Here is a 117,653-nt window from a genome sequence, read left to right as displayed (position 1 = left end):
CTACCAGTGATCACCTAGACAGGGACTCCCCCTGAATTTGAGCTCCGTCTCAATTCCACCCTTCGAGCAACCTCCTGGCTCGGATGACCTTTAGTCTTCAGCAGTACGTGAGCCTTCAATCACGAGAACACAAAACCCAACTCTCACATACACTCAATCTTTGTGGAATAGTGTTTGAGAGAATACACCACTTATAACCAAAACACACAGCCTCCCAGTCCGTCGGTCTTGCACGTCTAAGAGCTCTTAGTGTTTGATCAAAAGTGTCAACACTGCTAAGGGGGAACACATGGCTTTTATAGCAGCTTTACAATCCTGGAAGTTATCTCGGGTTTCCTTACCCGGCCTCAAGCGAATATCACGAAGTAAAGACTCCATCAAGGCGAATATCGTGCAATGAAGACAGCAGCGAGAGATATCTTGCAATGAAAGCACCAGCGAGGCAGATATCTCGCAATGAAGACAGCAGCGAGGCAATAACTCAGCAATAAGTCACCAGCGAAGCAATCTGTCAAAACTGGAAACTTGCCAGAAAAAGAGTCTGCACACAGGAGGAAAGATGTCATACCAGAAGTGAAAACAAAACGACCGACATCTTTCCACAGAACTTGCACTAAAAAATAAAGCCAACAAAACAACGTAACAACAATCTCCCCTTTTGGCTATTTTTAGGCAAGCACTTCCAAGACCAGTTCTCATACAAGCGTCATGACCAGAGAAGAGAGTCAAAATAAATGACATCATGACGCCTCTCCCCCCGATTGCCTCAAAATAATACCAAAGGCAAGGATCGACCAACACAGAGGGAGGAAACAACAGCCTGTAAAGGAATGAGAACTAGAATAACAGCATAACATTCATCAGAAAAAAATACGAGAAAGCTGTCTTTACAAACCATCCAGAGAGACAACATCAGTCTGAAGCACAAAGAAAAGTAGCGAGAAACCAAAACGATGTCTAAAAAGATGTTAGATGTTACAGACCAGAACAAATAAACATCAACCAGAAGGATCAAAGACATTGTTGGCATGAGAACCCTGAGAATCGCTACTGACACCATCCTTTGTCTCTTCTTCATCAGGACACGCAGAGTGACTTGGTTGAGAGGTGGACGCACCATCCGTGGTAGAGGAGAGAGTCATGACAGAGATAAGATGCTCACAAGCAGTCTTTCTTCGAGTAGAGATAGCAATGACTTCCCTAAGAGCAGCAACTTCTTCCATCAAACCCTTGAGAATATTGCTCTTAGCACTTTCTGACAAGGGAGCCACTTTGATGGTACCACCAAGAGAGACAGATGTTGCGACAGATGGCATGACAAGATCCCTGACATGTTCCACTTCAAACAACTTAGGACTGAAGGAGAGTTCACTGGGAGGTTTACCTGCAATGTCGTCAGCCCTGAGCAGATCCCTCTTCTGAGCTACCAACATGCCTGACAGGAGAGAAGGGAAGCCAATAGGAAGCTTCACTGCATAGGACTCAGCATGCTTTGTCAGGTGGCTGAAAACAAACTCCCAAAAGTCGAAGGACGCCCGAGTACCAATCTGATAAATGAGGCATGTCAGGTCGGAGTTGATGCTTGAGCCGTGAGAGGAAGGAGCCCAATTTGCAATCCCAATTCTGTACAGAACAGAATACTTCGCCGAGAGATCCGAGGATAGCAGAGAACCCTTGGTGGGCCAAGTCTTCTTCTCATCGTTAGTGAGCTCTTTGGCAACCTCATCCAAGGATGGAAGCCGATCAGCAGTGACAATTTTTCCTCTTCCCAGAAACTCGTTGATGGCAGTGGACGATATATCAAAGCAATGTCCACGAACAAAGACCTTCCCAAACTCAGGGTGATGAGGATGGTCAATCTCAGAGGACAAATTCACAATGCATTCTTTCACCAGTCTAGGATAATAAGGCCCGATCCCAGAGACAGTTTTCCCAAGTTGAGCATCGGACAAAAGCTCCATGATCACATCAATCTTCAGGGCCTCTTTAGACAGTTCCTTTTCCGGAAAAATAGATCTGTGAAAGGCATACCTCCATTTTCTGACACGATCTTCCTCATGTAAGGAGACATTATCTAGAGGAGCGGCGGGGACATCCTTGGGAAGCTTTTGGCCTCCGACAGATTTCCTGGAGATGAGAGGCACGGCCTCAGGACGGGCAACAACCTCTTCCTCTTCCAAATCCTTCAGGACATCTGGGATCGTCTCTTCAACAGACTTTCCCTTCAGCTTCTTCTTGTTCAAGCCCATCTTCACCGGTTTCTTCATCTTCTTTTTAGCAGGGATGGTAGTGGGAGCAGCTTCCTCCACCAGCTTTCTTTTCTTCTTTCTCTTCTTTGACAGCAGAGTGGCTAGGCACATGTCGTCATCTTTCTGAACCTTTTCTTTCAGAGAAGCAATGATATCCTCTCCAACATCCTGGACAGGGTCAGTCGTTCTTTCTTGCCCCTGAGAAGATGTAGGCACATCTTTCGCGACTTCTTTACTCAAGCCCAACATGCCTCCAATGGCATCCTCAGGAGTAGGCTCATGAACATGGGGAAGCGAATCCCTATCCCTAGGATTGACAATAGGAGAGACAGAGGCAACAGGATTACCTAGCACAATCTTGTGATGGCTTTTGATGGGGGATCCACCGGTGATGGTTTCCTCTTCTGGAGCATCGTCACCTTTTCTTTCTTCCTCAGACGAACTGCTGGAACTTGCTTCTCCTGTGATGTCAGTGATGGAAAGAGCAACTTTCTTGAGGATTGCGCTTCTGGCGGCGGAGAGAGATGGATTCTTAGGAGGAACCGATGACCCAGCGATCGCACCTCCGGCCTGACCATCGGCGCGTACACTGGGTCGAAGACCTCGAACCCTAACTCCGTGCATGTTGCTTTCAGCGCCTAGCTTTCTTGTCGCGACATTTTTCTTCTTCATTGTGGCTTTCACCTTTTCAGAGGGAGTGGTGGTACTGATCCTGCTTCTTGTGCCAACCATTTTGAAAAGAATTTTAAGGAAACTGCCACACAGGTAATTGTCAAAGAGGGTAAGCGAGCAAATATGAGAAACAAAGCTTAAGAATACCGAAGAAAAACGAGAAATTTCAAAGTTCAAACAAGAAGTAACTTCCCATTCTTTCTCGAGAATGTAACCGTCTGCATGAAAGAGAGCATGGCAGGGAGTAAAACGACGTCGTGACTTAAAGTTAAAGTGGGCCTTGATCGGTCTTAGGCCCAGAGAGACAATAATTGGCATTTTAGCCCGGCAAACCAGTCGAATGGGCCAACCAGATACATGGGCCCATGAGAGAAATTTCACAACAAGAATCAGCGAAGGATTAGCACAGAAGTTAAAACCAAAAATTCCCCCGATAAACAGTAATTGCTATTGATCAATAACGCATAAACCAAGAGAGGATCTGAGATTTTCAAACCGGTTATCATCCAAAGCCTTGGTGAAAATATCTGCAAGCTGTTTCTCGGTGTGAATGTATTCGAGTTTGATCTTCTTTTCTTCTACCAGATCTCGAATGAAATGATGTCTGATCTCAATGTGCTTGGTCTTACTGTGTTGGACTGGATTCTTAGAGATGTTGATGGCGCTAATGTTGTCGCAGAATAATGTCATGACATCTTGACCAACATCGTACTCAGCAAGCATCTGCTTCATCCAGAGGAGCTGAGTGCAACTACTCCCAGCGGCGATGTATTCGGCCTCAGCTGTGGACAAGGAAACACAGTTCTGCTTCTTGCTGAACCAAGAGATGAGATTGTTTTCAAGATAGAAACATCCACCAGAAGTACTTTTTCTATCAACCGTGCTACCTGCCCAATCAGCATCACAGTATCCCACAAGCGTAGAGGAAGTATCATAGGTATACAGTAAACCAAAATCAGCAGTTCCTGAGATGTACCTTATGATTCGCTTAGCTTGAGCCAGATGGCTAGCTTTGGGATTGGCTTGATAGCGCGCACATACACCTACCGAGTAGGCTATGTCTGGTCGGCTGACAGTGAGGTAAAGAAGACTGCCAATAATACTCTTGTAGATGTTCATCCTTAGTGAGTTTGATGTGAGTAGCGGCAGGGGTCCGCTTGTGAGAAGATTTTTCCAAGCCAAACTTATTCACCAAGTTTTTGGCATACTTATTTTGGGAGATAAAGATACCATCACTCATTTGTTTGATCTGAAAGCCCAGAAAGTAGTTTAACTCACCGACCATACTCATCTCAAATTCAGACTGCATTTGTCGAACAAAAAGATCCACCATCTTGTTTGACATTCCTCCAAAGACGATATCGTCAACATAGATCTGAGCTATCATGAGATTGCCATTCTCCTTTTTCACGAACAAGGTCTTGTCAACTCCACCTCGAGTATAGCCATTCTGCACAAGAAACTGGGTCAGTCTCTCATACCATGCACGAGGAGCCTGCTTAAGGCCGTAGAGAGCTTTTCTGAGTTTGTAGACATGCTGTGGAGAGCAAGGATCTGTAAACCCCTTTGGTTGTGCTACATATACTTCCTAATTCAGGTACCCATTGAGAAAAGCACTCTTAACATCCATCTGGTAAAGCTTGAAGTGCAGGTGACAAGAGATGCCAAGCAGGAGTCTGATGGCTTCAAGTCTCGCAACAGGGGCAAAGGTTTCATCAAAGTCTACGCCTTCCACCTGAGAATAGCCCCGCACCATAAGTCTAGTTTTGTTCCGAGTTATATTACCATGTTCATCAGATTTATTCTTAAAAATCCACTTAGTTCCAATGACATTCACATTGTCAGGTTTAGGAACCAGCTCCCAGACTTCATTTCTTTCAAACTGAACAAGTTCTTCTTGCATAGCATTAACCCAGTATTCATCATCAATAGCCTCATTAACATTTTTAGGTTCAATCTTAGAGACAAAATAGAGATTACCAATCATCTCCCGGTAGTTAACAAGAGGTTTTGGATGAGTCTTTATTCCTTCACTGATTTCGCCAATCACCTCATGAGCCAGATGATTTTTCTGAATTCTTCGGGAAGGAATTCTCTGTTCAGTCTCAGGAGGAGATCCTTCATCTTGAACAATGTCGCTTACTTTGTCATCAGCATCAGTCCTGACATTTGGATTTCCAGTAGAGATGTCGTCCAAAGAGTTTTCAGCATCTGTCCTGACATCTGTGTTACTAGGAAAAACTTCATCTTCATCATTAGTACTGTTAGTAACATCATGATCATCGTTTACCACAACATTTATGGATTTCATCATAGTCTTAGTGCGTTTGTTAAAAACACGGTAGGCACGACTATTTCTAGAATATCCAAGAAATATACCTTCATCACTTTTCGGGTCAAATTTACGCCGAGGATCTCTGTCAGCAAGTATATAACAAACAGAACCAAAGACATGAAAGTATTTCACATTCGGCTTTCTCCCCCTCCATATTTCATAATGAGTGCTGGAAGTACCTGGACGAATAGTAACTCTATTGTGAATATGGCAGGCAGTATTGAGAGCTTCAGCCCAGAAATGTGGTGGAATATCTTTGGCCAACATCATCACTCTAGCCATCTCTTAGAGGGTTTGATTTTTCCTTTCAACAATTCCATTTTGTTGTGGTGTGATTGGAGCAGAGAACTCATGGGCTATCCCTTCTGCAGTATAAAACTTAGCAAATCTCATGTTCTCAAATTCCCTTTCATGATTACTCCGGATTCTGATCACTTTGCCTATGCTCTCTCCTTTTTCTCTCTGAACCTTCTTACATAGAGCTTCAAAAACAGCAAAAGTGTCAGATTTCTCACGAATAAAATCAACCCAAGTGTACCTGGAGTAGTCATCCACACACACGAACACGTATCTCTTCCCTCCAAGACTCTCGACCTGCATTGGTCCCATCAGGTCCATGTGAAGAAGTTCCAGAACACAAGATGTGGAAAGATGTTGCACCATCTTGTGAGACTTCTTGACCTGTTTCCCAATCTGGCACTCACCACAAATTTTTTCTTCTACAATCTTCAGGTTTGGGACACCGATGATGGCTTTCTCAGAGACAATTTTCTGCATGCTTCTGAGATTCAGGTGACCAAGTTTTTGGTGCCACAGTTTGGTTTCGTCAACTTTGGTCAAAAGGCAATTGCTGTTTGGTACGGGAGACCACATATAGCAGTTGTCACGAGATCTGTTTCCTCGCATAAGTTCATTCTGTTCCTCATTAATCACCACACACTTATCACGAGTAAAGTTGACATGCAAATTTAGATCACAAAGCTGACTAATACTTATAAGGTTAGCAGTAAGTCCTTCTACCAACAAAGCCTCAGTCAAGCAAGACATACCAGGATAGTTTAATTGACCTTTACCCACAATTTTGGCTTTTACTCCATCTCCGAAGGTAACATGACAGTTAGAATAAGGTTTCACGTTGGTCAGGAAGGTGTGATCACCAGTCATGTGGCGAGAGCAACCACTGTCGAAATACCAGTCATTCCCGGTGGATGCACTCAGAGATGTGTAGGCAATATTGGCACGATAAGAGGCATTTTTCACTCTCCATTCCAACCGAGTAGTAGGTTCTGGACGAGATGGGACATTCCTGTGAATGGACCTTTGCTAACGGACATTTCTCCCATACAACCGATAGCAAAAAGGACGGATATGGCCCTTCCTACCACAATGATGGCATACCCAACGAGGTCTGTTGACAGGAGACCTGGTTGATCCAGAGAGATGATGCCGAGAGAGATCATGAGAATTGTTGTTACCAAATGGTTGAGGCATGTTTCGCGACATCTGGCTAGTCTGCTTTTGGGGAACGAACGAGTCTGGGATGATGAAGCTCCATGGGTATATCCAAGCCCCTTCATGTTCTTCGCAGGTTTGCCAATGATGAGTATTTTGTCAAGGCTGTCAGTCCCAGAGTTCAGCATTCTGACAGTTTTGGTCATGTGATCGAGTTCGCCATTCAGCCGACTGACTTCCTTCTTCAGATCCACAATCGTCTCTAGGAGCCTTGCCTTATCTTCTGTCAGGGAAAGAATAAGAACACCCTGTTTGTCTAGAATCTGGGATTCCTCAACCCATTTGGTGTGCAAGGTATTGTATGCTTCATTCATAGCATCGTCAGATAGTTCTTCATCTAGAACATATTTCTGAGAGCATTCACCAAATTCATTAGTAGACTCATGAGTATGGACAGAGGCAGTAAATGCTACAAAGTTACTTATCTGATCTGTGTCGCTATCTTCATCTTCTTCATCTGAAAGAGTAGCGTTGTATCCCTTTTTCTGTTTCTTGAGGAAGTTGGGACACTCATTTTGAATATGTCCAAAACCTTCACATTCGTGGCACTGAATGCCTTTGCCTTTCCCAAATCGTTCACCACTTTTACTATTCCTGTGAGGATTAGTATTCTTCTGGAATCGTTGTTGGAAATTGTCCTTGACATCTTGCGGGACATTTTTCCCATTCATCTGGTTGAGTCTTTTCATGACCCTGCCATAATTTTTTGCAAGCATAGCTATAGTATCGTCAATATCATTGTCAGAGTCTAAATATACATGTTCCCTTTGTTCATGAACAGAGCTTTTGAGGGCCATCCCTTTGTGTTTCTTTTCCACCTTAGGAAGGGAGAGCTCAAAAGTCATGAGGGATCCAATTAGCTCGTCGAACTTCAACGTCTTTAGGTAATGAACTTCCTCAATGGCCGTGATTTTCATTTTGAACCTAGAACTCAAGGCTCTCAGGGTTTTTCGAACAAGATCTTCATCTGTCATTGGTTTCCCGAGAGAATATGATTCATTGGCGAGATCACGAATGCGAACGTTGAACTCAGCAACTGATTCATCCTCGAGCATCGTGAGGGCTTCAAAGTTGGTTGTGAGATATTGGAGCTTCTGTTCACGGACCTTTGTAGTTTCCTCATAGGCAACAGCGAGGATTTCCCAGGCCTCTTTGGCAGTAGTGCATGTATTAAGAGCACGGGAGTTACCAAGGGCCGCCTCATCTTCAGTGGGGGTCCAGTCCTTTTCGGGTTTTGTGCCAGTACGGGCTCCTTTGTCATCAGTCGTCATAGGAGCTTCCCACCCGTGTATCACAGCTTTCCATGTTCGGCTATCCAGGGACTTCAAGAAGGCGGTCATGCGTGCCTTCCAATATCCATAGTTGGTTCCGTCGAGTACTGGAGGGCGATTGACAGAACCTCCCTCTCAGGAACTATCCATAATAGGCAATCAGAAAAAAAAAATCCAGGAAACCGCCTAAAGATCAAGGTGCCTGCTCTGATACCAATTGAAATTATGATTAGTTGCAAAGACAAGATGTCGCACACAATGTGTTGACAATGTGTCCGACAACTTGCTTGAACACAGATATGGATAAACAACAAAACAGTGCAGAAAACAAAGTACACACGATATGGTTACCCAGTTCGGTGAAACACACCTACATCTGGGGGCACGCTGCCAGTGGAAAGGATTTTCACTATCTTGTAGTCAATAGTACACACAAGGTTTATATCTGATTACAATCAACAAATCAATAAAACCTAGAGACTATTACTACCAGTGATCACCTAGACAGGGACTCCCCCTGAATTTGAGCTCCGTATCAATTCCACCCTTCGAGCAACCTCCTGGCTCGGATGACCTTTAGTCTTCAGCAGTACGTGAGCCTTCAATCACGAGAACACAAAACCCAACTCTCACATACACTCAATCTTTGTGGAATAGTGTTTGAGAGAATACACCACTTATAACCAAAACACACTGCCTCCCAGTCCGTCGGTCTTGCACGTCTAAGAGCTCTTAGTGTTTGATCAAAAGTGTCAACACTGCTAAGGGGGAACACATGGCTTTTATAGCAGCTTTACAATCCTGGAAGTTATCTCGGGTTTCCTTACCCGGCCTCAAGCGAATATCACGAAGTAAAGACTCCATCAAGGCGAATATCGTGCAATGAAGACAGCAGCGAGAGATATCTTGCAATGAAAGCACCAGCGAGGCAGATATCTCGCAATGAAGACAACAGCGAGGCAATAACTCAACAATAAGTCACCAGCGAAGCAATCTGTCAAAACTGGAAACTTGCCAGAAAAAGAGTCTGCACACAGGAGGAAAGATGTCATACCATAAGTGAAAACAAAACGACCGACATCTTTCCACAGAACTTGCACTAAAAAATAAAGCCAACAAAACAACGTAACAACATTTTCTTCAACTTTCTGTGTTATTTTGTGCACAGAAAACAAGTTTGGCTAAGTCAAACGAAGTTAGCTTGGTCATTCACAGTAGGCAAGAGAATGAGTTTAAAAAGAGCTGCATGGCAAAATTAATTATATTAAGAAGATGAGAAGAAGCTAATGCAAAACAGACACACAAAACACTAATTCATCTTCCAATTTAAAGACAACGGAAATAGCAGAGATAAATATATATTATATATCTTCAGCATAAGATGAAAAACATTACACGACATCAAAATGTATGATTGTACGGAAATGGTTTGATGCACAATTGGAATCTTGCGATACAAAACTATCTTGTTGCGGACAATAAGAAGGCTTTGGTGGAAATGGCAGATCATCATACTCAGATTCAAGCATTTCTATGACTCTTCCCATCGAAGGCCGGTCATTGGGATTGAGCTGTTATGGCCACGAGACGATCGCTGCGGAGCTTTCCTTTGAATACAGAGCCATAGCCTCCCTGGCCGAGTTGGGTCTTGAAATTTTGAGTCATCTTCTTGATGTCAAAATAGAAGTATTTTATGGGCACGAGGTTGTTGTGTCTTCCTAGGAATTCTTCGATGGAGTTGTAAATCGATAGATGTCGCCGATGCCATTTATAGACCACCAACGCCACCACAAATGGAGTTCCAAATATGAATTTAATAGCTAGTACTAAAAGAAACATTATTGGTCTACATTATTGTAAACGTATAAGCATTATTTGACATATTAAGCCAATTTTGTTGTATGACACAAAGAACTAATTAATGATCTAAAATTTTTAAAATCTTACATGCGAGGGTTAATTCGTGCAAGAGAATAGGAATGACCTGAGGGATCATAGAAACTTCGGTGTCGCTAGTTTCATGGCAACTGTAAGAATAAAAATTGACAGTGGAAATGTAATGAATTTGAGTTTTCAAGGAAGAAAGGGATTTCAATAAAAGAAAAAGCACTTATTTATAAAGACAATGCCATAGACGATATCGGCATCATACAAGAGTCACCCCGTTAACAACCAAGCGCAAGCTGATTGCGAATATCAAATCATAAATACCCAAACAAGTTTTTAAGGTCAGTTTTTGGTTCTTGTCGTTTGCCATTGGTGTGTTTATCTTGTCGTTTGTCGTTACTGTCGTTTTTAATTTGTTGTTTGCCATTGATGTCGTTTTACTTTAATAGTTTTCCTTTGATGTCGTTTATCTATGATGTCGTTTTTCTTTGCTGTTGATGTCGTTTTTTATTGTCGCCGTCGTTTTTATTTTATCGTTTATGCGATTTTCATTTGTATTTGCTTTTGATGTCGTTTTTCTTTGCTGTTGATTTCGTTTTATTGTCGTCGTCGTTTTTATCTTGTCGTTTGTCGTTCATTCGATTTTCATTTGTCGTTTGCCTTTGATGTCGTTTTTCTTTTCTCATTAGTTTATCTTGATACCGTTTTTCTATGCTGTTGATGTCGTTTTGAAACTTGTCGTTTGTCGTTTTTTTCTTAGCATTTGATGTCGTTTTGAATTGTCGTTTGTCGTTTGCTTTTGATGTGTGTGTTTATTTTTGGTTTTTGTTGAGTTGTCGTTTCTTAATTATTTTATTTATTTTTCAGATTTTAGTCAACTTATATATACTGGAAAACTTACACTCTTTTTTTTTTTTTAATTTTTTTTTTCCTCGGCGGCTAGGCAAAACCCTAAGCAAAACCTTGAGTGGCTAGGCGAACTCAGCCGTCGGAGAATGGGAATACGGCGTTCTTTCGAAATGATTTCCTCTCTGAATCGTCAATGCAAGTGATGAGCATTGGACAGAGCATTCCCAGCGCCGCGAGAAGGTTCTTGCATTCTTGGTATCATCGAAAATTCCGTGCCAATTGAATGGTTCCAAGATGCGGTGAAAATGGTCCGCCGATCCGATTCTCCTTCGGACTCACGGTTCTTGTTCGAGCTGTCTTGCAACGGGAATCATACGGTTATCATATGTTTCCAGAGTCGGTAAAATTCTTTGCAACCAAAATTAATTACAAGTCTAGACAGATCGATGTTTACGACCCCAATAATTGTCTAGTGAGCCAAGTTTTGAAAATCCACGGATTCTCAAATTCGCCATTTTATTATGTAAATCATAAAGTAGACAGCTCAAGTTTTTTTCAAATGTTCCACCACATCAGAGAATGGTGTTTTTAATTACCGTTGTCTATCTTGTGCTGGCCGGGCTACCAAATTTTTGCCGTTTCATCGGATTCAAATATTGAATACTTGTCTTCTTGACTTCATTTCTCTCTAAACGGGAGGAGCAGTTGTTGACCAGATCATTTACTGGCTGGTTTTTTAAAAACCACTTACACAAATCTCACACAAAATTTAATATTATTAAGAAGATGAGAGGAAGAGAACAAAAACAGAGACACAAAACACCAATTCATCTTCCAATTTATGGAAAAAGAAAGAGAGATATTATACAATATCCATCTTCGGAATAGAAGAAAAAAAAATACATCATTCATCAATATTTCTTATATTGTGAGAGTGGTTTTATCACTTGATGATGGACTGTCGAGATCTCGCACTACAAAATTATCTTGTTGCGGACAATAAGAAGGCTTTGGCGGAAACGGCAAGTCATCATTCTCAGATTCAAGTATTTCTATGACTCTTCCCATCGAAGGACGATCGCTAGGATTCAGCTGTATGCACCATAATGCCACTGTAATCATCTTCTTTATCCTCTCCGAGTCCTCTTCAGATATATCATCCTCCACATGCACTGCGTTCTTTCCTCTGCTCAGTTGCTCATACACCCAAGAAGGATAGTATATTTGGCTTGAATTCTCAGCACTCGCATTCAAATTCTTCCTCCGACTCGCCATCTCCATCAACAACATACCGAAACTGTATACATCGGCTTTGTAAGACACTCCACCAATGTTTTTGTAAAACAGTTCGGGTGCTATGTACCCTAATGTTCCTCTCGCGGCCGTCATAGACACAAAGTTGTTCTCCAAAGGGCACAATCTTGCCAACCCGAAATCAGAAACCTTCGGAGTGAAATCCTCGTCGAGAAGGATGTTGTGAGGTTTGATATCGAAATGCAAGATCTGCATGCAACACCCTCGGTGTAGATATTCGATACCACGAGCCACTCCCAGCGAGATCTTATATAACTCCATGCAAGTTAACGATCTTTCATTTCCGGGTTTGGAGAAAATATAGCTATCTAGAGAGCCGTTAGGCATAAAATCGTAGACTAAGGCGTGATTTGAGCCCTTGACGCAGTAACCGACGAGCCGTACGACGTTGACATGATGAATCCTTCCGATCGTAGCAACTTCGCTGATGAAATCTTGTCCGTTGGTTTTGGCTGACTTGCTAAGAATCTTGACGGCCACAAGACGGTCGCTGCGGAGCTTTCCTTTGAACACCGAGCCATAGCCTCCCTGGCCGAGTTTGGTCTTGAAATTCTGAGTCATCTTCTTGATGTCGGAGTAGGAGTATCTTATGGGCACAAGGTTGTTGTGTCTTTCAAGGAACTCTTCGATGGAGCTGTATGTCGAGAGATGTCGTCGACGCCATTTGTAGATCAGAAACGCGATCACAAATGGAGTTCCACATAGGAATTTAATAATGATTGCCATAAAGTAAATGAGAGGACCTGCATTGTTGGAAAATGGCAAACGTACAAGTATTATTATTTTTAAAAAAAGAAACTGCGGGACGTTTTATTGAAACTGGCAAAGCCAAAAAAGGAAATAATTATAATGATCTACAACCTTGAATTCTTACCGCCATCAAAATGAAATTGCATTAAGGATACAAGAACAGAAATGACTGGAGGGAAGGTATTAGCTTAGTGAATCAAAGAAGAGGAATGCATAGTAGAGCATATTAAATTGAGTTTTCATGAAGAAAAAAAAACGGGATTTCATTAAAAAGGAAACGTACTTACCAAGTCTCAAAATTTTCAAGAGGAGATCTGCATTATATCAGAGGCATGAACAACACGATGTTAACTAAAAAGTCATATCCGAAGCTAGCATTAACTCGGCATCAACCAAATAATAGTAGGAGTTGCTGGAACGACGGTCTTTGTTGCAATAAGAAGCGAATTCTACATAAAGAGAGGAATTCACTCTTTTATTGCATTTTAAAACCACCACCCACGTCGAAATATATTCAGACGGCCCGGGATTATTCGGCTGCCAGATGCTGAAGTTGCTGGTCACATATTCAGACCACTATTCGGATAATCAGCGTCCACTATTCGGATCGTGTAGTTGTTGTAATTTATGGCCCGCACATAATGTCTTATACTTCCAAAGTACAGCACAGTTGAGACGTTATTCTCGCAAGAAAGCTCGTATCGTGAATCACCGCAGTGTTTTGGGTCGCTTTTGAGTCGGAGAGGATGAGATATGTTGGCGATGCTTCCGCAAGAAGAAGGCAGACAAGGTCGGCCATGGAACGGCGCACGGGTTTCAAACGGAAACCGAGCACAGGTTGTCGCGAGCGACGATAGTAGACAAAAAAGCACGACCAGCCATAACAGTGTTTTCATTCTTAAGCTTTCCTTCTGTGTTTTTTTTATTCGCCAAATTAAGATATATGCTGACTAACAACTCGGCCAATTAAATAAAGGAATATATGGAGACCAAAGATAAAATCTGAATGTATTATTCACTTCGAAAAGTCAAGGAACAAAAGACCCGGACTGAAACAAATAACAAGGAAATATCTCAGAAAGTATAAATTAATAAGCTGTGCAATTATCAATCCGCTTTGGTTCTGTATGTATTGACTTTTGAGCTCTAGTAAAAAAACTATTTTGCGTGTTTATTGTGCCAAAATTTACTTGCTAATTTTCATAAATTGCGACTAAAAGGTTTCCAGTTACTAATTATATACAAGGCAGTGCTTTCCAATTGCGTCAACGGGTAAATTCGACTGAAAATTTTCGGTTCAAAACCATCTGGTAAAAAAAGCACAAATAGTAAAATTGCCAAAATTGTCGCGAAAATTTAATTAAAAATTCATGACACTCATTATTAACCATTAGCTTTTTATCCAAGAACTCTTATTTTGTTTATTTTCATATATTAAAAAAGCGAGATAAATAAATTATCAAAAATTAGATAAGTGTTTCCCTAATATATGATAAGTGCGATTTATTCACACTTATCACGATTATTTAATACAAGAATCAACACGTGTTATTAAGTTATTTGATAGTTTTTAGTGTTTTTCAGGTATGAGAGAGCAAAAGAGGATTGTAGTAGATTATTTTTCTGGGTCGTAGAAACATGTGATGAGTATGTGTATTAATTGGAGGTAATTAGTTATATCTATTGAGATTAGAATAGGAATACCTTTCATGTCTCTCATTTGACTTGGATAGGACTAACTTTGAACACATAATTTTTTGGTTTTTATAAATTTTTGTAAACTCTCTCCTAGATACTCCTAGACCTAGTTTGCCCCAAACCAAAACTGCTTCTCAATGTGAGTTATTAAGCTTAATACTTGGTATCAAGAACCAATAATAATAAATAATTCCCTCAGTGAGAAAAGTAACGATCAAGCTAACTCCATTGACGTGGTCAAATTACAGTTCAAGTGGAAATTTCACTGAAAGTATAAATTAATAAGTTGTGGTACAAAAATAGCATTAAACACCTTTTGGAAAAATGATGCATCGGAGATGTTGTGGTCCACGTGTGTTAGAGATTTTGCAACTTATTAGATTATATTGACTTTGAATATTCAAAGTCAGCTCACCCTGTGATTGTCAGTCCAGAACCAAGGCCCCACAAGAAATATCGGACCAGCTGATCAAATTGGAAATTCCGATCCGATTAGTTTCATAAGTCTTTTTAACATATTTTTAAGGAATTTGGTGTCTCAGTTCTAATTAACTTACACTCATGTTACGGTCTTACAAGCTCTCGGCGTTCTTCGCCTTATTCATAGTTCAAGTTGGAGCCGGTGAAAACAGCCCACGGATTCTTATTCATCGAATAGATCCTCATCGCTCCGGCGCCACAACGGAGTATCTCTTTGCGTCGTCGTCCTCCGTCAAGCCTCCGGCGTCGGTTGAATCCAGTCCTGATTGATTTTTTTTTTTGGGGGGCTCTCACGACGAAGAAGGGGATTCGCCATTAAAGCTCTTTTGGAGTTTTTTTTTTGAGCCATAGAACAGCTCCGAACCATGGCTTCGTTCACGTTGTTTAAAGCTTTGTCGTTTGAACAATATTAGAAAAGCATTCAATCATGCTTTAATCACTTTGCTTCGTTCAAGAAGAATTAGATGTATATGTTTCTTGCCAGTTACTTGCATGAAGAATATATTTTCGTTCGTCGTTTTTTTTTTTTATCGGCATTTTAGATCTCAATCTCGTCTCTCAATCGGTAGTTTCTTTTTCTCCTGTGTATGTTCTGTTGTTTGAGGTTATGTATGTTACTGTCGTTTTCTAATTTATGATTTTTTCAATTATATTGTCGTTTAGAGTTTTACTGTCATTTGATTATATTGTCGTTTGGAATTATTATATTGTCGTTTGATTACATTGTCGTTTTTAACTATGTTGTCGTTTTAATAAACGTTTGATTATATTGTCGTTTCTAATTATATGTCGTTTAATTATGATGTCGTTCCAATTATATTCTGCTTTCCCATTAAGCTGTCGTTTTTAAATATATTGTGGTTCGCAATTATGATGTCGTTTTAAGTTATATTGTCGTTTGAAATTATACTGTCGTTTCCTATTATACTGTCGTTTTTCAATTAATATAGTCGTTATATCTGTCGTTTCCTGTTACGCCTTGGTGCCGTCCTCGGTGGCGCCATAGCCGACTACGAGGACTCCGTGGTTGCGACTCGTCCCACAACTTCCGGACAACACTCCTCCGTCGTAGAGCTGGAAAGTAGAGGCGTCCACAGCCACTGACACGGGCTGCTCTGACACTGCCCTCATCAGAGACTCCTCGTCCGTGGGAACGTCTTCGTATCCTGTGATCTGGGCCGCGGAGCTCGCTTCAAGACAAGACCCTCCCTCCCTCGCCTCATACGGATATTGATCTTCACTTGCTATGCCGTTGGCTTCTATGTACTTGAATGCGCTGTCCATGACTCCGCCATTGCACCCCTTGTTGCCGTCTGTCGCACAATCCACAAGTTGTTGCTCCGACAACGACACCAGATTCCCGCCCTTTATTTTCGTGATTCCCTCCACGGCTCCCGTGGCGGAAAATGCCCAACAACTCCCTATGCAAACATCATTTAAACGTAAGACTATGTAAAACTTATTTTTATCTTTGATAAAAACTATTGAATGTTATGGATCAAAAAATTTATTCCTTTATTATGCAAAGAATCAAGATGCGGTGCAAATGGACCGCCGATCGGATTTCCCTTCGGACTCAAGGGAAGTAATGATCGCTGCGGATTCCCGGGATTCGACCTGTCCTGCAACGGCACTCACACGGCTATCGAGTTTCCAGAGTCGGTTAACTTTTTTGTAAGCAAAATTAATTACAAGTCTAGAGAGATCGATGTTTACGACCCCAACAACTGTCTAGTGGGTAAAATTTTATTGACATATATGACAATGATGAATCTTTTTTTATGCATGTCATGCTTTACCATACATAAAATGGATGCGGATTCGCAACAATTCATTTTCTCCATGTTATACTTTTTTTTTTTGTTGGCTTGCTAGTACTAGTTGGTGGTACTGGAATTCCTCGAACCTTACATTTATGTGTTTATTCGCACAGTTAATCATATGCACAAAACACTAGTCCGATAAAATTACCGTAAATAGTAATTTTTTTTAAAACCGTTAGATTATTATTTTTTTCAATTATATAATAGGAAAAATGGTATGAACTAGCCAATCTCAAATTATTGCTTTTGCGAAATAGCCATAATTTCATTTGTTTGGTAAAATAGCCATCTTTCAAAAACTTTAACCAGATGATTGAATTGGCTTCGTCCTCATCGACGGAATCGGCTTCACTCTCGCCGCCGGGGGAATCGACTTCGTCCTCATCGGCGGAATCGGCTTCGTCCTCCTCGACCACCACTCCCTCCGCGATCTCGCCGCCCTCGCCGTCTCCGTCATCGCCGCCTCCGGTGACGACGTTGCTCGGAGAATCGTCTTTGAAGAAGACGCCCTAAGACCGTCGAGTCTTCTCCCGCAGCGATCCGGTTTCGCCGCCGCCGTCGGAGCGATCGGGAACATCGCGAGCGTCGAGGACGCAAGAATCGCGTCGCCGAAGAAGGAGATGTTTCGGTTCTGCTTCAGATCCTCGATTTCCAGATTGTCATTAAATTTAATCCTGCCTCGATTAATTTTAATTCAGCCGTCATAAACCTTAAATTATGTCTTTATAGTTCGTTGGGATTAAATTTAATCCAACCTAGATTAATCTTACTATGACTAGTTTGCTTATAGTTGACAAACTATGGCTATTTTACAAAAGCTTAAGTTCTATTTGGCTATATAGTCGCTTGACCTAATATTGTAAACAATATACAAAATTTAAATTAAGTCCAATACAATAAAAAAAAATAAAAAATTATGTAAATATCAAGAAAAGTTATTAATTACAACTTAAAAAAAATATTATCGTGATAAATGTTTTAACCATATTAGTCTTGCGATTGGTTTTTAAAAAATAATACTACATATAATTTCTCCAATTATTAATAGTTTGCTAGACTAGACCTTACTTAGTTTACTAGTTTCTTATAACTATATGCTCAAGTACCCAAATTTAAATAAAAATCTAAGACGAACGAGAAAAAGCGAGAGTTTGGGTTTTAGTTGTTTTACCGAGCAGCCTGGCTGGCAGGGGAACCAAATGGGCCTTATTAGAAGTTGGCCCAACATTGATCATGAATGGCAACATGCCAAGATCTACTTCATAATCATAATATCATCATCACATTGAACCCATATTACAATCTAATAAAGTGAAAGGTAAGACTACTTTCCCATATTACAATCTAATACTCTGCTTTGATTTTTATGTTATTACAAGCATGTCTATTGTGTTTTTTTTACAAAGATATCTATAATTAGTTAATTTTCCTTGAAAGAAAAAAATCTTAATTATGTGAGAAAAGAAAAAATATATTTATTGTTGTGTTTTATAAATTTGACAGCTTGGGAGGCTATCGTTGCAGCTGTCGGCGTTGCTACTCTCTTAGCAGTGCTAGTTGTAGCATTTCGGGTTTATAACTCTGACAGAAATGCAAGAGAGATTCAATGCAAAATGGAGAGATTTCTGAATGACTACGAAGCTCAAAAGCCCAGCAGATATTCATACAATGATGTTAGATTGAACTCACGCAAACGAGCGAACAGATTTCGTGCGATGCAAGCAATCAAAGAAACTAAGAACACAAGATTTGTTTACGAGGTTCAGCTTTCGCTTACGTCCCCGGAACTCCTCAACCGGTAGTTCAGTTTGCACTATATCAGATAATCACAATACACCCTCAAAACGCTCACAAAACCCAGAGTACAAGAGAATCACTCAAACCCAGTAAATCAACTCGATCAATCCCTGAATTAATCCCAAATTCCAGATCGTGTTTCCCAAGTGTTTGTTCCCAGTGTTTCCCAATTATCCCAACCCTGATTTCAGATCGCAAACGATTAGAGTGTACAAGAGAAAACGATTTCAACTAACTAACTGCTATTCCAAACGCTAACATATATAGACACCGCAGAACAATCTCAGCCGTTCAAGCTGCTTCCTGCATTATCTGTGCGCCACGTCGGATAAGAAGATAAAGTTAGTTTGCTGACGTGTTGGTGCTGACTTCAACAAATGATATTAAGCTGATCACAGAGCAGTTCAAGGAAAAGCTCGGCGAAGGAGCATATGGAACGGTGTTTAAAGGAAAACTCTCGGATTCCTTTTTCGTGGCCGTGAAAGTGCTAAACACCTCTAAAGGCGACGGTGAAGAGTTCATAAACGAAGTGGGTACGATCGGTCAAATCCACCATGTCAACGTGGTTCGCTTGGTCGGATATTGTGCCGATGGATCTAGAAGAGCTCTCGTCTACGAGTTCTTGCCTAACGGCTCTCTCCAACACTTCATATCTTCTCCGGACGCCGAACGCTTTCTCGGGTGGAAAAAACTCCAAGACATTTCAATGGGAATCGCAAAAGGGGTCGAGTATCTCCACCAAGGTTGCGACCAACGAATCCTTCACTTCGACATCAAGCCTCACAATGTACTTCTCGACCAAAACTTCACTCCAAAAATCTCTGATTTCGGTCTCGCAAAGCTTTGCTCCAAGGATCAGAGTCTGGTGTCGATGAGCACGGCTCGAGGGACGATGGGCTACATCGCTCCCGAGGTTTTCTCGAGAAACTTTGGGAACGTTTCGTACAAATCTGACGTTTACAGTTTCGGAATGGTGTTGCTCGAGATGGTCGGAGGAAGGAGGACCAGCGACGAGAACGACAAGACTCAGATTTACTATCCGGAATGGATCTACAATCTTCTAGAAGAAGGAGACGATTTTCGTATCAGCATCCGAGAAGAGGAAGATTGTGCGATAGCGAAGAGATTGGCGATCGTGGGGCTGTGGTGCATTCAGTGGGACCCGGCAAACCGTCCTTCCATGAAAAATGTGGTTCATATGCTTCAAGGAGGAGATGCCTTGTTGAGCACACCACCGAACCCTTTCATTGCCGCCGGTTCAACAAAAACTACAGTTGATAACAAGCCTAAAAGGCGAATCAGGAATTTAGAACTAGAAGCCATAGCTGAATTAGAATAATTAGTTTGTTTTATGTGCATATGATCTGTAATGGTTTAATCTAGTTTTTGTGAAATTTAATATCCTTGTATATTGTGAAACAATAGGACAGTTTGACTAACTCAAACAGAGTTAGCTTGGTTATTCAGCTTGGAGTTCCAATATTTTCCTTTTAGCTTCCCTATATTTGTTTGGGCTCCAAAGTCCGAACTATATCTCAAAAGTCAACATTACTATTATGTTATTTATGTAGATCTGAATCGTTTAGAAAAACAAACCTGAATAACCAATCGTTCATTGAAACCAAAGGTTAACGAGCACAAACCAAAGAGTTACAAATTTTTTTTTTCTTCTCAATACCATGGATTAAAGCGTTCATCAAAGGTTAACGAGCACAAACCTGTTTTAAAACCATTACTATTATGATGGTTGTTGCAATAAGGATCTGTATAACCATAGGAATTCACTTTTTTTTTTTTTTTTTTTTTTGGGTTTTAAAACCATCACAGTACTAGTCATTGAGAGAGATTTCAAATGCCGATAGTCCTGCCAATGCTGAAGTAACCGATAAACAATTTTTATTGTGTAATTATTGTAATTAATTGCCTCGACATTGAATCTAATGGTACCAGAGTAAAATAGTATAGAGTCGTTTTTCTCGCAAGAAAGCTCGTATATTGGATCCCTATAATGTTTTGGGTTGCTTTTGAGTCGCAGAAGATAGGTTATGCTGACAATGCTTACATGAAGAAGACGAACAACATTGGCCCGGATCGGAAGATATAATAGCTGTTAATATTTTAATTTAATTAAAACCTAATGTATTCAACTAAAAAGATCAAGTCATAAATACCCAAACGTTGATTTTTTTTTTTTTTTTAAGAACGTTGATTATTTTTTTCTCCTTCACAAAAGTTTTTAAGGTCGTTTGTCATTGGTGTTGTTTTTTATCGTCGTTTGTCGTAACTGTCGTTTTTAATTTGTTGTTTACCATTGATGTCGTTTTACTTTAATCATTTACCTTTGATGTCGTTTTTATTTGCTGTTGAAGTTTTTTTGTCGTCGTCGTTTTTTGTCTTGTCGTTTGTCGCGTATGCGATTTTCATTTGTCGTTTGCCTTTGATGTCGTTTTTCTTTTCCTTTGATGTTTATCGTGATGTCGTTTTTCCTTTGATTTTGATGTCGTTTTGTAGCTTGTCGTTTGTCGTTTTTTCTTTGCATTAAATGTCGTTTTAAATTGTTTGCTTTCATATTTATTTTTCGTTGAGTTGTCGTTTCTTATTTTTTCAGATTTTAGTCAACTAATATATACTGGAAAATTTGAGTCTTTTTTTTTCCTCGGCGGCCTGAGAAAATATTATCAGCCTCCGGAGAACGGGAACACCGGTGTTCTTTCGGAACGATTTCCTCTCTGAATCGTCAATGCAAGTGATGAGCAACACGAAAACGGAATTGACAATCTATACCTCGACATGAACCAAACGATCTCTTCTGAACTTTTTGTCTCACCGGTCAAAGTTTCTTGTGTTCCACACAGGAAGCTCCGAAGAGCTACGACGAGGTATTCGAATCAATCTTCCTGTGCATCAAAAATTTAATCAGGTGGAAGAAGAAGAGGACATAATGGCTCTTAGGATGCCAATTCAGCGTCAAACTAACAGCAATCTAGTAAGAGAATAAGGGCTCCATGACTTTTGATAGTCTTACTTCTCAAATGAATGCAAGCAAATGTATTCCATCAAGTATGCCCTGCTTTAATTATTTATCTAACCTCATAATCGCCATTATTACTTTTCACATTGTTGAATAAAGGAATTTATATAAAATGTATTTTCAGGGGAAAAAAAAGTCTGGACATTGGACAGAGCATTCCCAGCTCCGCGAGAAGGTTCTTGCATTCTCAGTATCATCGGAAATTCCGTGCCAATTGAATGGTTCCAAGATCTCTTGACTAGAGATGCAGTAGAATCGATTTGTCTTCTTTATGGCTTCTTGTTCGTTCACGGTTCTTGGTGAAAACAAATGCAAAGAATCAAGATGCTATGAAAATGGCCCGCCGATCCAAATTTAACAAATTCATCAATAAATATTTTCTCATACTATTATAATGAGTAGTGTTATTTATTTAGTACAAGAATTATAAGTAAAGTGTAGAATTCTCATTGTGGGCCCAGGAATCCCTCGATCCGCCCGATATGCGGTGGTGATGAGTAGTGTTGTACCAACGGAGGTCAACCGTGGACCTTAGCTCATCCGTGACCCCACAACCGCGGTGGTGATGAGTCTTATCCAAAGATAGTTTTGGGAGAGAGCCGACGGCTTCCCAAGCCCGACGACAACGGTTGTGCAATATGTTTGTCGGAGTATTGGCCCAAGGAAACACTAAAAACCATACCCGAGTGTAAACATTGCTTCCATTCGGATTGCATCGATGGTTGGCTCAGATTAAATGCCTCTTGTCCCATTTGTAGAAAAACCCCTCCGTGGTTGGGACAAGAACAAGCTTGATGAGATATTGAATGCCTTTTTCTCCAAGCAATATAGGTTTTTGTTTTTTTTGTAACATATTAGTACACCTAGCAATATACCTTTTTCCCTTGTAACAATCCCAAACGTTTTGGTTTTATAGAAAATAAATATTCCAGGGGAGATGTTTGAGAGGAGTGGTGAAAACTTTTTTTTTTTTAAGAGAAATGAAAAAAATATATAAAAAAGCGGGGGAAAAGAAAACTTGAATGGACGGATTGAATAAGATGGAAGATAAATACATGTAATTGAAAGAATTTTACACTTATATAAAACTATGTTGTTTGGTATCAATAAATATAAATAGAATAATGCCAATTGTTCGGAGGAGTGTAGGTTTATTCAAAATCCCCTTAATCGGAATATTGTTATTTTTCGGCCCCAAATCGGTATTGAAATCTGTTTTGGAACTATTCATGAAACATGAAATTCAGGTATGCTCACAGTTTATTTTTAGAGTGTATTTTAGTTTTATTTATAATCATTTATTGAGCAGTACAGGAATTAACGGGAACAAAGAGTTTCCAACCTTTTATAACATCTCACCTAATCTTGAATTGTAAGAAGTAGAAGAAGAAAAATAAAACAGAGGCACAAAACACTTATTTTTTTATTTCTATTTTTTGATCAAACACAAAACACTTATTCATCTTCCAAAATTAGAGAGAAAGTAAATCACAGAGTATTCATCATCATAATAAGGAGAAATATATAACATGACATCAGTACTTATGATGTTGTGACAGTGATTTCACTTGATAAAGAACCTTCAGGATCTTGCGGTACAAAACTATCTTGTTGCGGACAATAAGAAGGCTTTGGCGGAAACGGCAGGTCATCATTCTCAGATTCAAGCATTTCTATGACTCTTCCCATCGAAGGTCGGTCATCAGGATTCAGCTGTATGCACCATAATGCCACTGTAATCATCTTCTTTATCCACTCCGAGTCCTCTTCAGATATATCATCCTCCACAGGCACTGCGTTCTTTCCTCTGCTCAGTTGCTCATACACCCAAGAAGGATAGTATATTTGGCTTGAATTCTCGGCAATGGCATTCAAATTCTTCCTCCGACTCGCCATCTCCATCAACAACATACCGAAACTGTATACATCGGCTTTGTAAGACACTCCACCGATGTTTTTGTAAAACAGTTCGGGTGCTATGTACCCTAATGTTCCTCTCGCGGCCGTCATAGACACAAAGTTGTTCTCCAAAGGGCACAATCTTGCCAACCCGAAATCAGAAACCTTCGGAGTGAAATCCTCGTCGAGAAGGATGTTGTGAGGTTTGATATCGAAATGCAAGATCTGCATGCAACACCCTCGGTGTAGATATTCGATGCCACGTGCCACTCCCAGCGAGATCTTATATAACTCCATGCTTTGATCTTTCATTTCCGGGTTTAGAGGAAATGAATTTGTCAAGAGAGCCGTTAGGCATGAAATCGTAGACTAGGGCATGGTTTGAGCCCTGGATGCAGTAACCGATAAGCCGTACGACATTGACATGATGAATCCTTCCGATCGTAGCAACTTCGCTGATGAAATCTTGTCCGTTGGTTTTGGCTGACTTGCTGAGAATCTTGACGGCCACAAGACGGTCGCTGCGGAGCTTTCCTTTGAACACCGAGCCGTAGCCTCCCTGGCCGAGTTTGGTCTTGAAATTCTGAGTCATCTTCTTGATATCGGTGTAGGAATATCTTATGGGCACGAGGTTGTTGTGTCTTTCAAGGAACTCTTCGATGGAGCTGTACGTCGAGAGATGTCGTCGACGCCATTTGTAGATCAGAAACGCGATCACAAATGGAGCTACAAATAGGTATCTAGAAACGGCTACCGTAACGTCAAAACCTGCATTTTTGGAAAATGGCAAACGTACAAGTATTATAATTTTTAAAAAGAAACTGCGGGACGTTTTATTGAAACTGGCAAAGCCAAAAAAGGAATAATTAATGATCTACAATCTTAAATTCTTACTGCTAACAATAGGAAAAGGCATTAAGGATGCAAGAACAGAAATGGCTGGAGGGAGGAAATACGTTACGATGACATATAGTACACTGGCAGCTGTAAAAATAGAAAAGACGGAGGGAAGGTATTAGCTTAGTGAATCAAAGAAGAGGAATGCATAGTAGAGCATATTAAATTGAGTTTTCATGAAGAAAAAAAAAACGGGATTTCATTAAAAAGGAAACGTACTTACCAAGATCCAAAATTATCGAGAGGAGATCTGCATTATATCAGAGGCATGAACAACACGACGTTAACTAAAAAGTCAGTGAGAATAGTACAAAACGAAATGGGAATTACTTTAACAAGAACATCTTACAGGAATGACATCGAATGCCGTTGGAGTCTGTGATGTAGTAGCGACTCGGAACCCAGGTAAGCTCAAAGCCAAGGGCAAGCTGATTGCGAATATCCGAAGCATTCTTGTTGAACCAATCAGATGATACGAGAGCCTTCTGCTCTGTACTGCAAGACATCTCCATATCCGAAGCTCTCATTGATTTGGCATCAACCAAGTAATAATAAAAGTCACTAGAATGACTGTATTCGCAATAAGAAGCGATTTCTTTATAAAGAGAGGAATTCACACACTTGACATTAAGGTCTGTTGGATTGGAATCCTCGAGGTACAGAGTTACGACCACGACCTCCTCGATAACCACCACGATTGAATCCATATCCTCTTCCACTGTTCTGTTGATTGCCATGGAATTGACCTCCTCCATTAAAGTGCTGTCTCTGACCTTGATAACTTCCTGAACCTCCTCATCTTCGATCGTTGAAGGAGTTCATCGCCGTGTAGTTCACAGACATCGGCGAATTTTTCTGTTGAGGCAGATCTACATCAGCATTCTTCCTCTCAATTCTTGCCTCTTGAGAGAGAAGAAGTGCCTCAATTTGATCAACAGAAAAATCTTCAGTCCTTGTAAGAGTAGAGACTATGAACGTCTCATATTCATCTGGTACACTAGGACAAAAATCGTCATCCGGTGCGACGATTGTCGCACCGAATACTTCATATGTCGCACCTAAAAGTTTATTAGGTGCGACATTAGGTGCGACGACGTCGCACCGGATAACCCGTAGCAAAAGGCATTGGGTGCGACATGTCGCACCTAATAAGTACACCTTTAGGTGCAACACTTTCAGGTGTGACAATGTCGCACCTAATGCCTAAGCTATTTTCCTGCCAAATTTATTAAAATTGGCGGGTATATTCATATCAGGTGCGACAATGTCGTACCTAATACCCTTCCCGCCATTATATTCGGTGCGACATGTCGCACCGAATATGTTATTTTAATTTAAAAAAATTCACAAAATTATAAATTAGAAAATAAAATCAAAATTCATCTATAATTAAATAAAAATTAATTAACAACATGTGTAAATTAGAAATGAAAATAAAATTCTTTATTAAAAATACAAATCTGATTCCAAACAGGGATAACGAAGATTGGATTTCTGGAAATATTTCTTAATCAAGTCTGCCTTACAAAGTCTGAAATGCAGCCTTAAATACACAACAAAAGAAACCCAACAGTTGGGGAAAACCAAAAGACAACAACCGAAATTAAACACGAAATTAAACACATAATTAACACAAAACATTAAACGCGAATTAAGTGCAGTAAATGACATTTTAAGGAGCCGAAAAATTGTTGCCGACAGACTCGAAAAGCGTTCCATGTAGATAACGTCCGTAGCTTCGAAACGAATGGCGCCAATAGCAAAACTAATGCTCTAGTCAACCGGTGCGCCCCCTCAAAGTCGCGCGTGCTTGGACCGTTTCTCAAATTGTTCCAAAATGTCAAAGCGTGTTCGATGTGCAATTTAAAAAATTTCAATTTCAATTAAGTTAACTAATTAAATCACATAAACATTTCAATTTCAATTCAAATAATTACGATAATCTAAAACTAAACTAAATTAAACATTTCAATTCAACTTAACTAACGTAATTACTAAGTAACAATCACATAAATATTTCAATTCAAATAATTACGATAATCTAAAACTAAACTAAATTAAACATTCCAATTCAACTTCACATAAACTTAACGAATTAACCTCACCAATCCAAAATCTCACAAATCCAAAATCTCTAACCAATCTAATCAAAACATGATTTTTAATCCTTACCCAAGCATTAAGAACCTCACGTTTAAAAAAAAAAATCAAATCCAAAATCAATTCCTAAACCACATGGCCAACAAAACAAATTCCGAGACCAAAACATCAATGAGGGGAACCCATACCTCGTCGCGGGGGTCGGGCTCAGCTGAGGCGCGCGGCTCGGGTCGGGTACGCGTCGGTTGGGGCGGGGGGCTGGTGCAGGCGGCGGGGCGGGGGAGGCTGGTCACGGTCGGCGGGGAGCGGGGCTGGCTGAGAGAGAGAGAGAGAGAGACAGAGTGAGATTGAGAGACGGTGAGACAGAGAGAGAGGGGGGGACGTACCGGAGCGAGCGGGGGGCTGGTCCAGGCGGCGGGACGGGGCAGGCTGGTCACGGCCGGCGGGGCGCGGGCGGGGCGGGGGGCTGGCTGAGAGAGAGAGCGACAGAGTGAGATTGAGAGACGGTGAGACAGAGAGAGAGAGAGGGGACGTACCAGAGAGAGAGTCGGATCGCGAGAGACGAGGCGTGGGGTTGAGAGAGACGAGTCAAGGTCGAGTTGCAGAGAAGCTCGGGTTGAGAGAAGAGTGAATGAGTGAAAGAGAAGAAGAGGCTCGGGTTTAAAAACCCTAAGACTATTGGGTGCGACATTGTCGCACCTAATAATCAGATTAGGTGCGACATTGTCGCACCCAATATGAAATCCCAGATCCAAAAAATTTCGGAGGGATTTGGCGGACAACTTTAAATTTAAAACCCATTGCGTGCGACATTTGTCGCACCTAAAGGTATTATATGTCGCACCTAAAGGTATTAGGTGCGCCAATTTCATATTAGGTGCGACAATGTCGCACCGAATAACACTAAACATTAGCGAAATTTTTAGTCACCCGGATGAGTATCCGGTGCGACATGTCGCACCGAATATGGGCTTAGGTGCGACATTTAGGTGCGACATGTCGCACCTAATACCCTTCCGCACCAGAAATGTGAATTTGTAGTAGTGGTAATCCCTCACAAATCACATCAACATGCTCTTTTGCTGAGAAATTTTCTCCAACCAGAAGAAGAAGATCCACTAGGTTCCTGATCTTCAGCAGGTACTCGTTCATCGTCATATCAATCTTTTTTGTTTTCCTCAGTTGAGTTTTGAACTGAGAGACCTTGGCTCTAATTTGTTGTGCGAAATATACCTCAAGAGTCTTCCAGATCTGCGCTGATGAGTCGCAGTTCACCATTCGAGATAAAACTCCTTCAGTCATGGACGATAGAAGCCAAGACACCAGCAATTGGTCTTGCCTCTCCCAAAGACGAAACACAGGATTTCATTTAAAAGACAAGTACTTACTAACATCGAAAATCTGACTAACGAGATCTGCGTGATACAAGAAACACGAATGTCACGCCGTTAAGTAAAAGAGAATAGTGTAAGGCGAAATGGAATTAATTTAACGAGAATATCTTACACATTGAAGGACTACATCGAATCTTGTTGGAATCTCCAGTGTTGCAGCCACGCAGAACCTAGGTAAGCTCAAAGCCAAGCGCAATCTGTTTGCGAAAATCCGAAGCGTTCTTGTCGATCAACCAATCAGATGACAGCAGAGCTTTCTGCTCTGTACTGCATTGCAATTCCATATCCGAAGCTCTCATTGATTTGGCATCAACCAAATAAAAATAAGAGTTACTAGAATCATGGTGTTTGCAATAAGAAGCGAATTCTATATAAAGAGAGGAATTCACTCTTGTTTCGCATTTTAAAACCATCACACTCGCTGCGATGTAGTTGCTGAAGTTGCTGGTCCAATCAGACGGGTAACGAGGGAAAGAAGAACAGTTATCTTTCTGATAATCAGCATCCACTATTCTGTAATTTATTGCCTGCACATAGTGTCTTATACTTAACGCAGTAGAGATGTTATTCTCACAAGAGGATGAGTTATGTTTGCGAAGCTTCCGCAAGAAGAAGATGGACATCGTTGGCCATGGAACGGTGCACTGGTTGTTGCGAGCGTCGATAGTCGACAAAAAAACATGATAAACCATAACAGTGTTTTCATTCTTAAGCTTTCCTGTTTTTTTTCTTCTTCTTCTTCTAAATAAGGTATATGCGGACCAAGTATCAACTTGTGGTCAATAACTTGTGGTTTTCAAATATAGAGATATTATGATATCTTTTAGTTTGAAAAGATTGTTATTATCAATCCGTTTTCACTATGTAGGTATTGAGTTTTGGGGTCGATATATTGAAAAACTAGTTTTGACTAGTTGACGTTTTTATTGAGACAAAAATTAGTTACTAATAATAATAAATTGGCGACTTAAAGTTTTCGAGCTACAAATATGAAAGGCAGTGATTTTTAGTCACACTCCCTTCCAATACGAGGTTGTAGGTTCAAACTCACTTTGTCGGAATTGACCAGTCAAACAAACGAAATGTTAAATGATAAATGTAATTACTTAGACTGATAATGTATAAATATTTGAGAAAATAGACTCAGTAATGTAAGAGTTGTTAAGGATATTGACTTTGAATATTTCAAAGTCATCTCACCATGTGCAACTTATTTTGCAACTTAGTTGCGTTGACACAAAACCAGTTATCATGAGTTGGTCGTACAAGCTCTTGGCGTTCTTGGTATTGTTCATCTTCGAAGTTGTAGCCGGTGAAAACAAGTGCAAAGGATCAAGATGCGGTGAAAATGGTCCGCCGATCCGATTTCCCTTCGGACTCAAGGGAAGTAATGATCGCTGCGGATTCCCGGGATTCGAGCTGTCCTGCAACGGCACTCACACGGTTATCGAGCTTCCACAGTCGGTTAACTTTTTTGTAAGCAAAATTAATTACAAGTCTAGAGAGATCGATGTTTACGACCCCAACAACTGTCTAGTGGGCCAACTTCTAAAAATCCACGGATTCTCGAACTCGCCATTTTATTATGTAAATCGTAAAACACGAGACTATAGTTTTTTCAATTGTTCATCAACATCAGAGGATTCCGGTTATAAATATTGTCTTTCTGGCCCGGGCTACCAAATTCTTGGCGTTCGATCCGACGGAGGGATTTACTATTTGCCCCTAAATTGTACAAGGATGTATAACACACCTATGCCTACGACTACGTACTATGATATATCAAGCTATAATGACAAAAATAATCTTCGTTTAAATTGGCTTGAACCAACCTGTGGTCATTGTAAAGCCAACAGAAGGATTTGTTTACTGAAGGGCAATTCCACCAAAGTACAGACCCACTGTTATATCCCTAATAAAGTGAAAGGTAAGACTACTTTCCCATATTACAATCTAATACTCTGCTTTTGATTTTTATGTTATTACAAGCATGCCTATTGTGTTTGTTTTTACAAAGATATATATAATTAGTTAATTTTACTTTTATGTGCTATGCAAAGAAAAAAAAAACTTAATTATATGAGAAAAGAAAAAAAATATTTACTGTTGTCCTTTATAAATTTGACAGCTTGGGAGGCTATCGTTGTGGCTATCGGCGTTGCTACTCTTTTAGCAGTGCTAGTTGGAGCATTTCGGGTTTATAACTCTGACAGAAATGCAAGAGAGATTCAACGCAAAATGGAGAGATTTCTGAATGACTACGAAGCTCAAAGGCCCAGCAGATATTCATACAATGATATTAAGCTGATCACAGAGCAGTTCAAGGAAAAGCTCGGCGAAGGAGCATATGGAACGGTGTTTAAAGGAAAACTCTCGGATTCCTTTTTCGTGGCTGTGAAAGTGCTAAACACCTCTAAAGGCGACGGTGAAGAGTTCATAAACGAAGTGGGTACGATCGGTCAAATCCACCATGTCAACGTGGTTCGCTTGGTCGGATATTGTGCCGATGGATCTAGAAGAGCTCTCGTGTACGAGTTCTTGCCCAACGGCTCGCTCCAACACTTCATATCTTCTCCGGACGCCGAACGCTTTCTCGGCTGGAAAAAACTCCAAGACATTTCAATGGGAATCGCAAAAGGGGTCGAGTATCTCCACCAAGGTTGCGACCAACGAATCCTTCACTTCGACATCAAGCCTCACAATGTACTTCTCGACCAAAACTTCACTCCAAAAATCTCCGATTTCGGTCTCGCAAAGCTTTGCTCCAAGGATCAGAGTCTGGTGTCGATGAGCACAGCTCGAGGGACGATGGGCTACATCGCTCCCGAGGTTTTCTCGAGAAACTTTGGGAACGTTTCGTACAAATCTGATGTTTACAGTTTATCTATGATGTCGTTTTTCTTTGCTGTTGAAGTTATTTTTTTGTCGTCGTCGTTTTTTGTCTTGTTGTTTGTCGCTTATGCGATTTCCATTTGTCGTTTGCCTTTGATGTCGTTTTTCTTTTCCTTTGATGCTTATCGTGATATCGTTTTTCCTTTGATTTTGATGTCGTTTGTAACTTGTCGTTTGTCGTTTTTGCATCAAATGATGTTTTAAATTGTCGTTTGCTTTTATATTTATTTTTCATTGAGTTGTCGTTTCTTATTATTTCAGATTTTAGTCAACTAATATATACTGGAAAACTTGTCTATTTTTTTTTTGTTTTCCTCGGCGGCCTGAGAAAATATTATCAGCCTCCGGAGAACGGGAACACCGGTGTTCTTTTGGAACGATTTCCTCTCTGAATCGTCAATGCAAGTGATGAGCAACACGAAAACGGAATTGTCAATCTATACTGGACATGAACCAAACGATCTCTTCTGAACTTTTTGTCTCACCGGTCAAAGTTTCTTGTGTTCCACACAGGAAGCTCCGAAGAGCTACGACGAGGTATTCGAATCAATCTTCCTGTGCATCAAAAATTTGCGGATAGGAGTCTCAGATCTCGATGCAACCTAATCAGGTGGAAGAAGAAGAGGATATAATGGCTCTTAGGATGACAATTCAGCGTCACACTAACAGCAAATCTAGTAAGAGTAAAGGGGCTCGATGACTTTTGATAGTCTTACTTCTCAAATGAATGCAAGCAAATGTATTCCATCAAGTATGTCCTGCTTTAATTATTTATCTAACCTCATAATCGCCATTATTTCTTTTCACATTGTTGAATAAAGAAATTTATATAAAATGTATTTTCAGGGAAATTAGATTCTGGGACATTGGACAGAGCATTCCCAGCTCCGCGTGAAGGTTCTTGCTTTCTTGGTATCATCGAAAATTCCGTGCCCATTGAATGGTTCCAAGATCTCTTGACTAGAGATGCAGTAGAATCGATTTGTCTTCTTTATGGCTTCTTGTTCGTTCAGGTTCTTGGTGAAAACAAATGCAAAGAATCAAGATGCTGTGAAAATGGTCCGCCGATCCGATTCTCCTTCGGACTCGCGGTTCTTGTTCGAGCTGTCTTGCAACGGGAATCATACGGTTAACATATTGTATCCAGAGTCAGTAAAATTCTTTGTAACCAAAATTAATTACAAGTCTAGACAGATCGATGTTTACGACCCCAATAATTGTCTAGTGAGCCTAGTTTTGAAAAACCACGGATTCTCAAACTCGCCATTTTATTATGTAAATCATAAAGTAGACAGCTCAAGTTTTTTCAAATGTTCCACAAAATCAGAGAATGGTGTTTTTAATTACCGTTGTATATCTTGTGCTGGCCGGGCTACCAAATTTTTGCAGTTTCATCGAATTCAAATATTGAATACTTGCCTTTAACGGGAGGAGCAGTTGTTGACCAGATCATTTACTGGCTGGTTTTTTAAAAACCACTTACACAAATCTCGCACAAAATTAAATCCATAACATAGTTAATAAGGAGCCCCTCTCCTTCAACTTCCATCCTGGAGCCGCCACGTGGCGCCGCCAGGCGGCGACACGTGACGGTTTTTTTTTTTTTTTTTTCGCCACTTGGCCTTTGATTTTTTTTTTTTTTTCAGCCCTTGTCCTTTATTTATTTTATTTTATTTTTTTCCAACCCTTGGCTTTTGATTTTTTTTTTCAACACTTATCCTTAAAAAAAAAAATTTCCTCCCTAATCAACATATTTTGTATAATTTTTTTCCCTCCATCTCTCATCGATATATTTTGTATAATTTTTTTATGTATATTATAATCATAATTACTAGTACTATATTAATAACATACATTATGTATATGTTTTTATATATATATATATATATATATATATATATATTATTTGAAAAACTATGTCGTATTAATATTATACGTAGATTTTATATTAATATAGATATAAGAAACTTTTTAAATTTCTATTTCTCTATATTTTTTTTTATTTATTTTATCAAAATTTAACTTCACTTGTTATTTAACTAAATTTTTTTTTTCTCATAATACTTTTAAGAAATTTGACAGGTAAAAAAACATGTAGTATTTTGAAAAACTTTGAATCATGAAAGAGTTTTTTTCCCTACCTTTCGTTATTTTAAAAAAAACATTGACAACAATTTTGCTAAATTTAATTTAATACGATTAAAAATCTTCACCTTACTTTATTTTCCTTATTTTTATTTTCCACATTTTGTTTAAAAACAATCATGATTTTTCTAACTCGCGCAACGCGCGTTGTTAGAACTAGTAATATTAAGAAGATGAGAGGAAAAGAACAAAAACAGAGACACAACACACCAATTCATCTTCCAATTTAAGGAGAAAGAGAGGAAAAACACAGAGATAGATATCATACAATATCCATCTTCGGAATAGAAGGAAAAAAACACATCATACATCAATATTTCTTATAATGCAAGAGTGGTTTTATCACTTGATGATGGACTGACGACTGATAATTCTATGTTATTGAATGGAAAATAAGGACACGACAAGTGTATGGAGAGTAAAATAATAAAAATGACACTGATATTTCAAAGGAGGATCGAGGACCACATACATAACATGACATAGCGAAGACTTAAACAAAACTCTAGCTTGAATCATGATCTCTACTCTATAGCGAGTCTCCCACCTCTTATTCTAAATGACATAAGATAAGTCAACCAATCAATAACGATATCTTGAGAACCCTCCTACAACGTAAAATAAAATCTGGAGGAAAATATGCACTTCGAAAAATAAGTCGGTGAATAAGTACACGAGACAAAACAAGAGGGACCAAGCTTACTCCATTGACTTGGTCAAATTATAACAAGGCCTCAAGCTTATAGGTCTATGTAAAATATATATTACTCCATTGACTTGTGTTTACAATTTTCTCTGATGCTCTGCAAAGAATATCGGAACAAATAATATTTGTCTTTTCTTCAACTTTCCGTGTTATTTTGTGCACAGAAGACAAGTTTGGCTAAGTCAAACGAAGTTAGCTTGGTCATTCACAGTAGGCAAGAGAATGAGTTTTAAAAGAGCTGCATGGCAAAATTAATTATATTAAGAAGATGAGAAGAAGCTAATGCAAAACAGACACACAAAACACTAATTCATCTTCCAATTTAAAGACAACGGAAATAGCAGAGATAAAGATATATATATATATATATATATATATATATATATTATATATCTTCAGCATAAGATGAAAAACATTACACGACATCAAAATGTATGATTGTACGGAAATGGTTTGATGCACAATTGGAATCTTGCGATACAAAACTATCTTGTTGCGGACAATAAGAAGGCTTTGGTGGAAATGGCAGATCATCATCCTCAGATTCAAGCATTTCTATGACACTTCCCATCGAAGGCCGGTCATTGGGATTGAGCTGTTATGGCCACGAGACGATCGCTGCGGAGCTTTCCTTTGAATACAGAGCCATAGCCTCCCTGGCCGAGTTTGGTCTTGAAATTTTGAGTCATCTTCTTGATGTCGAAATAGAAGTATTTTATGGGCACGAGGTTGTTGTGTCTTCCTAGGAATTCTTCGATGGAGTTGTAAATCGATAGATGTCGCCGATGCCATTTATAGACCACCAACGCCACCACAAATGGAGTTCCAAATACGAATTTAATAGCTAGTACTAAAAGAAACATTATTGGTCTACATTATAGGAAAATTGTAAACGTATAAGCATTATTTGACATATTAAGCCAATTTTGTTGTGTGACACAAAGAACTAATTAATGATCTAAAATTTTTAAAATCTTACATGCGAGGGTTAATTCGTGCAAGAGAATAGGAATGACCTGAGGGATCATAGAAACTTCGATGTCGCTAGTTTCATAGCAACTGTAAGAATAAAAATTGACAGTGGAAATGTAATGAATTTGAGTTTTCAAGAAAGAAAGGGATTTCAATAAAAGAAAAAGCACTTATTTATAAAGACAATGCCATAGACGATATCGGCATCATACAAGAGTCACCCCGTTAACAACCAAGCGCAAGCTGATTGCGAATATCAAATCATAAATACCCAAACAAGTTTTTAAGGTCAGTTTTTGGTTCTTGTCGTTTGCCATTGGTGTGTTTATCTTGTCGTTTGTCGTTACTGTCGTTTTTAATTTGTTGTTTGCCATTGATGTCGTTTTACTTTAATAGTTTTCCTTTGATGTCGTTTATCTATGATGTCGTTTTTCTTTGCTGTTGATGTCGTTTTTTTACTGTCGCCGTCGTTTTTATTTTATCGTTTATGCGATTTTCATTTGTATTTGCCTTTGATGTCGTTTTTCTTTGCTGTTGATTTCGTTTTATTGTCGTCGTCGTTTTTATCTTGTCGTTTGTCGTTCATTCGATTTTCATTTGTCGTTTGCCTTTGATGTCGTTTTTCTTTTCTCGTTAGTTTATCTTGATACCGTTTTTCTATGCTGTTGATGTCGTTTTGAAACTTGTCGTTTGTCGTTTTTTTCTTAGCATTTGATGTCGTTTTCAATTGTCGTTTGTCGTTTGCATTTGATGTGTGTGTTTATTTTTGGTTTTCGTTGAGTTGTCGTTTCTTAATTATTTTATTTATTTTTCAGATTTTAGTCAACTTATATATACTGGAAAACTTACACTCTTTTTTTTTTTTTTTTTTTTTTCCTCTTTAATTTTTATTTTCCTCGGCGGCCTGCGAAAATATTATCAAAACCCTAAGCAAAACCTTGAGTGGCTAGGCGACCTCAGCCGTCGGAGAATGGGAATACGGCGTTCTTTCGGAATGATTTCCTCTCTGAATCGTCAATGCAAGTGATGAGCATTGGACAGAGCATTCCCAGCACCGCGAGAAGGTTCTTGCATTCTTGGTATCATCGAAAATTCCGTGCCAATTGAATGGTTCCAAGATGCGGTGAAAATGGTCCGCCGATCCGATTCTCGAGCTGTCTTGCAACGGGAATCATACGGTTATCATATGTTTCCAGAGTCGGTAAAATTCTTTGCAACCAAAATTAATTACAAGTCTAGACAAATCGATGTTTACGACCCCAATAATTGTCTAGTGATCCAAGTTTTGAAAATCCACGGATTCTCAAACTCGCCATTTTATTATGTAAATCATAAAGTAGACAGCTCAAGTTTTTTTCAAATGTTCCACCACATCAGAGAATGGTGTTTTTAATTACCGTTGTATATCTTGTGCTGGCCGGGCTACCAAATTTTTGCTGTTTCATCGGATTCAAATATTGAATACTTGTCTTCTTGACTTCATTTCTCTCTAAACGGGAGGAGCAGTTGTTGACCAGATCATTTACTGGCTGGTTTTTTAAAAACCACTTACACAAATCTCTCACAAAATTTAATATTATTAAGAAGATGAGAGGAAGAGAACAAAAACAGAGACACAAAACACCAATTCATCTTCCAATTTATGGAAAAAGAAAGAGAGATATTATACAATATCCATCTTCGGAATAGAAGAAAAAAAAAATACATCATTCATCAATATTTCTTATATTGTGAGAGTGGTTTTATCACTTGATGATGGACTGTCGAGATCTCGCACTACAAAATTATCTTGTTGCGGACAATAAGAAGGCTTTGGCGGAAACGGCAAGTCATCATTCTCAGATTCAAGCATTTCTATGACTCTTCCCATCGAAGGACGATCGCTAGGATTCAGCTGTATGCACCATAATGCCACTGTAATCATCTTCTGTATCCTCTCCGAGTCCTCTTCAGATATATCATCCTCCACATGCACTGCGTTCTTTCCTCTGCTCAGTTGCTCATACACCCAAGAAGAATAGTATATTTGGCTTGAATTCTCAGCACTCGCATTCAAATTCTTCCTCCGACTCGCCATCTCCATCAACAACATACCGAAACTGTATACATCGGCTTTGTAAAACAGTTCGGGTGCTATGTACCCTAATGTTCCTCTCGCGGCCGTCATAGACACAAAGTTGTTCTCCAAAGGGCACAATCTTGCCAACCCGAAATCAGAAACCTTCGGAGTGAAATCCTCGTCGAGAAGGATGTTGTGAGGTTTGATATCGATATGCAAGATCTGCATGCAACACCCTCGGTGTAGATATTCGATACCACGAGCCACTCCCAGCGAGATCTTATATAACTCCATGCAAGTTAACGATCTTTCATTTCCGGGTTTGGAGAAAATATAGCAATCTAGAGAGCCGTTAGGCATAAAATCGTAGACTAAGGCGTGATTTGAGCCCTTGACGCAGTAACCGACGAGCCGTACGACGTTGACATGATGAATCCTTCCGATCGTAGCAACTTCGCTGATGAAATCTTGTCCGTTGGTTTTGGCTGACTTGCTGAGAATCTTGACGGCCACAAGACGGTCGCTGCGGAGCTTTCCTTTGAACACCGAGCCATAGCCTCCCTGGCCGAGTTTGGTCTTGAAATTCTGAGTCATCTTCTTGATGTCGGAGTAGGAGTATCTTATGGGCACAAGGTTGTTGTGTCTTTCAAGGAACTCTTCGATGGAGCTGTATGTCGAGAGATGTCGTCGACGCCATTTGTAGATCAGAAACGCGATCACAAATGGAGTTCCACATAGGAATTTAATAATGATTGCCATAAAGTAAATGAGAGGACCTGCATTGTTGGAAAATGGCAAACGTACAAGTATTATTATTTTTAAAAAAAGAAACTGCGGGAGGTTTTATTGAAACTGGCAAAGCCAAAAAAGGAAATAATTATAATGATCTACAACCTTGAATTCTTACCGCCATCAAAATGAAATTGCATTAAGGATACAAGAACAGAAATGACTGGAGGGAAGGTATTAGCTTAGTGAATCAAAGAAGAGGAATGCATAGTTGAGCATATTAAATTGAGTTTTCATGAAGAAAAAAAAACGGGATTTCATTAAAAAGGAAACGTACTTACCAAGTCTCAAAATTTTCAAGAGGAGATCTGCATTATATCAGAGGCATGAACAACACGATGTTAACTAAAAAGTCAGTGAGAATAGTGCAAAACGAAATGGGAATTAATTTAACAAGAACATCTTACAAGAATCACACCAAATGCCGTTGGAGTCTGTGATGTAAGCGGTGCATAGCGACATGGATTTAAATAATAAAAAAAAAGATCATCTTACTCGTTGAACGACATTGAATGCCGTCAAAGTCTCCGGTGTAGCAGCCTTCTGGAACCCATGTAAGCTCAAAGCCAAGGGCAAGCTGATTGGGAATATCCGAAGCATTCTTGTTGATCAACCAATCAGATGATACGAGGGCCTTCTGCTCTGTACTGCAAGACATCTCCATATCCGAAGCTCTTATTGATTCAGCATCAACCAAATAATAGTAGGAGTTTCTAGAACGATGGTCTTTGTTGCAATAAGAAGCGAATTCTACATAAAGAGAGGAATTCACTCTTTTATTGCATTTTAAAACCACCACCCACGTCGAAATATATTCAGACGGCCCGGGATTATTCGGCTGCCAGATGCTGAAGTTGCTGGTCACATATTCAGACGGGTATTGAGGGAAAGAGGAACAGTTATCTTTCTGATAATCAGCGTCCACTATTCGGATCGTGTAGTTGTTGTAATTTATGGCCCGCACATAATGTCTTATACTTCCAAAGTACAGCAAGAATCACCGCAGTGTTTTGGGTCGCTTTTGAGTCGGAGAGGATGAGATATGTTGGCGATGCTTCCGCAAGAAGAAGGCAGACAAGGTCGGCCATGGAACGGCGCACGGGGTTCAAACGGAAACCGAGCACAGGTTGTCGCGAGCGACGATAGTAGACAAAAAAGCACGACCAGCCATAACAGTGTTTTCATTCTTAAGCTTTCCTTCTGTGTTTTTTTTATTCGCCAAATTAAGATATATGCTGACTAACAACTCGGCCAATTAAATAAAGGAATATATGGAGACCAAAGATAAAATCTGAATGTATTATTCACTTCGAAAAGTCAAGGAACAAAAGACCCGGACTGAAACAAATAACAAGGAAATATCTCAGAAAGTATAAATTAATAAGCTGTGCAATTATCAATCCGCTTTGGTTCTGTATGTATTGACTTTTGAGCTCTAGTAAAAAAACTATTTTGCGTGTTTATTGTGCCAAAATTTACTTGCTAATTTTCATAAATTGCGACTAAAAGGTTTCCAGTTACTAATTATATACAAGGCAGTGCTTTCCAATTGCGTCAACGGGTAAATTCGACTGCAAATTTTCGGTTCAAAACCATCTGGTAAAAAAAGCACAAATAGTCAAATTGCCAAAATTGTCGCGAAAATTTAATTAAAAATTCATGACACACATTATTAACCATTAGTTTTTTATCCAAGAACTCTTATTTTGTTTATTTTCATATATTAAAAAAGCGAGATAAATAAATTATCAAAAATTAGATAAGTGTTTCCCTAATATATGATAAGTGCGATTTATTCACACTTATCACGATTCTTTAATACAAGAATCAACGCGTGTTATTAAGTTATTTGATAGTTTTTAGTGTTTTTCAGGTATGAGAGAGCAAAAGAGGATTGTAGTAGATTATTTTTCTGGGTCGTAGAAACATGTGATGAGTATGTGTATTAATTGGAGGTAATTAGTTATATCTATTGAGATTAGAATAGGAATACCTTTCATGTCTCTCATTTGACTTGGATAGGACTAACTTTGAACACATAATTTTTTGGTTTTTATAAATTTTTGTAAACTCTCTCCCAGATACTCCTAGACCTAGTTTGCCCCAAACCAAAACTGCTTCTCAATGTGAGTTATTAAGCTTAATACTTGGTATCAAGAACCAATAATAATAAATAATTCCCTCAGTAAGAAAAGTAACGATCAAGCTAACTCCATTGACGTGGTCAAATTACAGTTCAAGTGGAAATTTCACTGAAAGTATAAATTAATAAGTTGTGGTCCAAAAATAGCATTAAACACCTTTTGGAAAAATGATGCATCGGAGATGTTGTGGTCCACGTGTGTTAGAGATTTAGCAACTTATTAGATTATATTGACTTTGAATATTCAAAGTCAGCTCACCCTGTGATTGTCAGTCCAGAACCAAGGCCCCACAAGAAATATCGGAGCAGCTGATCAAATTGGAAATTCCGATCCGATTAGTTTCATAAGTCTTTTTAACATATTTTTTAAGGAATTTGGTGTCTCAGTTCTAATTAACTTACACTCATGTTACGGTCTTACAAGCTCTCGGCGTTCTTCGCCTTATTCATAGTTCAAGTTGGAGCCAGTGAAAACAGCCCACAGATTCTTATTCATCGAATAGATCCTCATCGCTCCGGCGCCACAACGGAGTATCTCTTTGCGTCGTCGTCCTCCGTCAAGCCTCCGGCGTCGGTTGAATCCAGTCCTGATTGATTTTTTTTTTTTGGGGGGCTCTCACGACGAAGAAGGGGATTCGCCATTAAAGCTCTTTTGGAGTTTTTTTTTTTTTTGAGCCATAGAACAGCTCCGAACCATGGCTTCGTTCACGTTGTTTAAAGCTTTTTCGTTTGAACAATATTAGAAAAGCATTCAATCATGCTTTAATCACTTTGCTTCGTTCAAGAAGAATTAGATGTATATGTTTCTTGCCAGTTACTTGCATGAAGAATATATTTTCGTTCGTCTTTTTTTTTTTTTTTTTATCGGCATTTTAGATCTCAATCTCGTCTCTCAATCGGTAGTTTCTTTTTCTCCCGTGTATGTTCTGTTGTTTGAGGTTATGTATGTTACTGTCGTTTTCTAATTTATGATTTTTTCAATTATATTGTCGTTTAGAGTTTTACTGTCATTTGATTATATTGTCGTTTGGAATTATTATATTGTCGTTTGATTACATTGTCGTTTTTAACTATGTTGTCGTTTTAATAAACGTTTGATTATATTGTCGTTTCTAATTATATGTCGTTTAATTATGATGTCGTTCCAATTATATTCTGCTTTCCCATTAAGCTGTCGTTTTTAAATATATTGTGGTTCGCAATTATGATGTCGTTTTAAGTTATATTGTCGTTTGAAATTATACTGTCGTTTCCTATTATACTGTCGTTTTTCAATTAATATAGTCGTTATATCTGTCGTTTCCTGTTACGCCTTGGTGCCGTCCTCGGTGGCGCCATAGCCGACTACGAGGACTCCGTGGTTGCGACTCGTCCCACAACTTCCGGACAACACTCCTCCGTCGTAGAGCTGGAAAGTAGAGGCGTCCACAGCCACTGACACGGGCTGCTCTGACACTGCCCTCATCAGAGACTCCTCGTCCGTGGGAACGTCTTCGTATCCTGTGATCTGGGCCGCGGAGCTCGCTTCAAGACAAGACCCTCCCTCCCTCGCCTCATACGGATATTGATCTTCACTTGCTATGCCGTTGGCTTCTATGTACTTGAATGCGCTGTCCATGACTCCGCCATTGCACCCCTTGTTGCCGTCTGTCGCACAATCCACAAGTTGTTGCTCCGACAACGACACCAGATTCCCGCCCTTTATTTTCGTGATTCCCTCCACGGCTCCCGTGGCGGAAAATGCCCAACAACTCCCTATGCAAACATCATTTAAACGTAAGACTATGTAAAACTTATTTTTATCTTTGATAAAAACTATTGAATGTTATGGATCAAAAAATTTATTCCTTTATTATGCAAAGAATCAAGATGCGGTGCAAATGGACCGCCGATCGGATTTCCCTTCGGACTCAAGGGAAGTAATGATCGCTGCGGATTCCCGGGATTCGACCTGTCCTGCAACGGCACTCACACGGCTATCGAGTTTCCAGAGTCGGTTAACTTTTTTGTAAGCAAAATTAATTACAAGTCTAGAGAGATCGATGTTTACGACCCCAACAACTGTCTAGTGGGTAAAATTTTATTGACATATATGACAATGATGAATCTTTTTTTATGCATGTCATGCTTTACCATACATAAAATGGATGCGGATTCGCAACAATTCATTTTCTCCATGTTATACTTTTTTTTTTTGTTGGCTTGCTAGTACTAGTTGGTGGTACTGGAATTCCTCGAACCTTACATTTATGTGTTTATTCGCACAGTTAATCATATGCACAAAACACTAGTCCGATAAAATTACCGTAAATAGTAATTTTTTTTAAAACCGTTAGATTATTATTTTTTTCAATTATATAATAGGAAAAATGGTATGAACTAGCCAATCTCAAATTATTGCTTTTGCGAAATAGCCATAATTTCATTTGTTTGGTAAAATAGCCATCTTTCAAAAACTTTAACCAGATGATTGAATTGGCTTCGTCCTCATCGACGGAATCGGCTTCACTCTCGCCGCCGGGGGAATCGACTTCGTCCTCATCGGCGGAATCGGCTTCGTCCTCCTCGACCACCACTCCCTCCGCGATCTCGCCGCCCTCGCCGTCTCCGTCATCGCCGCCTCCGGTGACGACGTTGCTCGGAGAATCGTCTTTGAAGAAGACGCCCTAAGACCGTCGAGTCTTCTCCCGCAGCGATCCGGTTTCGCCGCCGCCGTCGGAGCGATCGGGAACATCGCGAGCGTCGAGGACGCAAGAATCGCGTCGCCGAAGAAGGAGATGTTTCGGTTCTGCTTCAGATCCTCGATTTCCAGATTGTCATTAAATTTAATCCTGCCTCGATTAATTTTAATTCAGCCGTCATAAACCTTAAATTATGTCTTTATAGTTCGTTGGGATTAAATTTAATCCAACCTAGATTAATCTTACTATGACTAGTTTGCTTATAGTTGACAAACTATGGCTATTTTACAAAAGCTTAAGTTCTATTTGGCTATATAGTCGCTTGACCTAATATTGTAAACAATATACAAAATTTAAATTAAGTCCAATACAATAAAAAAAAATAAAAAATTATGTAAATATCAAGAAAAGTTATTAATTACAACTTAAAAAAAATATTATCGTGATAAATGTTTTAACCATATTAGTCTTGCGATTGGTTTTTAAAAAATAATACTACATATAATTTCTCCAATTATTAATAGTTTGCTAGACTAGACCTTACTTAGTTTACTAGTTTCTTATAACTATATGCTCAAGTACCCAAATTTAAATAAAAATCTAAGACGAACGAGAAAAAGCGAGAGTTTGGGTTTTAGTTGTTTTACCGAGCAGCCTGGCTGGCAGGGGAACCAAATGGGCCTTATTAGAAGTTGGCCCAACATTGATCATGAATGGCAACATGCCAAGATCTACTTCATAATCATAATATCATCATCACATTGAACCCATATTACAATCTAATAAAGTGAAAGGTAAGACTACTTTCCCATATTACAATCTAATACTCTGCTTTGATTTTTATGTTATTACAAGCATGTCTATTGTGTTTTTTTTACAAAGATATCTATAATTAGTTAATTTTCCTTGAAAGAAAAAAATCTTAATTATGTGAGAAAAGAAAAAATATATTTATTGTTGTGTTTTATAAATTTGACAGCTTGGGAGGCTATCGTTGCAGCTGTCGGCGTTGCTACTCTCTTAGCAGTGCTAGTTGTAGCATTTCGGGTTTATAACTCTGACAGAAATGCAAGAGAGATTCAATGCAAAATGGAGAGATTTCTGAATGACTACGAAGCTCAAAAGCCCAGCAGATATTCATACAATGATGTTAGATTGAACTCACGCAAACGAGCGAACAGATTTCGTGCGATGCAAGCAATCAAAGAAACTAAGAACACAAGATTTGTTTACGAGGTTCAGCTTTCGCTTACGTCCCCGGAACTCCTCAACCGGTAGTTCAGTTTGCACTATATCAGATAATCACAATACACCCTCAAAACGCTCACAAAACCCAGAGTACAAGAGAATCACTCAAACCCAGTAAATCAACTCGATCAATCCCTGAATTAATCCCAAATTCCAGATCGTGTTTCCCAAGTGTTTGTTCCCAGTGTTTCCCAATTATCCCAACCCTGATTTCAGATCGCAAACGATTAGAGTGTACAAGAGAAAACGATTTCAACTAACTAACTGCTATTCCAAACGCTAACATATATAGACACCGCAGAACAATCTCAGCCGTTCAAGCTGCTTCCTGCATTATCTGTGCGCCACGTCGGATAAGAAGATAAAGTTAGTTTGCTGACGTGTTGGTGCTGACTTCAACAAATGATATTAAGCTGATCACAGAGCAGTTCAAGGAAAAGCTCGGCGAAGGAGCATATGGAACGGTGTTTAAAGGAAAACTCTCGGATTCCTTTTTCGTGGCCGTGAAAGTGCTAAACACCTCTAAAGGCGACGGTGAAGAGTTCATAAACGAAGTGGGTACGATCGGTCAAATCCACCATGTCAACGTGGTTCGCTTGGTCGGATATTGTGCCGATGGATCTAGAAGAGCTCTCGTCTACGAGTTCTTGCCTAACGGCTCTCTCCAACACTTCATATCTTCTCCGGACGCCGAACGCTTTCTCGGCTGGAAAAAACTCCAAGACATTTCAATGGGAATCGCAAAAGGGGTCGAGTATCTCCACCAAGGTTGCGACCAACGAATCCTTCACTTCGACATCAAGCCTCACAATGTACTTCTCGACCAAAACTTCACTCCAAAAATCTCTGATTTCGGTCTCGCAAAGCTTTGCTCCAAGGATCAGAGTCTGGTGTCGATGAGCACGGCTCGAGGGACGATGGGCTACATCGCTCCCGAGGTTTTCTCGAGAAACTTTGGGAACGTTTCGTACAAATCTGACGTTTACAGTTTCGGAATGGTGTTGCTCGAGATGGTCGGAGGAAGGAGGACCAGCGACGAGAACGACAAGACTCAGATTTACTATCCGGAATGGATCTACAATCTTCTAGAAGAAGGAGACGATTTTCGTATCAGCATCCGAGAAGAGGAAGATTGTGCGATAGCGAAGAGATTGGCGATCGTGGGGCTGTGGTGCATTCAGTGGGACCCGGCAAACCGTCCTTCCATGAAAAATGTGGTTCATATGCTTCAAGGAGGAGATGCCTTGTTGAGCACACCACCGAACCCTTTCATTGCCGCCGGTTCAACAAAAACTACAGTTGATAACAAGCCTAAAAGGCGAATCAGGAATTTAGAACTAGAAGCCATAGCTGAATTAGAATAATTAGTTTGTTTTATGTGCATATGATCTGTAATGGTTTAATCTAGTTTTTGTGAAATTTAATATCCTTGTATATTGTGAAACAATAGGACAGTTTGACTAACTCAAACAGAGTTAGCTTGGTTATTCAGCTTGGAGTTCCAATATTTTCCTTTTAGCTTCCCTATATTTGTTTGGGCTCCAAAGTCCGAACTATATCTCAAAAGTCAACATTACTATTATGTTATTTATGTAGATCTGAATCGTTTAGAAAAACAAACCTGAATAACCAATCGTTCATTGAAACCAAAGGTTAACGAGCACAAACCAAAGAGTTACAAATTTTTTTTTTCTTCTCAATACCATGGATTAAAGCGTTCATCAAAGGTTAACGAGCACAAACCTGTTTTAAAACCATTACTATTATGATGGTTGTTGCAATAAGGATCTGTATAACCATAGGAATTCACTTTTTTTTTTTTTTTTTTTTTTGGGTTTTAAAACCATCACAGTACTAGTCATTGAGAGAGATTTCAAATGCCGATAGTCCTGCCAATGCTGAAGTAACCGATAAACAATTTTTATTGTGTAATTATTGTAATTAATTGCCTCGACATTGAATCTAATGGTACCAGAGTAAAATAGTATAGAGTCGTTTTTCTCGCAAGAAAGCTCGTATATTGGATCCCTATAATGTTTTGGGTTGCTTTTGAGTCGCAGAAGATAGGTTATGCTGACAATGCTTACATGAAGAAGACGAACAACATTGGCCCGGATCGGAAGATATAATAGCTGTTAATATTTTAATTTAATTAAAACCTAATGTATTCAACTAAAAAGATCAAGTCATAAATACCCAAACGTTGATTTTTTTTTTTTTTTTAAGAACGTTGATTATTTTTTTCTCCTTCACAAAAGTTTTTAAGGTCGTTTGTCATTGGTGTTGTTTTTTATCGTCGTTTGTCGTAACTGTCGTTTTTAATTTGTTGTTTACCATTGATGTCGTTTTACTTTAATCATTTACCTTTGATGTCGTTTTTATTTGCTGTTGAAGTTTTTTTGTCGTCGTCGTTTTTTGTCTTGTCGTTTGTCGCGTATGCGATTTTCATTTGTCGTTTGCCTTTGATGTCGTTTTTCTTTTCCTTTGATGTTTATCGTGATGTCGTTTTTCCTTTGATTTTGATGTCGTTTTGTAGCTTGTCGTTTGTCGTTTTTTCTTTGCATTAAATGTCGTTTTAAATTGTTTGCTTTCATATTTATTTTTCGTTGAGTTGTCGTTTCTTATTTTTTCAGATTTTAGTCAACTAATATATACTGGAAAATTTGAGTCTTTTTTTTTCCTCGGCGGCCTGAGAAAATATTATCAGCCTCCGGAGAACGGGAACACCGGTGTTCTTTCGGAACGATTTCCTCTCTGAATCGTCAATGCAAGTGATGAGCAACACGAAAACGGAATTGACAATCTATACCTCGACATGAACCAAACGATCTCTTCTGAACTTTTTGTCTCACCGGTCAAAGTTTCTTGTGTTCCACACAGGAAGCTCCGAAGAGCTACGACGAGGTATTCGAATCAATCTTCCTGTGCATCAAAAATTTAATCAGGTGGAAGAAGAAGAGGACATAATGGCTCTTAGGATGCCAATTCAGCGTCAAACTAACAGCAATCTAGTAAGAGAATAAGGGCTCCATGACTTTTGATAGTCTTACTTCTCAAATGAATGCAAGCAAATGTATTCCATCAAGTATGCCCTGCTTTAATTATTTATCTAACCTCATAATCGCCATTATTACTTTTCACATTGTTGAATAAAGGAATTTATATAAAATGTATTTTCAGGGGAAAAAAAAGTCTGGACATTGGACAGAGCATTCCCAGCTCCGCGAGAAGGTTCTTGCATTCTCAGTATCATCGGAAATTCCGTGCCAATTGAATGGTTCCAAGATCTCTTGACTAGAGATGCAGTAGAATCGATTTGTCTTCTTTATGGCTTCTTGTTCGTTCACGGTTCTTGGTGAAAACAAATGCAAAGAATCAAGATGCTATGAAAATGGCCCGCCGATCCAAATTTAACAAATTCATCAATAAATATTTTCTCATACTATTATAATGAGTAGTGTTATTTATTTAGTACAAGAATTATAAGTAAAGTGTAGAATTCTCATTGTGGGCCCAGGAATCCCTCGATCCGCCCGATATGCGGTGGTGATGAGTAGTGTTGTACCAACGGAGGTCAACCGTGGACCTTAGCTCATCCGTGACCCCACAACCGCGGTGGTGATGAGTCTTATCCAAAGATAGTTTTGGGAGAGAGCCGACGGCTTCCCAAGCCCGACGACAACGGTTGTGCAATATGTTTGTCGGAGTATTGGCCCAAGGAAACACTAAAAACCATACCCGAGTGTAAACATTGCTTCCATTCGGATTGCATCGATGGTTGGCTCAGATTAAATGCCTCTTGTCCCATTTGTAGAAAAACCCCTCCGTGGTTGGGACAAGAACAAGCTTGATGAGATATTGAATGCCTTTTTCTCCAAGCAATATAGGTTTTTGTTTTTTTTGTAACATATTAGTACACCTAGCAATATACCTTTTTCCCTTGTAACAATCCCAAACGTTTTGGTTTTATAGAAAATAAATATTCCAGGGGAGATGTTTGAGAGGAGTGGTGAAAACTTTTTTTTTTTTAAGAGAAATGAAAAAAATATATAAAAAAGCGGGGGAAAAGAAAACTTGAATGGACGGATTGAATAAGATGGAAGATAAATACATGTAATTGAAAGAATTTTACACTTATATAAAACTATGTTGTTTGGTATCAATAAATATAAATAGAATAATGCCAATTGTTCGGAGGAGTGTAGGTTTATTCAAAATCCCCTTAATCGGAATATTGTTATTTTTCGGCCCCAAATCGGTATTGAAATCTGTTTTGGAACTATTCATGAAACATGAAATTCAGGTATGCTCACAGTTTATTTTTAGAGTGTATTTTAGTTTTATTTATAATCATTTATTGAGCAGTACAGGAATTAACGGGAACAAAGAGTTTCCAACCTTTTATAACATCTCACCTAATCTTGAATTGTAAGAAGTAGAAGAAGAAAAATAAAACAGAGGCACAAAACACTTATTTTTTTATTTCTATTTTTTGATCAAACACAAAACACTTATTCATCTTCCAAAATTAGAGAGAAAGTAAATCACAGAGTATTCATCATCATAATAAGGAGAAATATATAACATGACATCAGTACTTATGATGTTGTGACAGTGATTTCACTTGATAAAGAACCTTCAGGATCTTGCGGTACAAAACTATCTTGTTGCGGACAATAAGAAGGCTTTGGCGGAAACGGCAGGTCATCATTCTCAGATTCAAGCATTTCTATGACTCTTCCCATCGAAGGTCGGTCATCAGGATTCAGCTGTATGCACCATAATGCCACTGTAATCATCTTCTTTATCCACTCCGAGTCCTCTTCAGATATATCATCCTCCACAGGCACTGCGTTCTTTCCTCTGCTCAGTTGCTCATACACCCAAGAAGGATAGTATATTTGGCTTGAATTCTCGGCAATGGCATTCAAATTCTTCCTCCGACTCGCCATCTCCATCAACAACATACCGAAACTGTATACATCGGCTTTGTAAGACACTCCACCGATGTTTTTGTAAAACAGTTCGGGTGCTATGTACCCTAATGTTCCTCTCGCGGCCGTCATAGACACAAAGTTGTTCTCCAAAGGGCACAATCTTGCCAACCCGAAATCAGAAACCTTCGGAGTGAAATCCTCGTCGAGAAGGATGTTGTGAGGTTTGATATCGAAATGCAAGATCTGCATGCAACACCCTCGGTGTAGATATTCGATGCCACGTGCCACTCCCAGCGAGATCTTATATAACTCCATGCTTTGATCTTTCATTTCCGGGTTTAGAGGAAATGAATTTGTCAAGAGAGCCGTTAGGCATGAAATCGTAGACTAGGGCATGGTTTGAGCCCTGGATGCAGTAACCGATAAGCCGTACGACATTGACATGATGAATCCTTCCGATCGTAGCAACTTCGCTGATGAAATCTTGTCCGTTGGTTTTGGCTGACTTGCTGAGAATCTTGACGGCCACAAGACGGTCGCTGCGGAGCTTTCCTTTGAACACCGAGCCGTAGCCTCCCTGGCCGAGTTTGGTCTTGAAATTCTGAGTCATCTTCTTGATATCGGTGTAGGAATATCTTATGGGCACGAGGTTGTTGTGTCTTTCAAGGAACTCTTCGATGGAGCTGTACGTCGAGAGATGTCGTCGACGCCATTTGTAGATCAGAAACGCGATCACAAATGGAGCTACAAATAGGTATCTAGAAACGGCTACCGTAACGTCAAAACCTGCATTTTTGGAAAATGGCAAACGTACAAGTATTATAATTTTTAAAAAGAAACTGCGGGACGTTTTATTGAAACTGGCAAAGCCAAAAAAGGAATAATTAATGATCTACAATCTTAAATTCTTACTGCTAACAATAGGAAAAGGCATTAAGGATGCAAGAACAGAAATGGCTGGAGGGAGGAAATACGTTACGATGACATATAGTACACTGGCAGCTGTAAAAATAGAAAAGACGGAGGGAAGGTATTAGCTTAGTGAATCAAAGAAGAGGAATGCATAGTAGAGCATATTAAATTGAGTTTTCATGAAGAAAAAAAAAACGGGATTTCATTAAAAAGGAAACGTACTTACCAAGATCCAAAATTATCGAGAGGAGATCTGCATTATATCAGAGGCATGAACAACACGACGTTAACTAAAAAGTCAGTGAGAATAGTACAAAACGAAATGGGAATTACTTTAACAAGAACATCTTACAGGAATGACATCGAATGCCGTTGGAGTCTGTGATGTAGTAGCGACTCGGAACCCAGGTAAGCTCAAAGCCAAGGGCAAGCTGATTGCGAATATCCGAAGCATTCTTGTTGAACCAATCAGATGATACGAGAGCCTTCTGCTCTGTACTGCAAGACATCTCCATATCCGAAGCTCTCATTGATTTGGCATCAACCAAGTAATAATAAAAGTCACTAGAATGACTGTATTCGCAATAAGAAGCGATTTCTTTATAAAGAGAGGAATTCACACACTTGACATTAAGGTCTGTTGGATTGGAATCCTCGAGGTACAGAGTTACGACCACGACCTCCTCGATAACCACCACGATTGAATCCATATCCTCTTCCACTGTTCTGTTGATTGCCATGGAATTGACCTCCTCCATTAAAGTGCTGTCTCTGACCTTGATAACTTCCTGAACCTCCTCATCTTCGATCGTTGAAGGAGTTCATCGCCGTGTAGTTCACAGACATCGGCGAATTTTTCTGTTGAGGCAGATCTACATCAGCATTCTTCCTCTCAATTCTTGCCTCTTGAGAGAGAAGAAGTGCCTCAATTTGATCAACAGAAAAATCTTCAGTCCTTGTAAGAGTAGAGACTATGAACGTCTCATATTCATCTGGTACACTAGGACAAAAATCGTCATCCGGTGCGACGATTGTCGCACCGAATACTTCATATGTCGCACCTAAAAGTTTATTAGGTGCGACATTAGGTGCGACGACGTCGCACCGGATAACCCGTAGCAAAAGGCATTGGGTGCGACATGTCGCACCTAATAAGTACACCTTTAGGTGCAACACTTTCAGGTGTGACAATGTCGCACCTAATGCCTAAGCTATTTTCCTGCCAAATTTATTAAAATTGGCGGGTATATTCATATCAGGTGCGACAATGTCGTACCTAATACCCTTCCCGCCATTATATTCGGTGCGACATGTCGCACCGAATATGTTATTTTAATTTAAAAAAATTCACAAAATTATAAATTAGAAAATAAAATCAAAATTCATCTATAATTAAATAAAAATTAATTAACAACATGTGTAAATTAGAAATGAAAATAAAATTCTTTATTAAAAATACAAATCTGATTCCAAACAGGGATAACGAAGATTGGATTTCTGGAAATATTTCTTAATCAAGTCTGCCTTACAAAGTCTGAAATGCAGCCTTAAATACACAACAAAAGAAACCCAACAGTTGGGGAAAACCAAAAGACAACAACCGAAATTAAACACGAAATTAAACACATAATTAACACAAAACATTAAACGCGAATTAAGTGCAGTAAATGACATTTTAAGGAGCCGAAAAATTGTTGCCGACAGACTCGAAAAGCGTTCCATGTAGATAACGTCCGTAGCTTCGAAACGAATGGCGCCAATAGCAAAACTAATGCTCTAGTCAACCGGTGCGCCCCCTCAAAGTCGCGCGTGCTTGGACCGTTTCTCAAATTGTTCCAAAATGTCAAAGCGTGTTCGATGTGCAATTTAAAAAATTTCAATTTCAATTAAGTTAACTAATTAAATCACATAAACATTTCAATTTCAATTCAAATAATTACGATAATCTAAAACTAAACTAAATTAAACATTTCAATTCAACTTAACTAACGTAATTACTAAGTAACAATCACATAAATATTTCAATTCAAATAATTACGATAATCTAAAACTAAACTAAATTAAACATTCCAATTCAACTTCACATAAACTTAACGAATTAACCTCACCAATCCAAAATCTCACAAATCCAAAATCTCTAACCAATCTAATCAAAACATGATTTTTAATCCTTACCCAAGCATTAAGAACCTCACGTTTAAAAAAAAAAATCAAATCCAAAATCAATTCCTAAACCACATGGCCAACAAAACAAATTCCGAGACCAAAACATCAATGAGGGGAACCCATACCTCGTCGCGGGGGTCGGGCTCAGCTGAGGCGCGCGGCTCGGGTCGGGTACGCGTCGGTTGGGGCGGGGGGCTGGTGCAGGCGGCGGGGCGGGGGAGGCTGGTCACGGTCGGCGGGGAGCGGGGCTGGCTGAGAGAGAGAGAGAGAGAGACAGAGTGAGATTGAGAGACGGTGAGACAGAGAGAGAGGGGGGGACGTACCGGAGCGAGCGGGGGGCTGGTCCAGGCGGCGGGACGGGGCAGGCTGGTCACGGCCGGCGGGGCGCGGGCGGGGCGGGGGGCTGGCTGAGAGAGAGAGCGACAGAGTGAGATTGAGAGACGGTGAGACAGAGAGAGAGAGAGGGGACGTACCAGAGAGAGAGTCGGATCGCGAGAGACGAGGCGTGGGGTTGAGAGAGACGAGTCAAGGTCGAGTTGCAGAGAAGCTCGGGTTGAGAGAAGAGTGAATGAGTGAAAGAGAAGAAGAGGCTCGGGTTTAAAAACCCTAAGACTATTGGGTGCGACATTGTCGCACCTAATAATCAGATTAGGTGCGACATTGTCGCACCCAATATGAAATCCCAGATCCAAAAAATTTCGGAGGGATTTGGCGGACAACTTTAAATTTAAAACCCATTGCGTGCGACATTTGTCGCACCTAAAGGTATTATATGTCGCACCTAAAGGTATTAGGTGCGCCAATTTCATATTAGGTGCGACAATGTCGCACCGAATAACACTAAACATTAGCGAAATTTTTAGTCACCCGGATGAGTATCCGGTGCGACATGTCGCACCGAATATGGGCTTAGGTGCGACATTTAGGTGCGACATGTCGCACCTAATACCCTTCCGCACCAGAAATGTGAATTTGTAGTAGTGGTAATCCCTCACAAATCACATCAACATGCTCTTTTGCTGAGAAATTTTCTCCAACCAGAAGAAGAAGATCCACTAGGTTCCTGATCTTCAGCAGGTACTCGTTCATCGTCATATCAATCTTTTTTGTTTTCCTCAGTTGAGTTTTGAACTGAGAGACCTTGGCTCTAATTTGTTGTGCGAAATATACCTCAAGAGTCTTCCAGATCTGCGCTGATGAGTCGCAGTTCACCATTCGAGATAAAACTCCTTCAGTCATGGACGATAGAAGCCAAGACACCAGCAATTGGTCTTGCCTCTCCCAAAGACGAAACACAGGATTTCATTTAAAAGACAAGTACTTACTAACATCGAAAATCTGACTAACGAGATCTGCGTGATACAAGAAACACGAATGTCACGCCGTTAAGTAAAAGAGAATAGTGTAAGGCGAAATGGAATTAATTTAACGAGAATATCTTACACATTGAAGGACTACATCGAATCTTGTTGGAATCTCCAGTGTTGCAGCCACGCAGAACCTAGGTAAGCTCAAAGCCAAGCGCAATCTGTTTGCGAAAATCCGAAGCGTTCTTGTCGATCAACCAATCAGATGACAGCAGAGCTTTCTGCTCTGTACTGCATTGCAATTCCATATCCGAAGCTCTCATTGATTTGGCATCAACCAAATAAAAATAAGAGTTACTAGAATCATGGTGTTTGCAATAAGAAGCGAATTCTATATAAAGAGAGGAATTCACTCTTGTTTCGCATTTTAAAACCATCACACTCGCTGCGATGTAGTTGCTGAAGTTGCTGGTCCAATCAGACGGGTAACGAGGGAAAGAAGAACAGTTATCTTTCTGATAATCAGCATCCACTATTCTGTAATTTATTGCCTGCACATAGTGTCTTATACTTAACGCAGTAGAGATGTTATTCTCACAAGAGGATGAGTTATGTTTGCGAAGCTTCCGCAAGAAGAAGATGGACATCGTTGGCCATGGAACGGTGCACTGGTTGTTGCGAGCGTCGATAGTCGACAAAAAAACATGATAAACCATAACAGTGTTTTCATTCTTAAGCTTTCCTGTTTTTTTTCTTCTTCTTCTTCTAAATAAGGTATATGCGGACCAAGTATCAACTTGTGGTCAATAACTTGTGGTTTTCAAATATAGAGATATTATGATATCTTTTAGTTTGAAAAGATTGTTATTATCAATCCGTTTTCACTATGTAGGTATTGAGTTTTGGGGTCGATATATTGAAAAACTAGTTTTGACTAGTTGACGTTTTTATTGAGACAAAAATTAGTTACTAATAATAATAAATTGGCGACTTAAAGTTTTCGAGCTACAAATATGAAAGGCAGTGATTTTTAGTCACACTCCCTTCCAATACGAGGTTGTAGGTTCAAACTCACTTTGTCGGAATTGACCAGTCAAACAAACGAAATGTTAAATGATAAATGTAATTACTTAGACTGATAATGTATAAATATTTGAGAAAATAGACTCAGTAATGTAAGAGTTGTTAAGGATATTGACTTTGAATATTTCAAAGTCATCTCACCATGTGCAACTTATTTTGCAACTTAGTTGCGTTGACACAAAACCAGTTATCATGAGTTGGTCGTACAAGCTCTTGGCGTTCTTGGTATTGTTCATCTTCGAAGTTGTAGCCGGTGAAAACAAGTGCAAAGGATCAAGATGCGGTGAAAATGGTCCGCCGATCCGATTTCCCTTCGGACTCAAGGGAAGTAATGATCGCTGCGGATTCCCGGGATTCGAGCTGTCCTGCAACGGCACTCACACGGTTATCGAGCTTCCACAGTCGGTTAACTTTTTTGTAAGCAAAATTAATTACAAGTCTAGAGAGATCGATGTTTACGACCCCAACAACTGTCTAGTGGGCCAACTTCTAAAAATCCACGGATTCTCGAACTCGCCATTTTATTATGTAAATCGTAAAACACGAGACTATAGTTTTTTCAATTGTTCATCAACATCAGAGGATTCCGGTTATAAATATTGTCTTTCTGGCCCGGGCTACCAAATTCTTGGCGTTCGATCCGACGGAGGGATTTACTATTTGCCCCTAAATTGTACAAGGATGTATAACACACCTATGCCTACGACTACGTACTATGATATATCAAGCTATAATGACAAAAATAATCTTCGTTTAAATTGGCTTGAACCAACCTGTGGTCATTGTAAAGCCAACAGAAGGATTTGTTTACTGAAGGGCAATTCCACCAAAGTACAGACCCACTGTTATATCCCTAATAAAGTGAAAGGTAAGACTACTTTCCCATATTACAATCTAATACTCTGCTTTTGATTTTTATGTTATTACAAGCATGCCTATTGTGTTTGTTTTTACAAAGATATATATAATTAGTTAATTTTACTTTTATGTGCTATGCAAAGAAAAAAAAAACTTAATTATATGAGAAAAGAAAAAAAATATTTACTGTTGTCCTTTATAAATTTGACAGCTTGGGAGGCTATCGTTGTGGCTATCGGCGTTGCTACTCTTTTAGCAGTGCTAGTTGGAGCATTTCGGGTTTATAACTCTGACAGAAATGCAAGAGAGATTCAACGCAAAATGGAGAGATTTCTGAATGACTACGAAGCTCAAAGGCCCAGCAGATATTCATACAATGATATTAAGCTGATCACAGAGCAGTTCAAGGAAAAGCTCGGCGAAGGAGCATATGGAACGGTGTTTAAAGGAAAACTCTCGGATTCCTTTTTCGTGGCTGTGAAAGTGCTAAACACCTCTAAAGGCGACGGTGAAGAGTTCATAAACGAAGTGGGTACGATCGGTCAAATCCACCATGTCAACGTGGTTCGCTTGGTCGGATATTGTGCCGATGGATCTAGAAGAGCTCTCGTGTACGAGTTCTTGCCCAACGGCTCGCTCCAACACTTCATATCTTCTCCGGACGCCGAACGCTTTCTGGGCTGGAAAAAACTCCAAGACATTTCAATGGGAATCGCAAAAGGGGTCGAGTATCTCCACCAAGGTTGCGACCAACGAATCCTTCACTTCGACATCAAGCCTCACAATGTACTTCTCGACCAAAACTTCACTCCAAAAATCTCCGATTTCGGTCTCGCAAAGCTTTGCTCCAAGGATCAGAGTCTGGTGTCGATGAGCACAGCTCGAGGGACGATGGGCTACATCGCTCCCGAGGTTTTCTCGAGAAACTTTGGGAACGTTTCGTACAAATCTGATGTTTACAGTTTATCTATGATGTCGTTTTTCTTTGCTGTTGAAGTTATTTTTTTGTCGTCGTCGTTTTTTGTCTTGTTGTTTGTCGCTTATGCGATTTCCATTTGTCGTTTGCCTTTGATGTCGTTTTTCTTTTCCTTTGATGCTTATCGTGATATCGTTTTTCCTTTGATTTTGATGTCGTTTGTAACTTGTCGTTTGTCGTTTTTGCATCAAATGATGTTTTAAATTGTCGTTTGCTTTTATATTTATTTTTCATTGAGTTGTCGTTTCTTATTATTTCAGATTTTAGTCAACTAATATATACTGGAAAACTTGTCTATTTTTTTTTTGTTTTCCTCGGCGGCCTGAGAAAATATTATCAGCCTCCGGAGAACGGGAACACCGGTGTTCTTTTGGAACGATTTCCTCTCTGAATCGTCAATGCAAGTGATGAGCAACACGAAAACGGAATTGTCAATCTATACTGGACATGAACCAAACGATCTCTTCTGAACTTTTTGTCTCACCGGTCAAAGTTTCTTGTGTTCCACACAGGAAGCTCCGAAGAGCTACGACGAGGTATTCGAATCAATCTTCCTGTGCATCAAAAATTTGCGGATAGGAGTCTCAGATCTCGATGCAACCTAATCAGGTGGAAGAAGAAGAGGATATAATGGCTCTTAGGATGACAATTCAGCGTCACACTAACAGCAAATCTAGTAAGAGTAAAGGGGCTCGATGACTTTTGATAGTCTTACTTCTCAAATGAATGCAAGCAAATGTATTCCATCAAGTATGTCCTGCTTTAATTATTTATCTAACCTCATAATCGCCATTATTTCTTTTCACATTGTTGAATAAAGAAATTTATATAAAATGTATTTTCAGGGAAATTAGATTCTGGGACATTGGACAGAGCATTCCCAGCTCCGCGTGAAGGTTCTTGCTTTCTTGGTATCATCGAAAATTCCGTGCCCATTGAATGGTTCCAAGATCTCTTGACTAGAGATGCAGTAGAATCGATTTGTCTTCTTTATGGCTTCTTGTTCGTTCAGGTTCTTGGTGAAAACAAATGCAAAGAATCAAGATGCTGTGAAAATGGTCCGCCGATCCGATTCTCCTTCGGACTCGCGGTTCTTGTTCGAGCTGTCTTGCAACGGGAATCATACGGTTAACATATTGTATCCAGAGTCAGTAAAATTCTTTGTAACCAAAATTAATTACAAGTCTAGACAGATCGATGTTTACGACCCCAATAATTGTCTAGTGAGCCTAGTTTTGAAAAACCACGGATTCTCAAACTCGCCATTTTATTATGTAAATCATAAAGTAGACAGCTCAAGTTTTTTCAAATGTTCCACAAAATCAGAGAATGGTGTTTTTAATTACCGTTGTATATCTTGTGCTGGCCGGGCTACCAAATTTTTGCAGTTTCATCGAATTCAAATATTGAATACTTGCCTTTAACGGGAGGAGCAGTTGTTGACCAGATCATTTACTGGCTGGTTTTTTAAAAACCACTTACACAAATCTCGCACAAAATTAAATCCATAACATAGTTAATAAGGAGCCCCTCTCCTTCAACTTCCATCCTGGAGCCGCCACGTGGCGCCGCCAGGCGGCGACACGTGACGGTTTTTTTTTTTTTTTTTTTCGCCACTTGGCCTTTGATTTTTTTTTTTTTTTTCAGCCCTTGTCCTTTATTTATTTTATTTTATTTTTTTCCAACCCTTGGCTTTTGATTTTTTTTTTCAACACTTATCCTTAAAAAAAAAAATTTCCTCCCTAATCAACATATTTTGTATAATTTTTTTCCCTCCATCTCTCATCGATATATTTTGTATAATTTTTTTATGTATATTATAATCATAATTACTAGTACTATATTAATAACATACATTATGTATATGTTTTTATATATATATATATATATATATATTATTTGAAAAACTATGTCGTATTAATATTATACGTAGATTTTATATTAATATAGATATAAGAAACTTTTTAAATTTCTATTTCTCTATATTTTTTTTTATTTATTTTATCAAAATTTAACTTCACTTGTTATTTAACTAAATTTTTTTTTTCTCATAATACTTTTAAGAAATTTGACAGGTAAAAAAACATGTAGTATTTTGAAAAACTTTGAATCATGAAAGAGTTTTTTTCCCTACCTTTCGTTATTTTAAAAAAAACATTGACAACAATTTTGCTAAATTTAATTTAATACGATTAAAAATCTTCACCTTACTTTATTTTCCTTATTTTTATTTTCCACATTTTGTTTAAAAACAATCATGATTTTTCTAACTCGCGCAACGCGCGTTGTTAGAACTAGTAATATTAAGAAGATGAGAGGAAAAGAACAAAAACAGAGACACAACACACCAATTCATCTTCCAATTTAAGGAGAAAGAGAGGAAAAACACAGAGATAGATATCATACAATATCCATCTTCGGAATAGAAGGAAAAAAACACATCATACATCAATATTTCTTATAATGCAAGAGTGGTTTTATCACTTGATGATGGACTGACGACTGATAATTCTATGTTATTGAATGGAAAATAAGGACACGACAAGTGTATGGAGAGTAAAATAATAAAAATGACACTGATATTTCAAAGGAGGATCGAGGACCACATACATAACATGACATAGCGAAGACTTAAACAAAACTCTAGCTTGAATCATGATCTCTACTCTATAGCGAGTCTCCCACCTCTTATTCTAAATGACATAAGATAAGTCAACCAATCAATAACGATATCTTGAGAACCCTCCTACAACGTAAAATAAAATCTGGAGGAAAATATGCACTTCGAAAAATAAGTCGGTGAATAAGTACACGAGACAAAACAAGAGGGACCAAGCTTACTCCATTGACTTGGTCAAATTATAACAAGGCCTCAAGTTTATAGGTCTATGTAAAATATATATTACTCCATTGACTTGTGTTTACAATTTTCTCTGATGCTCTGCAAAGAATATCGGAACAAATAATATTTGTCTTTTCTTCAACTTTCCGTGTTATTTTGTGCACAGAAGACAAGTTTGGCTAAGTCAAACGAAGTTAGCTTGGTCATTCACAGTAGGCAAGAGAATGAGTTTTAAAAGAGCTGCATGGCAAAATTAATTATATTAAGAAGATGAGAAGAAGCTAATGCAAAACAGACACACAAAACACTAATTCATCTTCCAATTTAAAGACAACGGAAATAGCAGAGATAAAGATATATATATATATATATATATATATATATATATATATATATATATATATATATATATTATATATCTTCAGCATAAGATGAAAAACATTACACGACATCAAAATGTATGATTGTACGGAAATGGTTTGATGCACAATTGGAATCTTGCGATACAAAACTATCTTGTTGCGGACAATAAGAAGGCTTTGGTGGAAATGGCAGATCATCATCCTCAGATTCAAGCATTTCTATGACACTTCCCATCGAAGGCCGGTCATTGGGATTGAGCTGTTATGGCCACGAGACGATCGCTGCGGAGCTTTCCTTTGAATACAGAGCCATAGCCTCCCTGGCCGAGTTTGGTCTTGAAATTTTGAGTCATCTTCTTGATGTCGAAATAGAAGTATTTTATGGGCACGAGGTTGTTGTGTCTTCCTAGGAATTCTTCGATGGAGTTGTAAATCGATAGATGTCGCCGATGCCATTTATAGACCACCAACGCCACCACAAATGGAGTTCCAAATACGAATTTAATAGCTAGTACTAAAAGAAACATTATTGGTCTACATTATAGGAAAATTGTAAACGTATAAGCATTATTTGACATATTAAGCCAATTTTGTTGTGTGACACAAAGAACTAATTAATGATCTAAAATTTTTAAAATCTTACATGCGAGGGTTAATTCGTGCAAGAGAATAGGAATGACCTGAGGGATCATAGAAACTTCGATGTCGCTAGTTTCATGGCAACTGTAAGAATAAAAATTGACAGTGGAAATGTAATGAATTTGAGTTTTCAAGAAAGAAAGGGATTTCAATAAAAGAAAAAGCACTTATTTATAAAGACAATGCCATAGACGATATCGGCATCATACAAGAGTCACCCCGTTAACAACCAAGCGCAAGCTGATTGCGAATATCAAATCATAAATACCCAAACAAGTTTTTAAGGTCAGTTTTTGGTTCTTGTCGTTTGCCATTGGTGTGTTTATCTTGTCGTTTGTCGTTACTGTCGTTTTTAATTTGTTGTTTGCCATTGATGTCGTTTTACTTTAATAGTTTTCCTTTGATGTCGTTTATCTATGATGTCGTTTTTCTTTGCTGTTGATGTCGTTTTTTTACTGTCGCCGTCGTTTTTATTTTATCGTTTATGCGATTTTCATTTGTATTTGCCTTTGATGTCGTTTTTCTTTGCTGTTGATTTCGTTTTATTGTCGTCGTCGTTTTTATCTTGTCGTTTGTCGTTCATTCGATTTTCATTTGTCGTTTGCCTTTGATGTCGTTTTTCTTTTCTCGTTAGTTTATCTTGATACCGTTTTTCTATGCTGTTGATGTCGTTTTGAAACTTGTCGTTTGTCGTTTTTTTCTTAGCATTTGATGTCGTTTTCAATTGTCGTTTGTCGTTTGCATTTGATGTGTGTGTTTATTTTTGGTTTTCGTTGAGTTGTCGTTTCTTAATTATTTTATTTATTTTTCAGATTTTAGTCAACTTATATATACTGGAAAACTTACACTCTTTTTTTTTTTTTTTTTTTTTTCCTCTTTAATTTTTATTTTCCTCGGCGGCCTGCGAAAATATTATCAAAACCCTAAGCAAAACCTTGAGTGGCTAGGCGACCTCAGCCGTCGGAGAATGGGAATACGGCGTTCTTTCGGAATGATTTCCTCTCTGAATCGTCAATGCAAGTGATGAGCATTGGACAGAGCATTCCCAGCACCGCGAGAAGGTTCTTGCATTCTTGGTATCATCGAAAATTCCGTGCCAATTGAATGGTTCCAAGATGCGGTGAAAATGGTCCGCCGATCCGATTCTCGAGCTGTCTTGCAACGGGAATCATACGGTTATCATATGTTTCCAGAGTCGGTAAAATTCTTTGCAACCAAAATTAATTACAAGTCTAGACAAATCGATGTTTACGACCCCAATAATTGTCTAGTGATCCAAGTTTTGAAAATCCACGGATTCTCAAACTCGCCATTTTATTATGTAAATCATAAAGTAGACAGCTCAAGTTTTTTTCAAATGTTCCACCACATCAGAGAATGGTGTTTTTAATTACCGTTGTATATCTTGTGCTGGCCGGGCTACCAAATTTTTGCTGTTTCATCGGATTCAAATATTGAATACTTGTCTTCTTGACTTCATTTCTCTCTAAACGGGAGGAGCAGTTGTTGACCAGATCATTTACTGGCTGGTTTTTTAAAAACCACTTACACAAATCTCTCACAAAATTTAATATTATTAAGAAGATGAGAGGAAGAGAACAAAAACAGAGACACAAAACACCAATTCATCTTCCAATTTATGGAAAAAGAAAGAGAGATATTATACAATATCCATCTTCGGAATAGAAGAAAAAAAAAATACATCATTCATCAATATTTCTTATATTGTGAGAGTGGTTTTATCACTTGATGATGGACTGTCGAGATCTCGCACTACAAAATTATCTTGTTGCGGACAATAAGAAGGCTTTGGCGGAAACGGCAAGTCATCATTCTCAGATTCAAGCATTTCTATGACTCTTCCCATCGAAGGACGATCGCTAGGATTCAGCTGTATGCACCATAATGCCACTGTAATCATCTTCTGTATCCTCTCCGAGTCCTCTTCAGATATATCATCCTCCACATGCACTGCGTTCTTTCCTCTGCTCAGTTGCTCATACACCCAAGAAGAATAGTATATTTGGCTTGAATTCTCAGCACTCGCATTCAAATTCTTCCTCCGACTCGCCATCTCCATCAACAACATACCGAAACTGTATACATCGGCTTTGTAAAACAGTTCGGGTGCTATGTACCCTAATGTTCCTCTCGCGGCCGTCATAGACACAAAGTTGTTCTCCAAAGGGCACAATCTTGCCAACCCGAAATCAGAAACCTTCGGAGTGAAATCCTCGTCGAGAAGGATGTTGTGAGGTTTGATATCGATATGCAAGATCTGCATGCAACACCCTCGGTGTAGATATTCGATACCACGAGCCACTCCCAGCGAGATCTTATATAACTCCATGCAAGTTAACGATCTTTCATTTCCGGGTTTGGAGAAAATATAGCAATCTAGAGAGCCGTTAGGCATAAAATCGTAGACTAAGGCGTGATTTGAGCCCTTGACGCAGTAACCGACGAGCCGTACGACGTTGACATGATGAATCCTTCCGATCGTAGCAACTTCGCTGATGAAATCTTGTCCGTTGGTTTTGGCTGACTTGCTGAGAATCTTGACGGCCACAAGACGGTCGCTGCGGAGCTTTCCTTTGAACACCGAGCCATAGCCTCCCTGGCCGAGTTTGGTCTTGAAATTCTGAGTCATCTTCTTGATGTCGGAGTAGGAGTATCTTATGGGCACAAGGTTGTTGTGTCTTTCAAGGAACTCTTCGATGGAGCTGTATGTCGAGAGATGTCGTCGACGCCATTTGTAGATCAGAAACGCGATCACAAATGGAGTTCCACATAGGAATTTAATAATGATTGCCATAAAGTAAATGAGAGGACCTGCATTGTTGGAAAATGGCAAACGTACAAGTATTATTATTTTTAAAAAAAGAAACTGCGGGAGGTTTTATTGAAACTGGCAAAGCCAAAAAAGGAAATAATTATAATGATCTACAACCTTGAATTCTTACCGCCATCAAAATGAAATTGCATTAAGGATACAAGAACAGAAATGACTGGAGGGAAGGTATTAGCTTAGTGAATCAAAGAAGAGGAATGCATAGTTGAGCATATTAAATTGAGTTTTCATGAAGAAAAAAAAACGGGATTTCATTAAAAAGGAAACGTACTTACCAAGTCTCAAAATTTTCAAGAGGAGATCTGCATTATATCAGAGGCATGAACAACACGATGTTAACTAAAAAGTCAGTGAGAATAGTGCAAAACGAAATGGGAATTAATTTAACAAGAACATCTTACAAGAATCACACCAAATGCCGTTGGAGTCTGTGATGTAAGCGGTGCATAGCGACATGGATTTAAATAATAAAAAAAAAGATCATCTTACTCGTTGAACGACATTGAATGCCGTCAAAGTCTCCGGTGTAGCAGCCTTCTGGAACCCATGTAAGCTCAAAGCCAAGGGCAAGCTGATTGGGAATATCCGAAGCATTCTTGTTGATCAACCAATCAGATGATACGAGGGCCTTCTGCTCTGTACTGCAAGACATCTCCATATCCGAAGCTAGCATTAACTCGGCATCAACCAAATAATAGTAGGAGTTGCTGGAACGACGGTCTTTGTTGCAATAAGAAGCGAATTCTACATAAAGAGAGGAATTCACTCTTTTATTGCATTTTAAAACCACCACCCACGTCGAAATATATTCAGACGGCCCGGGATTATTCGGCTGCCAGATGCTGAAGTTGCTGGTCACATATTCAGACGGGTATTGAGGGAAAGAGGAACAGTTATCTTTCTGATAATCAGCGTCCACTATTCGGATCGTGTAGTTGTTGTAATTTATGGCCCGCACATAATGTCTTATACTTCCAAAGTACAGCAAGAATCACCGCAGTGTTTTGGGTCGCTTTTGAGTCGGAGAGGATGAGATATGTTGGCGATGCTTCCGCAAGAAGAAGGCAGACAAGGTCGGCCATGGAACGGCGCACGGGGTTCAAACGGAAACCGAGCACAGGTTGTCGCGAGCGACGATAGTAGACAAAAAAGCACGACCAGCCATAACAGTGTTTTCATTCTTAAGCTTTCCTTCTGTGTTTTTTTTATTCGCCAAATTAAGATATATGCTGACTAACAACTCGGCCAATTAAATAAAGGAATATATGGAGACCAAAGATAAAATCTGAATGTATTATTCACTTCGAAAAGTCAAGGAACAAAAGACCCGGACTGAAACAAATAACAAGGAAATATCTCAGAAAGTATAAATTAATAAGCTGTGCAATTATCAATCCGCTTTGGTTCTGTATGTATTGACTTTTGAGCTCTAGTAAAAAAACTATTTTGCGTGTTTATTGTGCCAAAATTTACTTGCTAATTTTCATAAATTGCGACTAAAAGGTTTCCAGTTACTAATTATATACAAGGCAGTGCTTTCCAATTGCGTCAACGGGTAAATTCGACTGCAAATTTTCGGTTCAAAACCATCTGGTAAAAAAAGCACAAATAGTCAAATTGCCAAAATTGTCGCGAAAATTTAATTAAAAATTCATGACACACATTATTAACCATTAGTTTTTTATCCAAGAACTCTTATTTTGTTTATTTTCATATATTAAAAAAGCGAGATAAATAAATTATCAAAAATTAGATAAGTGTTTCCCTAATATATGATAAGTGCGATTTATTCACACTTATCACGATTCTTTAATACAAGAATCAACGCGTGTTATTAAGTTATTTGATAGTTTTTAGTGTTTTTCAGGTATGAGAGAGCAAAAGAGGATTGTAGTAGATTATTTTTCTGGGTCGTAGAAACATGTGATGAGTATGTGTATTAATTGGAGGTAATTAGTTATATCTATTGAGATTAGAATAGGAATACCTTTCATGTCTCTCATTTGACTTGGATAGGACTAACTTTGAACACATAATTTTTTGGTTTTTATAAATTTTTGTAAACTCTCTCCCAGATACTCCTAGACCTAGTTTGCCCCAAACCAAAACTGCTTCTCAATGTGAGTTATTAAGCTTAATACTTGGTATCAAGAACCAATAATAATAAATAATTCCCTCAGTAAGAAAAGTAACGATCAAGCTAACTCCATTGACGTGGTCAAATTACAGTTCAAGTGGAAATTTCACTGAAAGTATAAATTAATAAGTTGTGGTCCAAAAATAGCATTAAACACCTTTTGGAAAAATGATGCATCGGAGATGTTGTGGTCCACGTGTGTTAGAGATTTAGCAACTTATTAGATTATATTGACTTTGAATATTCAAAGTCAGCTCACCCTGTGATTGTCAGTCCAGAACCAAGGCCCCACAAGAAATATCGGAGCAGCTGATCAAATTGGAAATTCCGATCCGATTAGTTTCATAAGTCTTTTTAACATATTTTTTAAGGAATTTGGTGTCTCAGTTCTAATTAACTTACACTCATGTTACGGTCTTACAAGCTCTCGGCGTTCTTCGCCTTATTCATAGTTCAAGTTGGAGCCAGTGAAAACAGCCCACAGATTCTTATTCATCGAATAGATCCTCATCGCTCCGGCGCCACAACGGAGTATCTCTTTGCGTCGTCGTCCTCCGTCAAGCCTCCGGCGTCGGTTGAATCCAGTCCTGATTGATTTTTTTTTTTTGGGGGGCTCTCACGACGAAGAAGGGGATTCGCCATTAAAGCTCTTTTGGAGTTTTTTTTTTTTTTGAGCCATAGAACAGCTCCGAACCATGGCTTCGTTCACGTTGTTTAAAGCTTTTTCGTTTGAACAATATTAGAAAAGCATTCAATCATGCTTTAATCACTTTGCTTCGTTCAAGAAGAATTAGATGTATATGTTTCTTGCCAGTTACTTGCATGAAGAATATATTTTCGTTCGTCTTTTTTTTTTTTTTTTTATCGGCATTTTAGATCTCAATCTCGTCTCTCAATCGGTAGTTTCTTTTTCTCCCGTGTATGTTCTGTTGTTTGAGGTTATGTATGTTACTGTCGTTTTCTAATTTATGATTTTTTCAATTATATTGTCGTTTAGAGTTTTACTGTCATTTGATTATATTGTCGTTTGGAATTATTATATTGTCGTTTGATTACATTGTCGTTTTTAACTATGTTGTCGTTTTAATAAACGTTTGATTATATTGTCGTTTCTAATTATATGTCGTTTAATTATGATGTCGTTCCAATTATATTCTGCTTTCCCATTAAGCTGTCGTTTTTAAATATATTGTGGTTCGCAATTATGATGTCGTTTTAAGTTATATTGTCGTTTGAAATTATACTGTCGTTTCCTATTATACTGTCGTTTTTCAATTAATATAGTCGTTATATCTGTCGTTTCCTGTTACGCCTTGGTGCCGTCCTCGGTGGCGCCATAGCCGACTACGAGGACTCCGTGGTTGCGACTCGTCCCACAACTTCCGGACAACACTCCTCCGTCGTAGAGCTGGAAAGTAGAGGCGTCCACAGCCACTGACACGGGCTGCGCTGACACTGCCCTCATCAGAGACTCCTCGTCCGTGGGAACGTCTTCGTATCCTGTGATCTGGGCCGCGGAGCTCGCTTCAAGACAAGACCCTCCCTCCCTCGCCTCATACGGATATTGATCTTCACTTGTTATGCCGTTGGCTTCTATGTACTTGAATGCGCTGTCCATGACTCCGCCATTGCACCCCTTGTTGCCGTCTGTCGCACAATCCACAAGTTGTTGCTCCGACAACGACACCAGATTCCCGCCCTTTATTTTCGTGATTCCCTCCACGGCTCCCATGGCGGAAAATGCCCAACAACGCCCTATGCAAACATCATTTAAACATAAGATTATGTAAAACTTATTTTTATCTTTGATAAAAACTATTGAATGTTATGGATCAAATTTTTTTTTCCTTTATTATGCAAAGAATCAAGATGCGGTGCAAATGGACCGCCGATCCGATTCCCCTTCGGACTCAAGGGAAGTAATGATCGCTGCGGATTCCCGGGATTCGAGCTGTCCTGCAACGGCACTCACACGGCTATCGAGTTTCCAGAGTCGGTTAACTTTTTTGTAAGCAAAATTAATTACAAGTCTAGAGAGATCGATGTTTACGACCCCAACAACTGTCTAGTGGGTCAACTTCTAAAAATCCACGGATTCTCGAACTCGCCATTTTATTATGTAAATCGTGAAACATATGACTATAGTTTTTTCGATTGTTCATCAACATCAGAGGATTCCGGGTATATATCTTGTCTTTCTGGCCCGGACTACCAAATTCTTGGCGTTCATTCCTACGAAACGATTGACTATTTGCCCCTAAATTGTACAAGGATGTATAACACACCTAGTCCTACGCCTATGTATAACACACCTATGCCTACGACTATGTACTATAATATATCAAGCTATAATGGCAAAAACAATCTTCGTTTAAATTGGCTTGAACCAACCTGTGGTCATTGTGAAGCCAATAGAAGGATTTGTTTACTGAAGGGTAATTCCACCAAAGTACAGACCCACTGTTATATCCCCAATAAAGTGAAAGGTAAGACTACTTTCCCATATTACAATCTAATACTCTGCTTTGATTTTTATGTTATTACAAGCATGTCTATTGTGTTTTTTTTACAAAGATATCTATAATTAGTTAATTTTCCTTGAAAGAAAAAAATCTTAATTATGTGAGAAAAGAAAAAATATATTTATTGTTGTGTTTTATAAATTTGACAGCTTGGGAGGCTATCGTTGCAGCTGTCGGCGTTGCTACTCTCTTAGCAGTGCTAGTTGTAGCATTTCGGGTTTATAACTCTGACAGAAATGCAAGAGAGATTCAACGCAAAATGGAGAGATTTCTGAATGACTACGAAGCTCAAAAGCCCAGCAGATATTCATACAATGATGTTAGATTGAACTCACGCAAACGAGCGAACAGATTTCGTGCGATGCAAGCAATCAAAGAAACTAAGAGCACAAGATTTGTTTACGAGGTTCAGCTTTCGCTTACGTCCCCGGAACTCCTCAACCGGTAGTTCAGTTTGCACTATATCAGATAATCACAATACACCCTCAAAACGCTCACAAAACCCAGAGTACAAGAGAATCACTCAAACCCAGTAAACCAACTCGATCAATCCCTGAATTAATCCCAAATTCCAGATCGTGTTTCCCAAGTGTTTGTTCCCAGTGTTTCCCAATTATCCCAACCCTGATTTCAGATCGCAAACGATTAGAGTGTACAAGAGAAAACGATTTCAACTAACTAACTGCTATTCCAAACGCTAACATATATAGACACCGCAGAACAATCTCAGCCGTTCAAGCTGCTTCCTGCATTATCTGTGCGCCACGTCGGATAAGAAGATAAAGTTAGTTTGCTGACGTGTTGGTGCTGACTTCAACAAATGATATTAAGCTGATCACAGAGCAGTTCAAGGAAAAGCTCGGCGAAGGAGCATATGGAACGGTGTTTAAAGGAAATCTCTCGGATTCCTTTTTCGTGGCCGTGAAAGTGCTAAACACCTCTAAAGGCGACGGTGAAGAGTTCATAAACGAAGTGGGTACGATCAGTCAAATCCACCATGTCAACGTGGTTCGCTTGGTCAGATATTGTGCCGATGGATCTAGAAGAGCTCTCGTCTACGAGTTCTTGCCCAACGGCTCTCTCCAACACTTCATATCATCTCCGGACGCCGAACGCTTTCTTGGCTGGAAAAAACTCCAAGACATTTCAATGGTAATCGCAAAAGGGGTCGAGTATCTCCACCAAGGTTGCAACCAACGAATCCTTCACTTCGACATCAAGCCTCACAATGTACTTCTCGACCAAAACTTCACTCCAAAAATCTCCGATTTTGGTCTCGCAAAGCTTTGCTCCAAGGATCAGAGTCTGGTGTCGATGAGCACGGCTCGAGGGACGATGGGCTACATCGCTCCCAAGGTTTTCTCGAGAAACTTTGGGAACGTTTCGTACAAATCTGACGTTTACAGTTTCGGAATGGTGTTGCTCGAGATGGTCGGAGGAAGGAGGACCAGCGACGAGAACGACAAGACTCAGATTTACTATCCGGAATGGATCTACAATCTTCTAGAAGAAGGAGACGATTTTCGTATCGGCATCCGAGAAGAGGAAGATTGTGCGATAGCGAAGAGATTGGCGATCGTGGGGCTGTGGTGCATTCAGTGGGACCCGGCAAACCGTCCTTCCATGAAAAATGTGGTTCATATGCTTCAAGGAGGAGATGCCTTGTTGAGCACACCACCGAACCCTTTCATTGCCGCCGGTTCAACAAAAACTACAGTTGATAACAAGCCTAAAAGGCGAATCAGGAATTTAGAATTAGAAGCCATAGCTGAATTAGAATAATTAGTTTGTTTTATGTGCATATGATCTGTAATGGTTTAATCTAGTTTTTGTGAAATTTAATATCCTTGTATATTGTGAAACAGAGTTAGCTTGGTTATTCAGCTTGGAGTTCCAATATTTTCCTTTTAGCTTCCCTATATTTGTTTGGGCTCCAAAGTCCGAACTATATCTCAAAAGTCAACATTACTATTATGTTATTTATGTAGATCTGAATCGTTTAGAAAAACAAACCTGAATAACCAATCGTTCATTGAAACCAAAGGTTAACGAGCACAAACCAAAGAGTTACAATTTTTTTTTTCTTCTCAATACCATGGATTAAAGCGTTCATCAAAGGTTAACGAGCACAAACCTGTTTTAAAACCATTACTATTATGATGGTTGTTGCAATAAGGATCTGTATAACCATAGGAATTCACTCTTTTTTTGTTTTTTTTTTTTGGGGGGTTTTAAAACCATCACAGTACTAGTCATTGAGAGAGATTTCAAATGCCGATAGTCCTGCTAGATGCTGAAGTAACCGATAAACAATTTTGATCGTGTAATTATTGTAATTTATTGCCTCGACATTGAATCTAATGGTACCAGAGTAAAACAATATAGGTCAATATTCTCGCACGAAAGCTCGTATATTGGATCCCTATAATGTTTTGGGTTGCTTTTGAGTCGCAGAAGATAGGTTATGCTGACAATGCTTACATGAAGAAGACGAACAACGTTGGCCCGGATCGGAAAATATAATAGCTGTTAATATTTTAATTTAATTAAAACCTAATGTATTCAACTAAAAAGATCAAGTCATAAATACCCAAACGTTGATTTTTTTTTTTTTTTTAAGAACGTTGATTATTTTTTTCTCCTTCACAAAAGTTTTTAAGGTCGTTTGTCATTGGTGTTGTTTTTTATCGTCGTTTGTCGTAACTGTCGTTTTTAATTTGTTGTTTACCATTGATGTCGTTTTACTTTAATCATTTACCTTTGATGTCGTTTTTATTTGCTGTTGAAGTTTTTTTGTCGTCGTCGTTTTTTGTCCTGTCGTTTGTCGCGTATGCGATTTTCATTTGTCGTTTGCCTTTGATGTCGTTTTTCTTTTCCTTTGATGTTTATCGTGATGTCGTTTTTCCTTTGATTTTGATGTCGTTTTGTAGCTTGTCGTTTGTCGTTTTTTCTTTGCATTAAATGTCGTTTTAAATTGTTTGCTTTCATATTTATTTTTCGTTGAGTTGTCGTTTCTTATTTTTTCAGATTTTAGTCAACTAATATATACTGGAAAACTTGAGTCTTTTTTTTTTTCCTCGGCCGCCTGAGAAAATATTATCAGCCTCCGGAGAACGGGAACACCGGTGTTCTTTTGGAACGATTTCCTCTCTGAATCGTCAATGCAAGTGATGAGCAACACGAAAACGGAATTGACAATCTATACCTCGACATGAACCAAACGATCTCTTCTGAACTTTTTGTCTCACCGGTCAAAGTTTCTTGTGTTCCACACAGGAAGCTCTGAAGAGCTACGACGAGGTATTCGAATCAATCTTCCTGTGCATCAAAAATTTAATCAGGTGGAAGAAGAAGAGGACATAATGGCTCTTAGGATGCCAATTCAGCGTCAAACTAACAGCAATCTAGTAAGAGAATAAGGGCTCCATGACTTTTGATAGTCTTACTTCTCAAATGAATGCAAGCAAATGTATTCCATCAAGTATGCCCTGCTTTAATTATTTATCTAACCTCATAATCGCCATTATTACTTTTCACATTGTTGAATAAAGGAATTTATATAAAATGTATTTTCAGGGGAAAAAAAAGTCTGGACATTGGACAGAGCATTCCCAGCTCCGCGAGAAGGTTCTTGCATTCTCAGTATCATCGGAAATTCCGTGCCAATTGAATGGTTCCAAGATCTCTTGACTAGAGATGCAGTAGAATCGATTTGTCTTCTTTATGGCTTCTTGTTCGTTCACGATTCTTGGTGAAAACAAATGCAAAGAATCAAGATGCTATGAAAATGGCCCGCCGATCCAAATTTAACAAATTCATCAATAAATATTTTCTCATACTATTATAATGAGTAGTGTTATTTATTTAGTACAAGAATTATAAGTAAAGTGTAGAATTCTCATTGTGGGCCCAGGAATCCGCCCGATATGCGGTGGTGATGAGTAGTGTTGTACCAATGGAGGTCAGCCGTGGACCTTAGCTCATCCGTGACCCCACAACCGCGGTGGTGATGAGTCTTATCCAAAGATAGTTTTGGGAGAGAGCCGACGGCTTCCCAAGCCCGACGACAACGTTTGTGCAATATGTTTGTCGGAGTATTGGCCCAAGGAAACACTAAAAACCATACCCGAGTGTAAACATTGCTTCCATTCGGATTGCATCGATGGTTGGCTCAGATTAAATGCCTCTTGTCCCATTTGTAGAAAAACCCCTCCGTGGTTGGGACAAGAACAAGCTTGATGAGATATTGAATGCCTTTTTCTCCAAGCAATATAGGTTTTTGTTTTTTTTGTAACATATTAGTACACCTAGCAATATACCTTTTTCCCTTGTAACAATCCCAAACGTTTTGGTTTTATAGAAAATAAATATTCCAGGGGAGATGTTTGAGAGGAGTGGTGAAAACTTTTTTTTTTTTTTTAAGAGAAATGAAAAAAATATATAAAAAAGCGGGGGAAAAGAAAACTTGAATGGACGGATTGAATAAGATGGAAGATAAATACATGTAATTGAAAGAATTTTACACTTATATAAAACTATGTTGTTTGGTATCAATAAATATAAATAGAATAATGCCAATTGTTCGGAGGAGTGTAGGTTTATTCAAAATCCCCTTAATCGGAATATTGTTATTTTTCGGACCCAAATCGGTATTGAAATCTGTTTTGGAACTATTCATGAAACATGAAATTCAGGTATGCTCACGGTTTATTTTTAGAGTGTATTTTAGTTTTATTTATAATCATTTATTGAGCAGTACAGGAATAAACGGGAACAAAGAGTTTCCAACCTTTTATAACATCTCACCTAATCTTGAATTGTAAGAAGTAGAAGAAGAAAAAGAAAACAGAGGCACAAAACACTTATTTTTTTATTTCTATTTTTTGATCAAACACAAAACACTTATTCATCTTCCAAAATTAGAGAGAAAGTAAATCACAGAGTATTCATCATCAGAATAAGGAAAAAAATATAACATGACATCAGTACTTATGATATTGTGACAGTGATTTCACTTGATAAAGAACCTTCAGGATCTTGCGGTACAAAACTATCTTGTTGCGGACAATAAGAAGGCTTCGGCGGAAATGGCAGATCTTCATCCTCAGATTCAAGCATTTCTATGACTCTTCCCATCGAAGGCCGATCGGTAGGATTGAGCTGTATGCACCACAAAGCCACTGTAATCATCTTCTTTATCCTCTCTGAATCCTCTTCAGATATATCCTCCTCCACAGGCACCGCATTCTTTCCTCTGCTCAATTGCTCATACACCCAAGAAGGATAGTATATTTGACTCGAATTCTCTGCAATGGCATTCAAATTCTTCCTCCGACTCGCCATCTCCATCAACAACATGCCGTAGCTATAGACATCGGCTTTGTAAGACACTCCACCGATGTTTTTGTAAAACAGCTCGGGAGCCATGTACCCTAATGTTCCTCTCGCGGCCGTCATAGAAACAAAGTTGTTCTCCAAAGGGCATAATCTCGCCAACCCAAAATCGGAAACCTTGGGAGAGAAATCCTCATCCAAAAGGATGTTGTGTGGTTTGATATCGAAATGCAAAATCTGCATGTAACACCCTTGGTGCAGATATTCGATACCACGAGCCACTCCGAGTGAGATCTTAAATAACTCGGTGCGAGTCAAAGATCTTTCATTTCCGGGTTTAGAGGAAATGAATTTGTCAAGAGAGCCATTAGGCATGAAATCGTAGACTAGGGCGTGGTTTGAGCCCTGGATGCAGTAACCGATAAGCCGTATGACATTGACATGATGAATCCTTCCGATCGTAGCGACTTCGCTGATGAAATCTTGTCCGTTGGTTTTGGCTGACTTGCTGAGAATCTTGACGGCCACGAGACGGTCGCTGCGGAGCTTTCCTTTGAACACCGAGCCGTAGCCTCCCTGGCCGAGTTTGGTCTTGAAATTTAGAGTCATCTTCTTGATGTCGGAGTAGGAGTATCTTATGGGCACAAGGTTGTTGTGTCTTTCAAGGAACTCTTCGATGGAGCTGTACGTCGAGAGATGTCGTCGACGCCATTTGTAGATCAGAAACGCGATCACAAATGGAGCTCCACATAGGACTTTAATAACGGTTACCATAACGTCAAAGAGAAGACCTGCATAATCTGCATTTTTGGAAAATGGCAAACGTACAAGTATTATAATTTTTAAAAAAGAAACTGCGGGACGTTTTATTGAAACTGGCAAAGCCAAAAAAGGAAATATTATAATGATCTACAACCTTGAATTCTTACCGCCATCAAAATGACATTGTATTAAGGATACAAGAACAGAAATGACTGGAGGGAGGAAATACGTTTTGATGAGATCAGCTGTAAAAATAGAAAAGACGGAGGGAAGGTATTAGCTTAGTGAATCAAAGAAGAGGAATGCATAGTAGAGCATATTAAATTGAGTTTTCATGAAGAAAAAAAAAAAACGGGATTTCATTAAAAAGGAAACGTACTTACCAGCAAAAATCCAAATTTCCCTGAGAACTGCATTATATCAGAGGCATGAACAACACGACGTTAACTAAAAAGTCAGTGAGAATAGTGCAAAACGAAATGGGAATTAATTTAACAAGAACATCTTACAAGAATAACCACATCGAATGCCGTTGGAGTCTCCGGTGTAGCAGCCACGCGGAACCCAGGTAAGCTCAAAGCCAAGGGCAAGCTGATTGCGAATATCCGAAGCATTCTTGTTGATCAACCAATCAGATGATATCAGAGCCTTATGCTCTGTACTGCAAGACATCTCCATATCCGAAGCTCTCGTTGATTCGGGATCAACCAAGTAATAATAAAAGTCACTAGAATGACTGTATTCGCAAGCGATTTCTTTATAAAGAGGGGAATTCACTATTTTTTTGCATTTTAAAATCACCACATGCGTTGTGATATATACAGAATTTGCCCGATTATTAATATTCTGCCTGATGCTGAAGTTGCTGGTCCAATATTTAGACGGGTATTGAGGGAACGAGGAACAATTGTTATCTTTCTGATAATTAGCGTCCACAATTCTGATCGTATAATTGTTGTAATTTATTGCCTGCACATAGTGTTTAATACTTCCAAAGTACAGCACAGTTGAGTTATTCTCACAAGAAAGCTCGTAGCGTGGATCGCCACAGGGTTTGGGGTCGCTTTTGAGTCGGAGAGGATGAGATATGTTGGCGATGCTTCCGCACGAAGAAGGCAGACAAGGTTGGCCATGGAAAGGCGCAGGGCTTTCAAATGAAGCCTGAGCACAGGTTGTCGCGAGCGAGGATAAGAAACCAAAAAGCACGACCAGCCACAACAGTGTTTTCATTCTTAAGCTTTCCTTCTGTGTTTTTTTTTCGATATATGCTGACTAACAACTCGGCCAATTAAATAAATATATCGAGACCAAAAGATAAAATCTGAATGTATTATTCACTTTGAAAAGTCAAGGAACAAAAGACAAGAGCGTCCCATCTAACTTCATTTGACTTGGTCATATTGCAGCTCACAAACAAATAACAAGAAAGTATCTCAGAAATTATAAATTAATAAGCTGTGCAATTATCAATCCGCTTTGGTTCTGTAGGTATTGACTGTTGAGCTCTATTAAAAAACTATTTTGCGTGTTTATTGTGCCAAAAATTACTTGCTAATTAATAATTATCATAAATTGCGACTAAAAGGTTTCCAGTTACTAATTATATACAAGGCAGTGCTTTCCAATTGCGTTAACGGGTAAATCGACTGAAAATTTTCGGTTCAAATCCATCTGTTAAAAATGGCACAAATAGTCAAATTGCCAAAATTGTCTTGAAAATTTTAATTAAAAATTAATGACACATATTATTAACCATTATCTTTTTATCCAAATACTCTTATTTTGTTTATTTTCATATATTAAAAAAAGCGAGATAAATAACATCTCGCAATTTAGATAAGTGTTTCCCTAATATATGATAAGTGTGATTCATTCACACTTGTCAAGAATCAACGTGTGTTATTAAGTTATTTGATAGTTTTTAGTGTTTTTCAGGTAAGAAATAGCAAAAGAGGATTGTGGTAGATTTTTTTTCTGGTTGGTAGAAACATGTGATTAATATGTATATTAATTGGAGGTAATTAGTTATATCTATTGAGATTAGAATAGGAAACCATTTCATGTCTCTCATTTGACTTGGATAGGACTAACTTTGATCACATAAATTTTTGGTTTTTATAAATTTTTGTAAACCCTCTCCTAGATACTCCTAGACCCAATTAAGTCCAAATCCCAAATCAAAACTGCTACTCAATATGGACCTTGAGCCCATTTTTTCATTAGTTATTAAGCTCAATACTTGGTATCAAGAACCAATAATAATAAATAATTCCCCCAGTAAGAAAAGTAACGATCAAGCTAACTCCATTGACGTGGTCAAATTACAGTTCAAATGGAAATTTCACTGAAAGTATAAATTAATAAGTTGTGGTCCAAAAATAGCATTAAACACCTTTTGGAAAAATAATGCATCGGAGATGTTGTGGTCCATGTGTGTTAGAGATTTTGCAACTATTTACTTTGAATATTCAAAGTCATCTCACTGTGTGATTGTCAGTCCAGAACCAAGGCCCCACAGGAAATATCGGAGCAGCTGATCAAATTGGAAATTCCGATCCGATTAGTTTCATAAATCTTTTTATAATATTTTTCAAGAAATTTGGTGTCTCGGTTCTAGTTAACTTACACTCATGTTGTGGTCTTACAAGCTCTCGGAGTTCTTCGCCTTATTCATAGTTCAAGTTGGAGCCGGTGAAAACAGGTGCAAAGGATCAAGATGCGGTGAAAATGGACCGCCGATCCGATTCCCCTTCGGACTTAAGGGGAGCTATGATCGCTGTAGTTTCCGGGATTCGAGTAGATACTCAGGCTCCGTTTGGAAAATGGAAAATAAGAGAGAAAGTGAAAATAATAGAAAAAATGAAAATGTGAGAGAAAATAATAGAAAAAGTCAAAATTCTAATTGTATTTGGAAGTCATGGAAAATATGAGAGAAAATTGACGGGAAAGTAACGATGAGACCAGGATGGAGTTAACTCAGGTCCAAGGTGGGCTCCAACCCCCCCCCCCCCCCCCCCCCAAATTTTCTTATCTACATTTTTTGCAAATTTTTAAAAAGTTTTACATTTTTTACCCTAAAAAATTTACATTTTTGTCCCATTTAAAAAAAAAATTCTTTTTACCATTAATTTTTTTAATTAGCCCCCCTAAAAAGTTTTTATTTACATTTTTTGTCGATTTTTAAAAAGTTTTACATTTTTTACCATAAAAAATTTACACTTTTGACCCATTTAAAAAAAAAAATCATTTTTACCATGAATTTTTTTAATTAGCCCCCCTCAAATATTTTTTATTTACATTTTTTGCCCATTTTTTTAAAAAATTTTACATTTTTACCCTAAAAATTTACACTTTTGACTCATTTAAAAAAAAAATTCATTTTACCATGAATTTTTTTTAATTAGCCCCTCTAAATATTTTTTTTCAAATAAGCTCTCATATTGAGCTTTTCTGGCTCGGTCCCTGGACGAGACACACAAATGTTATACCCTCATAGACAAATTTGGAGAGATTCTCATTTTCCATTTGATTTTCGAAGGAAAATGAAATCCTCATTTTAGTTATACACTTTCTCTCGCATTTTTCATCATATTTTTTTTCCATCCTATTTTCCTCAATCCAAACAACCTAAGTAAAATAGGAGGGATTTTCATTTTCATTTCCCTCCTATTTTCCGGCTTACAAACGGAGCCTAAAGCTTTGTTTGGAACCCGGAAAATAAGAGAGAAAGTGAAAATAATAGAGAAAATGAAAATGTGAGAGAAAATAATATAAAAAGTCAAAATTCTAATCGTGTTTGGAAGTCATGGAAAATATAAGAGAAAATTGATGGGGAAGTAACGATGAGACCATGGATGAAGCTAACTCAGATCCAGGGTGAGTTCCAGCCCCCCAACCCTCAATTTTTTTTTATTTACAAATTTTGACCCATTTTTAAAAAGTTTTACATTTTTACCATGAATTTTTTTAATTAACCCCCAAAAGAGAATTGTGGTAGATTCTTTTTCTGGTTGGTAGAAACATGTGATGAGTATGTGTATTACTTGGAGGTAATTAGTTATATCTATTGAGATTAGAATAGGAAAACATTTCATGTCTCTCATTTGACTTGGACTAACTTTGATCACATAAATTTTTGGTTTTTATAAATTTTTGTAAACCCTCTCCTAGATACTCCTAGACCTAGTTAAGTGCAAACCCGAAATCAAAACTGCTTCTCAATGTGGACCTTGAGCCCATTTTTTCAGTAGTTATCAAGCTCAATACTTGGTATCAAGAACCAATAATAATAAATAATTCCCCCAGTAAGAAAAGTAACGATCAAGCTAACTCCATTGACGTGGTCAAATTACAGTTCAAATGGAAATTTCACTGAAAGTATAAATTAATAAGTTGTGGTCCAAAAATAGCATTAAACACCTTTTGGAAAAATAATGCATCGGAGATGTTGTGGTCCATGTGTGTTAGAGATTTTGCAACTATTTACTTTGAATATTCAAAGTCATCTCACTGTGTGATTGTCAGTCCAGAACCAAGGCCCCACAGGAAATATCGGAGCAGCTGATCAAATTGGAAATTCCGATCCGATTAGTTTCATAAATCTTTTTAACATATTTTTAAGAAATTTGGTGTCTCAGTTCTAGTTAACTTACACTCATGTTACGGTCTTACAAGCTCTCGGCGTTCTTCGCCTTATTCATAGTTCAAGTTGGAGCCGGTAAAAACAGGTGCAAAGAATCAAGATGCGGTGAAAATGGTATCCGATTTCCCTTCGGACTCAAGGGAAGTAATGATCGCTGCGGATTCCCGGGATTCGAGCTGTCCTGCAACGGCACTCACACGGTTATCGAGCTTCCACAGTCGGTTAACTTTTTTGTAAGCAAAATTAATTACAAGTCTAGAGAGATCGATGTTTACGACCCCAACAACTGTCTAGAGGGCCAACTTCTAAAAATCCACGGATTCTCGAACTCGCCATTTTATTATGTAAATCGTAAAACACGAGACTATAGTTTTTTCAATTGTTCATCAACATCAGAGGATTCCCGTTATATATCTTGTCTTTCTGGTCCGGGCTACCAAATTTTTGCTCTTTCATCCGACTATGATACTTACAATTTGCCCCTAAATTGTACAAGGATGTATAACACACCTATGCCTACGACTACGTACTATGATATATCAAGCTATAATGACAAAAATAATCTTCGTTTAAATTGGCTTGAACCAACCTGTGGTCATTGTAAAGCCAACAGAAGGATTTGTTTACTGAAGGGCAATTCCACCAAAGTACAGACCCACTGTTATATCCCTAATAAAGTGAAAGGTAAGACTACTTTCCCATATTACAATCTAATACTCTGCTTTTGATTTTTATGTTATTACAAGCATGCCTATTGTGTTTGTTTTTACAAAGATATCTATAATTAGTTAATTTTTCTTTTCTGTGCTATGCAAAGAAAAAAAAATCTTAATTATATGAGAAAAGAAAAAAATATATTAATTGTTGTGTCTATAAATTTGACAGCTTGGGAGGCTATCGTTGCAGCTATCGGCGTTGCTACTCTCTTAGCAGTGCTAGTTGTAGCATTTCGGGTTTATAACTCTGACAGAAATGCAAGAGAGATTCAACGCAAAATGGAGAGATTTCTGAATGACTACGAAGGTCAAAAGCCCAGCAGATATTCATACAATGATATTAAGCTGATCACAGAGCAGTTCAAGGAAAAGCTCGGCGAAGGAGCATATGGAACGGTGTTTAAAGGAAAACTCTCGGATTCCTTTTTCGTGGCCGTGAAAGTGCTAAACACCTCTAAAGGCGACGGTGAAGAGTTCATAAACGAAGTGGGTACGATCGGTAAAATCCACCATGTCAACGTGGTTCGCTTGGTCGGATATTGTGCCGATGGATCTAGAAGAGCTCTCGTGTACGAGTTCTTGCCCAACGGCTCACTCCAACACTTCATATCATCTTCGGACGCAGAACGCTTTCTCGGCTGGAAAAAACTCCAAGACATTTCTCTTGGAATCGCAAAAGGGGTCGAGTATCTCCACCAAGGTTGCGACCAACGAATCCTTCACTTCGACATCAAGCCTCACAATGTACTTCTCGACCAAAACTTCACTCCAAAAATCTCCGATTTCGGTCTCGCAAAGCTTTGCTCCAAGGATCAGAGTCTGGTGTCGATGAGCACGGCTCGAGGGACGATGGGCTACATCGCTCCCGAGGTTTTCTCGAGAAACTTTGGGAACGTTTCGTACAAATCTGATGTTTACAGTTTCGGAATGGTGTTGCTCGAGATGGTCGGAGGAAGGAGGACCAGCGACAAGAACGACAAGACTCAGATTTACTATCCGGAATGGATCTACAATCTTCTAGAAGAAGGAGACGATTTTCGTATCGGCATTGGAGAAGAGGAAGATTGTGCGATCGCGAAGAGATTGGCGATCGTGGGGCTGTGGTGCATTCAATGGGACCCGGCAAACCGTCCTTCCATGAAAACTGTGGTTCATATGCTTCAAGGAGGAGATGCCTTGTTGAGCACGCCACCCAACCCTTTCGTTGCTGCCGGTTCAACAAAAAATACCGTTGACAACAAGCCTAAAAGGCGAATCATGAATTTAGAATTAGAAGCCATTGCTGAATTAGAATAATTAGTTTGTTTTATGTGCAAATGATCTGTAATGGTTTAATCTAGTTTTTGTGAAATTTAATATCCTTGTATATTGTGAAACAATGGGACAGGTTGACTAACTCAAACAGAGTTAGCTTGGTTATTCAGCTTGGAGTTCCAAGAATTTCCTTTTAGCTTCCCTATATGTTTTTGGGCTCCAAAGTCCGAACTATTTCTCAAAAGTCAACATTACTGTTATGTTATTTATGTCGATCTGAATCGTTTAGAAAAACCAACCTGAATAACCAATCGTTCATTGAAACCAAAGGTTAACGAGCACAAACCAAAGGGTTACAAATTTTTTTTCGTTCTAAATACCATGGATTAAAGCGTTCATCAAAGGTTAACGAGCACAAACCTTCTGTTGCCTTTAGAACTATGATGTTTCCACTGGGCATCGAAACCATAAGGATGATGGGATTGAATTAATGATGGTTGTTGCAATAAGGATCTGTATAACCATAGGAATTCACTCTTTTTTTGTTTTTTTTTTTTTTTTTTTTGCGTTTTATACCATCACAGTACTTGTCGTTGAGAGAGATTTCAAATGCCGATAGTCCTGCTAGATGCTGAAGTAACCGATAAACAATTTTGATCGTGTAATTATTGTAATTTATTGCCTCGACATTGAATCTAATGGTACCAGAGTAAAACAATATAGGTCAATATTCTCGCAAGAAAGCTCGTACATTGGATCGCTATGATGTTTTTGGTTGCTTTTGAGTCGCAGAAGATAGGTTATGCTGACAATGCTTCCACATGAAGAAGACGAACAACTTCGGAACGTATAATAGCTGTTAATATTTTATTTTAATTAAAACCTAATGTATTCAACTAAAAATATCAAATCAATATCTAAACGTTGATTTTTTTTTAATTTAATTTTATTTTATTTTATTTTTTTACGAACGTTGATTATTTTTTTCTTCTTCTCAAAAGTTTTTAAGGTCGTTTGTCATTGGTGTTGTTTTTTTATCTTGTCGTTTGTCCTTACTGTCGTTTTTAATTTGTTGTTTGCCATTGATGTCGTTTCACTTTAATCGTTTTCCTTTGATGTCGTTTTTCTTTGCTGTTGAAGTTATTTTTTTGTCGTCGTCGTTTTTTGTCTTGTCGTTTGTCGCTTATGCGATTTCCATTTGTCGTTTGCCTTTGATGTCGTTTTTCTTTTCCTTTGATGCTTATCGTGATATCGTTTTTCCTTTGATTTTGATGTCGTTTGTAACTCGTCGTTTGTCGTTTTTTGCATTAAATGTTGTTTTAAATTGTCGTTTGCTTTTATATTTATTTTTCGTTGAGTTGTCGTTTCTTAGTTTTTCAGATTTTAGACAACTAATATATACTGGAAAACTTGTCTATTTTTTTTTTGTTTTCCTCGGCGGCCTGAGAAAATATTATCAGCCTCTGGAGAACGGGAACACCGGTGTTCTTTCGGAGCGATTTCCTCTATGAATCGTCAATGCAAGTGATGAGCAACACGAAAACGGAATTGACAATCTATACCTCGACGTGAACTAAACGATCTCTTCTGAACTTTTTGTCTCATCGGTCAAAGTTTCTTGTGTTCCACACAGGAAGCTCCAAAGAGCTACGATGAGGTATTCGAATCAATTTTCCTGTGCATCAAAAATTTGCGGATAGGAGTCTCAGATCTCGATGCAACCTGGAGCTTGTAGAGCAATTTAATCAGGTGGAAGAAGAAGAGGACATAATGGCTCTTAGGATGACAATTTAGCGTCACACTAACAGCAATCTAGTAAGAGTATAGGGGCTCGATGACTTTTGATACTCTTACTTCTGAAATGAATGCAAGCAAATATATTCTATCAAGTATGTCCTGCTTTAATTATTTATCTAACCTCATAATCGCCATTATTACTTTTCACATTGGACAGTATTGCATTCTAGCGTTCTTGAAGATGCGAAGAACTTAGAAGAAGAGATGAGAAGAAGATTCAGAATAATTTCTCATTAATTCAAAAGAAAATGACTGATGTATGTTTAAATACACATCAATCAGAAATGCCACGTAGGCAGTCTTAAAAAGAAACGACTCATTTAACAACAGATAGTTAAAAAAGCGTAAAACAACAAAAAAGGAAGATTAGCCTAAAGACTAGCCTCAGCATACAAAGCCGTACAAGCTAGCGAGCTGAGGAGTTGAGCTCGCTGGAGCGAGCTGAGGAGTTGAGCTCGCTGAAGAGTGGAGCGAGTTGGAGCGAGCTAAGGAGTTGAGCTCGCTGTTTTGGTGAACTCTGATAAAAGAGAAGAGATAAAAAACGACGCTAGCTAATACAAAGACTAACTACCAACTACCCAATTACTTCAATACTCCCCCTCAAGATGACAAGTAGATATTCTTAAGTGCCATCTTGCCCAACAAACTCTGTAAGATAGGTGAGGATAAAGGCTTGGTGAAGGCATCTGCAATTTGTAAAGCTGACCGGACTTGAAGCAATTTCACATCACCTTTCTTCAAATGATGACGAATGAAGTGACAATCAACTTCTATGTGTTTAGTTCGCTCATGAAACGTCGGGTTAGACACAATATGCATGGCCGCTTGATTATCACAGAAGAGAACAGTTGGTGCAGATTGCGTGATGTTCAAGTCACGCAGAAGTTGTTGCAGCCAGAGCAATTCACTCGTTGCAGCTCCCATGGCTCTATATTCGGCTTCAGCTGATGAACGCGAGATAGTGACCTTCTTTTTCGACCTCCAGGCCACCAAGGAGTCACCAAGGAAAACGCAATAACCAGTAACTGACTTCCTTGTATCAGGGCATGTAGCCCAGTCTGCATCTGAAAATCCATGCAGTTGGAGATTTGACGACGAAGAATAGAAAAGGCCCATCGCCGGTTGACTTTTCAGATAGCGCAAGAGATGATGGCAAGCTCTCTGATGAGGCACGCGGGGTTCAGAGATGAACTGACTCAGCTGGTGCACTGCATAAGTGAGATCCGGTCTGGTGATGGTCAAATACAGCAGCTGTAATGTATAAACTTTTGTAAACGCTCTACTTGTGAATTTGAATAAATGGACGAGTTTTAATTCAAATTCTTGTTGCATATGAGACGTCCTTAAATTTTAAATATCTTGGAAAATGATAATATTTAAGGTCGATGAAATTTCGGAATGAAAATGTTCGAGTAATCCAATATTATTATTCGAAACATACTCGGAGATTTAAAAATCTCAAGAGTAAGAATGAATTCCGAAATCCCTTAAATATATTCAAGATAACGAGAAATAATAATAATTTTCTCGGTTATTTTTCAAGATTATTTTTAATTAATTAAGGACAGGATTGTGAGAGTTTATTTTAAAAGGACTTATATGCAATATTTTGAAGGACGAAAGTGAAAGAAAAAGAAAAGCAGGGGTTGATTTGAGAGAGTTGTGGCAGGATGGGATTGATCCACGTATGCACGCGTGGCAAAGAGTGAGGGTGCCACATGGCCACTTCCTCCTCAAATCATTGCCACCTCACCATTCTCTCTCTCTTCTCTATCTTCTTCTTCTTCCTCACCCTTCACTCGGCCGAAACCCACACCAAACGAGCGAACCAGAGAAAAAAAAAAGAAAAGAAAGGAAAAAACTCTCGGCCGCTCCTCTGCTCGTCACCGAGCCATCATCACCGCCACCACCTTCAACTCTTCATCTTCTTCTTTCTTCCTCTCCTTCGCGCGCCATCACCCAGCACCGAGCTCCACCGCGCGCTCCGGCCCGAGGAAGAACAGCGCCGCCGAGTCACGTCGTCGCTGACATCACCTCTCACTCGTCTCTTCCCTCTCTCGCCTTCGCGCGTCACCGACCGCTGAGCCACCGCGCGCGCGTAGACCGAGCGACACACCGCCGCCGCGAGCTCGCCGTGACCGCCGCCGAGGAAGTAGACGCCGGGAACACACAATCGAGCGACGAGGACACCGAATTCGTGAGAATCTCGGTAAGAACAAGCTAAACCAAATTGATTTTTCTGAGAAATTAGGGTTTGAAATTCTGAATTGGGGATTTTCGAATCCGAATTGATTTCGGTTAAATTGATTGGTTTTTATTGTTCATTAGACTCGATTAATGATGTTTGTGACTTGAATTTGAAGATTGAACTCGGATTTCTTAGCTTCGTTGTGTTTTTGGCCGAAAATGTGAGTTGGTTTGATTGGGTGTTTTTAGCCGAGAGTTTTTCTTGGTGTTGGATAGGATATGTAAGCTGATTATGTGAAACTTGGATGTTGAATTTGTTTGGTGTGAAATTGGAGTTTGTGGCCGTGTGGATTTCTTGGCCGTGAGTTTGTTTTGGTTATGTTTCTGGCCGTGTGTTTTTTTTCTGGTTGTGTTGATTTGTTATGAGTTCGTTGAGGCTGTGATGATAAGTTTGAGACTCTGGAAGTTTGGATTGAATGTTGTTTTGGCTGAGTATGTTGTTTGGCCGATTGTTTGGTTGGTTTTAGTGTTGGCCATAAAGCTTATGTTTGTTTGTGACCGTGAGCTTGGTTTTGGCTAGCTCGGTCTCACTGCTCGTGATTATTTTTCTGAGCCTCGATTTGAGTTTTGTGGTCGTTTCCGGTCAGTTGGATTTATGTTGAGTTCGCTTGATTGGGTTATGGGTTCGGGTTTTGAGTTATGTGATATCGGAATTTGGTTTTAAGATGTTAACTCGTCGTTGGGTTCCAGGTTTGATTTACAGACATTGACGGACGGACGGGAACCAGACGAGTCGAGAGCGTTGAGATTAGCCTCTGAAGATCTCAAGTTGATAGAGTTATCGAAATAAAGCTCGATTAACTCGTGAGTTTTAAATCGCTTACAGCGTTTAAATACTCTTATATATGTACTTTCAGTATTTAAATAAATAATTTAGAATTATTTATTTAATAATGTTTATGGATTTAATTTAATTATTCATTTGGAATTCTCGGTTATTCTTAATTTCGGATTATTTAATTTATTTAAGACTCGTGATTACTCGTTGAACATTATCTCGTATCACTCTCGATATGAGGATACGCGAGTCTTGAATAAACCTCCGAAAAACCGGGGAATAATAAATTAAATTCTCAAATTCCGAACCGACTCTAATCCCGACAACGAACCCTATTATCTTTAAGTAAACTCGAATCCAATAACTAACAGATGTTCAACTCCGGATGCTAGTTCTCTCGACGTTCGACAAGTGCCAAGTGTCTCGAAGAACGTGTGAAGCAAGACATCTTCAGGAATCGTCAAGCTTTCTGTCGAACAATTTCGGGTAAGTGTGGAGACATAAGTCAACTACTTACCAAGGGTATAATCCTGCTTGTTTGTGCATTTGCTTACTAGTAAACAAGAGTAGGTAAAAGCCTAAAAATGAATAAACTCGAAAGTTAAGGCTTCGGCCACTCTTGCTTGAAAACTTAGCTCGGGTTCGCCCGTTAGGTTCAAACGCTAACTTGAACCAGCCTTGCTTGCTTTGTGTGTGGTTAGACTTCTCTTCTAACTCTAAGAGATAGGTTAGAATCGAGAGGACGGAAGAGCGATAGACTCTCAATTCAATCGAGAGTAGAGAGTTCGGAAGTCACATTTCGAGCTTTCAACCTAAAACACTAAACGAGCTTCAAAGGGAAACAATAATTTCTTTCGGGGTTTATCCCGTTACGCTCTTCCGTATATAAGTTAACGTGTACGCTGCTAGCTGCAGTGTACCCAAACTTTAAACTCGTGTCGGTGGTACTCACAAGTCCCTGACTTGTGCTTGGCGGGCCATGTCGGTCCGTGCGCCGAGTACTCGAAGCAATGGGTGAAGGTCGCGCATCGCGAGCTCATTGCTTGCTGGAAGACTCACCGGAAGCTGCCTTGAGCACACCGGGGCGTAGTGGGTGATGGTCGCGGTTCGCGAGTTCACTATGCCAGAGACCAGTGGCGCTGACGTCATGATGAAGAAAGTACCACTAGTGGATCCCAGACATGTGTTAAAACTTAGATCAGTTGACGACTGCTGCTCGAAGTTGAGAACTGGTCTCTAGTCGGACCGGAGGTTATAGCAGTGAGGAGTGTATAACCTTGCGGGACGGCTAGTATTCTAGGATGCGCGCTCATTAGTCACTTTTAGGTGATAGCTGCATCCTGCATTCTTGTTTGCTTGTTCGCACGTCACATGCTTTGCATTAGCTGCTTTTCTTTCATAGGCTAGACTCCCGCTTGCTGAGTCATTCGACTCATAGTTTTATGTCCCTTGGTAATGTAGATAAGGGCAAGGCGGCAATGTAGACGACCGAGAAGGAAACTGAGACGGAACGCGTATCTCTTGACCTACGGGCTATGGGTTCTGGCTCGGGAAGTAGACCTCTACATATATAATGTTTTGAATAATATCGACTCTTCCTTAAATAATATCCCGTGTATATATGTAAAGTCGGGAGCTTCTATGTACATATATATGTATGTATAAGGGTCGATATACGACTTCTAGTTCTAAAAGAAAACGAAAAATTTCCCGAGATTTCCGATAACCACTTTTGTTGTAAACGTTTCCGCACTTTTAATAATATTGTATTTCATATATTATATGTTTTGTAAATTATGTATTTACTTTAAATGTTTTGTTTACATTATATTATTCATATATGATATGCTCCCGCTACGTGATGTTGGTTCCGTCGAGTCGCGGCTTGCGGGCGAGGTGACGACGCTCGCGGGTCGTGACAGCAGCCGACCCACCAGTCTTCTATATGACGTGACATCTTCAATTAACTCTCCATCGGACTTATTCAGAGTCATTCTAGGGTCCATTGGAGTCTTTGCAGGCTTGGATTCCAAAAAACCTTCATCAGCGAGAATGTTGAGAGCATACTGACGCTGAGTGACCATCAATCCTTTCTTTGACCTGGCTATTTCTAGCCCAAGAAAGTACTTAAGCTTACCAAGGTCCTTTACCTTGAAGCTTTTGTGAAGGTAAGCCTTGACTTTGTTGATTTCAGCTTGATTTGGTCCTGCTATGACTATATCATCCACATAGAGGACTATGGCCACAAAAGTATCTTCATGGCCTCGTGTGAAGAGAGAGTAGTCACCCTTTGATTGAGAGAATCCAAAAGCTAACAGGACCTCCGTGAACTTCAAGTTCCATTGGCGGGATGCTTGCTTCAATCCGTATATGGATTTGTGTAAACGACATACTAGTCCTTCTTGAGATGACTCCCCCTGAGTATGAAGACCAAGAGGTATGGACATGTAGACTTCTTCGTCCAAGTCTCCATTTAGGAACGCGTTATTAACGTCCATCTGAGCCAAGTGCCATCCCTTAGCTGCAGCTATAGCGAGTAACACCTTCACTGTCACCAGTTTTGCCACGGGTGAGAAAGTTCCAGTGTAGTCCATTCCTTCTCGTTGGGTGTATCCCTTTGCCACGAGTCTGGCCTTTCTTCTAGCCAACATTCCATCTGAATGAAACTTATTTTTGTAGAGCCAACGGCAACCAATGGCTTTCTTGCCTTGTGGAAGAGGTACAAGCGACCACGTCTTGTTGTCTCTCATAGCATCTAATTCTTCTTTCATAGTAGTTCTCCATTCTTCATGCTTGACCGCCTCATGATAGTAGACTGGTTCAAAAACAGTGGATATAGTAAGAGTAAAAGCTTTGTAAGAAGGGTTTAAATTATCATATGAGAGAACTCGAGACAAGTGGTGAGGAGAGGTTATCACTGTGTGAACTAAATAACAGTGATAGTCCCTAAGATAGGAAGGTGGTTTGGAAGGCCTTGTGGATATTTCTGACTCTCAGTTGCTCTTGGTTTGAATCATCATCGGCAACATCTTCATTTGTGATGTCTGTTGGTTCATGTTCTCTTGTGAACTTGGCCAAGTCTTCATTATGATGATTCTCCACATTGCTGTCTGTTTTACATTCATCCCTATTCTGATCAGTGTAAGTCTGTGTGGTTCTAATGTCATCATAATCAGAATGATATGGAGGGACAATGTTAGTGAGCAGATCAGCATTGTTAGTATAAGAATCTGTGTTGTCAATGTTAGAGAAAGGGAAAATCTGCTCATGAAACACTATGTCTCTTGAGGTGAAAATCTCATTATGATTGTTCAAATCAATGAGTTTGTACCCCTTGACTCCATGGGGATAACCAATAATGAAGGCACATTTGCGAGCCCGAGGTTCAAATTTTGTCCTGTTTCCCTTCAAAGTAGAAGCAAAAGCCAAACATCCAAAAACCCTCAGGTAAGAGTAATCAACATCTTTACCAAATAAAACAGTATAGGGACATTTATTTTGCAGAACCTGAGAAGGGGTTCTGTTGATAAGAAAGGCTGCAGTTAGAATGCATTCAGACCAAAAAATAATAGGGATGTTAGACTGGAATAAGAGAGCACGTCCAACATTCAACAGGTGTGGGTGTTTTCTCTCCACAACAGAATTTTGTTGTGGAGTTTCAACACAAGAGAACTGATGCAAAATGCCTTTAGAGGCAAAATAGTCAGTGAACATGAGTTCCTTGGCATTATCAGATCGAAAACACTTAACAACTCTACCAATTTGTTTCTCAATCTTAGCAATAAAATGAGGCACAATTTTGACCACATCTGATTTATTTTTCAACAAATAAACCCAGGTAAATCTACTGAAGTCATCAACAATAGTAAGAAAAAATCTATATCCATTATGAGAAGTGGTATGAAATGGACCCCACACATCATCATGAATAAGATCAAGAGCATTTTCACTAATATTTGTAGAATTAGGAAAAGGAAGTCTATGTTGCTTGGCCATATGGCAAATACTACAAGGTTCAATATTGAGAGAGGATATATTGCACCGTAAGATATCATTGAGAGAGGTAATTTTCTTGATAGAGGGGGTGTCCAAGACGACTGTGCCAGACTTTGGCTAAGACAACATTTGCAATTCCAGCCATGATCTTCTGATTTTCTGCCAGCACATATAAGTCTTCAGCTCATTCACCCTTCCCAATCGTCCTCTTCCTCACCGAGTCCTGTATGACAAAATCAGTGTTCGTGAAAGTCACCATAGCATTGTTGTGTTCAGTTACAGAAATTACTGACAACAAGTTGAATTTGAAATTAGGTATGAATAAAACTTCACGAAGAATGAGGTCATAATTTACTTTGACACTTCCAACGAAATGAACAGGTATACCGGTGTTGTTAGGGAGGGTGACAGTGGATCTATATGTAGGAAAGAGAGACAGGAACATAGATTTTTGATTGCAAATGTGCTTAGAAGCACCAGAGTCTAGGATCCATGCTTTACCTACGTTGCTAGGTGAATGAAAAACTTCAACTGAACAACAAAAACCTGTATGGTAGGACGTGAGGTTGACTTCTGCAGTGGTCTTTGATGAAGATCCAGCACCGGTGAGCTTGTTGGAGAGCATTTCAATGAGCTGATGGCATTGATCATCTGTGAGCGCATTGATAGTGGCATTCCGGTTTTCTGGCTTCACCTCTGAGTCATTTGCCTGATTCTTGGATCTTGGTGTGTATCCAGGTGGATAGCCATGAATCTTGAAACATTTTTCCACCGTATGTCCAAGAATCTTGCAGTGCGAACAATACGGGCGATCCTTCTTGTTGTTCTTAGTGGTGTTAGACTCATCTCTTACCGCCATAGCCATCACTCCGGATTGACCAGGCACAGAGGAATCGAGGCCTACTGCTCGATGCTTTTCTTCTTGGCTGATAAAAGCAAACACCTTGTTAATAGGAGGGATCGGATCTTGTGGTGGCGTAGGAATCGTTCAATCCCATGAGGAAAATCATGACGTAGATGTTGTCATTGAAAGCAGCCAATTCCTTCGCAGCTCCGCATTTGCACGTTCCACACGAGCAGCTAGGCTTGAAGTTCTGAAAATCCTCCCAAAGAGCCTTGATCCGAGTGAAATGAGATGCTATTGACCTAGAGTCTTGAGTGAGGTTGACCAATTCCTTCAGAACTTGAAAGATCCGTGGTCCATTGCTTTGCTGGAACCGTTCCTTGAGATCATTCCACACAGCTTGAGCAGAGTCTCCGAACTGGATGCTTGAAGCGATTTCCTTCGAGACGGAGTTGAGGATCCAAGAAACAACAATATTGTTGTTCCTTTTCCACGAATTGAATTTCGCATCATCGGAGGAGGGCCTAGGGATCGAACCATCCACGAAACCAACCTTGTTCTTGACGGAGAGAGCAATAAGCATTGATCGACTCCAAGAAGCGTAATTCTCTCCAGTGAGAAGCTGTGAGACGAGAATCGCTCCAGGATTGTCGCTGTGGTGAAGATAGAAAGGATTTTCCATCGGATCTTCGATTGCGGCTTTCTGCACAGTCATCGCTCCTTAAACTTGTTGCGCTTCCATGGTGATTTTCCGGTAGAGCTAGGTCTGGCGATTAGTCAAGAGTGCGCGAATTCAGCAGATTATCTGCTCTGATACCATATTGCATTCTAGCGTTCTTGAAGATGCGAAGAACTTAGAAGAAGAGATGAGAAGAAGATTCAGAATAATTTCTCATTAATTCAAAAGAAAATGACTGATGTATGTTTAAATACACATCTATCAGAAATGCCACGTAGGCAGTCTTAAAAAGAAACGACTCATTTAACAACAGATAGTTAAAAAAGCGTAAAACAACAAAAAAGGAAGATTAGCCTAAAGACTAGCCTCAGCATACAAAGCCGTACAAGCTAGCGAGCTGAGGAGTGGAGCGAGCTGAGGAGTTGAGCTCGCTGGAGCGAAGCTCGCTGAAGAGTGGAGCGAGCTGGAGCGAGCTAAGGAGTTGAGCTCGCTGAGGAGTGGAGCGAGCTGGAGCGAGCTGAGGAGTTGAGCGAGCTGAGTTGAGCTCGCCGTTTTGGTGAACTCTGATAAAAGAGAAGAGATAAAAAACGACGCTAGCTAATACAAAGACTAACTACCAACTACCCAATTACTTCAATAGACAGAGCATTCCCAGCTCCGCAGGAAGGTTCTTGCATTCTCGGTATCATCGAAAATTCCGTGCCCATTGAATGGTTCCAAGATCTCTTGACTAGAGATGCAGTAGAATCGATTTGTCTTCTTTATGGCTTCTTGTTCGTTCACGGTTCTTGATGAAAACAAATGCAAAGAATCAAGATGCTGTGAAAATGGTCCGCCGATCCGATTCTCCTTCGGACTCGCGGTTCTTGTTCGAGCTGTCTTGCAACGGGAATCATACGGTTAACATATTGTTTCCAGAGTCGGTAAAATTCTTTGTAACCAAAAATAATTACAAGTCTAGACAGATCAATGTTTACGACCCCAATAATTGTCTAGTGAGCCAAGTTTTGAAAATCCACGGATTCTCAAACTCGCCATTTTATTATGTAAATCATAAAGTAGACAGCTCAAGTTTTTTCAAATGTTCCACAAAATCAGAGAATGGTGTTTTTAATTACCGTTGTATATCTTGTGCTGGCCGGGCTACCAAATTTTTGCCGTTTCATCGGATTCAAATATTGAATACTTGTCTTCTTGACTTCATTTCTCTCTAAACAGGAGGAGCAGTTGTTGACCAGATCATTTACTGGTTTTTTAAAAACCACTTGCACAAATCTCACACAAAATTAAATATTATTAAGAAGATGAGAGGAAGAGAACAAAAACAGAGACACAAAACACCAATTCATCTTCCAATTTATGAAAAAAAAAAAAAAAAAAAATCAGAGATAGATATTATACAATATCCATCTTCGGAATAGAAGAAAAAAAATACATCATACATCAATATTTCTTATAATGTGAGAGTGGTTTTATCACTTGATGATGGACTGTCGAGATCTCGCACTACAAAATTATCTTGTTGCGGACAATAAGAAGGCTTCAGCGGAAACGGCAGGTCATCATTCTCTGATTCAAGCATTTCTATGACTCTTCCCATCGAAGGACGATCGCTAGGATTCAGCTGTATGCACCATAAAGCCACTGTAATCATCTTCTTTATCCTCTGCGAGTCCTCTTCAGATATATCATGTTCCATAGGCACCGCGTTCTTTCCTCTGCTCAATTGGTCATACACCCAAGAAGGATAATATATTTGGCTCGAATTCTCGGCAATCGCATTCACATTCTTCCTCCGACTCGCCATCTCCATCTACAACATACCGAAACTGTATACATCGGCTTTGTAAGATACTCCACCAATGCTTTTGTAAAACAGTTCGGGAGCTATGTACCCTAATGTTCCTCTCACCGCGGTCATAGAGACAAAGTTGTTCTCCAAAGGGCATAATCTTGCCAACCCGAAATCAGAAACCTTTGGAGTGAAATCCTCGTCGAGAAGGATGTTGTGAGGTTTGATATCGAAATGCAAGATGCGGTGAAAATGGTCTGCCGATCCAATTTCTCTTCGGACTCAAGGGAAGTAATGATCGCTGCGGATTCCCGGGATTCGAGCTGTCCTGCAACGGCACTCACACGGTTATCGAGTTTCCAGAGTCGGTTAACTTTTTTGTAAGCAAAATTAATTACAAGTCTAGAGAGATCGATGTTTACGACCCCAACAACTGTCTAGTGGGTCAACTTCTAAAAATCCACGGATTCTCGAACTCGCCATTTTATTATGTAAATCGTAAAACATATAACTATAGTTTTTACAATTGTTCATCAACATCAGAGGATTCCCGTTATATATCTTGTCTTTCTGGCCCGGGCAACCAAATTCTTGGCCTTCAATCCGACGGAGGGATTTACTATTTGCCCCTATATTGTACAAGGATGTATAACACACCTATGCCTACGACTATGTACTATAATATATCAAGCTATAATGACAAAAACAATCTTCGTTTAAATTGGCTTGAACCAACCTGTGGTCATTGTGAAGCCAACAGAAGGATTTGTTTACTGAAGGGCAATTCCACCAAAGTACAGACCAACTGTTATATCCCTAATAAAGTGAAATGTAAGACTACTTTCCCATATTCCAATCTAACACTCTGCTTTTGATTTTTATGTTATTACAAGCATGCCTATTGTGTTTTCTTTTACAAAGATATCTATAATTAGTTAATTTTTCTTTTATGTGCTATGGAAAGAAAAAAAATCTTAATTATATGAGAAAAGAAAAAATATATTTATTGTTGTGTCTATAAATTTGACAGCTTGGGAGGCTATCGCTGCAGCTATCAGCGTTGCTACTCTCTTAGCAGTGCTAGTTGTAGCATTTCGGGTTTATCCGGGATTCGAGCTGTCCTGCAACGGGACTCATACAGTTGTTAAGTTTTCAGAGTCGGTAAAATTCTTCTTTAAAATAACTACAAGTCTAGAGAGATCGATGTTTACGACCCCAACTATTGTCTAATGGGCAAACTTTTCAAAATCCGCGGATTCTTGATATTATAAGAAAAAGGTAAAATGCATTGACTGTCGTCTTTTATATGTTACAGCACTACGCTGGAAATTTGTGGCTATTGGTGCAGCGATCGGTGCTGCTATTCTTAGCGGTTTTACTTGGAGCGTTTCGGGCTTAATTATAACTTTGTCAGAAAAGGTAGAGAGATTCAACTCAAAATGGAGAGATTTCTGAATGACTACAAAGCTGAAAACCCCAAGCAGATATTCATACGCCGTTATTAAGCTTACCACAGAGCTGTTCAAGGAAAAGCTCAGATTCCTTTTTCGCGGTGGTGAAAATGCTAAACAGCTCCAGCATTTCATATCATGTCCAGACGCAGAACGTTTTCTCGGCTGGAAAAATGTCCTAGACATTTCTCTGGGAATCGCAAAAGGGGTTGAGTATCTTCACCAACAGATCCTTTACTTTCGACATCAAGCCTCACAATGTACTTCTAGACCAACGTTTTCACGGCGAAAATCTCTGATTTCTGTCTCGCGAAGCTTTGTTCCAAAGTTCAGAGCAACTTTGGGAATGTTTCGTACAAATTGGACGTTTACAGTTTCGGAATGGTGTTGCTTGAGATGGTAGGAAAAAGGAGGACTAGCGACGACAACGACAAGACTCAGATTTACTATCCTGATTGATATACAATCTTCTGGGAGACGATTTTCACATCGGCATCGGGGAAGAGGAAGTTTGTGCGATTGCGAAGAGATTTGCGATCGCGGTGCTGTGGTGCATTCAGTGGGACCCGGAAAACCGTCCTTCCATGAAAACGGTGGTTCATATGCTCCAAGGAGGAGATGCCTTGTTGAGCACGCCACCCAACCCTTTCATTGCTGCCGGTTCAACAAAAAACTACTGTTGACAGCAAGCCTAAAAGGCAAATCATGAATTATGAATTAGAAGCCATAACCGAAAATACTTGGTTTCTTTTTTCTATTACTTGTAAGGTACCAGTGATTTTCTAATCATTAAATCTAATAAGTAAATTTTTCCATTAGGTGTATAGTTGACTCTTCATGGGTAGTTGTGCAAACACAGAGCTTGTGCGAGGCCTTATATTATATCTTCTAGTTGTGAATCGAATTGTTGGATTAGAGTTTAAGCAGAATTAAAAAAAAAAAAAAAGAAGAATTTTTGTTTGAGCAAGTAATCTTTGAACAAATAAGTGGAGTTAGCTATTAGTGTCTCTTTAATAATTTCACCTTATTTGAGGCTTCCTTATTTCTAGGAGTTTTCAATGAAGGCGGGAGAATGAATTCAAATAGAGCTGCATGGCAAAATGGTAGAAAATGGGTAAAAAAAAGTGGAATTATTACTGGCTGGTTTCTTAATAAAGACTACTTACACAAGTAAATAACAGAAAAATGAGTAACATTAGGAAGATGAGAAGAAGAGAATGAAAAACAGAGACACAACACTGATTTAATTTATATTCAGCATAATAAGTATAAAAAATACATGACATTAATATTTATGATTATACGGAAGTGGTTTCAGTTTAATGATGATGAACCGTCGGAATCTTGAACTAGAAAATCATCTTGCTGCGGACAATAAGAAGGCTTTGGTGGAAATGGCAGATCTTCATCCTCAGATTCAAGCATTTCTATGACTCTTCCCATCGAAGGCCGATTGGTAGGATTGAGCTGTATGCACCATAAAGCCACTGTAATCATCTTCTTTATCCTCTCTGAATCCTCTTCAGATATATCATCCTCCACAGGCACCGCATTCTTTCCTCTGCTCAATTGCTCATACACCCAAGAAGGATAGTATATTTGGCTCGAATTCTCGGTAATAGCATTCAAATTCTTCCTCCGACTCGCCATTTCCATCAACAACATACCGAAGCTGTACACATCGGCTTTGTAAGAAACTCCACCGATGTTTTTGTAAAAAAAGCTCGGGAGCGATGTACCCTAACGTTCCTCTAGCGGCGGTCAAAGAAACAAAGGTGTCCTCCAAAGGGCACAATCTCGCCAACCCAAAATCTGAAACCTTCGGGATGAAATCCTCGTCGAGAAGGATGTTATGTGGTTTTATATCGAAATGCAAGATTTGCATGCAACATCCTTGGTGTAGATATTCGATACCATGAGCCACTCCGAGCGAGATATCAGATAGCTGGGTGCAAGTCAAAGAGCTATGATTTCCGGGTTTGTGAAAAATGTAACTGTCAAGAGAGCCGTTAGGCATGAAATCGTAGACTAACGCGTGGTTTGAACCCTCTACGCAGTAACCAATGAGACGAACGACGTTGACATGATGAATCCTTCCGATCGTTGCAACCTCGTTAATGAAATCTTGTCCATTGGTTTTGGCCGACTTGCTGAGAATCTTGATGGCCATAAGACGATTGCTGCGGAGCTTTCCTTTGAATACAGAGCCATAGCCTCCTTGGCCGAGTTTGGTCTTGAAATTCTGAGTCATCTTCTTGATATCGGAGTAGGAGTATCTTATGGGCACGAGGTTGTTGTGGCTTCCGAGGAACTCTTCGATGGAGTTGTACGTCGATTGATGTCTCCGACGCCATTTGTAGACAAGAAACGCGACCACAAATGGAGTTCCGAATATGAATTCAATAACAGATGCTACTGCATTATTGAAAAACATTTAAAAAAAAAAAAAAAAAAAAAAAAAAAAAAAAAAAAAAAAAAAAACGTAGAAGTATTATTTGACAATATATTAAGCCAATTCTAGAGGCCATTTTAATTAATGATATACAATCTTCAAAATCTTACTGGTGATGAGGAAAAAGACACAGACACCTGTAAGAATACAAATGAAGCTTGGTAAATAAACACTGGTGAATGCTTAGAAGAGCATGTTTAATTTTATTACTCAAGGAAAAATCGGCTATAATTAGAGAACAAGTACTTACTATTAGAACCCAGGATTGAGGCAGTGTTGTCGTTAATATTTTGGTTTCAGTTTTGATTAAGTTTCCTTTTAGCCTTACTTTCCTTTTCGGTCAGTTTCCTTTTCATTTAGTCTCTTGGCTATATAAAGCCATTACCTTGTACAATTTTAGATTGATTGAATAATATTTTTCTCTGATTTCTCATTCAAGAGAACAGAGTTTTTCGAAATTTAATTCTTCAATCCAATCCCTAGAAATCCAATACTTACCAATTCCAGCCAAAATTGTCTTGAAGAGATCTGCATTATATAAGAGGCATGAACATCACGACATTAACTAAAAGGTTAGTTAGAATAAAATGTGTGTTGGATGTAAGTGGTGCATAACGACATGGATTTAAAATAACCAAGAATATCTAACCATTATCACATCGAATGCCGTTGGAGTCTGTGATGTAGCAGCCTTCTGGAACCCAGGTAAGCTCAAAGCCAAGTGCAAGCTGATTGCGAATATCAACCGAAGCATTCTTGTTGATCAACCAATCAGATGATATCAGAGCCTTCTGCTCTGTACTGCAAGACATCTCCATATCCGAAGCTATGATTGATATGGCATCAACCAAATAATAGTAGGAGTTTCTGGAACGACGGTCTTTGTTGCAATAAGAAGCGAATTCAGTATAAAGAGAGGAATTCAGGATGATATATGTTGGTGATGCTTCCGCAAGAAGAAGGCAGACAACGTCGGCCATGGAACGGCGCACGGGTTTCGAACGGAAACCGAGCACAGGTTGTCGCGAGCGATGATACTGTGTTATATGACAAAAAAGCACGACCAGCCATAACAATGTTTTCATTCTTAAGCTTTCCTTCTGTGTTTTTTTTCCCCAAATAAGATATATGCCGGCTAACAACTCGGCCAATTAAATAAATATATCGAGACCAAAGATAAAATCTGAATGTATTATTCACTTTGAAAACTAAAGGAACAAAAGACAAGATCTACCCATCTAACTTCATTTGACTTGGTATTATATGATTGTATAAAATCCAATGTTAATGTAAAATTTGCTTGTTTACAAGTATATCCATAATTTAAAACTCGTGAATATAGCTCTTGCTTTTCGCCAATGAGTCATCATACACGTCGACTTCATATTTAAAAATTGAAAATGGAATTGACTAATTAAGAGCAATTATATCTCCAAAAAATCATAAATAATTGGAACTAACGTAAGTGCGAATTACAAAATAATAACGGCAATACGTTATACGTCAATGCTTTTATTTGAGATTTTTTTTTACTCTACTCCAAAGGTTAACGACACCAGAAGGGTTTTGTTTTAGATTAATTTATATCAAATATGATTATCAGAAGCACTTTAGAAGATAAGAACAGATAGCTAGTTCTTTTCGTTCAACAGAGTACTAAGGACCTATAATTATTGATGTAAAGTATAGAACCGTTGAACAAAACCAACGTTATAAATTTATCGTTTCATCATTGGCTTTTCTTTTGGTTGACTTTTTCCTAGTATAACTAAACCTAACGTAATAAAGTCTCACTTACTTGCTCATGGCTTAAAAAATTCTAAATTTATATGCTCCAAATTTAACAAATTCATCAATAAATATTTTCGCATACTATTATAATGAGTAGTGTTATTTATTTAGTACAAGAATTATAAGTTTATGGAAACTCAAAGTAAACTGTAGAATTTTCATTGTGGGCCCAAGAATCCCTCGATCCGCCCGAGATGCAGTGGCGATGGGAGTCGGAGTACCAACGGTGTTGTGCTTCTTAGGGATGCTTTGTTTTGTTTGCGGGCGAGTCAAATCGCTTGCTAGTCCACGGAGGTCAACCGTGGGCCTTAGCTAGTCCGTGGCCCTACAACCACCAACACTTGTTTTGGGCCTCGATGGCCCAACACTTGAGTCTTATCCAAAGATAGTTTTGGGAGAGAGCCGATGGATTCCCAAGCCCGAAGACAATGTTTGCGCAATATGTTTGTCGGAGTATCGGTCCAAGGAAACACTAAAAACCATACCCGAGTGTAAACATTGCTTCCATTCGGATTGCATTGATGGTTGGCTCAGATTAAATGCCTCTTGTCCCATAATTTGTAGAAAAACCCCTCCGTGGTCGGGACAAGAACAAGCTTGATGAGATTTTAAATGCCTTTTTCTCCAAGCAATATAGTTGTTTTTTTTTTGTTTTTTTATTAGTACATATACCTTTTTTTAATAGAATTGTAACATTCCGAAACGTTTTGGTTTTATAGAAAATAAATATTCCAGGGGAAATGTTAGAATCCAGCCAAATCCCGCCCAAAATATTCAGCCCATTAATTAAAAAGAAAATAAAATTAATTGGCCATAACTACATCGCGCAAATTGAGGGATACAATTAACACGGGATATCAACCATCTAACCAAAATCAAATCTTCACGCAGCAAAAAAAAACCTCTCTAACGAAAACCCTAAGGGGATTCAAATTCAAAAAATAAAATCGGCGCCGATTGAAGAACGAAGGCGGATTTCTAACCCGACGGCTCAGAAACAAGATAAGCCTTAACGATTTACGTACATGCAATAATGTTATGTAAAAAAATTTGGTGGTTTGAGAATTTTTTTTTCATCGGAAATAAATTTGAGTCTTTATTTATTTCAGGAAGTGGGTCTGAAAATGAGTTTCGATGGAAGATTTAAATGGTTTTGTAAATGTTGTTACCGTATGGGTATGAAATAATCTGGAAATTTTTTGGGTCTTGAAATTTTTTCTCAATTTTGTCTTAAGTTATAACATGACTGCAAAACTTTTGTTATTTACTGATTAACATGTTGTGATTTTCTTTGCATGCGTGAAACTCATTGTACCGAAGCACCAAAGCACCAAATGGAAGAAAGAAGTACATAAAGTATGATAGGTGTGTGTCGAACGTAGAAAACTTCTATCACCCCGACTAAATCCGAGCTTGTTTTTGAGTAGTTTTGAGGTTTTTCGTGTGTTTTGAAGGCTTTCAGGTCAAGATGGGATTTCTAAGATACTCTGGGCAAATATGTACAAATCGAAGCATTCGGGATCGAAAACGAGTCAAAAACGAAGAAGGAGTCAAGAAAATAGGGAAACCTCGTGCAGCGACCCTCATACCGCGCGCTACGAGGTCTGGAGATTCATCCCGAGTCATCTCTGAGCGTCTAGCGCGTTCGGCGATGATGTGGAAGTGTCTACTTCGCGCCGCGACCCTCATACCGCGCGCCACGAGGTCAATGAATTGAAGCGCCGAAAATCTCCGAGCGTCAAGCAAGGAACACGACGTCCCAAAAATGTTAACCTCCCGGCGCGACTCTCGTACCACGGGCCGCGAGGTGCGCCGAAACCAAAAGAGGAAACGCGGTTTTTAAGTCAATCTGAGCTGTTGGATCAAGTTTTATTACCCAGTCAGCTCCGAAAATTAAGAGAAACCCAAAGATTTCGACATAGGCCTATAAATACACCTCTCAATCTCTTGTTGAAGGATCTTAGGATTTTTTTTACTGTTTTCAATTAGTGCTTGGGAAAGATAGAGAAAAAGAGGAGAGCCGTTCTTCATCAATTCGCGCCAATTACAGTTTTATTCTTCTCCTTTACTCTTGAACTCCCGTATTTTAATTCACAATTTAGTTTTTAATTATGATTTCTTATTCCTATTTTCTCATTCTCTTTTTGTTTTCTCGCTACGCTATGAACTAATTCCGTTGAGGACTATGGCGTATCGGGTTTAGGATTCGGTTATGGATATGATTTAACATATTGAAGTTCAATTTCCATTCTCTACTGCTTTGCTTAATTCAAATATGTTTTAATGCTTGATCAAGATTAGCTACATTGTTCATGATTTTGTACTTCAACTTGATGCTTGAGAAATATTAGGTTGTTAGTGTTTTGGTTTGAATTACTATATGATGCATGCCTAGGCTAGAGATAGTTAGGTTGTCATAGATTCGTGTGAATACTCTTGATATTAATGCATGTTTTTGTTAGGAATTGAGATCGAGATAAAATTTTCCTAATTTTGACATAGGTTGTTAGATGCTCGAGAGAGATTCAGCAATATTATTCTGTGAGTACGATTAGCAAAGAATAGTGATTTGATTATTGATTGTGCGTGAAATTCATGTATCCAAACCGTTGAATAAACCCATGAAGCCTTGGTCCTTAGCCTCTCTTTCTGCTTACAACTGTTATTTGAGTGTTTTGCTATTTATTTGCGTTAGAACTTGTCAATAATTTGTGACATCTTTCCATCTCTTCTTTAGTTCAATTCGTGCTGGTTGATTTGTTTGCTAATTAAGCTTTTTCCTCGTGGGATCGATATTCGTACTTAATTCACTATATTACTTGAGCAACACGTGTACTTGCGCGCGTAAAAATCGCACCTAAGTACCGGCGGGTTCAGTCTCGGTCACAGTATACAAGACTACGTGAGAGAAATTATTTAGAATCAATTGTGTAAAAACGACGTTGATTTATAGTTAATACAGTAAAAACCAATTGTTTCATAGTAAATGAATGGTAAAAACAAGCATATTTACAGTATACTTGTGTAAAAACGATGTTGATTTACAGTTAATACAGTAAAAACCAATTGTTTCATTTGTAAATGCATTGTAAATACAAACATATTTACAGTATGTTCGTGTAAATAAACTGAAAAAAATTATGGGATTATTTTGGAGGTTCTAAAATTCTGGGATTGAGAAAGGACACTGAAAAGGAAATCAATTTGAATGTAAAATGGCAGCCAAAAAAAGGATCAAGAAATATTCCGAAAATAAATAACAGATTTCCAATAAATGGAAAATATTATCTTATTGTTATTTATTGTTAATTTCCGAAATTAGAAAACAAATCAACTAGAAACAAGCGGTTGAAAGATTCAAAATCTGCTGGAAAATTCAAATTCTCACGTTAAAAACTTCCTAATCGGTTTAAAAATTTGATTCAATTTTTTTAAAAAAAAAAACTGCCCAATTTAAACACATGGCCGAAATCAACAAAGGAAAAAAAATGTAAAAATAAGCAGTTAATAGGATGCCACGTATGCAATTTAGCTATTTACAAAGAATTTACAAAATGTTGGCTAATTTACAATTCCTACAGTTTAGGCGGCTTACGTAGCTAATTTTTTTTTATAAATATAAATAGAATAATGCCAATTGTTCGGAGGAGTGTAGGTTTATTCAAAATCCCCTTAATCGGAATATTATTATTTTTCGGCCCCAAATCGGTATTGAAATCTGTTTTGGAACTATTCATGAAACATGGAATTCAGGTATGCTCACGGTTTATTTTTAGGGTGTATTTTAGTTCTATTTATAATTATTTATTGAGCAGTACAGGAATTAACGGGAATCAAGAGTTTCCAGTTTGATTTCGCCAGAATTCCGATACTGTTTTAGACCATAACATTCCGGGCCCTTTGGAGAAAAAAATATGTTAAGGTGCATAATTAATTCCAAACGCCCACCTTTTATAACATCTCACCTAATCTTGAATTATAAGAAGTAGAAGATCAGAAAATGAAAACAGAGACACAAAACACTTATTGTTGAAATCGAGCTCGTCAGTTCGCCAGCTCGCCACTTCGCCAGCTCGCCACTTCGTCAGCTCGCCAGTTCGCCCTTTCTCCTGACAAAGCGTGCCTTCCTTCTGACAAGCGTGCCTCGGAAGTCCTCACTCCTTGGAACTCATATCACATGGGAAAATGTGTTACATTTATTTGTCATCTAGTTTCTATGTCTTATTTTCTGTGTAACATTTATTACTTTCTATTTCCTAGATAGAATTATTACATGTATTTATTACACTCTCTCTTGTATCCACCATATGTATAAATAGGTGATACAAAGTTCATATCAAATATAAGAAATATTCAAAGTCTCGGAACACTCTCTCTCTTCTCCGATTCTCTCTTTCTTTCAACACTTATTCATCTTCCAAAATTAGAGAGAAAGTAAATCACAAGGTATTCATCATCAGAATAAAGAGAAAAACATATCATGACATTAGTACTTATGATATCGTGACAGTGATTTCACGATATCATAAGAAGACATTAGTACTTATGTAAATCACAAGGTATTCATCATCAGAATAAAGAGAAAAACCTTCAGGATCTTGCGATACAAAACTATCTTCTTGCGGACAAAAAGAAGCCTTCGGCGGAAATGGCAGATCTTCATCCTCAGATTCAAGCATTTCAATGACTCTTCCCATCGATGGCCGATCGCCGGGATTCAGCTGTATGCACCATAAAGCCACTTTAATAATCTTCTTAATCATCTCCAAATCCTCTTCAGATATATCATCCTCCGTTGGTACCGCGTTCTTTCCTCTACTCAATTGCTCATACACCCAAGAAGGATAGTATACTTGGCTTGAATTCTCGGCAATTGTATTTAAATTCTTCCTCTGACTCGCCATTTCCATCACCAACATACCGAAGCTGTAAACATCGGCTTTGTAAGACACTCCCCCGATATTTTTGTAAAACAGTTCGGGAGCTATGTATCCTAATGTTCCTCTCGCGGCGGTCAAAGAGACAAAGTTGTTCTCCACAGGGCATAGTCTCGCCAACCCGAAATCGGAAACCTTTGGAGTGAAATCCTCATCGAGAAGGATGTTGTGAGGTTTGATATCGAAATGCAAGATCTGCATGCAACACCCTCGGTGTAGATATTCGATACCGCGAGCCACTCCCAGCGAGATCTCAAATAACTCCGTGCAAGTTAATGATCTTTTGTTTCTGGGTTTAGAGAAAATATAGCTATCGAGCGAGCCGTTAGGCATGAAGTCGTAGACTAAAGCGTGGTTTGAGCCCTCGATGCAGTAACCGACGAGCCGCACAACATTGACGTGATGAATCCTTCCGATTGTTGTAACTTCGTTGATGAAATCTTGTCCCTTGGTTTTGGTTGACTTGCTGAGAATCTTGATGGCCACAAGACGGTGACTGCGAAGCTTTCCTTTGAAAACCGAGCCATAGCCTCCTTGTCCCAGTTTGGTCTTGAAATTCAGAGTCATCTTCTTGATATCGGAGTAGGAATATCTTATGGGCACGAGGTTGTTTTGGCTTCCGAGGAACTCTTCGATGGAGTTGTACATCGATAGATGTCGCCGACGCCATTTGTATACCAAAAATGCGATCACAACTGGAGTTCCACATCCGAATTCAATAACAGGTAGCATAAAGGATAATCTGCATTATTTGACGATGTATTAAGCCAATTTTAGAGCATTCGACGATACAAGAAATAATTAATGATCTACTTACATTTTATATCCGCCGATGAGTTCAATAGAAAGGAATATAAGAATAGAAATGACCGGAGGGAAGGTAAGAGCTATGATGTGCTCTACTACATTGGCAACTGTGAAAGATAGAAAGGGAAAAGTATCACTGTTAGATCGAAAAATTAAAGTAGAGCATATTTTATTTGACTTTTCAAGATAAACACAGGATTTCATTTAAAAGACAAGTACTTACTAACATCGAAAATTTGACTAACGAGATCTGCGTGATACAAGAAACACGAATGTCACGCCGTTAAGTAAAAGAGAATAGTGTAAGGCGAAATGGAATTAATTTAACGAGAATATCTTACACATTGAAGGACTACATCAAATCTTGTTGGAGTCTCCAGTGTTGCAGCCACGCAGAACCTAGGTAAGCTCAAAGCCAAGCACAATCTGTTTGCGAAAATCCGAAGCGTTCTTGTCGATCAACCAATCAGATGACAGCAGAGCTTTCTGCTCTGTACTGCATTGCATTTCCATATCCGAAGCTCTCATTGATTTGGCATCAACCAAATAAAAATAAGAGTTACTAGAATCATGGTGTTTGCAATAAGAAGCGAATTCTATATAAAGAGAGGAATTCACTCTTGTTTCGCATTTTAAAACCATCACACTCGCTGCGATGTAGTTGCTGGTCCAATCAGACGGGTAACGAGGGAAAGAAGAACAGTTATCTTTCTGATAATCAGCATCCACTATTCTGTAATTTATGGCCTGCACATAGTGTCTTATACTTCCAATGTACAACGCAGTAGAGATCATGTTATTCTCACAAGAGGATGAGTTATGTTTGCGAAGCTTCCGCAAGAAGAAGACGGACATCGTTGGCCATGGAACGGTGCACTGGTTGTTGCGAGCGTCGATAGTCGACAAAAAAACATGATCAACCATAACAGTGTTTTCATTCTTAAGCTTTCCTGTTTTTTTTCTTCTTCTTCTTCTTCTAAATAAGGTATATGCGGACCAAGTATCAACTTGTGGTCAATAACTTGTGGTTTTCAAATATAGAGATATTATGATATCTTTTAGTTTGAAAAGATTGTTATTATCAATCCGTTTTCACTATGTAGGTATTGAGTTTTGGGGTCGATATATTGAAAAACTAGTTTTGACTAGTTGACGTTTTTATTGAGACAAAAATTAGTTACTAATAATAATAAATTGGCGACTTAAAGTTTTCGAGCTACAAATTATGAAAGGCAGTGATTTTTAGTCACACTCCCTTCCAATACGAGGTTGTAGGTTCAAACTCACTTTGTCGGAATTGACCAGTCAAACAAACGAAATGTTAAATGATAAATGTAATTACTTAGACTGATAATGTATAAATATTTGAGAAAATAGACTCAGTAATGTAAGAGTTGTTAAGGATATTGACTTTGAATATTTCAAAGTCATCTCACCATGTGCAACTTATTTTGCAACTTAGTTGCGTTGACACAAAACCAGTTATCATGAGTTGGTCGTACAAGCTCTTGGCGTTCTTGGTATTGTTCATCTTCGAAGTTGTAGCCGGTGAAAACAAGTGCAAAGGATCAAGATGCGGTGAAAATGGTCCGCCGATCCGATTTCCCTTCGGAATCAAGGGAAGTAATGATCGCTGCGGATTCCCGGGATTCGAGCTGTCCTGCAACGGCACTCACACGGTTATCGAGCTTCCACAGTCGGTTAACTTTTTTGTAAGCAAAATTAATTACAAGTCTAGAGAGATCGATGTTTACGACCCCAACAACTGTCTAGAGGGCCAACTTCTAAAAATCCACGGATTCTCGAACTCGCCATTTTATTATGTAAATCGTAAAACACGAGACTATAGTTTTTTCAATTGTTCATCAACATCAGAGGATTCCGGTTATAAATATTGTCTTTCTGGCCCGGGCTACCAAATTCTTGGCGTTCGATCCGATGGAGTGATTTACTATTTGCCCCTAAATTGTACAAGGATGTATAACACACCTATGCCTACGACTACGTACTATGATATATCAAGCTATAATGACAAAAACAATCTTCGTTTAAATTGGCTTGAACCAACCTGTGGTCATTGTGAAGCCAACAGAAGGATTTGTTTACTGAAGGGCAATTCCACCAAAGTACAGACCCACTGTTATATCCCTAATAAAGTGAAAGGTAAGACTACTTTCCCATATTACAATCTAATACTCTGCTTTTGATTTTTATGTTATTACAAGCATGCCTATTGTGTTTGTCTTTACAAAGATATCTATAATTAGTTAATTTTTCTTTTATGTGCTATGCAAAGAAAAAAAAAATCTTAATTATATGAGAAAAGAAAAAAATATATTTATTGTTGTGTCTACAAATTTGACAGCTTGGGAGGCTATCGTTGCAGCTATCGGCGTTGCTACTCTCTTAGCAGTGCTAGTTGTAGCATTTCGGGTTTATAACTCTGACAGAAATGCAAGAGAGATTCAACGCAAAATGGAGAGATTTCTGAATGACTACGAAGGTCAAAAGCCCAGCAGATATTCATACAATGATATTAAGCTGATCACAGAGCAGTTCAAGGAAAAGCTCGGCGAAGGAGCATATGGAACGGTGTTTAAAGGAAAACTCTCGGATTCCTTTTTCGTGGCCGTGAAAGTGCTAAACACCTCTAAAGGCGACGGTGAAGAGTTCATAAACGAAGTGGGTACGATCGGTCAAATCCACCATGTCAATGTGGTTCGCTTGGTCGGATTTTGTGCCGATGGATCTAGAAGAGCTCTCGTGTACGAGTTCTTGCCCAACGGCTCGCTCCAACACTTCATATCTTCTCCGGACGCCGAACGCTTTCTCGGCTGGAAAAAACTCCAAGACATTTCAATGGGAATCGCAAAAGGGGTCGAGTATCTCCACCAAGGTTGCGACCAACGAATCCTTCACTTCGACATCAAGCCTCACAATGTACTTCTCGACCAAAACTTCACTCCAAAAATCTCCGATTTCGGTCTCGCAAAGCTTTGCTCCAAGGATCAGAGTCTGGTGTCGATGAGCACGGCTCGAGGGACGATGGGCTACATCGCTCCCGAGGTTTTCTCGAGAAACTTTGGGAACGTTTCGTACAAATCTGATATTTACAGTTTTGGAATGGTGTTGCTCGAGATGGTCGGAGGAAGGAGGACCAGCGACGAGAACGACAAGACTCAGATTTACTATCCGGAATGGATCTACAATCTTCTAGAAGAAGGAGACGATTTTCGTATCGGCATTGGAGAAGAGGAAGATTGTGCGATCGCGAAGAGATTGGCGATCGTGGGGCTGTGGTGCATTCAATGGGACCCGGCAAACCGTCCTTCCATGAAAACTGTGGTTCATATGCTTCAAGGAGGAGATGCCTTGTTGAGCACGCCACCCAACCCTTTCGTTGCTGCCGGTTCAACAAAAAATACCGTTGACAACAAGCCTAAAAGGCGAATCATGAATTTAGAATTAGAAGCCATTGCTGAATTAGAATAATTAGTTTGTTTTATGTGCAAATGATCTGTAATGGTTTAATCTAGTTTTTGTGAAATTTAATATCCTTGTATATTGTGAAACAATGGGACAGGTTGACTAACTCAAACAGAGTTAGCTTGGTTATTCAGCTTGGAGTTCCAAGAATTTCCTTTTAGCTTCCCTATATGTTTTTGGGCTCCAAAGTCCGAACTATTTCTCAAAAGTCAACATTACTGTTATGTTATTTATGTCGATCTGAATCGTTTAGAAAAACCAACCTGAATAACCAATCGTTCATTGAAACCAAAGGTTAACGAGCACAAACCAAAGGGTTACAAATTTTTTTTCGTTCTAAATACCATGGATTAAAGCGTTCATCAAAGGTTAACGAGCACAAACCTTCTGTTGCCTTTAGAACTATGATGTTTCCACTGGGCATCGAAACCATAAGGATGATGGGATTGAATTAATGATGGTTGTTGCAATAAGGATCTGTATAACCATAGGAATTCACTCTTTTTTTGTTTTTTTTTTTGTTTTTTTTTTTTGCGTTTTATACCATCACAGTACTTGTCGTTGAGAGAGATTTCAAATGCCGATAGTCCTGCTAGATGCTGAAGTAACCGATAAACAATTTTGATCGTGTAATTATTGTAATTTATTGCCTCGACATTGAATCTAATGGTACCAGAGTAAAACAATATAGGTCAATATTCTCGCAAGAAAGCTCGTACATTGGATCGCTATGATGTTTTTGGTTGCTTTTGAGTCGCAGAAGATAGGTTATGCTGACAATGCTTCCACATGAAGAAGACGAACAACTTCGGAAGGTATAATAGCTGTTAATATTTTATTTTAATTAAAACCTAATGTATTCAACTAAAAATACTAAATCATAAATATCCAAACGTTGATTATTTTTTTTTCTTCACAAAATTTTTTAAGGTCGTTTGTCATCGGTGTTGTTTTTTTATCTTGTCGTTTGTCCTAACTGTCGTTTTTAATTTGTTGTTTGCCATTGATGTCGTTTCAGTTTTAATTGTTTTCCTTTGGTGTCGTTTATCTATGATGTCGTTTTTCTTTGCTGTTGAAGTTATTTTTTTGTCGTCGTCGTTTTTTGTCTTGTTGTTTGTCGCTTATGCGATTTCCATTTGTCGTTTGCCTTTGATGTCGTTTTTCTTTTCCTTTGATGCTTATCGTGATATCGTTTTTCCTTTGATTTTGATGTCGTTTGTAACTTGTCGTTTGTCGTTTTTGCATCAAATGATGTTTTAAATTGTCGTTTGCTTTTATATTTATTTTTCATTGAGTTGTCGTTTCTTATTATTTCAGATTTTAGTCAACTAATATATACTGGAAAACTTGTCTATTTTTTTTTTTGTTTTCCTCGGCGGCCTGAGAAAATATTATCAGCCTCCGGAGAACGGGAACACCGGTGTTCTTTCGGAACGATTTCCTCTCTGAATCGTCAATGCAAGTGATGAGCAACACGAAAACGGAATTGTCAATCTATACTGGACATGAACCAAACGATCTCTTCTGAACTTTTTGTCTCACCGGTCAAAGTTTCTTGTGTTCCACACAGGAAGCTCCGAAGAGCTACGACGAGGTATTCGAATCAATCTTCCTGTGCATCAAAAATTTGCGGATAGGAGTCTCAGATCTCGATGCAACCTAATCAGGTGGAAGAAGAAGAGGACATAATGGCTCTTAGGATGACAATTCAGCGTCACACTAACAGCAAATCTAGTAAGAGTAAAGGGGCTCGATGACTTTTGATAGTCTTACTTCTCAAATGAATGCAAGCAAATGTATTCCATCAAGTATGTCCTGCTTTAATTATTTATCTAACCTCATAATCGCCATTATTTCTTTTCACATTGTTGAATAAAGAAATTTATATAAAATGTATTTTCAGGGAAATTAGATTCTGGGACATTGGACAGAGCATTCCCAGCTCCGCGTGAAGGTTCTTGCTTTCTTGGTATCATCGAAAATTCCGTGCCCATTGAATGGTTCCAAGATCTCTTGACTAGAGATGCAGTAGAATCGATTTGTCTTCTTTATGGCTTCTTGTTCGTTCAGGTTCTTGGTGAAAACAAATGCAAAGAATCAAGATGCTGTGAAAATGGTCCGCCGATCCGATTCTCCTTCGGACTCGCGGTTCTTGTTCGAGCTGTCTTGCAACGGGAATCATACGGTTAACATATTGTATCCAGAGTCGGTAATATTCTTTGTAACCAAAATTAATTACAAGTCTAGACAGATCGATGTTTACGACCCCAATAATTGTCTAGTGAGCCTAGTTTTGAAAAACCACGGATTCTCAAACTCGCCATTTTATTATGTAAATCATAAAGTAGACAGCTCAAGTTTTTTCAAATGTTCCACAAAATCAGAGAATGGTGTTTTTAATTACCGTTGTATATCTTGTGCTGGCCGGGCTACCAAATTTTTGCCGTTTCATCGAATTCAAATATTGAATACTTGCCTTTAACGGGAGGAGCAGTTGTTGACCAGATCATTTACTGGCTGGTTTTTTAAAAACCACTTACACAAATCTCGCACAAAATTAAATAATATTAAGAAGATGAGAGGAAAAGAACAAAAACAGAGACACAACACACCAATTCATCTTCCAATTTAAGGAGAAAGAGAGGAAAAACACAGAGATAGATATCATACAATATCCATCTTCGGAATAGAAGGAAAAAAACACATCATACATCAATATTTCTTATAATGCAAGAGTGGTTTTATCACTTGATGATGGACTGTCGAGATCTCGCACTACAAAATTATCTTGTTGCGGACAATAAGAAGGCTTCGGCGGAAACGGAAGGTCATCATTCTCTGATTCAAGCATTTCTATGACTCTTCCCATCGAAGGACGATCGCTAGGATTCAGCTGTATGCACCATAAAACCACTGTAATCATCTTCTTTATCCTGTCCGAGTCCTCTTCAGATATATCATGATCCATAGGCACTGCGTTCTTTCCTCTGCTCAATTGCTCATACACCCAAGAAGGATAATATATTTGGCTTGAATTCTCGGCAATCGCATTCACATTCTTCCTCTGACTCGCCATCTCCATCAACAACATACCGAAGCTATACACATCGGCTTTATAAGAAACTCCACCGATGTTTTTGTAAAACAGTTCGGGTGCTATGTACCCTAACGTTCCTCTCACGGCCGTCATAGACACAAAGTTGTTCTCCAAAGGGCATAATCTCGCCAACCCGAAATCAGAAACCTTTGGAGTGAAATCCTCGTCGAGAAGGATGTTGTGAGGTTTGATATCGAAATGCAAGATCTGCATGCAACACCCTCGGTGTAGATATTCGATACCACGAGCCACTCCCAGCGATATCTTATATAACTCCGTGCGAGTCAAAGATCTTTCATTTCCGGGTTTAGAGAAAATATAGCTATCTAGAGAGCCGTTAGGCATGAAGTCGTAGACTAAAGCGTGGTTTGAGCCTTCGATGCAGTAACCGATGAGGCGTACGACATTGACGTGATGAATCCTTCCGATCGTGGCAACTTCGTTGATAAAATCTCGTCCGTTGGTTTTGGATGACTTGCTGAGAATCTTGACAGCTACGAGACGGTGGCTGCGGAGCTTTCCTTTGAATACTGAGCCATAGCCTCCTTGTCCCAGTTTGGTCTTGAAATTTTGAGTCATCTTCTTGATGTCGGAGTAGGAGTATCTTATGGGCACGAGGTTGTTGTTGCCTCCAAGGAACTCTTCGATGGAGTTATATACTGATAGGTGTCGCCGGCGCCATTTGTAGACCAGAAACGCGATCACAATTGGAGTTCCACATAGGAATTTTAGGATACAAAGTGCTACTGCATCATTAAAAAGGTAAAAGTATTATTTTACAATATAATGAAAATTTTAGATGATTGGATGACTCAATACATAATTAGTATTAGTAATGCAGTTTTCCCGAATTTACCTATGAAGAGTACAACGTCCACGGAAACTGTAAGAATGTAAAATGACAGAGGAAGCGTATTAGATTACTTAATATATCAATGAAGAGGAGTACGCTAAGAAAATTATAACGCAAGAAACAGTACTTACGAAATCCAACGGTAATCTGACTGAGTAAATCTGCGTTAGATCAGACATGATCATCAGACTGGTAACTAAGAGATTAGAAGAAAATGTTTGCGTATGTATGTTAAATTTAAATTTGAATTCAAGAAAACAAGATTATCTTACTTAAGAAATAACTGCATTCAATGGCATTAGATTCTTTGATGTAGCAGCCTATCGGAACCCATGAAAGCTCAAAGCCAAGAGAAAGCTGAGTGCGAATATCCAAAGCATTCTTATTGGTCAATACATTAGGAGATAACAGAGCCTTTTGCTCAATCTCGCACGAGATCGACAAATCCGAAGCTTGTAGTAACTCGCCATCAACAATATAATAGTAACAAGCCCTATACCCCGCGCGTTGCTGCGGAAAAACGTGCGGGGATGCTTTATGTATTTTTGCAATAATTAATATATAGTAAAAAATATCAACAAAATATACAAAACAATGATATAACATAATATGTTTAAGTTATATTTAGATTACATCCATGAGCATTTAATTAATAGATATAATCTGAGTAAAACAAAAGCGGTTTGTATTACGCAATATAAATGCTAAAACTCTGTTTAAGTAACATTTTTAGGAATAATATATATTATGTGTATATTCAGACCAAATTTATTTATATATGAGATAATATAACTGCATATTTACATATTTATAGAATTTGGTAATGAGTATATAATTCATACAATTGTGATGAACTTGTATGTGCAACATTGCAAACATATATATATATATATATATATATATATATATATATATATATATATATATATATATATATATATATATATTTACTTTGTATGTACTTAAAATTACAATCATACAAATAAATAAATTCTAATAACTAAAATTTTAAATATAATTACTCTCCGTCTCTCTCTCTCTCTCTATTATAATATATTAATAATTTAATAATTTCGAAGCCCATTTAAACACAATTCTCATGACGTAAGCCCAAACCTGCTCACATCATAAATAATAAATTGATAAAATAATAAATTTTGAAAATGTAATTTTGTATGCTTAAGAAAATCAAAGTTTATCCATTCGAAAAAATAATAAATTGTTGTCGCAGTTTTTCGGACAACGATTTAGGAGTCGCAGACGGTTAGACCCAAGGCCGGACCAAGTGGTCTCGTCTCGACTCGAGCGTGTCGGGCTTGGTATCCCAAGCCGTCCCTTAGCTGTAGATGACCTCTATTTCGTCCAAGCACCTGAAACGTGAACAGAAAAGTGTGAACTACAAAGGGGAAACAGAGGGGTTGCCTCTGTTTACCTCTCCGACGCTCAACATTAGTAGGATTGAGGTGGTTTGTAGAGGGTTTAGTGTTTAGAGGTCGAAACTTGAGAGAAACGAGCGAGGTACGAGTTCGACAGCGTTTCAGTACTCAAATTCGGATTACCTGGACTAGAGAATGGACTCCTCTATTTATAGGCGACCAAGGGACGTGTTGAGGGTCCCTTGGCCGAGTGAGACTGAGCCGGCCATCGGCCGAGTGAGATGATGGCCGCCGAGGGAGATTCACTCGGCCAATGGCCGAGTGAGGCTGAGCCGGCCATCGGCCGAGTGAGGCTGGGCCGGCCGATGGCCGAGTGAGATGATGGCCGTCGAGGGAGATTCACTCGGCCAATAGCCGAGTGAAGGAATGGACGCCGGGTGAGCTTTACTCGGCCATTGGCCGAGTGAAGAGTCTGGGCCGAGAGAAGACTCACTCGGCGGTTGACCGAGTGAGCTGTTGGGCCGGCAGGGGTCTTCATTCGGCCTTCGGCCGATCGAGCGCGCTGGGCCGCCTGGGGCCTCACTCGGCCATTGGCCGAGTGAGCATGGTGGGCCGGCTGGAGACTTCATTCGGCCCTCGGCTGGGCGAACACGCTGGGACGTCTGAGGCCTCATTCGGCCATGGGCCGAGTGAGCATGGTGGATCTCGTTCGGCCATTGGCCGAGTGAACATATGGAGAAGTTCACTCGGCCATTGGCCGAGTGATGGGCTTGGGCCGAGAGAAGGCTCACTCGGCCATCGGCCGAGTGAGTTGATGGGCCGGCCGAGTGTGGGCTGGAAGTAGGGTTTCACTCGGCCAATGGCCGAGTGAGCTTGCCCGGCCGCCCGAAATGTCGATCGAGCCGTCGGACCTCGTCGGGCCGATAACATAAATCATAAATTTTTCACCACTTAAATTAAAAATAAACATATTATATTGTATGAAAATGATTATTTAGAGCACCAATTAAATATTTAATATAAATTTTACAACTCTTTTACACTATAACAAACATAGCAGATATATACAAATTGATAATAGATATATAATATGATATTTATAATGAACTGTATTTATGTAAAATATGAGAATTAATTTATTCCTTGTTATAGTTAATTTGAAAGTGTTTAAAATAATTAATAAAAATATATCATTTTTCAAAAACTAAGTTAATATATTCCTTCTTTAATATTTTATGCACTGAATTTTAATATAGAAATAATTATTTCTCTATCCGTTCATATCTCCATTCCCATTTATATTTAGACATAATTAGCTTTAGGTTCAAAATCTTCTGATTATATTCGGTCCAGGTCCAAAATATCAGTCCATTCCTGAAACTAAAAAAAATGACAGCTTCCTTTTAGTTGTTAGATAAAACGACAATCCTCACCATCTTACAATTTATATTTATAACCGTTCGATAAAAACTATCCTACGGCACACAAATGTCTGAGATTTAAGAGTGCAAACAAAGTAACAAACACAATTGACCCAACCTAAATCGTTTATTTCTATCTCTCTTCCTCTTTACTCAAAAAAAAAAAAAAAAAAAAAACTCTGCCTTTTTCTCCGTAGTCTCTCTCTCTATCTCTTCTCTCTCTCTCTCTCTCACCGATTGTTGGGTTTAATTAATGTCGATATTCAATATCTTACAATTTCTTAGTTTTTCAACTATATTAATGCTATAAATATTTGATTTGTTTCTATTCAAAAGAAAGTATGTAATTTATTATTTTTTTTTCAATCTTGATCAGTTAGGGATCTCTCTCTCTCTCATCCGAGTTCACTTTTCATTCAGTAGTTGTTTTTTTTTTTGGTTTATCATTCAGATTCATAATTCTTTCCCCTATTACATTAAAATGAGAGTTTTGGGAAAGAAAAAGAACATGAAACTTTATTTTAAAAAAATCGCCAGGATATCTTAGTTGTATTATTATTTATTTGTATATGATATAGTTCTAAATATTTTCTATCTGGGAGTGGACAATAAGAATATGCCATTTCTAAATACTTTATCAGAGTTAACAAATAACTATATTGGTTGTATGATTGTATATTGACAATAGTTTTTATATTTGCATAAATAATCAGGAGAGATGTGATGGTATTGAGACATCTTTAAAGAGATAAGATTAGAACGTTCTTTTGTTTTCTTTCACTCCTTTTCTATCCTTCACATCAAATTTCTTTTATTGATTTTGGCTATGTCAAAGCCATGCTGCAAATACTTTTGTGTTTGAATCGTTCCTGTTTTTGAACTAAACAACCGGGAAAAAAAAAAGAATCGTTAATTGTGTTCACATATATGAAGAACAGAGGAAGATGAAATATGAAGAACAGAGGAAGATGAAAGATGCTGGTGTGTAACGGTTATTAGTTTTTTTTTATTCATTGAAGGTGATGTATTGTTAAACCTATACTATGTATATATAGGACTTTATCGAACTCAATTCATCATTTTGCGATTGTTCTGGAGATCTCGAGTATACATGATCTCAATGGACTCATCAAACCTCTCGAGACTATTCTGGAAATCTCGAGAGTCGGGAGATCAAAGAGCATCTATTTGTAGTTTTTATTTATTTATTTAATTTTGCAATGTTTAAAGGGTTTAACTTTTAAACTTCAGTGTAAATAAGCTCGGTCACTGTAGACAATTGTCATCTGGAATATTCTTTGACTGACGTGTAATTTTGAAAGTTTTAAAATGTTTTTTAATTTTTGTTTGTTTACAGTGGCAATTTTGTAATTATGATATCATTAAAGGGTATTTTCGTAATTTTAGAAGATGGCGTAACAGGAATTTGTGACTGGGTGAACAGTAAATATGCGTTCTTCTTTATATATATATAATAATATGTATCACTAGTATTTCTGCAAGATGCTACTATCTCTGTATAAAGAGAGGAATTCATTCGCTTTTTGCATTTCAAAAACACCACAGTCACTGCGATTTCGACTGTGTCCCAAAACGTCATATAAGACACATTCTTACGCCATGGGAAGTTTAAGTAGTCGCTGGTCCAATCGGAGGGGTAGCGAGGGAAAGATGAGCAATTATCTTTCTGATAATCCGCGGCCACGATTCGGATCGTGTAATTGTTGTAATTGATTGCCTCAACGTAGTGTCTTACGGTACCCAAGTAAAGCACAGTAGAGTTGTTCTCGCAGGAAAGCTCGTACCGTGGATCGCCACAGATTTTGGGTTCGCTTTTGAGTCGGAGAGGATGAGATATGTTGGTAATGCTTCCGCAAGAAGAAGGAGAACAACGTTGGCCGAAGAAGAGCAGCGGTACATGGAAGCTTGTTGCGAGGGACATGAGTAGAGATAAAAGCAGAACCAATAACAGTGGTTTTACTCCGGTTTCCATTGATAGATTTTCCATGTGTTTCTGCTACTAAGACGACTTCCAGCGATGTATTACCTAAAAGTCGCTTTGGGGCATGCGTTTTTTATTTTTTCGTTTATTAATTTTGGAAATAATAATTAGCAGAGATGCGGTGTATGCTGTGATAAGGACATGGGAAAGATATTTAATTAGCCAGCTTGATAATTGACAATTAGACCTTGATGCTTCATAGGATGGAAATTGGCAAACCATAGGAAATTTGGCAGTCATGTTACTGGGACTTCGGGAGAAATTACGTGTTTATCTACTTCACTTCTTAAATATCACTGTTCCATTTTTTTTTTCATCCTCTGCATAAATATACACTTTCCATCTTGTTTTGAAGCCCCCAGAAACTGGTGGTAATACTAATAGGCTTCGGTTTTCATATTTAAAAAAAGAAACATTAAAAAGAAACTAGTGATAATTCTATGTTATTGAATGGAAAATAAGGACACGACAAGTGTATGGAGAGTAAAATAATAAAAATGACACTGATATTTCAAAGGAGGATCGAGGACCACATACATAACATGACGTAGCGAAGACTTAAACAAAACTCTAGCTTGAATCATGATCTCTACTTTATAGCGAGTCTCCCACCTCTTATTCTAAATGACATAAGATAAGTCAAGCAATCAATAACGATATCTTGAGAACCCTCCTACAACGTAAAATAAAATCTGGAGGAAAATATGCACTTCGAAAAATAAGTCGGTGAATAAGTACACAAGACAAAACAAGAGGGACCAAGCTTACTCCATTGACTTGGTCAAATTATAGCAAGGCCTCAAACTTATAGGTCTATGTAAAATATGTATTACCCCATTGACTTGTGTACACAAGTCTCTCTGATGCTCTGCAAAGAATATCGGAACAAATAATATTCGTCTTTTCTTCAACTTTCCGTGTTATTTTGTGCACAGAAGACAAGTTTGACTAAGTCCAACGAAGTTAGCTTGGTCATTCACAGTACGCAAGAGAGTGAGTTTAAAAAGAGCTGCATGGGAAAATTAATTATTTAAGAAGATGAGAAGAAGCTAATGCAAAACAGAGACACAAAACACTGATTCATCTTCCAATTTAAGGAGAATGGAAATAGCAGAGAAAAATATATATATATATATATATATATAAAAATATATATTATTTATCTTCAGCATAAGATGAAAAACATTACACGACATTAAAATTTATGATTGTACGGAAATGGTTTCACTTGAAGATGCACAATTGGAATCTTGCGCTACAAAACTATCTTGTTGCGGACAATAAGAAGGCTTTGGTGGAAATGGCAGATCATCATCCTCAGATTCAAGCATTTCTATGACTCTTCCCATCGAAGGCCGGTCATTGGGATTGAGTTCTCTAAATTTTTTAAAATCTTACATGCGAGGGTTAATTCGTGCAAGAGAATAGGAATGACCTGAGGGATCATAGAAACTTCGGTGTCGCTAGTTTCATGGCAACTGTACGAATAAAAAATGACAATGGAAATGTAATGAATATGAGTTTTCAAGAAAGAAAGGGATTTCGATAAAAGAAAAAGCACTTACTTATAAAGACAATGCCATAGACGATATCGGCGTCATACAAGAGTCACCCCGTTAACTAAAAGATTAGTGCACAGCGAAATGGAATAAATAGGACATCGAATGCCGTTAAAGTCTCCGGTGTAGCAGTTGGTCGGAATCCAGGTAAGCCCGAAGCCAAAGTTTTTAAGGTCAGTTCTTGGTTCTTGTCGTTTGCCATTGGTGTGTTTATCTTGTCGTTTGTCGTTACTGTCGTTTTTAATTTGTTGTTTGCCATTGATGTCGTTTTACTTTAATCGTTTTCCTTTGATGTCGTTTATCTATAATGTCGTTTTTCTTTGCTGTTGATGTAGTTTTTATTGTCGTCGTCGTTTTTATTTTGTCGTTTATGCGATTTTCATTTGTATTTGCCT

General features: G+C 38.8%; 16 protein-coding genes, 1 long non-coding RNA gene and 10 pseudogenes across 19 annotated transcripts; 8 read left to right on the top strand and 19 right to left on the bottom strand.

Annotated features, from left to right (window-relative positions):
- Positions 1-11,696: 11,696 nt before the first annotated feature.
- On the bottom strand, positions 11,697-13,077 carry LOC149380330 (rust resistance kinase Lr10 pseudogene; annotated as a pseudogene).
- A 2,912-nt stretch (positions 13,078-15,989) lies between these two features.
- Positions 15,990-16,301, bottom strand: LOC149380329 (senescence-specific cysteine protease SAG39 pseudogene; annotated as a pseudogene).
- A 2,152-nt stretch (positions 16,302-18,453) lies between these two features.
- Positions 18,454-20,166, top strand: LOC149380328 (rust resistance kinase Lr10-like). The gene is made up of 2 exons (XM_089604134.1): positions 18,454-18,513; positions 18,984-20,166. The coding sequence occupies exons 1-2, from the start codon at positions 18,454-18,456 to the stop codon at positions 19,974-19,976; spliced, it is 1,053 nt and encodes a 350-aa protein (XP_089460260.1). The 3' UTR covers positions 19,977-20,166.
- Positions 20,167-23,069: 2,903 nt separating this feature from the next.
- Positions 23,070-25,068, bottom strand: LOC149380327 (rust resistance kinase Lr10-like; annotated as a pseudogene).
- A 3,060-nt stretch (positions 25,069-28,128) lies between these two features.
- On the bottom strand, positions 28,129-28,581 carry LOC149380326 (uncharacterized). The gene has a single exon (XM_089604133.1). The coding sequence runs from the start codon at positions 28,579-28,581 to the stop codon at positions 28,129-28,131; it is 453 nt and encodes a 150-aa protein (XP_089460259.1).
- Positions 28,582-29,209: 628 nt separating this feature from the next.
- LOC149380325 (rust resistance kinase Lr10-like) lies at positions 29,210-34,447 on the top strand. The gene is made up of 7 exons (XM_089604132.1): positions 29,210-29,885; positions 30,087-30,871; positions 31,364-31,387; positions 31,431-31,533; positions 31,697-31,793; positions 31,864-31,998; positions 34,231-34,447. Exons 1-7 carry the CDS (start codon positions 29,210-29,212, stop codon positions 34,445-34,447), a joined length of 2,037 nt encoding a protein of 678 aa, XP_089460258.1.
- A 1,948-nt stretch (positions 34,448-36,395) lies between these two features.
- Positions 36,396-38,049, bottom strand: LOC149380324 (rust resistance kinase Lr10-like). Its single transcript, XM_089602618.1, has 3 exons — positions 37,929-38,049; positions 37,803-37,829; positions 36,396-37,508 (listed from the first exon to the last, which is right to left on the bottom strand). Exons 1-3 carry the CDS (start codon positions 37,981-37,983, stop codon positions 36,397-36,399), a joined length of 1,194 nt encoding a protein of 397 aa, XP_089458744.1. The 5' UTR covers positions 37,984-38,049; the 3' UTR covers position 36,396.
- LOC149380323 (uncharacterized) lies at positions 37,988-39,521 on the bottom strand. Its single transcript, XM_089604131.1, has 3 exons — positions 39,515-39,521; positions 39,054-39,117; positions 37,988-38,498 (listed from the first exon to the last, which is right to left on the bottom strand). The coding sequence occupies exons 1-3, from the start codon at positions 39,519-39,521 to the stop codon at positions 37,988-37,990; spliced, it is 582 nt and encodes a 193-aa protein (XP_089460257.1).
- A 1,449-nt stretch (positions 39,522-40,970) lies between these two features.
- On the bottom strand, positions 40,971-41,282 carry LOC149380322 (senescence-specific cysteine protease SAG39 pseudogene; annotated as a pseudogene).
- Positions 41,283-43,434: 2,152 nt separating this feature from the next.
- On the top strand, positions 43,435-45,147 carry LOC149380321 (rust resistance kinase Lr10-like). The gene is made up of 2 exons (XM_089604130.1): positions 43,435-43,494; positions 43,965-45,147. The coding sequence occupies exons 1-2, from the start codon at positions 43,435-43,437 to the stop codon at positions 44,955-44,957; spliced, it is 1,053 nt and encodes a 350-aa protein (XP_089460256.1). The 3' UTR covers positions 44,958-45,147.
- Positions 45,148-48,050: 2,903 nt separating this feature from the next.
- Positions 48,051-50,049, bottom strand: LOC149380320 (rust resistance kinase Lr10-like; annotated as a pseudogene).
- Positions 50,050-53,109: 3,060 nt separating this feature from the next.
- Positions 53,110-53,562, bottom strand: LOC149380319 (uncharacterized). Its single transcript, XM_089604128.1, has one exon. The coding sequence runs from the start codon at positions 53,560-53,562 to the stop codon at positions 53,110-53,112; it is 453 nt and encodes a 150-aa protein (XP_089460254.1).
- Positions 53,563-54,190: 628 nt separating this feature from the next.
- On the top strand, positions 54,191-59,446 carry LOC149380318 (rust resistance kinase Lr10-like). The gene is made up of 7 exons (XM_089604127.1): positions 54,191-54,866; positions 55,068-55,852; positions 56,345-56,368; positions 56,412-56,514; positions 56,678-56,774; positions 56,845-56,979; positions 59,230-59,446. The coding sequence occupies exons 1-7, from the start codon at positions 54,191-54,193 to the stop codon at positions 59,444-59,446; spliced, it is 2,037 nt and encodes a 678-aa protein (XP_089460253.1).
- Positions 59,447-61,394: 1,948 nt separating this feature from the next.
- LOC149380317 (rust resistance kinase Lr10-like) lies at positions 61,395-63,048 on the bottom strand. Its single transcript, XM_089602616.1, has 3 exons — positions 62,928-63,048; positions 62,802-62,828; positions 61,395-62,507 (listed from the first exon to the last, which is right to left on the bottom strand). The coding sequence occupies exons 1-3, from the start codon at positions 62,980-62,982 to the stop codon at positions 61,396-61,398; spliced, it is 1,194 nt and encodes a 397-aa protein (XP_089458742.1). The 5' UTR covers positions 62,983-63,048; the 3' UTR covers position 61,395.
- Positions 62,987-64,520, bottom strand: LOC149380316 (uncharacterized). The gene is made up of 3 exons (XM_089604126.1): positions 64,514-64,520; positions 64,053-64,116; positions 62,987-63,497 (listed from the first exon to the last, which is right to left on the bottom strand). Exons 1-3 carry the CDS (start codon positions 64,518-64,520, stop codon positions 62,987-62,989), a joined length of 582 nt encoding a protein of 193 aa, XP_089460252.1.
- A 1,449-nt stretch (positions 64,521-65,969) lies between these two features.
- On the bottom strand, positions 65,970-66,395 carry LOC149380315 (thiol protease SEN102 pseudogene; annotated as a pseudogene).
- Positions 66,396-66,485: 90 nt separating this feature from the next.
- Positions 66,486-68,967, top strand: LOC149380314 (rust resistance kinase Lr10 pseudogene; annotated as a pseudogene).
- A 3,072-nt stretch (positions 68,968-72,039) lies between these two features.
- Positions 72,040-74,580, bottom strand: LOC149380313 (LEAF RUST 10 DISEASE-RESISTANCE LOCUS RECEPTOR-LIKE PROTEIN KINASE-like 2.4). Its single transcript, XM_089604125.1, has 4 exons — positions 73,791-74,580; positions 73,665-73,691; positions 73,449-73,526; positions 72,040-73,394 (listed from the first exon to the last, which is right to left on the bottom strand). Exons 1-4 carry the CDS (start codon positions 74,509-74,511, stop codon positions 72,175-72,177), a joined length of 2,046 nt encoding a protein of 681 aa, XP_089460251.1. The 5' UTR covers positions 74,512-74,580; the 3' UTR covers positions 72,040-72,174.
- Positions 74,581-77,866: 3,286 nt separating this feature from the next.
- On the top strand, positions 77,867-80,217 carry LOC149380312 (rust resistance kinase Lr10-like). Its single transcript, XM_089602610.1, has 2 exons — positions 77,867-78,607; positions 78,809-80,217. The coding sequence occupies exons 1-2, from the start codon at positions 77,938-77,940 to the stop codon at positions 79,933-79,935; spliced, it is 1,797 nt and encodes a 598-aa protein (XP_089458736.1). The 5' UTR covers positions 77,867-77,937; the 3' UTR covers positions 79,936-80,217.
- Positions 80,218-83,057: 2,840 nt separating this feature from the next.
- Positions 83,058-86,406, top strand: LOC149380311 (uncharacterized). Its single transcript, XR_016294230.1, has 3 exons — positions 83,058-83,899; positions 84,628-84,741; positions 86,177-86,406. It is a non-coding gene; the product is annotated as an uncharacterized LOC149380311 (long non-coding RNA).
- Positions 86,407-88,710: 2,304 nt separating this feature from the next.
- LOC149380310 (uncharacterized) lies at positions 88,711-89,672 on the bottom strand. The gene is made up of 2 exons (XM_089603783.1): positions 89,258-89,672; positions 88,711-88,934 (listed from the first exon to the last, which is right to left on the bottom strand). Exons 1-2 carry the CDS (start codon positions 89,574-89,576, stop codon positions 88,900-88,902), a joined length of 354 nt encoding a protein of 117 aa, XP_089459909.1. The 5' UTR covers positions 89,577-89,672; the 3' UTR covers positions 88,711-88,899.
- A 10-nt stretch (positions 89,673-89,682) lies between these two features.
- Positions 89,683-90,403, bottom strand: LOC149380309 (uncharacterized; the record flags this gene model as incomplete). The annotated part of the gene is made up of 1 exon (XM_089603782.1): positions 89,683-90,403. A coding segment is annotated over exon 1 (588 nt), but the record flags the coding sequence as incomplete, so codon positions are not given.
- A 4,360-nt stretch (positions 90,404-94,763) lies between these two features.
- Positions 94,764-96,825, bottom strand: LOC149380308 (rust resistance kinase Lr10-like; annotated as a pseudogene). Its single transcript, XR_016294174.1, has 4 exons — positions 96,579-96,825; positions 96,428-96,457; positions 96,040-96,066; positions 94,764-95,892 (listed from the first exon to the last, which is right to left on the bottom strand). The product of XR_016294174.1 is annotated as a rust resistance kinase Lr10-like (transcript).
- Positions 96,826-102,243: 5,418 nt separating this feature from the next.
- On the bottom strand, positions 102,244-103,320 carry LOC149380307 (rust resistance kinase Lr10 pseudogene; annotated as a pseudogene).
- Positions 103,321-103,863: 543 nt separating this feature from the next.
- Positions 103,864-104,319, bottom strand: LOC149380306 (uncharacterized). The gene has a single exon (XM_089604124.1). The coding sequence runs from the start codon at positions 104,317-104,319 to the stop codon at positions 103,864-103,866; it is 456 nt and encodes a 151-aa protein (XP_089460250.1).
- Positions 104,320-104,951: 632 nt separating this feature from the next.
- LOC149380305 (rust resistance kinase Lr10 pseudogene) lies at positions 104,952-107,238 on the top strand (annotated as a pseudogene). The gene is made up of 2 exons (XR_016294250.1): positions 104,952-105,627; positions 105,830-107,238. The product of XR_016294250.1 is annotated as a rust resistance kinase Lr10 pseudogene (transcript).
- A 2,312-nt stretch (positions 107,239-109,550) lies between these two features.
- LOC149380304 (rust resistance kinase Lr10-like) lies at positions 109,551-115,690 on the bottom strand. The gene is made up of 5 exons (XM_089604122.1): positions 115,192-115,690; positions 111,221-111,406; positions 111,078-111,096; positions 110,951-110,997; positions 109,551-110,790 (listed from the first exon to the last, which is right to left on the bottom strand). Exons 1-5 carry the CDS (start codon positions 115,688-115,690, stop codon positions 109,673-109,675), a joined length of 1,869 nt encoding a protein of 622 aa, XP_089460248.1. The 3' UTR covers positions 109,551-109,672.
- Positions 115,691-117,653: the final 1,963 nt, after the last annotated feature.

The sequence above is a fragment of the Urtica dioica genome, chromosome 12 (assembly GCF_054948205.1).
Source record: "Urtica dioica subsp. dioica isolate 48M chromosome 12, U.dioica_male_clone48M_v1_H2, whole genome shotgun sequence".
Classification (NCBI taxonomy): Eukaryota; Viridiplantae; Streptophyta; class Magnoliopsida; order Rosales; family Urticaceae; genus Urtica; species Urtica dioica.
Note: the sequence above shows the minus strand (reverse complement) of the source record. Positions and strands in the feature narration are given on the sequence as shown.

Coding starts and splice junctions, on each gene's coding strand:
- LOC149380328 (XM_089604134.1), top strand. CDS start 18,454: ATGGAGAGATTTCTGAATGACTACGAAGCTCAAAAGCCCAGCAGATAT. Junction 18,514..18,983: donor GCAGATATTCATACAATGAT/GTTAGATTGAAC, acceptor AGATAAAGTTAG/TTTGCTGACGTGTTGGTGCT.
- LOC149380326 (XM_089604133.1), bottom strand. CDS start 28,581: ATGTCCATCTTCTTCTTGCGGAAGCTTCGCAAACATAACTCATCCTCT.
- LOC149380325 (XM_089604132.1), top strand. CDS start 29,210: ATGAGTTGGTCGTACAAGCTCTTGGCGTTCTTGGTATTGTTCATCTTC. Junction 30,872..31,363: donor CGTTTTTCTTTGCTGTTGAA/GTTATTTTTTTG, acceptor TGTTCCACACAG/GAAGCTCCGAAGAGCTACGA. Junction 31,999..34,230: donor GTTAACATATTGTATCCAGA/GTCAGTAAAATT, acceptor TGGAAATGGCAG/ATCATCATCCTCAGATTCAA.
- LOC149380324 (XM_089602618.1), bottom strand. CDS start 37,983: ATGTCGCTATGCACCGCTTACATCACAGACTCCAACGGCATTTGGTGT. Junction 37,830..37,928: donor CGGCATTTGGTGTGATTCTT/GTAAGATGTTCT, acceptor GATATAATGCAG/ATCTCCTCTTGAAAATTTTG. Junction 37,509..37,802: donor CTTGAAAATTTTGAGACTTG/GTAAGTACGTTT, acceptor CCAACAATGCAG/GTCCTCTCATTTACTTTATG.
- LOC149380323 (XM_089604131.1), bottom strand. Junction 38,499..39,053: donor CAATTGGAAAGCACTGCCTT/GTATATAATTAG, acceptor GTACTTTGGAAG/TATAAGACATTATGTGCGGG.
- LOC149380321 (XM_089604130.1), top strand. CDS start 43,435: ATGGAGAGATTTCTGAATGACTACGAAGCTCAAAAGCCCAGCAGATAT. Junction 43,495..43,964: donor GCAGATATTCATACAATGAT/GTTAGATTGAAC, acceptor AGATAAAGTTAG/TTTGCTGACGTGTTGGTGCT.
- LOC149380319 (XM_089604128.1), bottom strand. CDS start 53,562: ATGTCCATCTTCTTCTTGCGGAAGCTTCGCAAACATAACTCATCCTCT.
- LOC149380318 (XM_089604127.1), top strand. CDS start 54,191: ATGAGTTGGTCGTACAAGCTCTTGGCGTTCTTGGTATTGTTCATCTTC. Junction 54,867..55,067: donor TATCCCTAATAAAGTGAAAG/GTAAGACTACTT, acceptor TAAATTTGACAG/CTTGGGAGGCTATCGTTGTG. Junction 56,980..59,229: donor GTTAACATATTGTATCCAGA/GTCAGTAAAATT, acceptor TGGAAATGGCAG/ATCATCATCCTCAGATTCAA.
- LOC149380317 (XM_089602616.1), bottom strand. CDS start 62,982: ATGTCGCTATGCACCGCTTACATCACAGACTCCAACGGCATTTGGTGT. Junction 62,829..62,927: donor CGGCATTTGGTGTGATTCTT/GTAAGATGTTCT, acceptor GATATAATGCAG/ATCTCCTCTTGAAAATTTTG. Junction 62,508..62,801: donor CTTGAAAATTTTGAGACTTG/GTAAGTACGTTT, acceptor CCAACAATGCAG/GTCCTCTCATTTACTTTATG.
- LOC149380316 (XM_089604126.1), bottom strand. Junction 63,498..64,052: donor CAATTGGAAAGCACTGCCTT/GTATATAATTAG, acceptor GTACTTTGGAAG/TATAAGACATTATGTGCGGG.
- LOC149380313 (XM_089604125.1), bottom strand. CDS start 74,511: ATGAAAACACTGTTGTGGCTGGTCGTGCTTTTTGGTTTCTTATCCTCG. Junction 73,527..73,664: donor GGAAATTTGGATTTTTGCTG/GTAAGTACGTTT, acceptor CTATTTTTACAG/CTGATCTCATCAAAACGTAT. Junction 73,395..73,448: donor ACAATGTCATTTTGATGGCG/GTAAGAATTCAA, acceptor TGGCTTTGCCAG/TTTCAATAAAACGTCCCGCA.
- LOC149380312 (XM_089602610.1), top strand. CDS start 77,938: ATGTTACGGTCTTACAAGCTCTCGGCGTTCTTCGCCTTATTCATAGTT. Junction 78,608..78,808: donor TATCCCTAATAAAGTGAAAG/GTAAGACTACTT, acceptor TAAATTTGACAG/CTTGGGAGGCTATCGTTGCA.
- LOC149380310 (XM_089603783.1), bottom strand. CDS start 89,576: ATGGCTATGGCGGTAAGAGATGAGTCTAACACCACTAAGAACAACAAG. Junction 88,935..89,257: donor CCTCACGTCCTACCATACAG/GTTTTTGTTGTT, acceptor TTTGTCATACAG/GACTCGGTGAGGAAGAGGAC.
- LOC149380306 (XM_089604124.1), bottom strand. CDS start 104,319: ATGTCCGTCTTCTTCTTGCGGAAGCTTCGCAAACATAACTCATCCTCT.
- LOC149380304 (XM_089604122.1), bottom strand. CDS start 115,690: ATGGAAACCGGAGTAAAACCACTGTTATTGGTTCTGCTTTTATCTCTA. Junction 111,407..115,191: donor GATAGTAGCATCTTGCAGAA/ATACTAGTGATA, acceptor TTCCGCAGCAAC/GCGCGGGGTATAGGGCTTGT. Junction 110,791..110,950: donor TAATCTAATACGCTTCCTCT/GTCATTTTACAT, acceptor ATGATGCAGTAG/CACTTTGTATCCTAAAATTC.